The sequence below is a fragment of the Elgaria multicarinata genome, chromosome 4 (genome assembly GCF_023053635.1).
Source record: "Elgaria multicarinata webbii isolate HBS135686 ecotype San Diego chromosome 4, rElgMul1.1.pri, whole genome shotgun sequence".
Lineage (NCBI taxonomy): Eukaryota > Metazoa > Chordata > Lepidosauria > Squamata > Anguidae > Elgaria > Elgaria multicarinata.
Genome location: NC_086174.1, coordinates 80,461,439 through 80,605,617, shown reverse-complemented (window position 1 = coordinate 80,605,617; position 144,179 = coordinate 80,461,439). Strand labels below are relative to the sequence as shown.

Here is a 144,179-nt window from a genome sequence, read left to right as displayed (position 1 = left end):
TAGTGGGCATATGGGTTTTAAGAGGGGACTACAGCAATTCATGACCAAAGTCTCTATCTACACAAAGCTGGAAGAAGATTCAGTCAAACACACACTCACGCTAATATACCCACAGTTTCTATAAAATTACAATGATGAGAGAATGTGAATTAAATGTGACAAACTGAGACCATCATTTTTTATTTGCATTTTTCAAGGCTCAGAAATCCACAGGAGGGTTGATATAACTGATAATTAGGAGGAAATGACTGTGATTAAGAGGCAAATGTTTGTTTGTTTTTAAGTGAAATAGACATTCACAAAACGTTGGAGTGAAGGGGATAATTAATGATTGAAACGTCAGATGTGGTGCTTCTCTTGAACTGATAGAGCTGGAAATAGAAGGAAGTTCTATTTCCACCTACTTGGAGCTACAGCTTTATCCCCTGTATAAGTTGAAAAATTATTAACAATGTTGAACCCAATCCACCAGAAAGATCTCCTGTGCATATTCCATTGAATGAGCAAGATCACACAGCTCTAAGGCTGTACCTAAAGGAAAACCATTTCTCAGCCATTTCACCCACCTTGAAAGTAGCTGTCTTATTTCACCTATATTTTGTGGGATGAAGCTAAATTCTTCTGAAGGCAAAAGAATTGGAATAGCCACCAGTATTTTCCCCTCCTCCTCCAAAAAAAAAAACCCTGTTCAGGAGCGCTTTTTGAATGTTAAAAAATTCAAAATGGCTGCCACCATTTTTTAAAAAAATAGCTTCCTCCTTTGCCAATCACCGGAGTCCGTGGTAGAATACCAACAGACAGCCATACACCTTTCTAAAGTAGGCAGACTGTTCCTGTAGCAGCTCACTTTATTCAAAGGGTGCATTACAATTAAGCACCCCTCCAAAGAAAGGGCAATGATTGAAGCTGGCTTGTTAAAAATATAATGCCACCAAGTACTGTAATTTTCCACCCTATTTTTCAAACCTGATGCTGCACTATTAGGAAAAAGAGGAGTTGGATTTATTATTATGAACAAACCGATATACAGGTGATGTGATGCACAGAATGCATTTTAAAATGTGAAACCTTTTGACAAAGAACACCAGCTTCAGTCACAAATTAGAGCATGCAACAATATTATTTTAAAACTGAGCAAGAATCAGGAAGAGGACAAGTCTCAATTATTACTATGTTGAAATAAAAACGTATTTTCAATCCCCAAAGACGCTTTATTCAAAAGAAGGCACAGAAATTTAAAAGGTGTTTTATGCCATTTGGGATGGTGTGTCTAATCAGAAGTCATCCTCATTGAATTCAATAGGATTTATACCTAAATAAATGTGCAGAAGAACCAGTGAACGATTTGAAGAAACAAAGTGTGTGTGTACGTGTGGTGGGGGCAGTCCTTAAACTGTTTCTCCTCAAATTTCTGGTTGAATTACTGTTACTCCCTAGCCCTACACTGTGTCTAAATGGGTGCTACTCCTACTACCCAGTTGTTGACCCAATATCCATTGAGGATGGAACTAGAACTGAGAAACACATCAAATTTAGAAGGGGAAGAAGGAAATTAGGTACCAAGCAATATCAGTTAAGTCACAGAGTGTTCTCAGTTCCTTGGAATGACAGGCATATACTGAAGAACATAGTAGCTAGACAGCAAGTCACTCAGTAGGCTATTTCCTGATACCTGTTGAGAAAATCAGGTGTGACCTTTTACAATTCTCCCAAAGGTCTTTACCATTTCCCTGATAGACACATGTGCATACACAGACACACGGCTGGTTCAAAGCCTTGAGTTTTGCTGCTGCTGTACACACTCAACATCCTTCCCATTAGTCCCTTTACAGCTGCTGGATTTTGGTGGTGGTGGGGCTTCCCCTCAGAGCCAATCTCCATGTGTCTACTGGGGTCCCTGTTGGACTTCTTCTCAATCTTCCCCTGTTAAATGTGGAGATCTCTCTCCATGCAGGTGGAGCCTATCTGGTCCTCTCCCTGGTCCTCTCCCTGCTCCTCCCCAGCTGAGAGAAGATGCCCTTCAATTTGTGTATCCAAAATAAAGGGGGAAACAGGAATGTATCTCCTGCCCCCTCCCCAAATCCATAAGGCTCCCAATCTTGTTGCCGTCAATGCCCACACATGGCCTGGAACCTCAGCTGCATGTGCATCAGATCTCCACACCAGTAGCAACCCCGATCATACAGCATTCCCACTGGTATGCTCTATGCATGTAGTCCCTACCCCTTGCCAATGTTCCTTTCAACACTCGGGGGTGGGGGCAGGATTGGGAAACATATGGATGTCAGGGTGATGGATATATGTGTGCAATGGATTCTTCTGAACAGAACAGACATCTCTTCCTTTCTGAATTCTCTAGTTCTCGACAATCAGAACTAGTCAGCAAGAGCTTGCTTTTCCATTTTTGATTGTTAAACTTCACTAAGCCACTCCTCACTCCTACTAAGTTCTCTACAGTTGAGTTGATCGGTACCTTGGAGATGCTTGCAGTACCAGAAGGGACCTAACAGAATGATGCATCTAGATGGTGAAGATGAGCCCTCTGGCAAATGAACTGATTTGTTCTGGGTCACCTTATCACTTTCAGCCTCAGTCAGAAACTACTTGGGTGGGTCAAGGCCAAGAGAATCTAATGGTGCAATGGCCATGGGGAGTCTCAATGAACAGCTGTCACCACCATGGATAAAGTCAAAAGCCTGGGTCAGCCTTCCCCAACCTGGTGCTTTCAGATGTGTTGGACTACAACTCCCAGATCCCCCTAGAATCTGGCATCCTACCCCCACTTCCCTAAGAAACAAACTGCAGGTCTAGGCTTTGAGTCAAACAATATAAAATTAATCTGAAACTATTTTCTTTCATACTGTCAGAAAACAGAAAACAAAGAACCTGGACAAGACCTTTCTAATGAAAGCCTCAAACAAGCAGGATCAGTGGTAGTAATCCTATATACACCAGTTGCTGGGAAACATGGATGGGACAGTGCTGTTGCACCCATGTCCTGCTTGTGGATTCCAAGTTGGCCACTATGAGAACAGAATGCTGGACTAGATAGACCCTTGGTCTGATCCACCATGGCTTTTCTTATGTTCTTGTGTCATTTTATGAGGCTAAAGTAACACCATAAAGCACTATAAAAAGAATGCAGAAAGATAAACACGTTCATGACGCTCAGTGTTCCCTGTTAAAGCTCACGCCACAATAAATGTGTTCGTTTTTAAGGTGCTACCGGACTCTGTGTTGTTTTTGTTGAAGCTCAGCTAAATGTTCCATCATCTCTCTCTAAAATGTTCAGACTATGAGTAACTGATTAACTAGCTAACCTGTGGTGGAAGGAAGGAAACTATATGGTGAATACTTCTTTTACAATCATGTTATAAGTATTTCCTTGTTCTCAGAAAGCAATGCACAGAATGTACTGACTGAGCCAACATTTTATGGTCGTGTTTGCAACTTCTGTCAAACATTGAAATCTTAATGCAATATCTGATGGAAAGACACATCTACCCATACAATTTTCTTACCCAAACATTCCAGTCACCTAGACACACACCTATGAAAGTCCCTGACCTACAGGTCCAATACCAATTCATCAAAAATGCTGAGAATTCAAAGTTTCTTGGAAATAAACTATACTAATATGTTTCTTCCCGATGGTTTCTCATGTACTATTAATTTAATGGCTAAGTCCCCATGTGAGCAACCACCAGGGCTCGCTTCTTCCTCCCAGCTCCTGAGGTGCTGGAAACGGCCCAGTCTAAGCAGCTGCAGATTGCAATGGCCCAGTCTGAGAAATCAGTTATCACTCTTCCACAGGCCATTCAGGCTACTTAGACAGAATTCAGCTAGGAGCAACAAGGTCAAAAGGATGGAAAGGAGTTAAAGCTGCAGGAACCCTGCCCTCTTTTGTGTCTGGGCACTCTAGTATAGCTCCTGCTGCTTTAACTGTTGTGATGAAGAGGGTATTTCACCAGGTGCTGCATGCATACAAATGACACCTGCTGAAATCGCCTTTTCTATGCAACTGTTAAAGACACAGGAGCCCTGTCCTCCTTTCCATAGGATCAGCCTATGTGTCCCTCCCTAACAACCTGCACATACTTCAAAAACAAAGACGCAAAGTCTACATTCTTGATTGAATATCTAATCTGATCTATATTTTACCACATTGTCTTTTGTGGTTTTAATTGTTGTGAACCACCCGGAGAGCTTCAGCTATTGGGCGGGATAGAAAAAATGTCATAAATAAATAAATAAATAAATAAATAAATAAATAAATAAATAAGCAGCATCCATCAGTAGCCCACATGTTCAGGATAAAGAACTACTTCCAACACACACACACACTCACAAAGAAGCAAGCACTATGGTGTTTAAGGGGATGGGGAGAGACAGTTTGAGGGCTCTCTAACTTTTATGTGCCCTGTATACCTTCAAAAGTAAGCCTTAATGTCACTTGCCTTTCAATATTGCAATCTATGAAAGGCGACGGACGGGGGATAGGATACTTCACTGTATCATCATGTTTCAGATTAGAAATGCTAAAAAAGAAAAAGAAAAAAGACAGGAAATACAAGGCACCTGCAGCAGACAAATATCAGCATCATTTGCACATATAAATCAAATTAAATCACACGGAGAGATGAAATTGGCAATGCAGCCTCTGGAACATGCACTTGGATACAGATCTTTCATTACCGCTGACCAGGTTTTCCAATAAAACCAATGGCGCATAGCCCACCGTCCTCGTGAAGCGCTGGCAGCAAGTATGAGTGGTGTTTAACAGTGGTGTCTCTGGCCGCTAATTAATACGAACTGCTCCGAATAGTGCTGCATAAGATGAAGTGCGATGATAATGGAAAGCTATTGTATCTATTCAGTGTGAAATCATTCCGCTAAGTGTGGATGCTGATGCAGCTAAAACAGCATCATTCACACACAAAAGGGAGGTATCAGCAGGCTTGGGCAGACCCCAAGGTTTGTAAAACTATTTAGAAAATATAAAGAGGGAAATAGCCAGTGAGTACTGAGCATGGTCAGTGGCCATGGAAAGCTGTCTCTCTGTTAGAGACAGGGAATGGGAAGCCAAGGTGGGAGGGAGAATGGAATGCAGTACCCTGGAAGAGGGCATGGCTGGAGCCCTGAACAGCAGCATTCTGCACTGCAACATTGTGTTGCAGCTCTCACTTGTAACTCTTAGTTCTGATAGCCATTTCAATGACTTCAAAGACAGGGAATCTGTGGCCCTCCAGATGTTGTTGGACTACAGTTCCATAAACCTTGACCAGAAGCCATGTTGGCTGGGGGCTGATGGGAGTTGCAGTTCAGCAACCACTGGAGGATCACAGAAGCTGAATGGTGAACATCCAGCAGTCTGTATCGATACAGAAAGGCCACCACTGCACTACGGCCTTATGAAATGAAGGCTAATAGGGTGGCTTTTCCAAATTACCTTTGTAAATGTCATTTAGAAGACTACAATTTGGGGTTAAATGGATTGATGGTGGTGAGCACTGGGGAGCTGATGACACAATGCATTATTGTACAATTTCTAACAGCATCTGCAGATCTGGATCCATCCTTGATTGGCCACATGGCAAATCTCAATTTTGACTCGCACTTTAAGACAATCCAGAATGTTCAGTCAATTGCATAATCAAAGCCTACTTAAAATGGGAATGAACTTGCATTGAGCCACGGGAGAGAGGCACAAATTGGCATGCACATTCTCTGAAATATAAAGGGCCCTTCAGACCCTAGTCCTTTCCAGAAGCCTATTTCTTCCATGATTATTTGGAGCTGCAGTTTCAATGTTATGGTAAGGTTAGGGGGAGTGGGAACTTTTGAAATTGGATTTATGCTGATGTTATGGAAAGATCCTCATCATTCATTTTGTCCCACTGAGTCCCAGCTGTGGTCAGTGGGAGCTGGAGCCAACAAACGCAAGGAAGCCATTGTGTGGAGGTCATTAGAGGGCCAAAGGGACTGCCACAGCAGAGGAGGCTCCAGCTGAGCAAAGAGGAAAAAGAATGTGCTGTAAACAGAGTCAAGCAAGAATTACGTAAGTCTTATAACATGATGCCACATTCTGTGCTTTGGTCATACAGGGTAATGCTAAACAAAGATGAAGTGTTGTATTAAGTCAGATCTCTGGTCCATCTAGCCTAGACCATACCAGCCATCTCTGCAAGGTCAAAGGGAACAGGTTTTTTATTTTATTTTATTTTATTTTGCAGTTTGGGCTACCTGAGATCCTTTTAACTGGAGAGGCCAGGAATTGAATCTGTTATTCTCAAGGAAAGGTAGGCTAAATTTTTTTTAAAAAAAAAATACTTAAATAATACATGCAAAGTCTGTTTCTGAGCTGTAGCCCCTCCCCAACAGGTAACTATGTGTCACATGTAACAAAGTGTGAATGTATGACATTTTACTTTATTATTGCAGACCACACACACAGAAAAACTACAGTTCAGTTTGTTCTAGTTTCCTTAGAACAGATTCCATATTTTTTTCATGAATGGTGTTAGTCACAGCATGACGATCTGATCGTCTGAAATGTTTAATGAATAAAGATGTAGGCCCTGTTCCAATGATCCCTTGTTGGTACAAGAGTTCTGATATGTATGTGGAACTCCCTCATCCATGCAGAATTCTTCTCCCCATTCATTGCAGTGCAATGGGCAAATCTGCAGCACGCAAATGAAAAAAAATCATGCTGGTGAAGGTACCTTATGATCACAGACATCAGTTTAGGGAGTGCAGGTAGAGAGGCCAAAAATCACACAGTGCATGTGACATTTGAAATATCTTACATGACAGTTTCTATGGATCAGGACTTTTCTAACCAACGTATCAGATGCGTGACTGCTTGACAAAAGGATTCTTTGCATTGCATTGTTAATAGCACTTGCATTCACATTCCTAAATCCCATTTCTGGACATCTGTAATCCTTTCCTGGCAAGCACCTCCTCTCATGGGCCCCCTTCTCACATCACCTCTTTCTTTTATGGCAGGTAATTGGACTCCTGAACCGTGCGGGCTCAGCTACTGGTGTGGATCCCTTGAACATTGCCCTCCTTCCCAGTTAGGCAACTTATCAGGTGGAAAAGACCCATGAAGAAGATCCTGGATCTGATGAAGTGGACTCCAGTCCTCAAAAGTTTATGCCATCATACATTTATTAGTCTTTAAGATGCTACAAGATGCCTCTGTTTTTCATTGTAGAGAGGTTGAGGGATTAACCATGTGGTGTGGAAAGAAATTGAAGGGTTGTCGTAAGCACCTATTGGCTACTGTCCAGGATATTATTCAGCTCCAGAGCATGTCCCTCCCTTCTTAGCCATATAGCTGGTTTTAGATGGGAGTAGTATGAGTGACAGGTATAGAGAGTGAGAAAGTCCCAGAGGGATTGCCTTGTTAGTCTGTTGTAGCAAAAAGCAACAAAGAGTCTTACTGCGCCTGAAGAACTAAGGACAGTGTCCAACACTGCAGGGTCATTTATGCTATTGATGTACCACTAACATAAGCCATCTCTAACAATAGTGTAAGCTGACACAACAAGTTTTCCCAGGACACCCATTGAGCCAGCTTATGCTCCTGGCATATTATGCCATAAGACTTCATGGTCCAGAATCCACTGAATCAGCTTTTGACCCATGAGGAAAAACACTATCTAACATGCTGCATGAGTAGTTTTCTGTAACTGGCAATCCATATTTCCAAATGTGGACTTTCAGGCTACGTATTCTATTTATATTATTCCAGCACATCACGATCAGGATACTGCATATCTAGGAATCATGGGAATCTTGGTTGTTGAGCAGTTATAAACTTTGTGTCTGATTACATCTGTTCCCTTAGATATTGTGTATGTTCTGCCTAGTTTGAATAAACAATTTCAGCTAATCCTACCAATGATGATAAAAGTCTATCTGACAAACGCCTCATGTTTTGCATTAATGAGATGTAAATAAGGATTGCCTAGGCTAAATTGTCCTACTGAAGCTTTATCTGTCTGTTGACTTTAATGTCCTTGTTAAAGCCTTTGGAGTGACTACACAACAGGAGCCGTACTCCATGTGCTTATGGGGACTTGACGTGATAAACAAGGCAGATAAGAATTCTTTGCAGCTCCGAAGTGATCTAGAAAGAACCAGAACCAGCCAAGCCAAGCCTCACATGATATTTGACATTCCGTTGTAGTTTCTTATTAATCTGATAGAGTGTTCCTATTTTGTTTGTGGTCTTCCCTTTCCGATCCAGGGGATATCTGATCTATAATATTCAAACTTCCTACTTTCTAGGCTTGCTCTGCTCTTGGCCTGTTCTTACAAAGCTAGGGCATCGATGTTGAATAAACTTGAATTATTTCCTGCAGCTCTCGTTTGCTTTAAAAGAAAGAAAGAAAAAAGCTTACTCACAGTTTGTCAATGGGGATGGGTAAAACCAAAGACACATTTGGTCTTCTTCCTGCCATCATACTATGAGCTGCCAATGCTTCAAGGACATCTCCAATATTCGAGGCAGTAAGCCTGTGTGCACCAGTTGCTGGGGAACATGGGTGGAAGGGTGCTGTTGCACCATGTCCTGCTTGTTCATCCCTGGCCGATGGCTGGTTGGCCACTGTGTGAACAGAGTGCTGGACTAGATGGACCCTTGGTCTGATCCAGCGTCAGGGCACTTCTTATGTTCTTATGTAAACAAGACTCATGGCCTAATCTACACCAGGCAGGATATTGCACTATGAAAGTGGTATATAAAAGGCAGGAGCCACACTACTGATTTATAGTGATACTGAAGTGCTCTGACAACTGTTAGGGCCCATTGACACATACCGCTGTCATACCACTATATCCTGCTTGGTGTGGCTCCTGCCTTTTATATACTGCTTTCATAGTGCAGTGCAATATCTTGCTTGGTGTAGATTAGGCCTAAGACTGAGCATTGTCCATGCTAGCTGGGGATGATGAGAGTTGCACTCCAACAACATCTGGACACTCAGGTTTGGGAAGTAACACCCTAGACAAAACTAGACATAGAATCATAAAATAGTAGAGTTGGAAGGGGCCTATAAGGCCATTGAGTCCAACCCCCTGCTCAGTGCAGGAATCCACCTTAAAGCATGACAGAGGCAAATCTGTGAACTTAAACCTGGGTTTGCTCCAACCATTTTAAAGCTAATTTAAAATTAGCAAAAGCGGTGCACAGGGTGGGAGGGGAGCTGTGTTAAGCCCAGTGGAGACTGGTGGTTCCGATGTCAGTGGGGTGGTGAATCCACCCCAGGTTGCAGTCAGAACTCTAAAGGAGCTATCTAAGGTGTGGAAGCTATTTTCTCAGCTGGGATCCAACAATGGAAGCAAGTCTGGCTTGGAAAGGCTACAGAGAGGTTACTAGAAGCAGACCACCATCAAGTGCAGTTTAAACGCTCAAACAGGACAAACAATCAGAAGTACAGATCAGTACATTTGGAAAGCAATTTATGGTTATTTGCTGGTAGTCTTTAACTTGCACCTGCAGCAGCTCAGGGTAATAAAGTTGTTCATCCCCTGCTGCCATAAAACATCTCTATGTGAGATAATAATTCCTTCATTTCAATGTCAGCTTCATCCAAAGAGCTCTTGTACCATCCTGTCATCACTTTTATTACCACACTCATCATTCATTTCATCACAGTACTCAGTTGTTCTGCGTTTTTGTTTTGTTTTTTAAGAGAGAGGTTTTTTGTAATATTGCAAATGGCATCATAAAAGTTTAGTTGCCTATGTATGTGGAGTGGTGATTGGGGGTCACATCTCTGGCCAGGAGGTTCTTAGTTTCAGTTCCGATAATATCTAACAAAAGAAGTTCTATGGAAGCCTTCAGTACTGTTTAGAAAATGAATAATGATAATTTTCTTGTTTGATTTGGCTGAGGTTTAGGGAAGTGTTCTGGCTTTTTAGCATGCTAGGAAGTAAAGATAAATAAACAACAGAATGTCCCAGAGAAAAGGGTGGTGTGAAACAGGACAAACAAACAAAATTAGGAAAAAGGTGAACACAAAAGGCCACATAGGTTGCTGAATTTGTTCAACTCAACTTGGTTATGAGGGCTGGGGTCTTAGCTAAGAGGCAGAACAAATGTTTTACATGCAGAAGGTTCCAGGTTCAATTCCTGGCATTATTTATTTATTGCATTTATATACCACTCCATAGCCGAAGCTCTCTAGGTGATTTACAAAAGTTTAAACCAGTAAACATTAAAACAAATATACAAAGTTTAAAAACATAAAAAGCATAAAAAACCACAGTATCCTTATATCATCTGTTAAAAGGAACTGATAGGTAGCAGTTAGTGATGGGGGATAAAATTTGTTTGGTTCACTTTGTAGTAGGAACTTGCTTAATTGTGCACTTTCAAACTAATAGCTGAAGGACATTCAGCTATCCTTCAAAATTCGCACGGTTTCAAATTTTACACTAGAGTTTTCCTATCAAAAATGTGTACCAAAATGTATATCAGGGAAAAGTACTCACAAAAAGTAACATTGAAATAACATTGATTAGGAAATTAGTTTGCAAAAAATGTGTGTGTGTGTGTGTGTGGACAATAATGCAAATGTATTAGGACAAATGCACACAAAAATGCATGAAAATGCCTTAAGAGTCCTGCAAACGTTCATTTTTAGAGGGGGGGAATCAAAGTTGAGGATGAAACAAAGACTGAAAAAATTATAAATGGACAGAAACCAAAATTGACAGATAAATCCATATGTAGCAGCAGGAGATGTAAAAGACATTATTATTATTATTATTATTATTATTATTATTATTATTATTATTATTTATATCCCATCTTTTGCCCAATACATGTAACCTGAGACCCTGGAGAGCTTCTGCCACTCAAAGCAGAGCAGGTGTTGGCTGAATGCACCAATGGCCTGTCTCAGTATAAAGCAGCTTTCTATGTTACAGTGACCATTAATAATTCCTAACAATACTAAACTAGCTATTAAGCACAATGGCTTGGATCCATACTCAGCAAATTGCACTTAGGCCCCATTGAAGCCAATGTGAAATCTGATTTCAATGGGAACCAAGTGAAACACAAATCCACACCAGTCCTCACTTAACTGTACATTTTATCGCGATCCCTCTTTGCATTCCTCACTCAAAATTACTTCTGTTAGCATATGTTTTGTAGTTGTGTTTTGGGGAGGGGGCGTAGGTTTTATTTCTAAAAACAAGTGACATATTGTTACCCTTAAACAAGTAGGGAGGTGAGATCAGAAAGCTGAAATACGTGTGTGTGTGTGTGTGTGTGTGTGTGTGTGTGTGTGTGTTTATTCTTTTAAAAATCTCCCAGCAATATTTTTTTAACACAGAAAATATGCTATGCTGCAATGGATATTCTCAAATATTAATGTATCCCTCAGAGTGATCTATCTTATAAAAATAAAAACAGTGCAGAACTGCTTGCAGAGGTTTTTGTCTTGCATAAGTGCAACAGCTTGAGGGCACTGGCAGTTCATTCATCAGCAATATGTTCATGAATACTTTACATGCCAATCTACTTTTTGCTCTTCAATAAAAAATGATAGTTGTATCTTAGAAGTTAAAAACCACCATAGCCAGAGTATTTGACCAATGGTGTCTGGAGCACTCAGGTCCCAAAGCTTTTGGCTATCATGATCAGGCCAGCCTGCAGCTCTTTGTGTACTTTGATGACTCTTGGATAAAGATTCAAATAGAGGAACATAAAGACTGAGAAAACTCTCAAATATTGCTGAAACTCTAACTTATGCTCCGACAATGACATTCTAAAGGCGAGAGCTAGGTCATTGGAAGCATATCTTCTCCTCCACTCCAAGAGGTGTTCTCTAAAATCCTTGCTTTTGTTTGATGCCTTTAGGACATAAACCATGGCTTCCCAAGACTCATTCCTAGGCATACCCAAGGCTTATTTAGGCTCATTCCTGTCACAATAAACCACAGTTTATTGTGACAGAAATGAGCCTAGGCAAGCCTTGGGGTCATGAATGCCTCTTTCTCTTCAGTGTAGCCACTGGGAGATGTTCAGAAATGTTCACTCATATTGTAAGTTTACCTTAACCTTTCTAAATCCAGAAAAACTGTGGTTAATCTGAATTATGATTGCTTAAAACAAGCCAACATCAAACTGTAGTTAAGTTTAACCATGGTTTAAAGTTTAGCTGGCAACACTAAACTGTGGTTAAAGTAAAACAGATCAGAAATTAAGTTTCCAGTCTCCTCACAGCCACGTCAGGAGCGGGAACTGAGAAGTGTGCAAACCCAAGGCTCATATTCAATAAGCCATGGTTAACATTATGTCTGAGTACACTGTATCTAATCTTCAATATTTCTGAAACCCAGTAATGAATTCTAGGTGTTTGATGATGTATTTACAGGCTGTTCATTTAACCACTTGCTAACAGGCAAAATAATATTCTACAACTTTTAAAAATGAACATGCATCTTAGTTTGCACGTAAACTAGCTTTAGTAGATGGAACATACTGTAGATTTAGCCTGCTGTTGACATTATGTGTTGTACATAGGGCTGCAACATTTAGTCAAATGAAATGTAATATTGATTACAAACATTTTTGATCAGGCATTGATTGGGCAGATTATTTAGTCAATTTCTAAGGCCTGGGAAGAGGGCATTTTCCTTCATTGTCCTCCCAGAGCCTTCATCAGTCACCATCACATTTTAAAGGAATTTTATTATGTACTCATTCTCACTTATTGTCAGCCTTCTGTCATCATGAAGAAAGGCCAAAAATGTTGTTGCTGTTGTTGTTGTTACAGTGTGCATAAATCCTGTGTGACAGAAAATGCATCTTCTAACATGTTGCCAGTGCCAACAAATCACCTAAAAACAAAGATTTATTTTACTTTAGAATGCTAATTACTGCCGGACTTCCTTGTCTGTTTCCTAAGGCCAGATCTATACCTTGTGTCAAATTATTAAGAATGTCGAATAAAAAGCAGGATATAACACTATGAAAGTGGTATATGGAATGTGGATTCTGCCCCAACAGTTATCAGTGCACTTCAATACCACTATAAAGCAATAGTGTAGATCTAGCCTAAGACTCATTACCTCAAGGATTAAGTAATGGCCAGTGCTGTTTGGTTCTCTTAGGAGGCGGCACTAAACATTACAAGGCAAAGTGTGTTTGCCTCAGAACAAAAATGCAAGGGTGGACATTTGTGTAGGAGAATCAGTGGGTGAGAGGAGGTGTTAGAACACACACACCCCACCGCCCTTTGTAATGCCCCACACAAACAGCTGGGCTCCAAGAACCCAATTCAGTCCAACTCTGGAAAAGAACAGCATAATAAGACATTTGCATTGGGAGAAATTACTGGGAAGAATCAGTATAAATATCCCTCTGCCAACTTACTGATTCTCCCCTATGCCCTTCAACTCCTGTGCATTTAGGGAAATTCATTTGCCCTGAGAAAGCGTGGTCCATTCTTATTTATTTATTTATTTATTTATTTATTTATTTATTGTTTATTTTGAAAGCTTGAATGCAAGGCAAGAGGCAAAATAATCACTAGTTCAATTTAATAGAATCTGCTGCTGACTGTGCATACGTGCAAATCCGTGTTAAACAGGAAAAGCAGCCACCAGTGATTAACATCCCAACAATAGGAAGAAGATTAGAGAAAAATACACCATTTTCAAGATTGCTCTTAAATCACAACCAAAAGTCTGAGCACGTCAATATAAAATTAGATCGCAGTTTGAGATCTAGTTGAGTGGATGTATTTTGGACCCATATGCCTCCAGCTTTTTCAAATTTCAGAATATTGAGCTATTTGGCTTTCAGTAAGCTCCGTTGTCTGTAAGAAAGTGGAGTTTACATATCTAGAATATTAAGTGCACAGAGTGATGGAAAATAATGTGCCAGCAACTTCAGGAGCTATTGTTAGGTTTAATGATAACTGCATGCAATTTCATGCAAATGCTGGAATTTGCTTGGGAGTTGCTCCTCATGGTAATTTACGGCAACCTCCTTTTGAAGCACAGATGGAAAAATGTCAACAGCAGCAATTTCTGGCGACCTCTTCTTTTGCAGCTGTGTGGTAATCTTCTTCAATGGCTAGTAAGAAATAAAAATAACCCGGGAACAAATTAATGTACCAATTGTCAGATGGGAAAAAAGTGAAGTCCGTGGATCCACAGTAAGGACAAACACAAGTAAACGATGCTCATCATTTGTCTTAGGACCAAGTTAGATGTGATGGCGGTATCTGTTTGTTTGTTCATGTGTCTGCCCGGTGCTCATGCAAAGTCTGAGTACAGTCTAAACAAGGAGTTTAAACAAAGAGTCCTAAAAGAGAGCCATTGATCCTTCAATTTTTCAAAGCAGACAAAGCTTTTCGTGGGTGGGAGAGGCATGTTACAAGTTTATATCGGGCCCAGAATAACAATGCTTAGGCCCAGTGGAAGAGATGGATCCAATCCAGAGAAGATTAGGCATGCTTATTATCTCCCATTAAAATCAGTGAAAACGAAGCACACCATTCAATATTTAATTCCCGCTGAGTTCAATTGGATGTGTGTAACATTGGCTGGACTGTGCCTTGTTTTTTGTGGTGGTAGTTTTGTTTATAACAAAAGATTTTCAGTGGCTTTAAGAAATTAATTCCTGCTTTGGAATTTCTGGTTATGCAAACATTTGATGTGCAGAAGCCAGCAGAGCTGCAGGCTCAATAGTGGGATACGAGTTCTTCATTTTGTTTGTTCTGTATTCATTTATTCTTTTTGGTTTTTCAAGAAAGTTAAGCTGTGAAGGATCTATACGGGCATGTTGTGGTTGTTTTATGAAGGTTACAGTATAACACACAGACTGCATCTCAGTGAAATGTCCCAATGAAGATAGGAACCAAAGCGATCTGTCTCCCCCAGAAACTGGGACCCTAGGAAGCGAGGGATGTCTATCCCTAAAACTCACTTTAGGACTATTGCTCTATTAATTTATACAACTAGCCTTTGGTTCTTTGGGTCCAGGACAGCTACATCCCAATGCAAGTAGGAAGACACACCTTCAAAAGTACAACTTGGCTGAAACAACTGATGTACATTACTTAAAGGCAAAAGAGTTATTACAACAGCAAGACACCATGTATTGGCATGCAGGTCATACTAAAGCACTGGAGCAGGGAGATAGGGTGGGAAGTGAAAGTGAAAATGAAGCCTGGGCATGCAGAACCCTTCAAACAAATGCTGCTATCAATCCCTATCCTTTTTCTCACAGTGAAGCCCCTTTCCTTTCTCAGAAGAATTATTGATACCCCACTTGCTGGGAGACATGGGTGGGAGGGTGCTGTTGCAATGTGTCCTGCTTGTGGGTTGACAGCTGATTGGCCACTGTGTGAACAGAATGCTAAACTAGATGGACCCTTGGTCTGATCCAGTATGGCTCTTATATTCTTATGGATGGTTGAGAATTTCATATCAGTTCATATTAGCAAAATGTACCAAAATCAACACATTTCCTCATATTCGGGATGGAAAGAACATGCAACTAAAAAGAATGTGAATGTAGGAGAAACTGAAACTGACAGATTTGTCTGTCCAGATCCAGGGCTTTGAGTGCTTTACTCTTAAACATCTGGGTTGAATAGCATGGTCTTTAACCATGTTAGTGCTGAATTAGAGTTGAGCCCCTGCCAAAGGAAGTGAGGCAGGTGGCTACTAGGAGAAGGGCTTTCTCCACTGTGGCACCCCAGCTGTGGAATGAGCTCCCCAGAGAGGTCCGCCTGGCGCCTACACTGTACCGCCCAGAGAGCTCCGGCTATTGGGCGGTATATGTAATAAATAAATAAATAAATAAATAAATAAATAAATACTCCTTTCGTTGCCAGCTGAAGATCTTTTTATTCTCTCAGTATTTTAACACTTAATTTTAACTTAAATTTAAATTTTACTGTTCTAACTCTGTATTTTAATCTTATATCATTTTTTTTTGCTGTGTGGTTTTATCCTGGTTGTGCTTTTTATACTGTATTTTTGTATTTGTGTTTTTAGACTGTTGGTTGTTTTATTGTGGTTTTAGTTTTTGTGAACCGCCCAGAGAGCGTCGGCTATTGGGCGGTACAAAACTGTAATAAATAAATAAATAAATTTCTGACATGTTCAGCATTTATAACTATATGGCTGCCATAGTCCTCTCCATCCTGGGAATAGCTGTGCCTATTGAATTTGGCCAGTGCAGATGAGTGAGAATGTCATTTGTTTGTGTGTTTTTAAGACTGGCTGAAATGAACCCAAATCTCTTTATGTTCTGGATAGAAAAACTTGAAATTTAAAGAATTCAAATGTGGGAGGAAGTGAAACCAATTGATTCATCCATCCCTACTCAGAGTCATACATTGGCAGGATCTACACTACTGCTTTAAAATGCTTTATAACAATAGTGACAACTGTTGGGGCCTAGGACACACTCTGTATACAGTTTTCAATCCATTTTCAAAGTGTCATATCCTGCTTGGTGTAGATCTGGCCTAGAAGACAACTGTGTAGAGGAAAGTGGTCAGGAGGATGGATAAGCAGGGAAAGGGTTCTGCTTTGCACACTCACACATGCTGCATTTAAAATCTACACATAATTTGCCTACAACTTTGTATTGATTCTAACACACAGGTCTGCTCCCTTCATATCTCAGTTTTCCTTATGAACATTGCTAGTCTGTTAGCTTTCAAGTGGTGGAGATGTTAATAAAGAGATCAATTCTGGCTTGGCCCGCAACTGTTTCCTAGCTGCTCTGTACTTGAAGCCAGGTCCTCAAACAATAATGCTATTGGTAAAGGAAGTATGACGTAAGCATTGTGTGCTTTATGACCACGTTAAATTCCATTTCTCCAGAAAGCTTGTCAACAAGTCTTGCTCCCTTGTTCAAATATTTGCTCACACACCTCAGGTTTCCAAAGAGCATTTATCTCTGCATCACACACTTTTCAAGAGAAAAATGTGTTTCATGCCTTTGTAATGCTTAAATTTTCCTAGTGCACTGGACTGAATTCTCCTTAAAGATTAATGTTGATACTACTGTTGTTACGTCATCTTACCAAGTAATTTTACAAAATAACATACAAGACAGATTCCTGCCCTGAGGCAGAGGGCCCTAATAAGGGGGGAAATATGCATTCAGTTCCGTTATACATATTTAGGCCTTTTTTTCCAGTAGGAGATGAAGATAAGGTGTGGCATTCTGGCCCTTTCTACACCTAGGATTTTTCCAGGGATCATCCCTGGTTCATCCCTGTGCATCCAAATAATGCACAGGGGATCCCAGGATCAGAAAGGGATGATCCCTCCATTTTCCTGGGATAACTAAGACCTCAGTTATCCCAGTTTTACCCATGGTCCCAGGACAATCCCGAGGACTGCAGGCAGTGTGGGCACCTGCCCTGGCTTCTTCCCTCTTCCCCACGAGTAGTGGGGGTCATCAGAGGGAAGGAGCCAAGATGGGAGGAATCCAGGGCCATCGGGGGTGGGCTGGGGAGCAGGGTCGGGGCTTTTAAAAAAAAATGTTTTTACCTTAAGTTTTGCTGGAACGCGAGTGTGCTCCAGCTCCTACAGCTTAAAAAAATGGCCTCCTCCACTCACGTGACATCCCTCCTCCCATCCTGGATGTCACGCTGGCCATATGGACACGGGGGACAATCCCGGAAGAAGGTAAGTCCGGGATTGCCTCTCCTCCCTCCCTCTACACCCGTATAGTATAGAAATGGCCTAAGTCAAAGGTTAGTGCAAAGTGTAGCAGTCTATACCTGCTCTGATGTGAAAGGATCACATTATACCATTGCTTCAGCATCTGCACAGGCTACTGAAAGCACTTATTTTAACAACATAGGATCAGCCTCCTTAATAGAGTCTAAGTATAGTGGAAGAGGTACACTTTACTGGGGCCCAGAGATCTGTGGGGTGGCCTAGGTTACCACCCCATTACAATGAGGGGGGGAACCGAGGTCAAATTGTAGGTCAAGCTTGAGGGTCTTCATGCCACCTTATTTCTCTCTATCCCTGCACTTATTCTCTAGATTCTGTGTGATTTGTGGGAGCCAATCACAAGCAGTGTTAGAGCAGAGCAGGACACATTCTTAACAGTGATTTGCTGCCCTAGGGCCTTCTCTAAAACAGAGGAAGTATGATTGTGTAGCTAAAAGTAGGACATGAAGTAAGAGACAGTAATCTTAGCCCTAATCTACACCGAGCAGGACATAGCACTATGAAAGCTGTACGAAAGTGGTATAAAAAAGGCAGGAGCCACATTACTCCTTTATAGCAGTATTGAAGTGCATTGACAACTGTTGTAGCCCATTGACTCATACCATATACCACTTTCACAGTGCTGTATCCTGCTTGGGGTGGCTCCTGCCTTTTTTATACCACTTTCGTACAGCTTTCATAGTGCTATATCCTGCTCAGTGTAGATTAGGCCTTACACAGGTGGTTCCCTGTGCACAAGGACTAGAATTGTGCAGGGGATGCACACAAAACCCTTGTCCCCCAACGTCCCCAGGTATCCAGGCTTTTCTAAAGAACTTCTGATTTTGAGCAGGAAGATCTGCAAAGAGTATCAACTCACATTCATCTAAATGGAGCTAGAAGCCCCTATACAATTGGGAACTCTTTTAACTTCCCAAATCTTGAACATAATGGCCTAGTCAACATAGCCTTAAAAAAAAATTGGCACTTGATGCCACAATACCACATTCCTGAATTATATCCAGCTTTTTATCAAGTAAAGTTTCTAAATCCTTACTTGCAGTGCCACAATTTAGCCTGTACTTTCCAATGTTATGCCTGATTGAAGTGTCTGAGATCCAATGAATCCAGGTCTTATTTTGCAGCAAAACTGGAAAATTCCCGGGATGTGAAATTCAAGAAAAAATTAGGTTAAGAAAGTCTGGTTGGGTAAATATGTAAGCAACACTTTCCCCATATTTTCCCTGCAAAAACTGTTTACTCACTGCTGTTATCAGTGTTCCAGGGCAATGTTCAAAGAAATCTTCATGATGTACAACAGTTTCATTGCTTCATACCCTAAAGCCTCTATGCCTTTTCCTAGCCCTCATATCCTGGATACGATTAAGGAAAACGCTTAACCATACTGTGATCTCAAAACACATATCCAGGACCCTTATTATTTCATTGTCTAATTCCCAGCTCTTATTTCCTATGCCTGAATCATGGGCCCGATCTACACCAAGCAGGATATAACACTTTTAAAACAGAATGAAAACTGTATTTGTAATGTGTCCTGGGCCTGAACAGTTGTCATAACCATTAGAAACCGTTATAAGCAGTAGTGTAGATCCCTCTCTATGATGTAGGACTGTACCATTTATTGAATAATCAGTTAATTTGAGTCACTTAGTGAGAGGTCAGAGAGCGTGAGTTGAGTTATATGAAGAAAGAGAGTGAGAGGAATTAGAGGCCACCATTAGTTGCATTAGTTAGCAAGTAGAACTAGGAACAGGACATGGATAAGAAGGAGAGAAGTTACTGAAAGCAGAAATGTAGTGTTTGGGTTTTAAAAGATATTGTTACTATTTATAAGTTTGCTGATTGTTTGGAATGTTTATCTAGGGGTCCCCTATAAAGTCCCTGTTTATAGAGGTCACTGGGTCCATTTTTTTCCTAGGACTTTCCAGAACAAAAGATCCCACTACATACTGATTTGCAGAGAGCACTAGGACTGTCGTGTTCAGATCCCTAGCAGTGTACTTCAAAGCCAGCATTTGAGGTAAGACATGTCAGCATTCAAATGTTTATTCCCAGGGAGAGGTACTTGTGAGATTTTCTGTCTCAGGTGCCAAAATAGCTTGGCCACCCTTAGGTATTATGCACCTTGACTTGGGGTAGGGAGCACCATTTGTTTTTCTGTTATCAGGCAGCAAAATATCTTGGGCAGGCCTTGGACAGACTACCATCCCATACCCAATGTAACATGCTGTCTTCCTATTCTACCATTAGGTCCCCCTGGTATGCCTTTCCACATTTTGAAGCACAAACCCCCTTCTTTCTTGTCTTGGTGATATTTCCACTTTTCCTTAAGAGGAAGATATAAGCATAGAGATGATTCCAACGCAGTTTGTCTCATTGCTAATAAAAAAGAGGGTTATTTTCCCCCCTTGGGAAGGTTCAAAGTAGACAGCCAGCTCTAATTCAAAGGAAGCCTTGTAGCTGGAATCCTTACAGAAAGCCTCATTCATTCACTATCGATAAGCATATAACCAGTACAACTAGAAAATACAGCAAGAAGATTCAGAGAGGCAAGTTTTCCGAGAGCTATTCATTTAATATGCTGAGAGTATCTTAGGGTATATACAGATGATACTTTTTCAGACTTAAAGGCAGTAAGATACAGTTACTGTCGTCTGTGACCCAAATACTTGTCTCTTTTTTTCCTTCATTTTTTACCCCTTTGTGGTCTCTGTTTACATAGGTTGTGCAGGCTACAATGGAATTTCTTTGCATGCATCAATTGACTTGTAAATAATAATAATAATAATAATAATAATAATAATGTACATATATTTATGTAGTTCCATTCCACCATCAAAATTAATTCCAAGTGATTCACACTCACACAATAATTTAAAAATACACCCCCAATAAAACCATAACAAACAGAGGTAATATCAGCACTTATAAGATCACAAATAAACTGTATTTAAAATGACTGGGAAAATAAAAAGGGTTTTCCTGGTGCCCGAAATATACTAACAATGGTTCCAGGCAAGCCTCCTTAGAGAGGGAATTCCATAACTGGGTGCCACAGCCAGAAAAGCCCTCTTCCATTTGCCTCTATTTCATTTCCTGCCACTGGACAGACTGCTGGCTATGGACCCACGAGACCTGTGTGATGGCAGCAGTGGAACTGTCCCAGTCACATAGAGGGACTGAAGGCCCAATTTGTTTAAAACCAGGAAAAGGCACACAGATGAGCCCTCTCCCCTTCCTGTGGCCTGCTACCCCACAGCCTCTTTCTCTCCAGGCACTTTTCTTCCAGGTGGGGCTACAATAATACCATTTGAGATAAAAGTGTTTGGAGAAAAGGGTTGTAGGGAGGAAAGCCGGGGAGGAAAGAAGGTTCATTGCCCCTTATGCACATACCCATTTTTAGGGTGACCATATGAAAAGGAGGACAGGGCTCCTGGATCTTCAATCATTGTATAAAAAATGGAATTTCAGCATGTATGCATGCAGCACCTGGTGAAATTCCCTCTCCATCACAACAGTTAAATCTGCAGGAGCACTGCCCTCTTTTGTATCTGGTCATTCTAGTATAGCTAGAGTGACCAGATACAAAAGAGGGCAGGGCTCCTGCAGCTTTAACTGGTGTATAAAAAAGGGAATTTCACCAGGTGCTGCATGCATACAAATGACACCTGCTGAAATTCCTTTTTCTATACAAATGTTATTCCGTATCCCTGTCTTCCTTTTCATATGGTCACCCTACCCATTTTGCTTTTAAAATTGGATCTCCGAGGGTATCCTTTCTCTTTCGGTGTGACTGGGCAATTCTATATTTGAACACACAGAACCAGTGCCATTGCATCTGATTTGTCCCTCACTGGATGCCCTGTCCCTAGGTAAGCAACTATCTCTCAGCAAGTTTACCTAGGGACAGGATATAATCTGCCTCCTAGGTCTATTGAGAGCGATGACTCAAGCAAGGATGATAAAGCATTTTCTCCATTAAAAATGCTGATTAATTGTTCCAAATCGTTTCACAATGACCAATGCTGCAGCACTTCTAAAAATAAATTATTATTTTTTTCATAATCCCTTGTATTTAGTGCAATATTCCAGATAACATATACTTGTTAACAAATGGCATGAACAGGTTGGTGTGTGTGTGTGTGTGTGTGTGTGTGTGTGTGTGTGTGTGTGAGAGAGAGAGAGAGAGAGAGAGAGAGAGAGAGAGAGAGAGAGAACATGTGTAATTATAATGATATGTTGAATTTATTCACATTTTTAGATCTCTCTTCTCTGAACAACTTGCAAAACCTGCCATTTCGGCAGATCAGGTTAGAATCAACAGCTGTTGCCAGATTAGCCACACATGGAGGCTCCGCCTGAAGCTCTTCTCACCCTCCACCCCCACCTTGGGTGATGTTTTTCTGTTGACCCATTTCTTTTGATTCAGAAAATCTGCTTGCTCTATCAGCTGAGTGAGAGGGCTTAGCTTATGTAAATCTGCTGACAGGACTGGGTGCATGCTTAGGAAAAGGTCACCCGGTTGCAGTGCCTTTGCAATGCTTAAAGCTCAAGAGAAAGGAGCTGGAGCAAAGATCTGACCTTCTTCGTAACTAGAGGTCTCAGGAAGAAACACTTTAGGCCCAGAGAGAAAAAGCCATCAGCTTGGTCCAGCTCCCTCCTGCACCTTGGACTGATATTCATAACTCCACATAGCAAGTTGGGTGATTTACGGACACACATAAGGTAGCAGGCCGATATAGAAAGGATGTCCCCCCAAAACAGAACAGCAGGATGGAGAAAGCTGACACAGACTGTGTGGACATTTCCTAGGACTCGTGGAATGGGGGATGAATATTATACTCTTCCAGCCATTCTGTTCTGGAAAGTGCCTTTTTTCCTAGGTTTGGTGTTGCCTGGTGGGGGACAATTCTAAATATCTGGGATGAAAGTCACTCCAAACTATCCATCTGGGCACTAGAAAACCCAGACAATGCCTTGTTTCAGCTGTGGTTAAACAGAGGCAAATCCAATAGTTGCTTGAAATGTGGTTAGCCTGAGGGATGAGGGGCCCCAGGCCCACCTGGGAGCCAAATTTGGCCCTCTGAGGTTCCCCAGAAACCCACACACCCTTTTCCTGGCCACATCCCTTCTCCCCTGACAGCTGATAGTTTGATGGTTTTCCAGCTTTTGCCCTCCCCCCCCCCCCCGTTTCTAAATGGTTGAAATGCCTCTCTAAGGCTTACGTACTGGCAGTAAGAGATGTAAACTAAATTATGCTGTATTTTGGGTTTTTTGGCTACACTGCTTTTTGCCTTCGGCCCCACCCACCACTGGAAGTTGGTCCCCAAGAGCTTCTCCAAAATTGAGTTCGGCCCCTGGGCTGAAAGACATTCCCTACCCCTGCTTTAAATTCTGCTGAGTAATTTCGATGGGGGTTAAAATAAAATGTGAGACCAGATGTTCTCTTGCTCCTGCCCTCTACTTGGCTTCCATGACGTGCACCATATGGCACACGGATTGTGGTCCTAATATTTAGTAATAGTTGGCTGGCATTCGCTGTTGCAGAATAGCTCTCAATTATTCTAAGGTAGGTGCCCCTTTTAAATAAAACAGAAAGTATTCCATATATTCCAGTATAAATACATTTCACTGCAGCGATAAAGGAAGACAGAAAACACAGAGAACTGATTGCCATTATCAAAGAAATTCGGCTTAAGAGATCATATCTTTCCCATCCATATTTGAGCTGATCCTCACTGGCTGTTCTGGCTGCATTTCCTTTCAGATCATTGGCAGCCTGCCATCTTAAAGGGACCCACGCAAGGTCATAAGAGCCTTATATAATAAGCTGGCATGGAATGGAATGGCCAGCCCATGTCTGGGCTCAAGCTAAGCTTGAGCGTGATGGTGTTAACTAAAAAAACCAAACCTGCTGTGCTTCTTTCCACCTCCCCTTCATAAGGGTGAGCCTCATGGAGGCGGGGGGAAATCAAAAGAGGAAGACAAGCAGCGGTAAAAGGATTCACTGACGAAGTGTGAAGACAACGTTCAGGGGCAAATCAAAGCATTCAGCAACCATATGACATACCAAGGGTAGCAAGGATATTATTTTCTGGTTTGGCCTGGGCTATAGGGAAAGTGTTATTTGTAAGTTTGCCTGTTTAAGCCCAGTGCTCCGTCCCTGTTAGAAGCATATTCTATTTATTTATTTATTATTTATTTATTACATTTCTATACTGCCCAATAGCCGGAGCTCTCTGGGCGGTTCACAAAAATTAAAAACATTCAAAGTATAAAACAACAGTATAAAACCATAATATGTGGTTATGGATCATAGATACATGATCAAAACCATCTGAGTGTTGACAGGTGAGTCTCACAAAGTATTGATGTTGTGAAAATATCAATTTTCAACATCCTTGTATGCAGTTGTCAGCTGTGAATCTTCTTAATTCTTTTGTATCATTTTCCCCTGTTACACATTAGCAAAGAAAGGACAAATGGGGTAAACATTCTACAGAAATGCCCCTGTATTTTTCATCATTATTATTTTAATTAATAGTATGTTCATCAGGAATCTTACACTTCCCTGCCTTGTTATTCATTTGCTCTTTGAAGGCCTCCATGTTTCTCTTCAAGGTCATTGAGGAAAAGGTGGGAAATACATATATTTTCTCTTTCTATATCTATAAATAGATACAGAAAGACACTTTATCTCTGGGAGCATTTTTAATTGAATTGAATCCAGCAGGTTTGGGGCTTAGAATGGCAATGTAATCAGCGTGGTCGAGTTTATATTGGGCATGTCACATATCTTAACAGTTTGTATGGGGATGTTAAAAACATTCTTAACACTCATCCAATGAAATCAATGGGAAGTAAAAAAAATACTTAAGCTCACTTGAATCATGCACATTGTTTTTAATAGTTGATTTTGTGATATTACCTATTCAAACAATTTTGGTTGTTGAACACATGTAATAGAAAAAATAACCTGCTGAAGATTACATTTAAACTGGATTTCCAATATCACCCATAAGCTTTGCAGTGCCTATGTCTGCATTAAATATAATTACCATTAGTGCCAGCTCCAAAATTTCGAGCAAAACATCCTCAATGGGCCACCTGCCTCAATGAGTCTCACCACTATTGTCACAGCTGCTGTTGCTCCTCACCCATTTTCTCATCATTGCCACCTCTTGCTTACTTGTCAGGGAGAGAGCCAGGAATCAAGTAGGGAATCACATCTACTTCTCCCCTTTCTCACCACCACCATTATCTGGACGAGAGTGAGAGGCAGGTGAACAAGCAGGTTGCAATGGTGAAGTAGTGGTGGAGGTGGTGGAGGAGAAGGAGGAGGAGGAGGAGGAGCAACTCTAGGATGCTCTTGTCAGTGGCCTCCTACTCGGGTGTGAGCCCTCAGAAGGTGCCCAACAACCCCTACCCTTGACGCCAGCTCTGACCATTATGCAAACTCCATTCATTTCAGTTAGTCTAGTTTGATTTGGTGGACTGGGCCTATTATATTGAAGAATTAGTTTTCACTTTGAAGAAGGCCTGTTTCAGAAGAAATTTCTTGAAAAATGTACTTCTTTACCATTGCAAATTAGAGAAAATTCTTCTACTTCTCCTCTACCACTGTTGGCTACTCTGGAGTAAATGGATGGGTGATTGCTTATCATGAACCACCAGCACTATTAGTCTAAGCATAGCTAACAAAGCTCTGGAAATTGGGCTGCTGCTTCTTCTTCTTCTTTAAAATTTGTTATGTTCAAAAAAGAGACCACAGGCATGAGAATAATGTGTCATGAGAAATTAGTCATTCAGTACAAGGAAAAAAATATGTCATAATGCTACCAGTAAAAGTGCAAGAACATATTCCAAGATTACTCACTGAAAGTGGTTGTGCCTCATTCTCTCTTTGATGGTGTTAGCATAAAAATGTGGTTTGTGCAATTAAATCAGGAGACCTAAATTAGATAACACCTGTTCTTCTTAGGACACCTTCTTCAAACGGCCAGTTTTCCCTCAGTTAGAAGCCTTCAGCCCCTCTCATCTTCTTCAACTGCACAACAGGAGTGAAAATGCAATGTAGAAAGTGATTAAATAATTATAAGAAAATGGCACCATAATCTGCTCCACTTGCTGTGAGAAACTAGGTGGACAATCAATAAGAGGTCAACAGTCTAGAGTTATTCTGCACCAATTCATTTTTTTGTGATTTGTTCCAGAAAACATCACAGAAAGTTACACTAGTTGCACATAAGCCCATGTTCTTTCCCGATTAGTGCTCAGCCAAGAAGACTTTGGGCACAATTCTATGCATGTTTAGATAGAAAAAGCCCTACAGCTCGCAGCATTCCCCAGTCATTGCTGTATACTTGCCCTCTGTTTTTTAAGGCATGAGTTAATACCTCACAAAATTTGAATTTTTTCTCACTGCATTGTTGTTCCTTTTAGCCATCCAGACAAACACTTTGCAGTTCCACTTGGCTTGTTATAACCTTTTTCCTTTAATCAAACTGTGCACATGTGGATAAAAACTTTTCTTTTTCCTAAAGCTTTTAAAACTTGATTTTGTTCTGACTTTTATACTGCCTGTTTGGTGCATTCTCTTCCCCTCCTTATTGTTTTATTATGATTTTATTAGAATGTAAGCCTATGCGGCAGGGTCTTGCTATTTATTGTTTTACTCTGTACAGCACCATGTACATTGATGGTGCTATATAAATAAATAAATAAATAAATAATAATAATTAGATACTTCCTTTCTTTTTCCTTCTTTTTTTAGTTTGTTTCTCACCTTTAGTTTCTGCCATTTCCACAAGGACCAAACCACCAAGGTGGCTGGTGTCCTTCTTTAAAGTACTTCCTGTTCTACTTCCTGTTTTGGCAGGACTCTCTTGGGAGAAACTGCCCTCTAGAGCCATCCCAGAGGATAAAATAAACCCACAGTGCGATTTTGCTTGACATCACAGTTTGCCAATGCATGTTAGTTTCCTGTGTTACAATCTTCTGGTTGTTGGGGTCCCGTCCCCCCCATATTCAGGGAAGAAGGAGTTTCATATTGTTACTGCTACTACTTTTCCTGTTCAGGGAAGAATGAACTTCATATTGTTATATTATTATTATTATTATTATTTATTTATTTATTTATATAGCACCATCAATGTACATGGTGCTGTACAGCGTAAAACAGTAAATAGCAAGACCCTGCCGCATAGGCTTACATTCTACTAAAATCATAGTAAAGCAATAAGGAGGGGAAGGGAATGCAAACAGGCACTGGGTAGGGTAAACAGGCACAGGGTAGGGTAAAACTATCAGTATAAAGTCCGAGCAACATCAAGTTTTAAAAGCTTTAGGAAAAAGAAAAGTTTTTAGCTGAGCTTTAAAAGTTGCAATTGAGCTTGTAGATCTCAAATGTTCTGGAAGAGCGCTCCAGGCGTAAGGGGCAGCAGAAGAGAAGGGACGAAGCCGAGCAAGGGAAGTAGAGACCCTTGGGCAGGCGAGAAACATGGCATCAAAGGAGCGAAGAGCTCCAGGCGATTACCACAAATGGAATTCCTCTAAAAACTGTCATATTGCTAAGCCCTCTGTTGTCTGGTACACAGGTGAAGAAAAAGTAATTTTCCTTTTGCCACTACTATAGGAAACATTGAAATGTATGATTCACAGGGGTATACACTATGAAAATCCATCCTTCTTCAGCCTGCCTCCATCTAAAACAATGGAGGCCCACAGCTGGCTTGTGTAAATGCAGCCTCAACTGAGAAGTCGGGTTTTTTATTCTGTTCGGGTGATACAAGATGGAAGCATCACTCCTGTTGACAGGATGAAAGGACACAGCCCACAAAGAAACATGGTGCAAGTTTGTGCTGCTTCCAGCTAAATCAAATCAAATAATAAATCCACTATAGTAGTTTGACTTCTCTCTTAAAAAATAGTGCTCTGCAGTCTGTATTTCATTTCTACAATATCTTATATTGCACCATTCTGTGAAATGACTTCAGCTGCAGCCAGACAGGTAATTTGCACCCCTACAACAGCAAATTCCCATCAAGTGGAGCCCCACCACCTAGTGCCTATCAAATAGGGTATAATCCTGCAGTCCAAAGCAAAGCAATCCCCATCCCACCTTTCACACAATTAACTCTTTATCGCCACAGTATATTGAACTTCCCTAACCTGGTGCCCTCCAGATGCATTGGACTGCAACTGCCACCATTCCCAGCCATCGTTCCTAGTTTGGGAATCATGGGAGTTGCAGTCCAACACATCTGGAGGGCACAAGGTTGAGGAAGGATGGAATATTGGCCATGCTGGCCAGGAATAGATAGAAAGACAGATAGGTATCAAGACTACTAGATAAAGCAAATGAAGGAGAGGGAAGGAGAATTCCCAGATAAAATGTGTAATATTTTGTTTGTGGTTCCTCACAGGGCATTTCATTGTTCTACCTATCCAGCTCCTATATACTGAGTCACAATGGTGCAATGAATCCAGCAGAAAGTTTTGCACATGTAAGCATGCTAACTATCAAGTAAAAAAATAATGATGCCTGTGATCTCCTTAGAACAGGGGTGGGGAGGTGGTGGCCCTCCAGACTACAGCTACCATCATCCTTGACCATTAGCTATGCTGGCTAGGGCTGATGGGAGTTGGAATACAGTAACAGCTGGAGAGCCCCAGCTTCCCCTCTTCTGCTTTAGAAGCTCCAAAATGTCAAGAGAGTGTGCAGTCTCAGCCGTTGCCACCCACAGGAGTCCTCCTGCTCCTTCTATGTCCACCTGCTATGTGGCAACACTAATAGCCAACAGAGGGTGGGAAGTAGAAATGTGCACAAATGGCATCTCACAACTCTCTACCCTATTTGGGGACAAAAAAACTGAGGGGGGCAACATCACCAAATTTCTCCGGGGGGGGGGAGAAATTCTGGAACTTTTTCTTGGAGGTGGTGCTCACCATGCGTAGTGGTTCTAGCCCAGCGTTTTTAGGGTTTTGTTTTTTGTGCTTCCACTGCAAGCGGCAACACAGCCTGGTCACCATTATGCATTCTTCACCAGGCCCTACCCCTGGTGTCGTTCAAGGGCACTGTGTGCAGGGAGGGGAGGGAGGGGAGGAGGCCACCACAAAAGTGGTGGAGAAAATGTGGCAGTGGCCGAGAGGGCAGAGTGTGCTTTTTCTTTCTGTTATACATCCCTCCATTTCAACCTCCCAGAATGCCTGTACTTCCTGAACTAAAAAAGCCCTATGGGAGAAATTACCTCATGATGTCTTACCCTGGGCTTTAAATGAAGTGTGGGAAGCTGAGGAGGTTACAGGCTGCCAGAGAGATGACTGTATCGTGAATGACAGGACACTCATGCACACTCCCTGGCCATCTCATACATAAGGGAAGCACAAGAACTCTAAACCCAACCCATGAGAATTTCTTTGAAATTTCCTTCTCCTTTGAATTTCTTTTCAAAAGCAATTTCTTTTCTATCAATTTCGATGAGAATAATAAAAAGGACAAGATGCCAGCCCATTTCACCTACAGGAGCCAGCTGGACTGGTAGCTAACTCTTACTTCAACCCTGGTAATGGGACATCATCATCCATTGCACCTGAGGACAGCAGGCTAGTTCAGCAGGCTGAGCAGAACTGAGGGAAATAGACAGGGGACTGTTGCCACTGCCACCAACACACTACCCAGCATCTTTGCCCAAGGCAACCACCTCATTATGCCCAATAGTAGGGCTGGCCTTGACAGCTGGCAAATCGAAGCGCACTTTTTCTGAAACCCAATGTATAACATGCTGCAGTGGCTCACCTTCTTGCTTAAACCTACAAGCAAGTCTCAGGCACTATTAGGGCAAGTTTAATGGAGTAAGGGCACAATCCTATGAGTTGCACCTTCAATGTTCATAACCTCCTGAACTCAGGGGCTTACAATCATTCTATGCAAGGCAGGAGGAGCATCTTCACCTCCCCAACCTCCCACCCTGCTGGGCTTTTTCATCTAGCAAAAGGAGTATTGGAGGGAGAAGAAAGGAGGCTGGCAGAGGCCTCAGAATAACTCAGATCCTGGCCTCTCAAGCCCTCTTTTCCGCACTTCCAAGGTCAATTTTCCAATCTCAGAGCCCAGCTGGCATGATTCTCTCCATGTTGGCTGGGAGAGGGAAGGGAGTCAGATCTCCAATTCCCCCTCTGGGGTTTGAACACTATGTCCAACCTCAGATCAGAGAATCTAAACTATCCTCAGATGCTTCTAGTGTCCATAGGATTGCTCCTGAATAGTTTTATTGTAACATATTACTTGTTTTGGTTTTTATGCCTTTTGTATACCACCTGGTTTAAAAACACTTTTAGTAACGCTGACAAACAGAACAGATTCAATGATAAGTTTACAAAAATGTCACCTGATCTACGCTATAATTGTTTTAATAGTGGAAATACATTCTGATTATTGCAGCTATTAGCAGCTATGAATGAAAAGTTATTTTGCTTGACTGCACTGGACCTTTGCCGAAGTCTAGTAACCAACATCAACCAAATCCAGGTGTGTTCTGTGGCTACAAAAAAAGCAAAGGGATAGAAGCTGAAGGAACGAAATGAGTTGCAGGGAATGTTGTAATCGGTCTGGGTTTCAGCCTTTAGTATTAAATGACCGCTAATACACTGTTTGCTTCTAGCTGATGCAACATTGCAAAATGTTGATCTCAAGAAGGCTGTTTGCTTTGCAAGAACTCATCTGTGTGCTGATTACATGGTGTGATGGTGGAGGGGGAAGCATTTGCAAGATGAAGGTCAGCTAGTTCTGAGGTTAATCGGCAGCTGGACACTAAATAGGTTTTTCTACTTGTAAATTGCTCCAGAGTTTTATGTTGTACATCAGGGCAGGGCAATCTGTTGCAGGCAAAGGTTTAAGTGACCTGCGACAATTCATTCTCTTCACAGACTATTCAAAACATTTAAATTACTCGTAGGGCTCCATTTCAGCCACATTTACATTCTCCTTAGGGCTTAAGCCCAGAACTTTTGTTAAACGCCAAGACTAGGAATTATAAAGTAATAATTCAGCCTGCATGGTGACACAAACTACCCACCAACAGGTCTTCTATCTTGTTTTGATCCATCTTCAATTTTGTGATATCAAATAAGTAAGTCCATGTGTCTACATCTGCATGTCATAGACACAAATGTCTTCACTTTAAAAATGGGCTACCAGAGGGCCATCCTCTTTTTTGAAGGCATCTTTGTTTGAAGGGCAGTCCAGTCCAACTCTGGGCTGAAGATAGACCCTGTTCAGATGACACGCTAAGCCATGGTGGTTAAGCACTTTGAGCTAAAGGGTGACCATATGAAAAGGAGGACAGGTCTCCTGTATCTTTAACAGTTGCATAGAAAAGGGAATTTCAGCAGGTGTCATTTGTAAATATGCAGGACCTGGTGAAATGCCCTCTTCAATACAACAGTTAAAGCTGAAAGAGCCCTGCCCTCTTTTATACCTGGTCACTCTAGTATGGCTCCTGTTAAAGATACAGGAGCCCTGTTCTCCTTTTCATATGGTCACCCTAACTAGGAGAGTAAGGACTGCTCCTTTGGATGTAGAAAAAAATGCCCTCAGAAAGGGTGACCATATGAAAAGGAGGACAGAGCTCCTGTATCTTTAACAGTTGTATAGAAAAGGGAATATCAGCAGATGTCATTTGTATGCATGCAGCCCCTGGTGAAATTCCCTCTTCATCGCAACAGTTAAAGTTGCAGGAGCCCTGTCCTCTTTTATATCTGGTCAAGAGAGTAGGGCTCCTGCAGCTTTAACTGTTGCAATGAAGAGGGAATTTCACCAGGGGCTGCATGCATACAAATGATCCCTGCTGATATTCCCTTTTCTATACAACTGCTAAAGATACAAGAGCCCTGTCCTCCTTTCCATATGATCACCCTACATCAGAACCAGCATGTGGCTCATAGACTGGTATTTTGCTATGCCATGTTCAAGTTATTTTACCATCCCCCCTTTTCTCCTTCCTGGCATGCTGAATAGGAAAAGGTGAGTGGAAAAGAGCCTCTCACAGTCACGGACACAAGCAGGCCCAGTGCCAGACTGCTGCTAAGAGCTGTTCTGAGCCTTTTCCCAACTGGTTTTCATCATGCAAAGGGTGGGAGTAACAAGGGGTGTGCTGGGCATCAGCCAATCTGATGCAGGGGGCAGCTGATAAAACCGAAGGCCATGACCAATCTCAACGTCGGGCCAAGGTTCCATTATGATAATCACCAGTAATGCTAGTTCAGTAAGTCAGGTCATTGCACTTAAAGGCAGTGCGATACTCCAATGTAGCCAAATTGGATCACATCCCGTTCTTAAAATGCAAATGCTTTTGCGTGCTGGATTTCTGGTTTAATTCAAACCAGATGCAAAGTCCTTCTGAAACAGTGAGGTCAGAAGCATGATACATGGCTTGCACTAAGGGCCTGACTCTCTCTCACTCTGGCAGGATCTACACTACTGCATTATAATGGTTTATAAAAGTAGTGACAACTGTTTAGGCCCAGGACACACTCCATATACAGTTTTCAAACCATTTTCAAAGTATTATATCTTGCTTGGTGTAGGTCTGGCCTGCCCCCCCTCCCCCCCCCCCCCTCTCTCTCTCTCTCTCTCTCTCTGGATACACTCTGTTAGATCTGAGCAGGAAGAGCCCTTGCCTCAGATATAGATGGCCGTGTAATGGAGGAGCAGGACAGGTGAAAGCTTTCTGGGGAGTGATCTGTGGGAGAGAAGGAGCTCAGCTATGGGGGCTGAAATCAGTCTCTTCTGCAGCCCAGGAGGAGGAGACCTGAGATGAATCCTTCTGAGAAAGAAAGCCACCAGCAGGAGGTGGGAAAAGACAGACTCTGAAGGAAGGATCCCAGAGTCAGGAAAATCTACTTTTTAAAACTCTCCAAAAGCAATCAACGTGAAGAAAGACTCAAACCTTAGGAGAGAGGAAGTGGGGCCTGCAAGAAAACAGAACAACATGAAGTGTTCCTGGTTCGAATTCCAGCTGGTCCTGCCCATTTCCATTCCACCCATCCCAGTTTTGCAGTTTTTCCCTTTCCACTCACTATCCTGAGGCCATTGAGCATGGTCAGTCCTCACTGGGCTGTTTGAGGGAAGAGTTTCCACCTGACAGGCTTTTTTTTCTAAAGTGTTTTGTATTTCTGAGGAGTTGAGGTTCCCTACATCAGGTGATATCTACCTCTTGTGCATGGATGGTGCACAACTACATCAGGATGGTGCATAGCTACATCAGGATCGACACTCAGATAGTGAGTTCGCTAGTATAAAGCATGTGGCAAGCACCAAGAACTTCTCTCTTCACCATCCACAACTTTCTTCCCTCCAACTTACATTGAGGGAGTATCTTTCCTCCCATTTACCAGTTTGAGTCATACTTCAGTATCTATCGGAATTTTCAGACTCCTCAGTATTTAATCCATGGTGATAGTTATGACCTGCCTCCCCACGTCACACATCACTGTAATCGAAAAAGAGCTCATATGCTATGGCAAGATCATTGCAATTGCCTCATGAGAAACATGTGACTATTCTTATACTGAGCAAGATGAAACTGGGGCTTCTGCTGAAGTATCATTTTTACATGGAAATGGCTGCCGATTCAGGATATAAAGGTAGAAAATACTAGGGGTGTGCATGGACCCCCCACTCCGCTTCACTTTCAGATCCGCCATTTTTCGGATCGGGCCGCTTCGCCCCGCCCCCACTCCGCCTATGCCCACTCCGCTCCGCTCGGAGATCCGGATCCGGATCGGAGCTCCGTTCCCCCCCCATAGGGGGGGTTACCGGGCCCTGCCGCCATCGCCACCCATGCGGCGATGGCGGCAGAGCCCAGTAAGGGGGAGGGGGGCCTTACCTGCCTCCATCCGTGGTCCGTCGCCGTCTTCAATTGAGCCCGCGGTTCCACCAGGAAGTCTGGGCCGCAACCACGGGCTCAATTGAAGATGCTGACGGACCACAGACGGAGGCAGGTAAGGGAGAGGAGGGGGGGTTACCAGGCTCTGCTGCTGTCGCCGCATGGGCGACAGCGGCAGGGCCCGGTAAACCCCACTTACCTTTCCGGCGGAGCTCCGGATCGAGGCGAAGGATCCGCCTTCACCTCGATCCTCTTCGCCACGCTCCGCCGGCCCCCCAATCCTCTTCACCTCCGCCTTAAGGGCAGGCGAAGCCCCCCGCTCCGCTTCTAATTCGCCAGTCCGATTAGACGCAGAGCACATCCCTAGAAAATACATTTCCCTTGCCTCTTGAAACAGGAGAACATAATGAAGGCATGTTTTTCATATTTTATTTAGATGGAATTGACATAATAATTCAGTAAGCCAGTCTCAGTTGCTGTCTCAGCAAGGCAAAAGGTACAATGTTATGCCAAGAGTTGTTTTTCAGATACGCGTTCTGATAAATAGTTAACAAGATTTTACTCTTGACCCCGGGCCTGAGATGTCAGTGAAAATGCTCCAAGTCCAAGACTTTTTGGAAAGATGCTAGTTTCGGCTAACTTACCAGTTCTGGAGTGTTTGATTTTAAAATACAATTTCTTCGGTCACACTTCTAGTTTTAGTTGTAGACCATACAGTAAACCATGTCTTAAGGAATCAAGTAGGCAACTCTAGACTTTCATAAGGCATCTGAGAGATTTTGAGAATCCTGTCCATAAACTTAGTGGCCCCAATCCACAGAAGATTATGCAATCCCATTGATATGCACAGGACCTAAGTTAGTTAAAAGTAACTTGTTCTATTGACTTCAGTACAATTTAAGTATGCCTGACTTTAGATTGGGCTTCTCTTTCTAGTTTATACTTTGTTTTCAACTGTTTTCTTTCTAAATTACTACCTGATATGACAATTCTTTTCAAGCTAATAAAGTCTGTGTGCATCACCCAAAAGCCATATATGAGCTACCTCCAGTAGCAAAGGCAGTAAGCCTATGTACACCACTTGCTGGGACGCAAGGGTGCCAGGGTGCTGTTGCACCCATGTCCTGTTTGTGGGTTCCTCATCAGCAGCTGGTTCACTGTGAACAGAATGCTGGAGTAGATGGACCTTTGGTGTCATCCAACATGGCTCTTCTTATGTTCTTATAAGATGCCTTCAAAATAGGGAGAAATACCACCAGCCATCTGTACATACGCCTCTCATTAAGTCATAGATAATCACATCAATAACACTAGTTATTTTATTCATTACATTTCTAAACTACCCAAACTTTTGGGAGAATCACAAAATAAAGCTTAAAACCATAAAATATAGAAGACAATAAAACATAGCATTAAAATAACCTTTAAAGATTTAAAACAGTGACAGAATCAAACCAAAGTAAGACAAAAAAACCCAGCAACATTGCAAAGATCTAAAAAGCACAAACACATTTTATATATTATACATATAAACTGAAAGATTGAAAAGCCTAGGATTTTTAATTTAATTTTATTTTTTTAAAAGGTCTTCAGCTGGCTCTGAAAACTACAACGAAGATACCAGTTGAGTCTCTATTGAGAGGGCACTTCACACTCATGTTGCCACCACCAAAAAGGCCCTCTCTCTAGTGGCCCGCTGCCTCAACTCATTTGACTGGAGCACTTGTAGAAGAACCTCTGAAGTTGATCTTAGGGTCCGGACAAGTATATATGAGAAGAGACTATATTACAAGTAACATGGCCCCAAGCCATCTGCACTTTGAATTGGGCCTAGGAAGAGACTGGATGAACTGGAGTAGTAGAATCATATCTGCCAGTCCCTGTAAACAATTTCACTGGCCTATTTTGGACCAGCTGAATTTCTGGGCCTTTTTCAAAACCAGCCCACGTATAATGCATTGCAGCAATTCATATGACAGGTTATAGCGTGTGGAAAACTGTAGCTGGGCTATCTGTCCAGGTAGGATCATAGCTGATATAGCAGCCTGAACTGATAAGCCTTTAAATGTGTGAAAGATGGACCAAATCCAGGAAACCCCTTCACCCTCTCCCATTCAAAAGTTGATCAACCCAGTCAGTCAAAATCTGGTCCTCATCAGCACATCTGCAGCATTAGGCATACACGCAACTGCTGTGTGTGTGCTTCAAAGAAACACTGGATCAGGGCTACTGTGCTGACAGGGAGAAGTTGCATTATTGCGGCCACAGCACTGATATTTTTTGGACTTTTCATCAAGTCACCATGCTATGCAGTGAGAAGGCAGCTAGAAAGAAAACAAGGAGAGCAAATACAATAAAGTATAGTTAAGAAGATTCTTTTGCAAATCTTGATTTCTCCTTTTCAGTTATTTTCATCCAGCTTCACTTGTGTGTGGTGTCCCCCACCCCCTTTGAGGGGGAAAAAGGGGGTGCCCAGAATAGCAAACCAGTTGCCCTTAGGATTTCCTAGAGCTGCTGCTGCTGTCAAGAGATAGTAAGAAAAAAATCGAGTTACATAACATGTATAAGCATCTTGCTTACACAGGAAATTTAATCTGTGAAGACACAATGTGCCTTGGGACTTCCTAAATACCAGTGTTATCTATAAAGTAATAAGCACGATGAATTTCTCTACTAAAGTATTTGTACGTTTTCCCTTCAAACCTCTCCTGGATTTCCCATAAATGTGGCAAAGATAAATGATCAGTAAGATTAAATTCTTCAAATGAGAAATAACTACCCTATCAAACCTTCTCTACAACTTTAATAGAATGTGAAGGAAGTCAAAGAGCCAGATCTGGGTATAGCATTGGGTAGGAGAGTGAGAGAGAAGTGAGGTGCAATGGATCAAAGGACCACAACATGAAGTAAGGAAGAAATATTTGGGTGAAGTTAGTAAAAACCATTTCTAGGCCCAGCATTAAATCTGCAAGTATGTTCACCTGAGTATCAGCTCATTGATGAAGCTGGGAAGAAGCTGCAATGAATTACCCCTTCTTGCTAGGTTACTTTAGCACCAGTGACCATGATTTTTATTTTTAACCTTTGTAGACGCATGACAAACCTATTTCTTGGCTTTGGCCCCCAGTATATTGAAATTTCTTATTATGCCCATATGCATTCATAATGTCAATTTAGGAGACCACTTCTTCCATCTGATTACTATAACCCATATTGCACGCCTCAATAAATGTGTCAGAATTTCAACTGCCAATGGAGTCTGCCATTTTGGCTCCAAGAGACACAGGCCCTCTTCTCATAAACAGTAGATTAAGTAGTAGATCTCTCTCTCTCTCTCTCTCTGCCCCTCCCCTGTATCTCTTTAGACTCAAGGCAGGAGCTCACAATTAATCAGGCAGCAGATTTTTAAATCCAATAAGTTATTTGGATAAAAGAACTTACACAAAAACTGGATGTCTATTGCCATTTTAGAAGAGGCATTCCTACTTCTGTTTCACACAACAGAGAGTACCTCTGGAAATCAGGGAAGTTCGCATTAAAATGTGAACCAAAGAAACCAAACAAATTTCTCCCCAATCCCCAGGGTTAGTGAAGGAACCACATACTCTGATACTGTAGAGCCATCTAGTGACTCATTTCAGCAGTCAGAGCAAAAAAGCAAAACAAAAACGTAGGCAACAGCACTTCACTGTTAATTAACATTATTACTTTTGGGAACATTGAATGGTTGGTAGTTTGACCTCTTGTTGAATAATCATTGTTTTTCCATAAATAATTTTCCTGGCTAGATGTGAAAATGAAAAATACATTGGGGGATAGTGGTGGCCATATGACCGGATTTGTCCGGTTTTTTGATGGGAAATCCGGGAGGGGGCGGGGAAATCCGGATTTTTTCCAAAGAACAGCTCTAATAGGAATTAACAAAAATGCTTATAACTCCGTCATTTTTTAAGATAAAGACATGAAACTTGGCACGATGGTAGCTCTTAGGATGGGCGTTAGTCATACCAAATTTGAAACAGATCTGTTCATCCATTGATTTTTAAGGAATTTTTTTAAAATTGAGGTTTTAAAATTATTATTTTTTAAATCGTCATTTTTAAAGATAAAGAGATGAAACTTTGTACCATGATAGCTTTTAGGTAGAGCTTTAGCCATACCAAATTTGAAAAAGATCTGGGGCCAGTAGCAAACCCTGTTAACAACAACAGCAGCTTGCAATGAGTGAAGATACAGTCAGAAAAGATATTTGAGGGAAGGGGAGAATGTAACACACAGAGTATAGCAAAAGCTTCAAAGTACAGCAAAACCTACAAAAGCAGGAGTGAAGTTAATTTCAGATACATTGAATCTCTCACTTGTTCTTTATTTCAGTGATTTTAACATTAAGATGTTATGTAGAACAGATTTGTCTTAAATGTGTGCTGTAAAATCAGACATGTGACCAAGGCTATGTTCGGGTGGGCACGCCCCCTTGATACTGGACACGCCCCCTTGGTGGTGACCATGTTGTCCTCCTTTTTGGTTTCCAAAATATGGTCACCCTAGATAGTGAAGTGTCTCTGGTTGGAGGCCTTCAAGCAGGTGCCGGATACCCATCTATTGGAAGTGCTCTAACTCTCTATTTCCTGCATTGAGCAAGGGGATGGACAGGTTGGCCTACAAAAACCCCTCCAACTCTTAAGCTTCAGCTTCTTCCTTCATGCCTCCAAGGTGAAGAATGGTGATGGTGACCAGAGTTCCATACCGCCAAAAGCTGTCAGCTTTTAAAAGCCCCAAAACCTAAAACAAAAGGGAAGAAGCCTCTCCTGCTGCTATTAGAAGCCCCCTCCCCTGCAAAAGGACATTAATCATTTTGTGCCCCCCTTCTCTTTATTTGGGGGCTTGTCCAGAAAGCCCCACTCAAATTGAGCAAGCACCAAAATGGGAAGAAAGGAGACCAGCCCTGGTTTCAGGACCTACCTTACCTTGGCAGTGGTAGAAGTGATTCCTTGTATTTGAATGAAGCTATTCTTGCCACTGCCTGTGGCGGCAGCAGCAGTGCCCTTCCCAGTGGCTATCGACCTCCAGTCTCCATTTTAAGCTTCCCAGAGTGCCCCTGGAATGATGCTTCACAGAGCTGAATTAGAATTTGTGTTCCCATCCAATAAAGGTCTTTGACATTTTGGAGAGGATGGTATGAACATCCCTGCCTCTAAATATAGTTTCAAAATAGGCCTTTAATATTTTTTTAAGCTGTATTTTTTGGTTTTAATTTTTGTGAACCGCCCAGGGAGCCTCGACTATTGGGTGGTATCAAAATGAACTTCAACAGGTTTGATTCTGCAAAAGACTTGAATCAGGATAATGGATTTTTTTTATCACACTCCATGTCCCAGTTACCTACCTAGTACCAGGATGTTTGTGCGCTGCACTGTGAATGACCAACAACTGTACTGTGAAAGATCATTGTTAATAATGTAACTGTTACCATTATTCCCCTCCCCTACACACACACACATACACACACACACACACGTACTGTATATAAACCTGAAACTCTCCATAACCTGAAACTCTCCATAATACTGCATGCATCTGATGAAGTAGCCTATAGTCCACAAAAGCTTATGCCAGAATAAACTGCTTAGGTGCCACAAGACTCTTCATTGTTTTGGTGCATGTGTCTAACACAGCTACCCTCTGGAAATTAAATTGGTGGTATTGTCCCCTGTCCTCAATATATATTTGTGACTCATGCCTAAGTCTTTCATGAACAACAATGGAGAAGCTCATTGGGTCCTGCACAAACTGAGCAATTTAAGGTATTTTGGCCAACCCATTTTTCACAGCAAGCATGTGCTTGACACTAAAAAAAAAACACATCAAGGGAGCTATTTCCATTTCTTGAAGAGCATCAGCCTCACGCAAGCAGTTTTACTGTGCATACCTACTGTATGCTTAAGAGTAATATAGTGCTATAAACTAGTTCATCAGTCAACTGTGCTGAACACACTCTTCTACGTGAGGTCGTATCTATTACAGCTTCTGTAGCAGCACTATAAACCTCAAAAAACAGTAGCAGATATGTCTAAGTAGTGCCATGGCTTGAAAACAAATGACTATACAGGAATCAAATATATTTGCAACAACAGCTCTACGAATTCTACAAATGCACAGATTAGTTTTGTTCATTGGGATCGAGTTATTGATGGCCTCCCGTACAAATGTTCAGTTACAGATGGGCCTTCCGACAAAGAGTTCAGAAAAGTGGCAGAAGGACATTAATAGCCATTTCACATAGAGCACAGTTTCTTGACGAATTATGTATGGAAACCCTGCCTGCACACAAAAATGAGAGGAGTCACACAAATAGGTTAGAAATGAGGCAAATTGTGTATGGAGTTACTGTGGTCATGTGGGGAAAGACTTGGGGAACTGGACCTGGGTTTAAATCTTTCCTCTGCTATGGCATGCTGCCTTACATGGATAACCTTAGGCAAATCATTCTATATACTAATAGGGAACTCATTATCCAAATGTTGATAAGAACATAAGAAGTGCCCTGATGCTGGATCAGACCAAGGGTTCATCTAGTCCAGCACTCTGTTCACACAGTGGCCAAACAGCTGTCGACCAGGGATCCACAAGCAGAACATGGTGCAACAGCACCCTCCCACCATGTCCCCCAGCAACTGGTGCACACAGGCTTACTGCCTCAAATACTGGAGATAGCACACAACCATTAGGGCTAGTAGCCATTGATAGTCTTCTACTCCAGGAATTTATCCAACCCCCTTTTGAAGCTATCCAGATTGGTGGCCATCACTACATCTTGTAGTAGTGAGTTCCATAATTTAACTATGCACTGTGTGAAGAAGTATTTCCTTTTATTTGTCCTGGATCTCCCACCAATCAGCTTCATGAGGTGACCCCGGGTTCTAGTATTTTGAGAGGGGGAGAAAAGTGTCTCTTTATGCAGATTCTCCATACCATCCATAATTTTGTACACCTCTATCATGTCTCCCCGTAGCCTCCTTTTTTCCAAATTAAACAATCCCAACTGTTGTAACCTTCCCTTATAGGAGAGATGCTCCAGCCCCTTAATCATTTTAGTTGCCCTTTTCTGCACTTTTTCCAGTTCTATAATATCCTTTTTTAGGTGTGGTGACCAGAACTGTATACTGTATTCTAAGTGTGGTCACACCATAGATTTGGATAAGGGCAGTATACTGGCCATTTTAGTCTCAATTCCTTTTCTTATAATGCCTAACATGGAGTTTGCCATCTTTACAGCAGCCGCACACTGGGTGGACATTTTCATCGAGCTGTCCACCACAATCCCAAGATATCTTTCTTGTTCGGTCACCACTAGCTCAGATGCCATTAGGATATACTTGAAGTGGGGGGGGGGGTGTATGCATCACCTTACACTTGCTTACATTGAACCGCATCTGCCATTTGGATGCCCACTCACACAGCTTGGAGAGATCCCTTTGGAGCTCTTCAAAATCCCTTTGTGTTTTAACAACCATAAATAATTTGGTGTCGTTAGCAAACTTGGCCATTTCACTGCTCACTCCTCATTCCAGATCATTTATGAACAAGTTGAAAAGAATTGGTCCCAATACCAATCCTGTTGGGACCCCACTATTTACTTCCTTCCATCAGGAAAATTGACCATTTATTCCTACTCTCTGCTTTCTGTTCTTTAACCATTTTACTGATCCATAAGAGGACCTCTCCTCTTATTCATGGCTACTATGTTTATTCAGGAGTATTCAGTGGGGGACTTTATCAAAAGCCTTTTGGAAATCCTACATGTTTGTTGCCACGCTCAAAGAATTCTAAGAAATTAGTGAGACAGGGCTTGCCTTTGCGGAAGCCATGTTGATTCTTCTTCAGCAGGACCTGCCCTTCTATATGCTTACTAATTTTGTTTTTAATAATGCTTTCAACCAATTTACCTAAAACAGCACCATCCACAGACAAGATGGAAGTAACAGAAGGGTTGCGAGGGGTGGTGATGGGGAGACCCCAAAGCTTTCAGAAGTAAAGCAGTATTTAATATCAAGGAACACTAGCTAACTGTTGGAGACAGATAGAATGGAAAATCAGTTGTGGGAGGAAGAATGGAATGGAATACCCTGGAAAAAGCCATGGCAGCCTGGCTGGCACACTGAACAAGAGCCCTCCATGCAGCAAGGTTTCATTACAACTCCAAGCTGTTCCCTTTCAATCACAGTTTGTTTATTTATTTATTTATTACATTTGTATACCGCCCAATAGCCGAAGTTCCTTGCTTGTACAGTGGGGGCTCTAGTTATGGGGGGTCCATTGTGGGAATGGCAAAGGTGCTTTGTGCAGTAGAAATGATACAAGCATTCATATTTAGAGTAAAGTGAAAGCAGGACACGGAATTCCATAGCTTCTTTGCCATTCCCTACCAATCAATCACCAGCACAATTAGCACCACCCTTCCTAAGTGTTATATTTAGATGTTCATAAAGAATTCTGGAAAACAGCCAACTCCACACCTGCTAATTTTCAAGGAAACAAATGTGCAGTTGAGAGGAAGATATAAATAATTCCCACAGCCACACAATGAAGCTCCACATCCGGTGGTTAAAAGTGGATTTACTCAAGGGTAGTTTCTTAACCTCCCATTGGGGGCTGGCCTTAGGAATTAATCTAACCATTCTGCTGCAACTATGCTTCCTTACTAGGAATCCAGGAGCCCTACCCAGCCTGAACACGACAAGCAGGAAATGCCTCTGACTCACTGTATTCCTAGAATCGATAGGGAAAGATTAGGAGGGTGAAGGGAGCATGAAACAATTAAAAGGACAGTACAAAGGAAGATGACATCTTCTCTAGTGATTAATACACTTTCACTTCAGGATTTATGAACACATAAGCAATACAACTTGAACACAGGCTCATTACTTTTGCAATTGTGCAACTACCCATTGGACACAGTGCAGTGGCTCTGTGCAACTGAAAGTTATGCATTCGAATAACATTTTAATGGTGTGCATTTTATGCTCGATAAAAGATGTGGGTGTATTGTTGGGGTAATTAAGCATCCATGCTAACTAAGAAAAGTGGCAGTCTGTCGACAGTAGGTGTTTATTCAAAGGGCAGTTCCTTCCACGTGAATTCTGGAGAAAGCTGTGTCTTTGTCTGATTCCCAAAGTGGTTGTTGGTGAGAACGAAACTTGGTTGCTCTTTCACCACTGCTACATAGGGGCTTTCCAAGTGCAGGAAGAAATATAGGCTTCAGTTTACGTAATAGCAGGAATTGATTGGCTTATGTCTGAAATTAGGATCACTCCCCATTGCACAACAGTGAGGATAGAGAAAGGAAGCTGATGTGACACCAAATTCACCATCGGACAAGAAAAAAGAGTAGATGATAGCCAATTCATAGAGGGAAGGATTGTAGCTCAGAGGTAGAGCACATGCTTTGAGTATGGAAGGCCCCAGGTTCAATCCCCAGCATCTCCAGATAAAGCTGGAAAAACTCCTACAGGACAGCTGCCGCCAGCCAAAGTCAACAATACTAGGCTAGCTGGACCATGGTCTGACTCACTGCCCAAGACTCAGGTCCCTCACTCACACCACTCAGCAGGTTTCTCCCAAACATTGTCAGAGGGGGCTCTAGTGGCCGGCAGGAAGAGGAGCCTGCAAAGAGAGTTTTGGACCCAGGCCAAAGGCTGAGCAGATGTTTGTAGCTCAATCTTGGAGGTCCAAGCCAAAAGGGCAATTTTTACAAGTGATGCTTATTGCTTGCATCCATTTTTGCATTTCCATTCATTATTCATTCATTTCAGTTATATCCCAACTTTTTTCCTCCAAGGAACCCAAGACAGCAAACATAATCCTCCTCCTCTCCATTTTTATCCTCACAACAACCCTGTGAGGTAGGTTGGGCTAAAAGTCTGTGACTGGCCCAAAGTCTCCTAGTGAGTTTCCATGGCTGAGCAGGGACTAGAACCCGGATCTGTTGACTCCCAGTCTAACACCATAGCCACTACACCACACCTTCAGCAGACAAGGTATCAACATGGGCAAAAGTATACATTAGCTTTAAAGCAATTATATTAACAACATTAATGAGGGATGCATCCCTAGGCTTCAAAATATCCTCAATGTCAGGTGTGAAAAATTCCTCTGAAGCGCTACCCATTTGAGATGCATTTTGTTTCTCACAAGATCACACCATCTTCCAGTCTCATTCACCTTGGATCACTTTTTCCTGGGGCTTCCTGCCCAGCAAGCTCCACACATTACAAAGAATAAGCTGTCATGAGTCAGGATCAGCTGTTTTGGGTTTTGTTTTGTTGAACTTACATAAAGCAGAAGTCTCATTTCTATTGTACAATACGGTGACAGGGTTCATGGACAAGGGGAAGATTATTTTATTTCCTTCACATTTTGCCATACTCATTGGATTTACACAAAGATGAGGTCCAAGGGGGGATTCCTGGCTTTCCCACATGGTTTCCACCTGACCCCCCAAATCTCACAGTTCATGAGTTGGTCTTTTCTGATGGTTCTGTTGCAATGGAAAGGGACACATCCTGAGGAAAGGGTGCAGTTCCCTTTATCTGACGGCTGTCCAAAGTCACACGCTGTGTGTTAACCTTGCTGGGACTGTTTTGGGAAAGTGGAGTGGTGGAGACCAAAAGACAAGAGAGCGGCTTTGCCCTGACATCATAAACAAAAGGGAGCACAGTTTCTTAGCCCAGATAGGTAGGAACGTTAATATGCACCTGAAAACACACAAGCACAGCAGTTGGATGCCATTTGTTTTCTGGGCTCAATTTAAGATGTTGGTTTTAACCTGGGCAGCTTGAGGCCTGGCTGTCTAAAGTACGTCCCGTTCTGTCTCATTATGAACCTGCTCAGTTATTAAGGCCCGAATCTTGATGACGTCGGGTCTGCAGCACAGGGAGGCGCGAGGCGCCACACAGCCGCATTGATGCTCCTTCTGACCACCTACAGTGGAAGACACCATTACCCACAGGCACTCATGAAAGGGCTGCCTTTTACACCACTCTCAGACTGTGGGACATGCTTCCTCAGGAACTACCATTTGTTCCCCACTCTCTTGGCTTTTAGAAAGGGTGCAAAGATACATCTTTTAAATGTTGTTGTTTGAATGTTTTTAATGTTCTTTTTTATTGTGCTTTTTATTGCCTTGATGGCTTTTTAGCAAATAGGGCGATACTTAACTACTGTTAATAATAAAGAAATAACTAAAGGCCTTCCAAGCACCTTATAAGTTAAAGAAAACAGTAACAATAGAAGAAAAATGAGTAAAAAGAGCACACACAGGCAGCAGCAAAACAAACGCCAACTACAGAAATATAATAAATTGAGAACAAAGACCCTACACCAATCACCTAAAAATCTGTGGTGTGGGAGCCATACGAGTCTTCAGGAGAAGGGAGTATTGCAACCCAAGAGTTGCCACCAAAGAGACCCTGCCCCATCACCAGACACACTTCAAATGATTGAAGAATAATCTTCCCATTGATGTAATAAAGACAGGCTCCCAGTGCAAATTCAATTTTGACATGTCTTGTGCTGCATAGGCAGAAACCAGAATTACTTAAGACAGCTGCATCTGACATATTAATTAGTTAAAATGGTTTTAAAAATGGAACAGGGTGGTGGTATTTTTTATTTAATGTATTAGTGAAGAATATTTTTTAAAAAAAATGGTGAGAGGACATGACCCAGACCTCATCTGTCCACGTCAGCTGCTGATAGACACATGTATCTTGACAGTGAGTATATTACAGAGTCTACACGCAATGCTGTTTGGCCTGACATACAAGCTTCCTGAGAGAATTAATGCTCAGGAGCAGTTATCTCTTCTTGTTTCTAGCAGAAAGTCAAAGTGCCTGTCAAAGGCTGCCATAGTCCCATAGAGGGTGGGATTTGCCCTGCCTGAAGTGACCTTCCAGGGCAAATCCCACCTTCAGATATGAACCCATAGCTAACTGCCCTAGCTGGGAGCCCAGCCTCCTGGGGTTCAGGCAAAGATGCAGGGGGCAGAGCCTGAGAATTTAGTGGGATGGGGCATACAAATAACTGGTGGAGCAAAGAAAAGGGTTGGGCCTGGTACCTGAGCATAAAACCTGATGGACAAAATGTGGCAGAATTAATAGCAAGACTGAAGCCAAACTTAAAATCCCCACAACATTGATTCTGAATCTCCACCCTGAATTTTTACTCTTTCCCCGTAGAACCCAAGAAAGAAGTCTCCCAAAACTTTGGGTCAAATCCTGAGATCTGGACACACCCTCAAAACATGGCACCTTCATTTCACAAAAGCCAACAGGGCAGCTTAAACAGGGATTCTGAGGAGATCCAGCAAAAGCCATTCACGGGGTATTTGTGAAGACAATAACAGAAGTTTACCACAGGCTCCAAAGGCATTCTTAGCCCTCCCCTAGAAGAACATCTTATGGTACTAGAGAGCTGAAAAGGGATGAGAATAAAGCACACTGTTAGATGTTCCAACAGATGGAGTACATTTTAGAATGGAATTACCTTGAGATTTCAGGAGCAGAACAAGTTGTCCTACCTATGTGAAGGACAGGTGAGGTTGGGTTTGAGGAGAAGAATTAGGTATTTATTGGTCACATACTCTAATGCAATCTTTCCCAAGCGGATGCCCTCCAAATGAGTTGGATTACAACTCCAATCACACTCAAGAGGGGAAGCCATCTATGAGTCCCAAAACAGATGAGAAAATACTCTCAGGTGCCTGCAAATCTTTTATTATGCCCTATGCTGACTGGGATGTTGGTAGAGTTACAGTCCAACACATTTGGAGTTTGGGAAGCTACCTAATATTTCCTCAACAGAGCCTAACAGCAATGAAGTTGTCTTGCATAGTTAGCACAATATATTCTAATGTGCGTGTACATGGTGTAGAAAAATAGGTCATTGTCTGCATATTGTTTGACTAGATGGTGATACAGGAAGAGGTAAAAGGTCTTGTCAAAGAACATCATCCACAGCTTTTTGCTTAAAGAGAATGCTTAACGCAGACACACTTTCTCTGTGAGGCCTGTGTAGATTATACACGTGGAAAAAATTCCTCATTGGAGAAAACATTTCACAATTCCTGACACAAGAAAACATCCCCCACACATACCAGATTAGTTTCTGTGACTATGAAAGTGAGGTTCGAAAGTGAGGTTTCGCAATGCAAAGAGTTGTTCTATGCCGCCGGGGCCATGAGCTGAGTGTTGTCTTTCTAAAGATCGCATGACGTTTCAGGACTGTGACATGGTACAGAAACATACACAAACACTGTGCTCTTACCACATAGGAGCGAATCAAAAGGCCTTCAGAGGCGACACCGATGAACAGATGGATAGCATGCCAAACACGTAAGTATTTAATATAAAAATCAAATAATTCATGCAATGAATACTGCTTACGTAGGCTCCATGGGGCTGGCCCTCGATAGAGGTCTTCATTCTCTCCATTGGCATTGTCTCAAAATATTAACAAACTCCTTTTCTCATTGGCTGAGCTTGCTAGTTTGTAAAAGTATGTTGTGAATTCAGGTATGAGCTCCTACATAGTATTATAGAATGCTTACATTTAGTAGCTATGTACCCCTACTTCAGAACTCTTTAAAAAAAGACAACACCTCAGCACGTGATTAGACAAACACTGTGGCTTCATTAAAAGAGTTCCCTGGGAAGTCATTTCAATATGGTGAGTTCTTGAACTGTCAGTAGATAATAAACAGCCGGACAGGGCAATCCAATGGTTCACCCAGAGCACTCCAAGGTTGGAACACTCTGACATTTCCTAAGGTCTACTGAGCTTTGGTCTAAAGGGCAGAAGGGAGGGAGGAGCAGTGTTTTCCCCTCCTTTCCTCCTGGTTTTCTATTTCCAGCCCATTGCATACAACACGAGCGAAACACGTAGACCAGCTCCAAATTTCCTCCCATACTGGGGAGGTAGCAGAGGGCTGGAAGGGCTTGGGCCAGAGCTCTCCCCACTCCATCCACGTCATGCCCCTGATCTGCCCATTTTATCCCCTCATCGACATTGGAGCTCTGACCATTGGAGGAGGAAGGGCTGTGAAAAGGTCCATAGGGGCAGGGAGAAGAGATCCAAGATTGGATCTCTTCTCCTCAGTCCAGGACTCTATTTCTAACCATGTTGGTGGCGGGGGAAACCCTAAAATAGGAGAGAAATGGGGTGGGCAGTTGCTACGTTACGTTCTTATTTTGCTCTGCCCCATGTGATCAACTAAGCATACACCATCAGTAGAAAAGGAGGGCCAAGACTGGAAGTGGAAGTCCGTGGCTTCCAAAATGGAGAGATATGTAGATAGATAGATGGATGGATGGATGGATGGATGGATGAATGGATGGATGGATGGATAGATAAGATAGATATAATGGGGCAGCAGAGAGACCAAGCAAAATTCCCAAGCACTGCATCTAACAGCAGGTTCAGCACTAAATGTCAGTTTATATGTTTTTTCCTTCCTTTAAAGCAGCAGACAAATTGAATTTGGGAGAAAGCCATCAGCAATGTCCCAAGCTGTTGCATTTTTCACAGATTGACACATTAGTGTCTCCGTTTAGCTCAGAAATCATACCACACAAGTGACTGAAATAATAATTATAAGGAAAGTCCTTTTTGCCACTTGGGCAGAAAACAGTGCATGCTTTCCAAAGCTGTTACCCTTGAGATGCATTTGGGCTACAACTCCCGTCATCGTCTCCAGCCAGCATGGCCAAGGAGCTATGCTAGCTGGGAATGATGGGAGTTGTGATACCACTCATCTGGAGAGCCCCAGGTTGGGTAAGGCAGACATATTTCAAGTGTTTAGCAGCATTTCACACTTCTGGGAAAGTGTCTAATTCCTTCGTGCTTGGCTGTTTTGCTGCTATCACTAGATTCTGTGCTTACCTAGGAAGCCTGACGGTGTGAAGTGTACAAGCAGAACCACAAATTATAGTTCTGTTGAAAGGAAACACTGCTACGTATTACTATATTACAAGTAACCTGTCACCATAAATATCACACATTCCCATATCCACAGAATGTGGGTATAGCACAAGGGAGCATTATTGGTTGCCTGCAGATGCAGAAGCATAGGTGGAGATCAGAAATATGGGAAGAGTTTTCCTTGCTAGTGCTAGAAAGGAAATCTCTTCCTTAACTCCAGTCTCCCCCACTAATATAGCCATTCCATGCATTCTTATGGCATTCCTAAGGGAAGGGTTTCCCTTGCTAGTGCTGGGAAGGAAAGCAGAGATCAGAGATAAGGAAGGGATTCCTACACTAGCACTAGTGAGAGGAACCCCAGGCAATACAACCATGATCTTTTTCAGCAGATGTAGCAGGACTTGTGGGCTGCCAGAAAATAGAACGTGGTCCATGGGACACATTTTTTTTATACCTCTGGACTAAAAGGTGATGGTGGTGGTGGTAGTGGGTTTCAAATACATTAGTAGTATGTAGGAAATGATATTCCCAGAAATCCCTTAGGATTTTTCTATGTATAGTATGGGAGAGCCATATGCAAAAAGCTGTTTCCAGATGCGTGAACATTTGCTCATTGCTTCCAGTGTTGCAATCCCAGTGAAGCTAAAAGCTCATTCGGCAGGTACAAAAAGTAGCACTTCCCTACAGTAACACTGAGAAATGGGAGGGGGGGCGCGTCAACCATTGCTTCCATGTTTGGTGGAAGGAAACCTCCTCACTTACAGATGTGCCATTGAGAATCGGTGCTGCAAATGGTGCTGCACATGCATTTTACCATTTAAACATGAATTCTTTTGTACCCCAGCGGAAACAGTAATGCTAAAATTGGCCCCTAGTGGTCAGTGGTGACGTACCATGCATGAGAATTTCTGGGATTCGCTTAGCCCAAGCAAGGCAGACGCTTCCCACGCTGCACATGGAGACAAAACAGTGCAGAAAATTATTAGCTGGAGAAATTTAATTATGGCTTGCAAAACTGTTCTCTCTGTTCTTAAGCAATCTAATTTTATTCCATGAGAAACATGAACAGAAGCAGAATAAGAATGGAGGAGTTCTCTTAATCCAGTCTCCCTTCTTTTATCAGTGATGCTTTGAAATGCTTATGTACAAAAAAGAAAAACAAGGTAATTTTAGAACCAATGGATTGGATACAGAGCAAGTTAATCACACTTAAGCCCTATTGAAATCAATGGGTTGGCTCCAAATTCAGTCATGAATAGAGTGGACCCTTCAAAATCAATGAGACTCAAATTAGCTATGACTAACCTAAGTCCCATTGATTTCAATCAGTTGACTTCATGGATAGGCAACCCTCTTAGGCCATGGGCACATTCAGCAATTTGAAAAACTGTCCTGGGCGGCACCACAAAACGGCTGCCATGGGGGGTATGGCAAAGGACAAGTAACCTGCCCAAAAGTCTGATTAAAAGGCAGAAGCAGGGTATGATCTCCCACCACAGTTTGAGCAGCAACAGAAACCTCTTTTACATCAATCACAGTTGCTGGTAATAAAATATGTAAATTTAAAAAAAGAACATGTGGGAAGGGTAGGGCACCTTGGTGAGTGCCAAGAAAGGTATCCGAGGGTGCAATGGTGCCCACAGGACTCCTGTTGCCCACCCCTGGTACACTCTAACCACATCTATGACTGGATCCAAGTCAATGTGAAAAGCTAGTAATGTTCTTAGCCCCATTGATTTTAATGGGATCCAAGTGCGACTAACGTGGTCCAGATCCATCCTTATTTTCAGAAATGCTTTCATGTTGTGTGCCATGTACTTCGCATCTGTTCCTACATTTAGCATAAATGTATGTTTTTAATACAAAAATGTCTTGGGCTTTTCAACATGAGATTTCTATCCTCTGTAGGTAAATGGATCCTTTCATTTTACCAGTACATACAGTTCATCTGGTAGTACTGGCTTCCATATTTTTGAAATGTAAGAGATTAAACACACACACAATGGCAGAGGGGAGAAGAAAAAGAACACACCAAAGAATTTTTTAAAACACACACACACACACACACACACACACACACCTTACCAACAAGACGTTTCCACAAATTTCCTAGAAACTTTGTATCTTTTCCCTATGGGTGGTACCACAACCTAATAATGGAGAGCTGAGGGGGGAAAAACCCTCCCCATGTCTAATCAGAATGAGCCCACTGATTCTCTTCTTTCTTTTCTTTTTTTAAAGAGACTTCTCAGGAAAGCTAAGGCTTTTTTGGACATTTCTCAGAAATCTGGAGGAGATCCAGCCCATTCAAAACTATTTTTTGTCAGCCTGTCATTGAGCTTCTCTTCATTAATGATTTATTGTGTGCTCATGATTGGCCACTCACAGAAGTTTGGGGGTCCATTACATGATGCCATCAACCTCCAGGACATCTCATGCACCCTCCCCTGGAAATCTCACTTTTTTAAAAAAATCCCACAGATAATCTGGTATCTAAAATAATCCCAGGATTAATTACTAGATGGTGCTGTTTTATTGAGCTTTATGAAACATCAGCCAAAAGGGAAGGTTTCAACGTCATTATGGAAAGGCCCAAGGGAAAAAAAGACTGGGAAAGGGGCGGATGTTTTCCTTGATGTAGAGACATTCTTAGTCCTCAGTTCTCCTTCTAACCAGCTTTTCTCCTTCTCCAGCCAGGCCCCTTTTAAGGCTTTGAGAACCTGGGGGCAGGGGTGCTAAATGTTCATTACAGCTTCCTCCTCCCTGCTTTCCTTCTCATAGCAACCTATGTCAGTATTATTTTTATATGCACACATTCTTTTCAACAATCATCGCTATTTGACATTTGCGTCCTAGAAACTATAGAAACTTGCTCCCCCAGGTATGTCCCTCACATTGCCTGGGGCAATATCACTCTCCACACCAAGCCTCCATTCCAGGTCCAAACTTTACTAGATCTACACCGAGCAGGATATAACACTTTGAAAACAGTTTGAAAACGGTATATCGAGTGTACCATGTACCCCAGTCATTGTCAATACCCTGATAAACCGTTTTAAAGCAGTAGTGTAGATCCTGCCTAGGTGATACATTAAATGTGTGTAGCAGTGGCTGTTTGCTCTTAGAATCCCATCAAGACTGAGACTACAGTCTGCAGAGATGAAGAGGGTTAATCCCTTCGTCTCACCTTGCTATCCCAATGAAAATCACATCAGTCCATCAGCTGCTATTTGCCCTCAGGAGGAAGCTGCCATCGGTGCCAATAGCCGCTTTGCTCCCAGGGCAAATAGCAGCTTCAAGGGGTGATTTTTGTCAGGGGTAATAGTATGAGGAGAAAGGATAAAAATCTCCACTCCCATGTGCTGTAGTTTCAATTTTGATCACGCTTGCCCACCCCCCATCCCCGGCCGGCTGTTATTTGAAAGGTAGAATTGGAAACGTTAAATGTAATTATCCATTTAATGTATTATTGAGCAAGCCCCTTGCCTTAGACCAAGTGAGAGGGAGGGCTTGATGGAGATAGGGATGCTGACAGTTGTCTCATCCCTAATAGTCTGCTTGGACAGTGTGGTTTTGCACACATCCCAGGTCGGGCAGGAGAGCCGTATGCTCCTTCTGCCGGCATAGGCTATGCCCATGCTATGGTGGATCATGGCTTTGTTCCTCTTCTCCCCACCTGCAAATCCTCAAATCAAATAATCATCATTAGTAAAATTAGAGTGTAGGGAAACAAAAATTAGAACACACATGCAAGAGTTTGCAAACGAGCTCAAGGGCGAACATTTTCCCCTGAACGCTATAGCTCAGGGGTGCAGAACCTCTTTCTGCCCAACGGCTGAATTCCATTTGGAAGATGCTCTCGGGGGCCACCTTCCAGTGGTGGGTGTGGCCAAAGACAAAAGGAGTGGGTCCCTAGCACCCAAAATACCAGCATATTTTAACTTAAATGTCTTCCTGCCAGTGACTAAGCGTTAGGAGAGGCACTTCCACTTTTTATAATGGGGGGGGGACCTCAAACAAGCTGGAAACCACCAAATAATCACCAGCCAGGGGAAAGCTCCATGGCCTTCTGGAGAATGCCAGAAGGCCATATTGGGATGCCTGGTGGAGTGGATTTGGCTCACAGGCATGAAGTTCAACACCGCTGTTTTAGCCCAGGTTGTGTGTGTACGGGGGGGGGGGGGGCAGGGGGAGTTATTATCACATAATGAAGATTGTGTTTGATGTCAACTGAATCACTGTGAGCAAGTTGTCCAAATATAGCACCTTGTCTTTTCAGTTCAATGGCAAAGAATGAGCTTTGCTGTGCAGGACAAGGATTTCAAAGTACCGGGGTGTGGGTGCAGTATGTGTGCTGTTATATAATATTTAATTTGAGGTGACACCCAGTTTTCAGTTTTATTGACACCCTAAATTATTTGCTAACTTGGACTAGATAATGGCTTGTCTTTTCTCTCCTCTGTTACGAGCTTCAGCGAAACCTGGGAATAAAAGGAAACAGGGGAATACTAGACTTTAAAAGTTTGTTGCCCCTGATGCAAGTGGACAAACACGGCCTCAGCGACAGGGGCTGAAAGTGAGCACAGTGCTCAAGTGAAAAGCCTCATCCAGGCCATGAGGGTTGTGCATTTACATCTCCTGCTGTTGGGTTGGGCCACATAACTAGAATGTTTAAACCACAGGAGGGTGCACAACCCACCTGGTGCGCTCAGAGTTGGAAAAGATTGCCAGCAGGTGGGGTGAGGAAACAGGAGCACTGTCGTATGTGATCAGTACATGCGATCACATGGCTTCAGACTGCAACCCCCTACTGGGGGACGAGGGTTTGAGAGCTTTTAGAGCAGTCACTGGATGGCTGCCTATCAGGAATATTGTAGCAGCAGATTTTCTGTAGTGGCAGGAAATTGGGTTGGATTATCTTCGAAGTCCCTCCCAACTCTATGATTCCATGAAAGGAGAGGCAGTGAAGGCTGATAGCTCTGATATCAGTGGGGCTGTGAATCCCCTCTTGGTTTCATTCAGAACTAGTCAGAACTTTAAAGGAGCCACCCAAGGTGCAGACTGGGTGCAAGGCTTGCTGGGGGAAGTGCGACCACCCACCTCACTTTCCCCCTGCATGGAGTGTGCACCGATTTGCTGGAGGTAATTGCCCTCCACTGCCCCACACAGCAACCTGTAGCTGCTCTGCTACGTCAAATCTGTGCACCACCCAACACCTGTATTCAGACATGGCATGTTGTCTCTGGATTTCAGTACACACACAAGTTTAATTCACTTACACATGCAAGGAATTTAGATCACATATTTGGGTTCGAGGACAAGGGTTAGCTGCTACAGCCGATATTAGCTTCATGTTTTGTGTTGATCAGTGTTCTCCATGAAGATGAACCCAATATCAATCCATTGGAACTTTGTACATTAAATATTGAGCCATCTGTCTTCTTACTTTTGTCACAAATATAGACCCATTGCCATTTTCATCCCTGCTCTGTCATTCCACAAAAGCCTTTGATTTTCTTTAGGTTTTTTTTAAGGAAGGTCTAATTTTTACATGATCCCAAAGCTTCATCGTGAGTACTAGAAAATGCTAGCATCCTTTTGAGAAGAAACCATGAAACCTCAGCCCAGCCCCAGTCATTTAAAAGGGCTGCATGACTAGGTACATGTGTGGATTAGGGGCATGGGGGTGGAGGGGATGGAGGGGGTGATCAACTGGCAGTAGTGGGATAATCAGATCGGAGTTGATTACCATCTGTAAGAATTAACAGATGGACCGACTCTTCAGACTTACATAAAAATGATTAAACAAAATCCTCATGACAGCTACGTAATTTCTTTCACCAGACGGGACAGCTGGCAGCAAAGAAGGTTAAAAAAAAATCCATTGCCCCAGGAATGGAAAACTACAAGATATTTGCAGTTATCGGACTGTGTCTCATAGGGTCTGGTGTCTGTTTGACGCTCCACAATTTAACTCCAAGGTTTCCCTTGACCAACAAAATGGAATCTAAGCACAGCAGTTTTCTACCTTTAGAATGAGCACTTTGGGAGGAGTCCAGGGGGGGATCTATACTACTGCTTTTAAAGCCCTTTAAAGCGCTTTGAAAACGTTTTGACACCTGTATATGCAGTGTGTCCTGGGCCCCAACAGTTGTCAAAACTGTTATAAAGCGTTTTAAAGCACTAGTGTAGATCCCCCCCCATGAGTCATTCTTGACACACACACTCTTTGATCCCCTGCAGGCTGCAGTCGTACTACCATATTTGGATATGGTGGTGGTGGGGAAACCAAGCTAAATTTGTCTGTTTTAGATTTTCTTAGTAGTTTGTCGCCAAAATTTGGAAGCAAACCACTGAGTTTTTTTGCTTCTGCCGCATATTTTGGGGGTGGGGAGGCAACACCTGGGGGTGTTGGGGGCCTCATGCAGGCTGCATGTTGCCCACACCTGCTTTAGAGTTAACTAACTAAAATAATTCCCATTTGTATAACTATTTTTCTTTATATATTTTTTCTTTTCTTTTTTTTTTTTTTTCATTACAAGGGTTCTTCCTGAAGGTGAAAAACAAAATCAAAGAAGAAATATGTTTCAGAAAGACATCTCGATGTAATAACAAGAGTGAACAATGAAGAACTCTGCTGCCCTCACGTGGACATAAACGGGACATTATTTCAAATGGTAAACATCATGGGTTCAATGCAATGTCATGCAAGCAGACATCTGCTCATGCAACAGAACCTCCTTGCTTGATTGGATTATTTACTAATGATGCTTTTATTTATTTATTTACCATGGCATTACGTATTCTTTTCTCATCAGTACACTGCAGTGTGTTTTATGGTAATTGTTTTCACCTCAGTGAAAAACTCATAGGAATCCTTTGCTCCCTCTCTGCCTATGCCAGAGGCTTTCATACCCCCAAAGGGCAAATTCAAGTCTCTGATTAGCCAGCAATTGGTCCACACCAATCCAGCCTGGAGTCTCTTAGCAACACGATGAACCCGCCCCACATTGCTTGACCAGACAGTGGCTGCCAGACCATACTTGACTCCATTGGCTCTCCTGATCACTTCCTCTTCTGTGTCGAAGACCGTGACGCAAGTTACAGGACCAAAGATCTCATCCTGCATACAACTCGAGGCATCACTCATTTCAGTAATGACCGTTGGAAGCAAGAAATAGCCATTCTGGTTTCTGGTAGGAAGAGCCAAGGCATCAATTCCCTCTCCACAAAGGATCTTCACCCCTTCTGCCTGAGCTTTTTTGATATAGTTCTTTACCTAATGGAAGAAACAAGAAGGCATTTTTAGAAAGGGCTGCAATACCCAGGTATCCATAACTGATCCACAAGGAAATAAGGGACTGTTTCTAGTGATTTTCATCCAGTAGCATTACAGATTTAAGGTACTTAATAAAGATGATGATGATGATGATGATGATGATGATGATGATGATGATTACGACAACAATGATGATGATTAAGAAGAATATTTAATCAATGAAAGAAACATCCGTGTTCTGGGGCACTTTGTTCACAAACCATCAATAACGTTGTCTCATCTAAAATGTTGAGAACTTTATTTGAGCACAAATAGATAGCCTCTTTTTCACTTCTTCTTCTTTTTTTACCTTTGCTAAATGTTCTTTACTGATCAGTGCTCCCATGTCAACTGTGGGATCAGAGGGCCTTCCAACTCTCCACTTTTGGACAGCTTCCACAAATCTTCTTAAAAATTCTTGGTAAATGCTCCTCTGAACAAAGATTCTGCTGGTACACAGACATATTTCACCCTAATGGAGCAGGGAGGTGAGTGGGAAGGAAAGAGAGCACAGTTATGGGTGGTTATTACTGTGGATTTCCAAATAAGAGAAATCGGTGTCTTACATATGTGTGAACTAATAGTGTGAAAGCCTGACTTTACTGAAAAAAATATCATTTATTTCACCAAAGGAATAATTTCTCTCCTAGGCCTCATGGGTAGAGAGTACAAATTGGCAAAGACTGAGGAAAAGTATAATTAGGAGGTACATAAGAAGTTCTTACCAAAATGTGCCGAGCTTTTTATAAAAACATGTTAGCATTTTATATAATTCCATTTTTCAGCACCATCTTGGAAGTTTTGCCTCTCCCTGCATCCCAGCTTTGAGTTTGTTTTGGCGGTTTTTTGTGATCAGTGTCATACTGTGTTTCCTGCATAATTACCGGATGCTGATGTTATTGAAATTCTCAGTTAGTCAGATTGACCAAATACAGGTTTGACCAGCTTGTGATGCTCAGTCAGTTAATGAATGGGGCGCTGTTGCCATCCCTCAAGCTCTCTAAAGGCTCCAAATGACTAAGGGCTTCTGTGCGGGGGCCGTCTATCTTTGGCATACTGCATGGCCAAAGCAAACTGCCGGGGAGACACGGGCACCGCGGTTCAGGCTCGCTGGAGGTTTTGTCCCTACATGCACGTGGTGTGTGAAATCAATATGACATGTTTAAGACAATACTGCATCCTATGAAAAAAATGAAGCAGACATGTACCATTTCTTCTTCAAAGAAAAGCAACAACCCTGCAGACAACGGCATCTCCATAGCGTACAGATGATTCAGAAAAATCTCATCTCACACATGGTTGCAAACTATCAAATCTCACAACCTGGCAAGTTTCAAAAACTTGTAGCTTGAAACCTTGGTTTCCCTTGCACTGCAAATGATCTGAAACTGTATCAGCTCAGGGCAGGAGTGGCATCGAAGGTAGGCATGGGTGGGCACTCACCAAGAGTCTGCACCCCAGCAAGGGCCCACTAACAAAAGCCCCCTGGAGTTTCTCCTCCTCACTGCAACCTGCTTGTTCACTGGACTCTCACTCTGGTGGTGGTGGTTAGGAGCAGGAAGAGCAGAAGATACTACTGCCTACTTGCTCACTGGCTCTCTGTCCGTCAAGCAAACAAGCAGCAGGAATGATGCAAAAGAGGTTGAGGAGCAAAAGCAGCTGGTGACTGTGGCAGTGAGAAGGCAGCCACACTGAAGGAGGGAGGCTGTTAAGCTTGTCTTGCCCACGGGCCCTCGAAAATCTGGAGCCGGCCCTAGCTCAGGGGAGGAGTGTGCATGCATGTAACAAAGGATTCTTCATTGGACCTCCTCCATTCACCAGCAAATTGACCACCCAACCAAGCAACTGGTGAGTATCTTCCCTATTGGGATTTCTTCTCATGGCTTTTGACTGGATCGGAAGACTTTTATTTATTTTATTTATTAATTAATTACATTTCTATACCGCCCAATAGCCGGAGCTCTCTGGGCGGTTCACAAAAAATAAAAACATTCAAAGTATAAAACAACAGTATAAAACCATAATATAAAATACAATATAAAAGCTCAACCAGATAAAAACAGCAGCAATGCAAAATTACTTATTTCTTTGCCTCCTGTTGCTAAGCACCTTCTAAGTACTTTTTGCCCAGATATCTGTGTGTATGTGGGTGGGAGGCATTCGTTTTCCAAGTGATTTTTTTTTTAAGGTGGGGAGCCATGAATCCATGCTTCATGGCCCATGAGCACTCTTCTTCTCTGGGGGATTTTCCCAAGTGGCTTCCTACCATAGCTTTGTGTGCTACTCTTAGATTTCCAAAGGGTTGCAAAGCAGACCCCAGACTGACAAGTGCAATTGCTTGCTATAGCAACTAGATCACAATTCCCAAAGTGCAGGATGGTAATACGCGTGCACAAGATAAAGTCAGCATTCATGTAAGAAACACTGTCTGTGCACATGTTATTATTATTATTATTATTATTTATTTATATAGCACCATCAATGTACATGGTGCTGTACAGAGTAAAACAGTAAATAGCAAGACCCTGCCGCATAGGCTTACAATCTAATAAAATCATAGTAAAACAATAAGGAGGGGAAGAGAATGCAAACAGGTACAGGGAAGGGTAAGCAGGCACAGGGTAGGTGCCAATATTATCTTATTTTATTTGTTTTTATGTTATAAAGATTTTGTTTTTAATCTGAACTTTGTTGCTAGCCACCTTGAGAGCCATTTTTTGGCAGAAAGGTGGGATATAAATTAAAGACAGACAGACAGACAGACCTAGGAGACAATTCTCATATAGAACTCAGCATTCTCAGAGAAAGCTCAGGAAAAAAACAGCCAATAATGAACAAAGACAAGGGAAGCTTGTTCATTTATCACAACAATTGAATATTCATGACACAATATTCACTCAGAGTCAGAGTTGGCACCATGTTGAAGCCAGGTCTTACCATGCAAAACTTTGAATGTTAAGACATATATTCTGTTATGAGGGCCTGCAAGTTCTTGAGCTTCACAAGCTACATAACAAACTCGGAGTGTGAAAAGATGTGAAGCTGCCCATTTGGCCTTACCTGATTGGCAAAGCTGGATCTTACAGTGGCAGGGATGCATTCATCCAAATTGGCATCCTCAAAGATGAGAGCTGGATTTTTGCCTCCAAGCTCCAGCGACAACTTCTTACAATACGGAGCACTCCTTTCAATGATGCGCTGGCCAGTGAGTGTGCTTCCCGTGAAGGATATCAGGGACACCTCAGGATGGGAAACAAGAGCATCCCCGGCTTTGGGACCACTCCCAAATACGATATTCACCACACCCGGAGGAAACCCTCATAGGCACAAACATACAAAAACATGAATGCCCACATGATACTTTCAGTCTCCGTTTGAACTTTGAAACATGGACAATAATTAACAATAATTAACTCCAGGGGCTTGCTAGATGAGGGTTAGCCTGGTGCGAAGCCCGGGCTCCCCGCAGTGCATCCAGATGACGCACAGGGGATCCTGGGCCCAGGCAGGGCTCAAACCGCCCTGCCCCCAGGCTAACCGACACCACTTGTGGCCCGGTTTTGCCCATGTAGCCCATTCCACCGCTTTTCCCAGCTACCGCAATTACTCGCGAATAGCTGGGACAAGCAGCGGACAGCGCACAGCGTTCCCCAGGAGCGCTGCAGCCATTGGGTTGGGGGGGGAGATTGGGGGGAAACAGAGCCCGGGGAGATGGGGGGAGGAAACGGAGCCCAGGGGAGATGGAGGGGAAATGGAGATTGTGGTGACGGGGGGACACAGAGATTGAGGGGAGGGGGAATCGGCGAGCACGGGGGAGCGATCGGAGCCAGGAGCAAGATCGGGCAAGATCGGGCAGGGGGGAAGCTCAGAGCTGGAGGGGAGATGGGGGCGGGGGGAGCAGGGGAACACTTATTTTAAAAAACAACACACTTACCTGACCGCATGAGCTTCTGTGCTCATCCTTCCCCTTTAAAACTACAACTAAAATGGCGGACGTGACGGGGCTTTCCTTTCCCCGTCGCCTCCGACGTGTGGGAGCGACGGCCCGCGCTACTTGGAGAGCGGCGGCGCCCCTCCTCCTGCACGGATTCCAAGCCCGAGATGTCACATAACTGTAGCAAACATTGGTTGGTTGGTTGTATAATGCTGTGCCCTTGCCACTAGTTATTTATGACTGCTTTTACTCATGGCATGTTCTTTCATACACAAATAGTTCTAATTATTATTAATACCTATATTAATAATATTATTAATACCTATATTAATCACATATATACCTTGGACAAATGTTATTATTAGGACCAATATGCAGTTAGGGCTCTAGCCACTGTAAAAAAAATAATGGGCATGTATCTGAACTCTAAGGCTCAACTACACATTTATGATAATTGTGTAGCATGTAGCTAGGGATTTATTTATTTATTTATTTAATCAAGAGTAGCTAGGAATTTATTTATTTATTTAATCTAGAGTAGGTATGCATAGTCCCAATTTTGATTGGGACTACACAGGCGAGGATTAAACCTCCTCTCATCAATTCTTCCTGAAATAACACCTCACCCAATGCACAAGAGAAAGTTAAAGGAAGAATTGGTATCATCCAAGCAGTGATGGATGTCGTTTTTTTAACCCCAACACCCCCTACTCACCATAAGGGGAAAAACCAGGGGGTTAATTGTCCTCCCCAGCTGAAGGTGATCCCAGTCCAATTGGGACCATGTGCACTTACTCTGGGTAAAAATATTATCTTCAGCTTCATGCTATGCAATTAACATAACATGTCATTTGACGCTCAGAGAACATGTAACTGCAATTTAAGTGATCCTATTCTGTTACTTCTTATATTGGCACTTAACAGATTGATTTACATTTTTTAAAAAAAAACCTAACACCCCTTTACTAATTATTTGTCCACCTTTCCAGGATTACCTGCTTTATTGAGAAGTTTGCACATCATCCAAGCAGTGACGGATGTCATTTCACTGGGCTTGGCAATAACAGTGTTTCCGCACACCACGGCAGGGGCGATTTTCCAGGTCAGCAAGTAAAGTGGCAAATTCCAAGGACTAATTAAGCCAGCTAAAAAAGGAAAGTAGTTGAAGAGGCCAGAGAAATTAAATAAGTGTGCTTAAACATGAGGCCTGACACTTCAGGAAAAAGCTTCCCAACCAAAGGAGAAAGCATGGCAGCACTAAATGTGCTTCACGTTGATGGATATTTACAGACAAGAACCCATTCTACTACCCCACAGTTAAAGCTGCAGGAGCCCTGCCCTCTTTTGCATCTAGTCACTCTAGTATAGCTCCTGCAGCTTTAACTGTTGTGATGAAGAGGGAATTTCAACAGGTTCTCCATATATACAAATGACACCTGCTGAACTTCCCTTTTCTATGCAACCGTTAAAGGTACAGGAGCCCGGTCCTCCTTTCCATATGGTCACCCTAATAGATATTCGTCTATGCAGATTGCTCATGTGTATATTTTTGTGCAAGCGTCATGATTTATGTCTAAGCCACTTGTAATACTTGCCTTCTATTATGATTTAAAGGGCTTTAGAAAGATTTATGTGGAAAAAATGACTCTCAAATGTCAATTTTGTAGGAAGCGTTCCCTGTGTTATGATTCCATAAACTTTAACTGGTTAGCTTCTATTGGATTTACATTCTTTTCATATGAGCAAGAAGGCATTCTAGGATCTAACTTCCTTTGGGCATCGTGAGAACATCAGATATGGGTCTTTTCTGGTTGTAAATTCTAAAGACTTTCAATGACTTTAAACAGAGCTAAACTGTTCCAAAGTATTCACACCTGCTCTTTTAAATAACAAAAGTTTACTCCAGCAGTAAAGCTATTCAGTTCTGTATTGCCAACTCATTTTGGAACAACTACGCATGGTCCCTTGGTGGTAGTAGACAGGGCAAACAGACAGAACAAATGAACTTCTCTCTCCACCTACTCTGTTTCTCAGGGAGGAAAGCCAGGATTAAAAAATGTAACAAATAAAATACACTATTAGCTTTGCATGTTCTCTGTGGTACAGGATTCAGCAAATACAGTCAAAGTGGAAGTTAGAGCCAAGCCACCCGTTATGAAAGAGATTTGTGATTAGATCCCTTAAGTGTTTGTTGAGTGACATTGTACAGCTGCCAATTTCTTTGGGTCAGCAGTAGGGGAAGGTTGTTGTTGTTGTTTTGAATCCTTTCATCAATTAGAAAAAATAATAATAATCCTCCCCCTTCCATACAGAGATGGGGTGGATGAGAATACAAGTACCTGTATGAATAACCTAAAGGAACTGAAAATTTTGATGAAATAAAGGGTGGAAAACAGAAACCATTGAAGGTTTTTTAAATGAAAAATCGTGATGTATCAAACGCATTCGCTGAAGAAGTTAAGTTCTGTTTTGACATATATCTTTTTTTTAGAGAACGATAGATAACACTGTCAGCAAACTAAATTGCTGTTTTACGACTATAAAAGAAATAGTACAGTTTCAGGTTTAACACTACCTATTTTAGAGGGGAAAGGCACAGAGCTCTTTCAAAAATGCATTAGTCTTTCCTGTTGGAAAGACATTTGTGCTACAGCTCTCTGTGAGGAATCTTGGAGCTTGAATCTGTTCATATTCGAGGGGAAGAGAAACTTAAAAAGTCAATAAATATCCTGAACATAATTAGATGCTTGTTCTAATATAGCTATATAGTTTTACTACTTCTCAGTATTCTTCATCTGGCAGTATCAGCATTGTGAGTGAAAGTCTAATGAACAAAACGGGATGGATACAGAATTTGCTTCCTACGAAGAGAAGGGCTCCTTCGGATCCAGTAAACCAGCTCTAGACAGCCTGGTGCCCTCCACTTGTTTTGGACTACCACGCCAAACATCCCTGACCATTGGCCATGCTGGCTGGGTCTTCTGAGACTTCTGGTCAAAAACATCTGGAAGGCACCAGGCTGCCTAATACTGCAATGCATAGGGATACCAGAGAAATCCACAATGGAATCAAATGAGTTTGGAGTTCTATGAATCCAACTCACAGCTTCTGCAGCGGACTGGCTTCTCTTCAGTCGTGCGGATTCCATAGACTTGCAGACTTTTTTTTTTAACTTTCTGAAATTCTACGCAAAGTTCGTGGTCTAAAAATATGTAAAAAGAAAAGGGGGGGAGCCAAAAATGTGTGCGTATTTTCCCATAGGCTAAAGCATGAAAATGCACATTTTGGAGGAGATTTGTGCATTTGTGCAAATTCGGGAAACTGGTAAAAAACAAACCAATTCCACCAATAAACAGATGATGGAACAAGAGGCACCTGACAATCCATGAAACGCAGACAGAATTGATTTTACAAAATATGGACATCCCCAGCAGTAGAGCACTGATGGGATGGGTGGGAAGGGGAACTTATTTTCACAGATCCCCTCCTCCTCCCACAGTTCTATATGCCCCCCCCTCAGAAATCTGCTCCAGAAGTTTCCAGAGGGGATCTTCTGGAACAGCATGGGAGGGGGTGCAGAGGTGGGCTGGATCTGGGAAAATGGCTTCCCACCCTTACCCCAGTGGCCAGAGTCACCTTGCTGCACAGTTCTGTTCAGCGAATGCTTCCAACGACAGGAGCAAATTCTGGATCCAACCCAGTATGTAAAGAAAGTTTCACGGGTCTGGCAATCCGCAACGGAAAGCAAACGAACAAGGGAAATTAGTGTCTTGGATTCCATTGACAAATTTGCTATTAAGAAAGTTAGAAAAACCTCTGTTTAATGAAAGTTTATTCATTTAATTTATCTGAGCTTTCTCCAATTATTGATATATTATTGCTGAACATTCATTGAATGCCCCATGTAAAGACTAAATGAAGTGATCCATGTTGCCATCTAAAATCAGAGCCCTGATATTGAGAGGATACCCGTGACCATACCGTCAGGCAGAAACTCCCACTGAGCTGTCAGCACAAACTGCACAGAAGTGAAGTACTTTACTACTGGAGTAAACTACTGCTGTTTAAAAGCATAACTGTGTATGTTACAAATTGAATGTTTTAATTTTTAATTCGGAAGTGAATTGCGACATCTAGTGGTCAATTTGTGGAACTTCAAAAACAGAAAGCACATTTCACAAACAGCCCATCAAAGGAAATTATGTTTTGCAAAACATGTATTTACATGCCTGTATTTAAAATCTACAAGTAGTAAACTTAGGCTGCTGCTTCTGACTGGAAATCCTAATCACTTCAGTCTAAGGCAGACTGTCTTGGTGTTTTAATCTATGGTGCAATATAAAGAAATGGTGAAAATAAATAAATAATGAAGGGCAATTATATGAATATTCTGACATAACCTGATCTCAAGTGGAACACAGTTTAGTGGTGTGGCTTTTTGCTGTTTTGTGTTGTTTTAGGTAATCTAAAATATTCAATCATGCCTAGCACTGATGTTTTCTAAAGATGATTACCACCATCGTAAGTTAAAGCAAGACAACCCACTTTAGGAACCAGATTTTGGATATTATTAAAAGGATAGCCAATAAATTCACAATATTCCTTCTTGGGTGCTCAGGTTACATTTGGGGCTCTTCAGACTCCTTGAATAATGAACTTGCCTTGGCCAGATATTGAAAATATCAAACTGTGCCCTAGTCTAGACTGGTAGAATGATGTGACTTTTAGCAATGGAAGAATTAACGATATCAGAGAGGGGACACCACTGAAGAAGTTATTATTTCTAACAAAAATTGCAGCTTCATTTCTTTGGAAAGGCCTTACCAATTCCCACTGGGATTCTCTCAGTATAATGCATACAGCCCAAATGGTCCATCTGTGTACATTCTGTTGTCTGGTGAAGGATGGACGATGAAAAAAAACGGAAATTGTATATTGCCCGGGGGATGTCCACTGTTCTAGCAAATGTAATAGTTTTCCCTGAAACAGAGAGATATTTGAAAGATGTTACTATGTCCTTGCAATGGTCATGAATGTCTGCGTTCTGAACTGACTGTAGGAGGTTTGCCTTTAGGCAAAGAATGAAAGTGTATACTTTTCACAGTTGTTGCAGGAGAAGAGTGCCTAAAACATTTAATTACCAGGTCAAATAGTAGCTAACCAGGTTAACTACTTCAAAACAAAAGTATTTCCCAGAACTATTGGAAAATTCAGGGAAGAGAGTCTCTGTAGCCATATGGGAATATTTCTATGAATGTTAAGTTTCTTGTCTCACTTTACAGGATCTACAAAAAAATATGTGTGGACACAGACAAACAGTCCAGATCTGACAGCATTTCCAACTACTCCCCATTAGAAAGACATGCTACTTGCATGTATTTCACAAACATATGCCCCCCCCCCAAGTGCATTAATGGAAGTATAGCTTCCAAATCATGTGAGGTACTTGTTCCTCTCTACTCGGCCCTGGTTAAGCCCCATCTAGAGTATTGCATCCAGTTCTGGGCACCACACTTCAAGAAGGCCGCAGATAAGCTGGAGCATGTTCAGAGGAAGGCAACTAGGATGATCAGGGGTCTGGAAACAAAGCCCTATGAAGAGAGACTGAAAGAACTGGGCATGTTTAGCCTGGAGAAGAGAAGATTGAGGGGAGACATGATAGCACTCTTCAAATATTTAAAAGGCTGTCACACAGAGGAGGGCCAGGATCTCTTCTCAGTCATCCCAGAATGCAGGACACGGAATAACGGGCTCGAGTTACAGGAAGCCAGATTCCAGCTGGATATCAGGAAAAACTTCCTGACTGTTAAGAGCAGTATGACAATGGAACCAGTTACCTAGGGAGGTTGTGGGCTCTCCCACACTAGAGGAATACAAGAGGCAGCTGGGCAACCATCTGTCAAGGATGCTTTAGGGTGGATTCCTGCATTGAGCGGGGGGCTGGACTCGATGGCCTTATAGGCCCCTTCCAACTCTACTATTCTATGATTCTACCCCCAGTGTTCTGGTATAAATGGCCTCAGGCCCTTTAGGTAGACTACACACCGCCATTGCTGTGAGCTCTCTTGAAGGGGCACGAGTGTGTGTGTGTGAGAGATATCGTCACTTAGTTAAATGGTTTCAGGGGGAGGGGCTTCACAGGGGCTAGGGCAAGGGTCAGGGCATCTGCTGTCACTTCGACTAAAAGTTCTTCTCACTTGATGAGACATGCAAGTATTTTGTACTGAGTATGACCATTCAAGAGCAAGTATTAAGGTAAGAATTGCCCTTCATTTGAAAACTCAAGATAAGCAATATAGCAACCAATCATGTAAGACATGCACTTAATTTTGAATCTTACTATACATTATGCAGCCTAGGCCTGCCCCAGACATGAGTGCTTAAATCTATTCATTCTTCAGTTTCTGTATCACTACACCATTTTCTCAACCCATGACCAATTGGGAATACAACCCAAATAGGCTTTTGCCTTTACCTTGATCCTTTGATTCTGCTTGTGCAAAGGACTCCAGATCTTCTTCAATAAGGTCTGCTAGCCTGCTCATTATTTTTGACCTTTCTTGAGGACTTTTGGCAGACCACTCTGGGAAGGCATTTTGGGCAGCTTTGACAGCAGCCTCTACCTTTAAAAGGGCAACAAACAAGTGCATTTCACATGGTGTTTAGCAAAACCAAAAAACACAGCATATGTTAATGGAAAATAGGAGGGAGAGGGGGGGAAAGACAGAAGAAGTGGTGGGTAAACATGGGAGGATTATAGATGGAAGATGATGTTGTCTGATGTTTTCCATAAAAATCTGGAGCTGAGGCAGGGCGATGGCACAATAAAGGCCTCATCTGGAAGCACCCGTTGGATAGCATGCCTTGAGCTCTTATCTTCTGATTTATTACTCATAATTAGTGCCACTAGGTGGCACTGTTGAGCTGAGGTCTCTACTCTTACCGTCTGGATTGCCACATTGCTGATTTTAAGCATAACTGCTTTTAAGGACATTAAAACAATGTTTGTTGGTTTGTTTTTAACCACCCAATAACTGCAGTTTTCTCTGCAGTGTACAGGCAAATTGAATACAATTGAATATCAGTTAAAACGATAAGAAAATACAAGGTATCAGTTAAAACGATAATAAAACTGTACAAGATCAAACCAGCAGCAAGGATAAAACAATGCAAAGACCTAGAAGCACTAAAACAGTCCCTGAAATGCCTGGGAAAATAGGAAGGTCTTCACCTCGCACCAAAACAAGGGCATAATGAAGGCATCTGGTGAGCCTCTCTGCAGAGGGAATTTTACAGACACGGCGCCATCACTGAAAAGGCCTTCCCTTGTAGTCACCTGATTTGCTCCACAGAGCCACCTGGAGGAGGGGTTCAGATGATGACCTTAGGGCCCAGGTAGGCTCCTGGCATCCCTTAGTTCAGAACGTTATCTTAAATTCCGGAAGAGAAGCAGAGTGAGAAGCTCTGGCAACAGGACAATAAGATAAATATGTTTCCAGCGGGTAGCCGTGTTAGTCTATTGCAAAAAAAGCAGCAAAGAGTCTTGTGGCACCTTCATTACATTAATACGTAATTAAAATAATTACATAATTAATATGCCATTAAGAAATACACAGGAGCTTGTGGGATTGTATGCCACCCTGAGTTCCTTGGAGCAAGACCTGGATACAAACTGATGATTAAGAAATAATTAGAGAGTGTTTGACCATTTTCCATATTCTGCCCAGAATGTGCCATAAGTCATTGTTTCAGAACAATGGGGAGTAAAGGGGAGGAGTGTGAAAGACAGATTCAATACATGAGAGGAAGATGCGGGGAGGGAGGGAGAAAAAGCCTGCTAGAAAGAAGCAGGGAAGGGACACGCAATGGGAAAAGATTTCCTCCCCCACCCCCGCCTCCAATATATTTTTATTTTCACTCGTGCCTATTACAAGGCATCAGCTTTCACACATATGCAGTATGACTAAACTGGCTTGATCTCCTAGCCTACACCTATTCCACTAATTAATAAACTGCCTCCAGCTCTTCTGAAAAGTCAGAGTTCATTCTTCCCTCCCCTAGCAGCCTACAGCTTGATGTTTTATTCATCACCGCAATCATCCAGAACGTCTTCTTCCATTGTACAAGGGATATTTGCCAGGCTTTTGCAAGGAGAAGCAGGATCTGAAGTCACGTGGGCTCAAGTCTGAGACATGGATGCGGCAGCCCAGGAGAGTTAAGATCCAGGCAGGATCTACACTACTGCTTTGAAGCACTTTAAAGTGCTTTATAACAATTTTTACACACTCCATATGCAGTTGTCAAAACTGTTATAAAGCACTTTAAAGCAGTAGTGTAGATCCGGCCCCAGCGAGTCTTACAGAAGGAGTAACAGAACTAAGGAACCAGCAGACAATGGCTGGTATGGGACCTGTCAATTTACAAACCAACGTGTTTTGGGCAGGGGAGGAAATGTATGAGGAGCAGTAGCTTCTTCAAGATATAGTAACAAAGGCCAGCATCAAGGGTCAGCCTAGTTGGGCCGCTGCCAAGGTCCCATGGGCAAGTGCCCTGCAACATGCTTGTTCAGATGCGTTTCACTGTGGCCCAGACCACCACTGCCTGCCTGCTCATTGCCTCTGTCTAGCCAGCAAGCAGGTAGCCATAAGAATGAGGAAGAGGAGCAACAGCAGCTGACGACAATGCTGGTGAGGAGGGAGAAGGACCCTTTGAGGTTGTCTTGCCCAAAGGCCCTTCAAAAGCATGGAGTTGGCACTGAAATGGTAACAGGAGATATATAGATATATCAGGAATGCATGGAATGAAAGGTGAACAGGCTTGTTTAAATGTTCTGTTCTGCAGGACTCTCCTCTGGATCAAGTCTTGTCTTTCCCTGCAGCATGTGCATGAGAGTCATCCAGAGCTGGAAGATGCAGGTAGCCAAGAGATCCATCGATCTATTTAATTTTTATATCAGCTGATAGCTGGAGCTCTCTGGGCAGTCCACAGCAATTAATACCACAAAATACAGCGTATAAAACTGCAGCATAAAAGGGCAACCAGAGCAAAACCTAGCAGTAATGCATAGATTTAAAGTGCAATAGCAGATTTAAAACAGCAGAGATAAAAACTGGGATGCTAAAATGCTAAAAATGCTTGAGGAAATAAAATGGTCTTCACCTAGCACCACACAAAGAGCACAACATAGGCTACTGTCTAGGGACCTTTTTCCATAACTGGGATGCCACAGCAGAAAAGGCCCTCTTTCCTGGTAGCCACCTGTCTCACTGCTTTTGGCAGGGGCTCCCAGAGAAGGGCCCCTGAAGATGAAGATGCTTCATCGTCGTTTGAAACTTAACATGGCAAAGACTGAATTGCTTGTTTTTCCTCCTAAACCTTCTCCTCACCTCTCATTCTCTCTTACTGTCAACGATGTCACACTTAATCCGGTCACGGAAGCTCGTAGTCTTGGCTTTATATTTGACTCCTCGCTCTCCTTTACTCCTCACATCGAGGCAGTAGCTAAATCCTGTCGTTTCTTCCTGTATAATATTGCCAGGATTCGACCATTTTTGTCTGTCTCTTCTGCCAAGACTCTCGTTCACGCACTGGTTATCTCTCGGTTGGACTACTGCAACCTTCTTCTCTCTGGCCTTCCTTCGTCTCACATCAGTCCGCTGGTCTCTGTCCACCACTCTGCCGCTAAGATCATCTTCTTGGCCCGCCGCTCTGACCATGTCACTCCACTTCTGAAATCTCTTCATTGGCTTCCAACTCACTCCAGAATCCAATATAAACTTCTCTTGCTGACCTTCAAAGCTCTTCACGGTCTAGCTCCTGCCTATCTCTCCTCTCTCATCTCACACTATCGCCCCGCTCGTGTTCTCCGCTCCTCTGATGCCATGCTTCTCGCCTGCCCAAGGACCTCCACTTCCCTTACTCGGCTTCGTCCTTTTTCTTCTGCTGCCCCTTATGCCTGGAACGCTCTTCCAGAACACTTGAGAACTACCAACTCAATCACTGCTTTTAAAACTCAGCTAAAAACTTTTCTTTTCCCTATGGCCTTCAAATATTGAGTTTGTTCTGACTCTATACTGTTTAGCTTCACCCTACCCGGTGCCTGTTTACACTTCCCTGTGCCTGTTCGCATTCTCCTTCCCTCTTTATTGTTTACTACAACTTATTAGATTGTAAGCCTACGCGGCAGGGTCCTGCTATTTATTGTGTTATCTGTACAGCACCATGTACATTGATGGTGCTATATAAATAAATTAATAATAATAATAATAATAATAATAATAATAATAATAATAATAATAATAATAATGTCCTTAGGGTCCAGGCAGGTATATATGGGAGGAGACAGTTCTTCAGGTAACCTGGCCCCAAGCCATTTAGGGCTGTTAGTGTTAAAACCAGCACTTTGTATTGGGCCTGGAAAGGGCCTTTCAGCCTGTGCAGCTTGAAACGCCTAGCATAATATGATTTCATTGGCTAGGAGCAGCAGAGGCAGTGGTGGCCTGGCTGGGAATGAGGGACACTGATATCCTGAAGGAGGAATTGACCCTCCAATCTCCAGTGTCCCATTTCCATGCCCCTTGACTGTGTGCAGTTAGGGCAGGCTTCCTAGAACACTTTCAGACAAGTCACTGTGCAGGCTCAGAACCCATGTGTGGTGCACAAAGAAGAGCTGCATCATATTAAGTTTGCCAAGCTATCAGAAGGGGCTGGACAAACTTTTCCATATATGACAAGTGCTGCAGCAACCAACCATTTGATTTATATTAAAATTGAACAATTTCAGTGTTTTCCTGTTTTCTAAATGGGTCCGTGTCTGTACAATAAACTCGGATTGGTTTAAACTTTAGCAAAGTCAGCTAGTTATAGATCAACCCCTACTTATCTGCCCTTAATAAATATTTGACCAACTGAAGCTGAATGCTAAAGGTTGAAGGTGAAACTGAATAAACGTACATAATTAGTGCTATTGTATTTACAATCACAGCCATCCTCTACACAGCAGAGCCTTTTATTTGAATCAATTCTTCTGAACATTTTAAAAAAAGAATTAGGCACATTTGTTGTGCATAGAAGGCCGTACATACAGTCCCTTGTCAAATCCCTGGTGAACTTTTCATTTTGCCTTGCCATTGGACAAAATTCCCTCTCTGCCACTTTGAGAAGTTCATTTTTAAAAAGAGCTTTAAAATGCTTTAAAATAGTTTATAACAGTAGTGACAACTGTTGGGGCCCAGGACACACACTCCATATGCAGTTTTCAAAACCTTTTCAAAGTGTCATATCCTGCTTGGTGTAGATCTGGTCATAGAGACTTCAAGGGAAGCATGTTCAACTGAGGCGCTGTAGACCTAGTGCTTTGACTAGTGGTAAAAACCCCAAGACACTTCAATTTCAGGATTGTAAGATTTCAAACCAGGACTGTTAACCACGGCTACTAGTTGACATTCTATAAAACATTTACTACTTAGTATACAAAACACATCCTGCAATCTCAAGATTAGTTTTAGACTGGCTAGTTAACCCCCCAGAGAAGGGTGATAAAAGAAAAAGGGAAACTGACAATAAAATTTATCCTAAACCATTTACACGCTTTTATGGAAATTCCACAAGGTAACATGAAAAAGGAGTTGACTGTAAATCTCTGCAAGAACTCACCTCTTCTCTGCCACTGTCTGGCAGCTTGCAATATACTTCTCCTGTCGATGGGTCATAGGAATCTAAATATGAGGAGCAAGGAACAAATTGGCCACCTATAAAATTCCCCAAAACCAAGTGAGTCTTCGAGGTGGCCATTGCATTGGCCGAGCAATCTCACTGAGCTTGCAGCTTAAAGTGCAGACCTATTTATTTACACTTGTAAGTTTGAACTCCTCCCTCTTTGGAAAAGTTTCATTAACTCTATCCAAGAAAAGTGCTGTTGCACTCATGGCCAGCTGGTTGGCCACTGCGGGAACAGAATACTGAACTAGATGGACCCTTGGTCCTTTTCTTATGTTCTTAAGTTTCCATTACCAAGTCCAATTGTATGCTGTAATACTGAGCCCTATCCAGGTTGGGGTGAGGGTAAAGAAAACTATACAAAATTATGCATAGTGTGGAGAATGTGGATAGAGACACATTTTTCTCCCTCTGATATAATACTAGAACCCAGGGTCATCCCATGAAGCTGATTGGTGGGAGATTCAAGAAAGATACTTTTTTGAAGATACTTTTCACACAGCGCGTAAACTATGGAATTTGCTACCACAAGATGTAGTGATGGCCACCAATTTGGACGGCTTTAAAAGGGGGTTAGATAAATTCCTAGGGGAGAAAGATATCATGATCAGAGGCAGTAAGCCCATATACTCCAGTTGCTGGGGAACATGGCCAGCAGGGTGCTTGTGGGTTTCTGATCGACAGCTAGTTGGCCAGTATGTGAACAGAGTGCTGGACTAGATGAACCCTTGGTCTGACCCAGCATGGCTTTTCTTATGTTCTTAGTACCTGATACATGAATCTCATTTCTTGCTAATGTCTTTACATCTGAGTAAAAAAAATAGTTAACTAAAAAAATCATTATTTCAGGTTGCTTCATTTCTTGTAATGTCACACAGGAAATGTAGTTCAATTAATAGAAGAGTATGTGTGTGTATCTATTGGGTTTTTAATAGGCAACAGTCTGGCCTGGTGCAGGGTTCCTATGTCTCATGGTGCTGCAGTGTCGCTTTCTGAAAAGCACTATAAAGATGCAACATTAACTATTGCTTCTTAAGCCCAGATGACTTCACAGAAAAGGAGAGGCATGGAGATGCTGTTGCCTGTTCAGGCAACACTTCAGGCTCTGTGGTTAGCAAAACTATGGTTCTCTGGGGTTAGCACTAACCATGAGCTGTACTGTTGCACACAACACCTTAAGCCACGGTTAGAGCCGCTAACCCTGCTGCAGACTGTGGTTAGTGAGTGAGCAGGGTTTAGCAAAATGCATCGCACAAGACACCTTAAACCCTGCTGCTTAACCAAAAGCCTGAACCAGCAAGGTTAAAGGTGTCTTCTGAACATAGAATCATAGAATAGCAGAGTTGGAAGGGGCCTACAAGGCCATCGAGTCCAACCCCCTGCTCAATGCAGGAATCCACCCTAAAGCATCCCTGACAGATGGTTGTCCAGCTGCCTCTTGAAGGCCTCTAGCGTGGGAAAGCCCACAACCTCACCAGGCAACTGATTCCATTGCCGTACTGCTCTAACAGTCAGGAAGTTTTTCCTGATGTCCAGCTGGAATCTGGCTTCCTTTAACTTGAGCCCATTATTCCGTTACATTGAGCCCCAATGTAATCTCTTAGACATTTATTATTCAACCTTTGCAGAAACGTGTAGGGAAGAATGTCCCCTCTTACAATCCTCAAAAAAAATTGTTTGCTACTTTTCTAAATCTAGAGAAGAAATTGATAGCTTCATAATGCAAGTTAAAATAGATGGGGATAATTAAATGCTGCAAATTCTTCATAGTATTTTTTAATGTTTATTATGCAGGTCACTTAAAATGTAGCCAACACACTGAACACTAAATTATCACTTAGAGATCGTCAGCAAACGAAAACCCACTCAGGAACTTCTAAGCCTTCCCTTTTTGGAACAGATCCCAAGACCATGAATGTAGCTGAATTATTTATTTAAATAAATAAATAAGTAAATAAATACAGGCTAGCATTAGAGACATATATGTGTTACTTTTTAAAAGCCAGGGTGTGCTCTGATGAATATCAGTACCTGAAGAAAAACAAGACTCATAAACTCTAGAACTACTCCTGGAGTCTTATATTAAAGACAGATAAATGTATTACTCCCCTCATTCTTCCACGACACATATAATGGGAAGGCTTCTGCAATGTGGAAAGTACAATAGAAGTTTCTAAACCTTCAGACAAAGGTGTACACTGGCTGCGTGCACCCATGTCTTTCATACACTTTGAAAGAGGGGCATGTTTTTGATCCTTCATAACCAGCTTTACCCTCTTCATCAACATTATTTATAAAAGAAGACATGAATGGAAACCAATATTATGCTCAGATCACTACTTTATTATACGTCTACAATTTAAAAATAAAATTAGCCATTATTGGACAAACTGAATCTACACAAATAAGTTCTTTTAAATAAAATTGGGATGGGAAGAAATTAAATTTCTAGATGCAGCATTATATGATGTTTCTGAAATGGAAGGAACTAGGTTCTCTGAAAATGTATTTGTATAAAACCTGGAACATCTTAGCCCAATCGAAGTAATTTATGAAATAATGTGCAGCATGGAAGCAGCTCCTCAAAAAAATTGTAAACAAAGTTTAAGGCTGGAAGTAACATGATGAGTCACCACCCTTTAATACATCATTCGATCAATTTTTCATAAAGGTCCGTGAGAGCCACTGGCAGGGTGTCGTTTCAGCGGGGGGAATATGCTGGAACTTGTGCAAGGAGAAAGTGCAACGAGCTCTTCCTCGTTGGCGTATTGCTTTGCAGCAATGATGGCCTCAACATTTTTGCAGAACATCCAATATTTCATTCCCTCCTCTTAAAAATGGCATTGCCTTTGTTCCTTCAATTGATAATGACTGAATTCGTCAAATAAGCATATTTGGACATATGATTTCATCTGGTTGGATTACAGAAGTCCTGGCACAGCTGTCATTCTTTAATCTAAAAATTAAACAAAATGCATTATGTGAAAAGATCATACAGTAATTTTTTTACACCAAAATGTCAAAGTGCACCAGCCTACAGGCCCAGCACAGGTTTGAGGGTGCCCTGGGCAAAATGTCCCCCCTTTCTGTGAGACTACCAGATGGCGGGGCAAGCCGTGCTGGTGCATCCAGTCCCACTTTTTCCTTTTTTTAAAAAAAAAAATAGGCCTGGTACTGAGTGGAGATGTGCTTGTCTGGTCCCAAAAGGTTGCCTACTTCCGGACTGAATAGATCCTTGGTGTGATCCAACAGGCTCTTCTTATATCCTTGCATTAATTGGGAATCATGTAAGAGCAACACAGAACCATAGAATAGTAGAGTTGGAAGGGGCCTACAAGGCAATCGAGTCCAACCCCCTGCTCATTGCAGGAATCCACCCTAAAGCATCCCTGACAGATGGTTGTCCAGCTGCCTCTAGTGTGGGAGAGCCCACAACCTCCCTAGGTAACTGGTTCTATTGTCATACTGCTCTAACAATCAGGATTTTTTTCCTGATGTCCTGACAGAATCTGGCTTCCTGTAACTTGAGCCCATTATTCCGTGTCCAGCACTCTGGGAGGAAAAGATCCTGGCCCTCCTCTGTGTGACAGCCTTTTAAATATTTGAAGAATGCTGTCATGTCTCCCCTCAATCATGGTATAGCACACAAGGGCTGCTGCATCCTTCTACCCACATTAGCCTTCATTAATCAAAACCAGGCATTAAAATATCCTCACACTATGTAAATCAGAGCATGATTACCTATCCAAGTATTAGTAGTCTGAATGTATATTTCTTTAAAACACAACACTGCATAACTAGTATTTCTAAAAAGACATACACTACCTCGGCAACAACTCCTGCTGCTATGGTGGATCCACTGTAACGCAACATAAACCTTCCGAGTTCTTTAAAGTCTTTATAAAGTTCTAGAGCAACAGGCCTTTGTGTTTGCAGTTCTATTAAAGCATTCTGCCCTTTAGTCAGACACCTAAAAGGCAAAAAAAATCTCCTGTTAATACACAAGAGCAGTATTACTGTGAAAGGGAAGAGAGTGTGTGTGTGTGTGTGCGCGCGCGCATGAGAGAGACAGACAGACATCTGAAACTTACGATTTGGGGCTATTCACACAACCTGCTAGCCCACACTCAGTGGTTGAATGTGGGTTGTTTTGAACTGTGGGTTGCTTGTTCAACCATGGGTGAGCATGTTGTCTGAACGTAGCCAGGATGAGTTGTTAACCATGAAGTGTAGCTTATTTTCTTGGACAAGCCACCTTGAGAAACAATGGTTTGTTATTGAGTTGTTCAGGGTGGTTAACAAGCCATACTGCAGGGTTAACAAGCCACCCTGGCTGCATTCAGACAACATGCTAACCTACCCTGCAGAAAAGGTGCTGTGTTAACACACTAACACATGGTACAACCAACAGCCCACAGTTCAAAACAACCCACACTCAACCACAGAGTGTGAGTTAGCATGTTGAGTGAACAGCCTCTTAGTGTCCTCTCCAGCTCAAAATGTACAAAAAGTGTTGCTTTTCCTTTCTGAAAGAGTATGATGTTGAGAAATCTGGTTACATCAGTGTTGTTAGAATTCAATAGACTCGCCCAAAGCTATTTCTCATTTCCCATGTACTTCTCCCAAAGAGTTACTAAAAGCAATTCCAGTGATGATATCCTCTAAACTTATTTTTTGCACTTTCAAGGCAGAATCTGGTTGGCCAACTAACACTGTGTACCACATCACACGGAGTTTGAACAAGAGTGTGAACAAGAATGTGCCACAAGTTGAGAGAATGTGCAGCCTAGGCTGATACTTATAGAGCAAATCTTTCTCAAAGACGCAGAAAAGACAGCCCAGCTGTATGCTCAATACTTCAGCAACATAATAATGATACCTACGCTTGTTTTGGGATACTATAAGACTTAAATAAGAACAAATGTTTTAAACACTGATTATTCTCTCTCCTCAATTTCCACCTGGATTAATAGGATACAAATTCTCGATATATATTTTTCAGACTTATAAAAGTGAAATGAACAAATTGCTTCAGAAATACTTACTTAGGTTTTTTCTTTGTCACTTCACCTGTACTCTTATGAAGCACACTCAATAACCTTCGAATAGTAGCAGGCTCACTTACGGTTTGAAAATGTAAAAGCACCTGAAACAATAGTTGGTTTCAATTGACACTCTTAAAAACCACTTGTCAGCAGGTGACAAAACACAAGATTTCCTGAAACATTCCTACCAGCGATACATTTTGCAAAAGGCAAAGTGAGATCTTGCATGAACCCCATTATGACATTTCTTATGATTTAATTATGCAAGCTATCTGAGCCAGCATCTGTCTGTTTTCTCCCCTTCAAGTAGGGCTTTGGTCTACTACTTTAATCCATAACTGTGAATCTCCCAAGGATCACTGCAATAAATATAGCAACGTTCTCAAAAAACAGTGTAATCAAGATGGATGCTCTACTTTAGGACATGCTCAGATTAGCAGGAAGACATCATTGTACCCCACAGACAAAATTATTTTATTTTAAAACCTCAACATGACTACTAAAATATTATAAACCACACAAAGCATGGGAACTTCTGAAAACACTAACAGTGCCACACTCACAGGGAATCCTTTGGTGATAGGGATTTCAATATTGAAGATGAGGACCCGAGCTCTGAAGCGTGTGCAGGCTTTAATAGGTTCCTTGGGACAACAATATATACAGCCAACGCTGCAAGGAAGACAGTAAACGAACAAGCAAGGCTATGCAACCACAACGGCTTTGTACAGACTTTTTAATGTGATCATACTAAAAAAAAAAAGACAGGTTTAGATGGCATAGTCTCTTTCCCTTCCCAAAGTGGTCATTCAGCCTAGGACAGGCTGCTACCTTCCGGTGACTGATCTTGTATCCAGATTGTGCCAGGGAAAGAAAGATTCCCCTGCAGTTCTGCTTCTTCCCATACAAGATGGCAGCAGAAATGCTCCTGATTGGTACCCTGGAAGTAATGCTTCTAGTACCCCTTTTGGTGTTGCTGACTCATCAAGTGTGCAGGCACATCTCAGTAGGCAAGAGGGGATACTGCCCTGGAAATGCAGTGGGGCCAAGTTATGGAGGTGGCTATTGTATATATATGCAATTCAGCCAGCCACATATTGAGCCAAAAGCTATACAAAATGTCATACACAAAAAAAATCCATACGCGGTTCCTGCAGACTTCATGTTTGTTCAATGTTCTTTAAGTAATTCATGGTGGGACGTGCCAAGAAAAATGGTATCTGTTCACATTTTATAAAACTCCAATAGAAGTATTCTATCATGCAGTACTTTTCTGCATGCGAAGCTGAAACTCAAATGGGGCTGTTTTTTTTTGGGAGTGGGGAATCTAGGATTGTTTTTAATGAAAATGTTAGCTACCTTGGAAACTATTTAATGAGATAAAACTATTTTAATTGATAAAATTGTGTCAGTTCCCATGCGGAACATGAGGGAACAAACTCAACTTCATCCCCCCTTATTTCATATGAGAACCAAGCAGATGAGGGATTTCACTGCTCTATCCTGGCAAAACAGAACAGCTGTGGCCATTGGCTACATTTTACATAAAGTCCATGGGCCAATAAAATTAAAGGCACAATCCTATACATGTTTAGACATAAAAACATTATGCAACTCCCAGCATTCCCCAGCCAGCATGGCTAGCTGGGGAATGCTGGGAGTTGTAAGACTTTTTTTTCTGTCTAAACATGTATAGGATTGCACCTTAAACTGATCACGCATCTACTAAAGTTATAGGTGAATATATTCTTGCAATGTAAAGCTGGTATGGGAAAACACGGCAAACTTAGGGAACATGAAAATTGTGTACGGTGCAACCCAAATTAATCACACACACAGAGCACACAAATTAAGGAAGGGACATAGTCCCTTCCCTCTCACTTCGGTTGTTACATCTGCAGTTGGTTAAAAAGAAGGCTCAACACAGATTCCCCCCCAAAAATGGTTTGTAATCATGAGGCCGCCTAGTAAGCATATGCTTCCGTCCTAACCAGGGGAAGGAGTTACATATACAGCAATGGAAGCCATACTTCCTTCCCCTTTAAAGCTAAAACGTGTAAACAAGATCTGAAGTGGGTTACAAAACATGGTAATGATGGAAATTGGTTTGCATTGGTACACATGTAATGCAAAACCTCTGTTAAGACTTGGAAAAGAAGCAGAGGGTGGGAACCCAGTAGAGAGGAGGGTGCATTCGCAAGGCTGGATCATGATTTGCACAGTATTTTTCCTGGCCTTTGAGGAACAAACCTGAAAAGCTAGAGTTGAATTTTGGGCGGGGATGGGTTTCTTAATGTGTAGGACAGTTTTGGCTTCTGTGTAACGTTTCTAAGTATGTCAAGAAAAAGCAGGAACTAACTTTTCCAGAATTATCGTAGCCTCGCCTCATCTATGCTTTCTGCAAAACTTAAGCTTCCATTTCTTTGTTTCTGTTACTAACAATATTAAGAGTACAAATGATGCTAAAATAACTGTTGTTCAGCAGCAGCAAGAAAATGTTTAAAACACCAGTGTTGTATGCAATCTATATGTATATCTGCGCACTCTCTCTACTGCTGCCTAATAATTTAGAGAAATATTTTAAGAAATCATGAAGTATTGCTTATTCATTGTTTAACCAAACAACTGCCTGATTAGGATCGTGATCATTGCCAGTTGCAAATTGCCTTTTGCATGCAACCTTGGTGATTTGCAAGTTTATGGTTTTAAAAGTCCAGGTAGCCAACCTCCCACACCCTTCCTCCGCAACCGGTAAACCACTGATTATCAAGCACAACGGTTACAAAGCTTCATGTTAAATATAAACCGTTGCTTAGGTAAAACACTTTTCTGCACTCACTTGATTTTGATGATATCCATGCCAGTCAAAGTGAGACTAACGTGATCTCCTGCTGCAGCCCAATCCACCGGTTCATCATGTAGGGCGATTCCTAGAAATGAGTAAAACCAGAACTAAACAGTGAACTCTCTTGGTTTAACAGCTACAAACTGCTCTGTTTTTGCCAATTCTGCTGCATCAACCACTACTCATCAGTTTTCAGTATGAATGAGGTGATAGTAAAAGCTGTTGACTAAAACCTCAGAGAAAACGTTTTTTTTCCTTAAGGAACTACCATTATCTAGTCACTTTGCTTATTCATACAAGTTTTTGCAAGTCACGGCATTGAACGAAACGTATGTCACACTGCGCAGTTGTCACAATTTTGAAAGTATGACTGCGCAAGAATTTGAGAAGCCTCCAATTCCTTACTGTCCACAACCTGTTACATGTTTCGGTTGGACCTGCTTTCATTTTTCAATAAATGAATTTATGCTCGCTTTCGACATAACGGTGAAACAAATGCAGCATACTAAACTCTCTACTAGAAAACGTCTCAGCCATTTGTATGAATTACTGAAAAATCCTAAAGATGATATTTAGATAATTAAATCCACACGTCTAGGGATTTGAAGCATTCACATATGTGTTTTGGAAACAATAAATGATGACAAGGAGGCAATTTTAGGAAACAGTGTTCTACAAATACTGTCCTTAATCCAAAAGAACTAATTATGTTCCCAGAAAAAACAACCCTGTCAAGGTAAACAAAGTATTTTATTTGTGGTATTTTAAACGCAAGAGTATCAGCGTGATGAAAAAGCCTTTCCCATTAAAATAATATCAGTAATTCAGTTATCTACAATAAACAAATTTTCAGCTAGTCATGAGAATAAATGAAGAAAAAACATGGCATGTGATTCCAAGAAATCTCCAGCTAATTTTAATTGGAATTAAGCTTACTTAACTTGCTTTGCAATGTAACCATTCTAGAGGGCAGTAATAAAAGTAGCACTCAATTCCTGCTCTTGGGGGTTACCTGCTCACAGATTTTAAAGTGCAACTTCCTATAAAAATTGCTTACAGAAATCTCTATAGATTAATTTCTCTGTACATATCTATTTTATTTTCCTGTTATACTAAGTATTAATTCAGCAAAACTGCAATAGCTGTTACGTTGTGTTTCACGCCAATAACTGGGGCATTTCAACCTCAGCTTGCAACTCAGAAATAATCCCCAAGTGAGCTACTAACTTAAAAACATACACACACTCACAAAAATAAAATGAGAAAGATACCATAACTACATCCAATAAATAGAAGTAAAGAACATTAAACAGCAACAATTCAAATAGCAGCAAAGAAAGGGCATGATATTGGGGAAAAGCAAGAAGTTTGGCAAAACAAAAATGGATTTGCTACCCCAAAACTCAAAATAGAGGGAGCCAATCAAACCAAATTTGGCAGGGAATTACTCAATCAGGTGCCGTAACTAAAAAGACCTTGCCCCACATATCAGCCAGCTGCACGCAGAATACGGAACGAGGCTCTGATAGTAACCACAGAAAGTGGGCAGGTTCATGTGAAAGGAGGCAGTTCTTCAAATATCCTGACCGCAAACCATTTAGGGCTAAGGTAACAACCAATACTTTGAACTCTGCCTGGAAGCCAATTAGAAGCCAGTGCAGTTTGAATAAAATTGGAGTCACATGTTTCTACAAGGAAACACCAGAAACCATTCTGGCAGCCTCTGAAGTTTCCAAACACTTTCAAAGGCCACCCCACATAGAATGTGTTGCTGGAAATCCAATCCGGAAGTGACCGCAGCACAGTTAACCAAGAAAGAGACCGAGTAGGTGTGAAAGTACCACTGGACATAGGTGCCTATCAAACATCCGGAAGCAAAGCTTTTGTGAAGCAACATTTCACAATTCATCAAGAGCGATCACAATAGTTCATTTCACATTTATCAGATTCTAAAGCTGTTTACAGTCTAAACCCAAAATGAGAGTATATACCCATCTGTATACTGTACCTTTCACAGTGCAAGTTTCATTAGGAGGCATTGCCAGCAGTCGATCACCAACTTGGACATAGCCTGCTTCAATTTTACCAGTCACACAAAATCCTGATCCTTGATCTAAAACAAACAAGATGGTTTGAGAAATGAAAGAAAGATAAAGTAAAGCACACCTGTTTTGGAAGTCACACCAACAGGGACACAGATTTTCAGTAAGACAAAAATAGCTGCACAATTAATTAGTCTGATGTCATAATGAAAATTGAACACTTATTCCAGAAATCTTTCCCCTTTGTTCTTAGCCAGGAAATGATGAACTTGCTTTAAACCAATGTCCTCTTCTCCCCATCCTCCTCCTTCCTTCCTTCCTTTCTTTCTTTCTTTCTCTTTCTTCCCTGCCCGTCCCTACTGTGGTTGTAGGTTGTTCCATTCTGTATTATTTTATTAACAAAAATGTCTCACACTTGCAGCAATAAATAAAAAATACAACTAGGAAGAGTTCTCTTCACTCTACAAAATACCCCTATATGTACTTGAATAATTTACGCTCTCCTAAACCAGCTATAAGTTAAAGAAGTCAATCAGCTTTTATAACTTTTAAACAATTATTTCCGCCAACCCTTGAAAAATGTTATTGGTGATGTTAAAAAAGAGTGACCAATCCAGCATCAAGAGCTGTGCATGCGGTACTTTTTCTACAGTTCCCAATCCAGTCAGGGATTCACACGTGGAAGCAAGCTTTAAGCGTTGCATAGCCGCTGCTGGATTGGGATGCCTGGACGGAAATTACATTTAAGGATAGTTTTGCTCTTTTCCAGCCAAAGTGGAATTATCTGGGGGGAAAACCTCCTAGATATTTTTTTTAAAAAAAGCAGGTGCCTAGAATTCAGAACTATATGCTGTTTTGTTCTCATAAGAAACAATGAGTATATAGAAAGATTACAGGTACAAACCTTGCTGATATCCTTACTGAAATTAGCATAAACTGGAAACTGGCAGATATGGTGGTAGATATTTGAACATTACACCAGTGCAACATTACAAGCCATGCAGGGATTCTGCCACACTTGTAACTGCATTTCAGCCAATGCTGGGAATCAGGATATTAAATGAGTCAAATAATCAAGATTAACATTTTATAAATATTTTAAAATAAATATTTCACACACAAAACAGAAGTCTATTTTTTAAAAAGGAAAATGGAATAAACTTTGCTACTAACCTTTAAAAACATCAGCTACACATAACCTGAATGGTTTATCCACTGACCTTTGAGGTGGCTTGAAAGAATCTGTAAATAAAGCAATGTGTTCTGTTAATGGCTGTGTCCTTTACTCACTTGTAGCAAGCTGTGATTTATTTGTCTCCATTGCATTCCTCCAAATGTGTTATTGTTTGCAAATGAGACTTCCCAAACCTGGGGCCTTCCAGATGTTTTGAACTGTAACTCCCATCAGCACCAGCCAGCATGGCCAACCGACAGGGGCGGTGGAGCTGTGTCCCAAAACACTGGAGGGCACCAGACTGGGGAAGGCTGCTTAGGAATAGATACCTACCAATTTGTTCTAGCAAGCATTTCCCTTCATACCACTTGGTCAGCTCACTCGACTGACTTCTTGTGACAAGATTTTCACCGCCAAGGCCACTTGTAGGGATATAAGCTACATCCGACTCCTGGTTGAAAGAAGTAGTTGGTTTGCAATGAGAACATGGCAAGCCACTTTTAAGTATTATTTCTAAACTTTTGAAACTCAAGGTCAGAAGCATTGTTTTCTCAGGGAATATTAAAACTATCTAAACAGTCACCAAAGTCAACTGACAAGGGCTCTAGTTCAGGGCAGGCAGAACAAGAGGCAGCTTTGGAAAATTCTAGAAAGCAGGCTGTGTAGCAATCTGGTCCTTTCCCCCTTCACTGTTGTATACAGCATTTATCTCCCATATGGTATTCCCAATTCCCAATCAGAACTCAGAAAAAGCAGGGTTCAAAAAATCACTTGCTCACTTGTGGTTAGAGCCCCTCTGCCATCTGGGAAGCATTACTGTGCTTCCATCAAATGCCCTGCTTGTGTTACATTGGTTCTTCTTTCATCCCGTCTTACAGCTTTCAAATTCTTGGGGTCAGTAGACACTTAAAGCACCAGCCCTTTGTAGAGGTGGAATCATTTCCAAAATTCCTAGGTGCCAACATACTTTTTTAAGAGCCACAGTTGGCCAGTCACCCAAAATTTTACCACCGCCTCCTGTGGGGAATGCTCAAATAAAACTAATTAGTACTGTCACTAAGGCAGAACAATTTCATCACACATTTAGAATGGGGCACATGCAAAAGTTTTCTAGGCTAGGTGCATTTAACCATTTTTCCTATACACTGGAAGCAGTGGAGATGGTCAGTGCAAACTTACTCTGTTAACTCAAACACTTGAATGGTGTTCAATAAAACAGAGTTGCCTTACAACCAAAGTGGGTTGTTATTCTTGACAATGGTATATCGGTTTCATTTACCTTAAAGCCAGCTTGCTTAAGGAAATGACCAAGTTTACTGACGATTTCTTGAAATCTTTCCTGCTGCCAATTGACCTATAATAAAAGTAGAATAAATCTTTGAAGAAGTAAGAGTGGTGTCTGGACATTATCCTCAACATAAATGAAAATGATATCTTACAAAGAAAGTAGTAACATCAGCATTAAGAGATCTCCCACCCACTGCCCATCCCCTGCAAAAAAAGAAAGAAAAATGCCAAAACGGCAGGAGGAAGTGTGTTCAACTACAACCTGTAAGTTGTTCTTTGAAGTACCAATTCAACCAAAAGAAAAATACTTTGTTATGTGTACCGAGTATTGCCTTCAAAGAATTTTACCCAGTGAGAAATAACAAATTAATATTTTCTGGGGAGGGGGGGAGTCAGTATCCCAACCTGTGTCTTACTTAGAAGGAATGCAATAATATTTAAGTTTAAAAATGTAAGATTGCCACTGGTAGGAAAAGGCCAAAAAGAAAAAGAAGAAAAAAGAGCATGTTGTAGGGGTGAGATGTTCAGTGTGTATATGAGAACCCCAAATTTAAATATGGCACAGGCAGGCCATGCTTTCTTAATGTGACCTACCTCACAGAGGGGAAAACCTTCACATTTATTTAGAAGAAATGCAGGATATGACATGCTACAACTAAATTACAAGATTAAAGCTGCAATTCTATACATATTTACTCATGAACAAACCCTATTAGGTTTCTTGACACACGCACCCACTCCTGAGGATCAAGAAACCCTCCAGAACAGCATGGGAGGGCTGCAGCAGAAGGGGAAATTGTTGGAACTTGGGAGAGGAGGGGCAGATTCCCCTTGCATTTGTGGAAGTGCCTTGCCTACTGCTTGTGTAACTGGTCCTCTAGATGCCTTTGAAAACAGCTGGACTCATTTATAAGTAAAAATGCATGTGATCAAGCTGTGATTGTTTAAAATATTATATAATGCAAAATATAATATGTATTAAAGCTATCATGTTGGATATCTCTACTTTAACCTTCCCCAACCTGGTGCCCATCAGATGTTTTGGACTACAATTCCCATCAGCCCCAGCCAGCCAATGGTTAGGAATGCTGGGAACTGTAGACCAAAAAAATCTAGAGGGCACCAGGTTGGGGAAGGGTGCTCCACCTCAATGAAACCCTGTGGGACACAGGTGTTCACAGATACATTGCAACAGTGGAGTATCATTTAATCTGCATTTCTGGTCAATAAAATATTCCTACACTCACTAGGACAGAAAACGACAAAGCTTTCTTCAAGCTCCAGCAACACAGAGATGGATTTATGTACCTCGCAAATTGCTGAGACAATAATAAAATTTACTAACTTAGGGCACAATCCTATGCATGCTTAGACAGAAAAAAAAATCTGACAATTCCCAGCATTCCCCAGCCACCCATGCTGGCCGGCGAAGGTTGGGAATTGTAGGATTTTTTTTCCCTGTCCAAACATGCATAGGATTGTGCCTTAGTAAGAATTTCTGAAGGAAGACAGGACCTTAATTTTAAGAAGTAAGACTTTCTTCAGTTCTAGAACATGTTTTCAGGTCAAGATGGTAGTTCCTGGCAGGTCAATCTGAGTTTGTAATATTTGTAGACTGCCTCTCTGCAAGGTGCGTACATGCAGTGCATGTGTGTACATGTGTTTTTTATTGAAGAAAAGAAAATTTAACAGAATCACAGAAAATACCTGGTCCATTTTATTGACTGCAACTGCCAGCTGGGTTACTCCAAGAGATCGGACCAACAGACCATGTTCTCGTGTCTGTCCGCCAGTTTCAAATCCTGCCTCAAACTCCCCTCTGCTGGCATCCACCACTAATACAGCCACATCAGCCTAAGGAAGAAAAAACAGCTGTTCAACAGTCATTTGTTAACCAGGAATAACCCAAATCTTCAGCCACATCTGCAACAATTTCCCAAACCCTGTTCCTTTCTCCTCTGACCATAAAATGTAGGCATATTTGAGTCACTCCAAACAGAACACCACAACCCCAATCATGTGGAGGGAATGAGAAATTGTCAAATCAAAGTTCACTATCCTCCCCCAAATAGCAGAAAAGGTCTGAACAATATTCTCATCCCACTGACTGTCAAAACAAAAAAAAAACAACGAACTCCAGTGTAACAGGGTACAGAGGGGTGGTGGAAAGAATTTCCAGGGAGTGAAAGTGCTACAAAATTTCGTTCAATATCTTATTATTTGACTGATGCAACTGAGAAAAAAGTATTCACCTGTGCAGCTCCTGTGATCATATTTGGAATGAAGTCTTTATGGCCAGGAGCATCCATCAATGTAATAACTTTTGTCTTTGTCTCAAATTTGGTCATACCTACATCCATCGTCACTCCCCTAAAATTAAAACACAGGCATGCAATGCTTCATTTACAACATTTTCCAAAGTTTACCAAGCATACTCATTAGTGAACTAGTGCTCAAAATCATCCACAATTGTTTGGGAGGCAGTGGGGGAAAGAATTAAAAAGGAGATTTAGGGGTGGCGGAATGCAATATAAAACTGTTGTGACTGTACCTTCTTTCCTGATAAGGACATTTATACTATAGTGTGTGTGTGTGTGTGTGTATTTACATCTTGGTCACATGGTAAAAGCACTACCACATTGGTGCATTAAGCGATCCTGGGAAGATCTGACATGTGCCAAAATGGGACCACTGTAGTGGTGGGATGAGCTGTCATCCTGGCTGACATGTCACAGCATCTCCAATACTTGTCACCCACCAAAGCAGTACCACCTCATGGCTACTTCACAACCTGGAGATGCAATTTACTTCCAGTTCTGCAAGAATACAGGAGAATATACACACACACACACACAAACAGCAATGACAAAATCTGACATCAATAGATCCACAACAATGTATTTCAAACTGTTCCTGGAGCACTCAGAAGTTCCTCAGCAAGCAAGTCAATATAGAACAGATTTCCTATATGCTGAAAGTCTGAAAACCACTATCCTACAACAAATTATGTCCTGGATTCATAACAGCAGATAACAATCCTAAAAATCAGAGCATTTTATATCACTACCAGTTACAAACTTAATCACATCTATTCATGCTAACCGTAAACAAAAAAGTACTATACAATAAAATAATTCAAACAAAGAAGAAAATGCTGCTCACCTCTCTCTCTCTTCGCCTGTCTCATCTAAGACCCAGGCATAAGCAAATGATGCTTTTCCAGCTTTCTTGGATTCCTGCTCATATTTGTGCATAGTTCGTTTGTTCACATTTCCCAGAAGATACAGCAAATGACCCATTAGAGTACTTTTCCCTGCATCAACATGTCCTAGAATAAGAAATCTGTGTGGGATTATACTGATAGACACGTTAGAAGCCACATTCCACTTGTGACAAAGGTGAGGAATTTTATATATATATTTATTACATTTTCACTCTCTCTCTCTCTATATATATATATTACCTATTACCACAAGGTTAAGTAGGTGCTTTCCTCCTTGCCTCTTTTCCAACTCTGCTTTCACGTCTATTTGCTGTTTTGCTTTTCCAGACCTTTTCACTGGAGTTGGTGCCATTGTCGGTTCTTCTGATGCTTGAACAGCCTGGGATGGAAACGTCGGTTTAGGCAGAATGTCAGCTGCCCCTAAATTGGCATTGGCATCTCCAGCTGAAAGTCCTTTTTGTGGCATAAAGGTGTTATGTCCATTCTCTTCTACATTCACACTAGAGAAAGCAAAGACTGGATTGAAGAGAACAGAATTTCTGCGACATTGTAGAACAAATGAAATTCATTCTTACATAATCATTAAAACTTCAAAATAAAGGAAAAGTGACAGAACTACTGGATAGCCACAGGCAATGACCTGGCTTGCACCATCACTGCAGCAGTGAGTGATTATTGTGATTATAGTGTGATTATTGTGAACGGTGTTTTTTATTTCTCATTTGAAAGAGTCAGAGCGTGCACATACGCTGTAAGGAAAATCTAAAAAGAAATGTGGTGGGTGGACAAATGTGCTGAGGTACAGTGAAGGATAAACTAAAATAATAAAGTGGAACTGGTAGCAGGAATGCAACACATGCTAACCAAAGCTGAGGTCATATGTATGACAATGCCTTATGAGCTTTTTAAACATCTGTTTTGACAGAAGATGGCTGACTTAAATCTTGCATAGTCTATTACTACAGTTTTTTTCGCTTTCTTTTTTTAAAGTAGAGTCCCCATAGCCCATGTTTTAAATTTGTAAAGCAAGAGTAGGGATTCAGGATCTCAGCAGCTTTGGCACAGCTAATCTACGCAAAGCAATCAGCTACACACTCTTGCTTAAGAATGTACACTGAAATGTCTTGCTAGACGACTGTTAACCTAATCCAGCATTCTTTGTAAGGATTCACAACCAACAAACAAGAGCAGCCATGAGAAATTAGGTTCGGCAGTAGACCACGACCTAATTTCTGCTCACCCGTGTGCCACAGCATAAAATAAAAGGTCGAAACATAAAACGGTGTAGTGAGAGCCTATATTCAGATCCAATTCTACAGTTCCCTGTTCTAACTCTCCCTGGAATCTCTGTTAAGCAAAGCAACTGAACGCTCAGCAAAGCTGAAACACTCCCCAGCTGATTTCTGTATGTCTCCACTTCTAGCATCCATTTTGGGACTATTTATACTGTTAACGAGTGTAAATCACTGAAGGACTTTGCCACAGCTGGTGGCATATATAAAATTAAATAGGATTTCTGTTTTCTTTTGTAAATACTTTATATAGCTATAAATAATGTCTTTATTCTGTAGGCCTCAATTTTTGCAAGGGAAGAAAAAAAAAGATTGCACAAGATCACTATGGGAAAGGAGAACCAATTTCATTGAATCCTCTATGATAATCAAAATCATAAATAGAAAGTAGTATATATAAATGGGCTTCTAGTCAGCAACCAAAGCACAGTCATTGAGATTATTCTGTTTTAATACTTTATATAGCCTAACCGAACAAAAAACCACACACATTCGTGGGAACGATATTATACTGAACAGCACAGCTGGGCTGGCTCACAGTCTATCAACTTAAACTGCACTGGCTTTAAATCCAGTAAAATTTCATGATCTGCCTAATGCCTTTTGAGATGGAAGGATAATACATGTATTCATATGAGCTAATAGGAAACTAACTAGTCTCAAAGTTTACCTTTTTGTTTCATGTAACATTTGAATACACCAAGAAGGAAATGCTTAAGTGGGAAAATATATCATACTAGCTTGTAAACACTGTCAATTATTTCTTCTCCATCTACTCCCTGGATATCAAACACCAACCAAGGAAAGATGCTTGTTTGCCAACAGCTATTCAAAATCTCCACACACTGAGAAAAGGGAGAACATTTTGAACAAGTTTCAAAATACTGTATCAAGGGCAATGGGTCACATTAAATTACTATTTTAAATCACCTATCAGTAAAGATTATGTCTTTGTATTTTTTAAAACTTATATTACTATGGTTATTTTTTGGCTGAGAATGAACCAATAAAAATATAGCTGAGCTGGAAGACTTATGCAGTCCTAATCTCTCTCTTTTTCAAACTTGACATAACAAGATTTATTATTCCCTTATTGTAGGGGCTTGCAACTTATGGTCTCTGGGGAAAAATGGGTTACTGATTTTAATAGTAATACTAATACTAATATACCACCTGGTCTACCAGAAGGTAACCCATGTCTACCGGTCAAGGAAGCTCATAGTCTCGGCTTTATATTTGATTCCTCGCTCTCCTTTATTCCTCATATCGAGGCAGTAGCTAAATCCTGTCGTTTCTTCCTGTATAATATTGCCAGGATTCGACCATTTTTGTCTGTCTCTTCTGCCAAGACTCTCGTTCACGCACTGGTTATCTCTCGGTTGGACTACTGCAACCTTCTTCTCTCTGGCCTTCCTTCGTCTCACATCAGTCCGCTGGTCTCTGTCCACCACTCTGCCGCTAAGATCATCTTCTTGGCCCGCCGCTCTGACCATGTCACTCCACTTCTGAAATCTCTACATTGGCTTCCAATTCACTCCAGAATCCAATATAAACTTCTCCTGTTGACCGTCAAAGCTTTTCACGGTCTAGCTCCTGCCTATTATTATTATTATTATTATTATTATTATTATTATTATTATTATTTATATAGCACCATCAATGTACATGGTGCTGTACAGATAACACAGTAAATAGCAAGACCCTGCCGCATAGGCTTACAATCTAATAAAGTTGTAGTAAACAATAAAGAGGGAAGGAGAATGCAAACAGGCACAGGGAAGTGTAACCAGGCACCGGGTAGGGTGAAGCTAACAGTATAGAGTTAGAACATACTCAATATTTAAAAGCTATAGGGAAAAGAAAAGTTTTTAGCTGAGTTTTAAAAGCTGTGATTGAGTTTGTAGTTCTCAAGTGTTCTGGAAGAGCGTTCCAGGCGTAAGGGGCAGCAGATGAAAAAGGACGAAGCCGAGTAAGGGAAGTGGAGGTCGTTGGGCAGGCGAGAAACATGGCATCAGAGGAGCGGAGAGCACGAGCGGGGGAATAGTGTGAGATGAGAGAGGAGAGATAGGCAGGAGCTAGACCGTGAAGAGCTTTGAAGGTTCTCTCTCATCTCACACCATTCCCCCGCTCGTGCTCTCCGCTCCTCTGATGCCATGCTTCTCGCCTGCCCAACGACCTCCACTTCCCCTTACTCGGCTTCGTCCTTTTTCTTCTGCTGCCCCTTACGCCTGGAACGCTCTTCCAGAACACTTGAGAACTACCAACTCAATCACAGCTTTTAAAACTCAGCTAAAAACTTTTCTTTTCCCTATAGCTTTTAAATATTGAGTTTGTTCTGACTCTATACTGTTAGCTTCACCCTACCCAGTGCCTGTTTACACTTCCCTGTGCCTGTTTGCATTCTCTTTCCCTCCTTATTGTTTACTACAACTTTATTAGATTGTAAGCCTATGCGGCAGTGTCTTGCTATTTACTGTGTATAATCTGTACAGCACCATGTACATTGATGGTGCTATATAAATAAATAAATAATAATAATAATAATAATAATAATAATAATAATAATAATAATAATACCTGCTCTTCAACTTCACAGAAACAACTGTTTCAAAAAATAATAATGAGGAAGTCAGGAAAGAAGGGGCAAAACTGTAAACTATGAGAGGATGAGGTGGAGAGGCTGGCTTGGAACTCCCCACTTCCTCCTTAAAATGCCCTTCTCCTAAATATTTAATTCCTAACTGGTCTTGTGGAGAAAATGGCATCTGACCCATCATGGCCCACTTTAGTCTGTGGAATGGGAGCACTAAACTTCCTGTAATATTAGATGAATACTTTTCTAGGTTCCATCTCTGGTATGCACTTTTTGGTAATGTAACTCGACGCATAGGACAGTAATGTAACTTGACCCTATTTTGCATGTAGGGCAGGTGAAGCATAGCTGATCCCCTGACTCACGTGGAGTGAGCACAGAGAGAACTCACACTGGTAGTATGGCAGACACAGGCCTACGGATGGATGCAAAAGCTCTTTTCTCTCTCCCCTTTGAATAATTACCCTTCAATTAACTTATCTTGCAATAAATCAGTTTGCAAAGTTTTATTTTTAAAGTAACCTCTAGAAAATTTAGCACTCTCTGAAGCTACTAGATGTTCTCTCTATGCTACTCAGAGTGAAAGGATTTTTAAACTTACAAACGCAGGATGCCTTCTTCTGAAAGTATTTATGAGTCAAACAAGGAGCCATGCTGTTTGGTTTTGCAGCATATTTAAGAAAAAATCTCTGCAAAAATAGACCAAAAGGAAAATCTTGCTACAGGTGCACTGTTCTAGAGGAAGAGTGATGCAAGTGTAGTGTACCTTGAGAGGGATGAAGGCTTACCATGGAACTTCAAAACCAGTAGTTTGTTTCTTTCCAGATACAGCCATTTTTGTAATTTTTGGCACAACGTCGGATTCAATTCTGGTTGTCTGGGAATCTCTCACTTTTCCTGGTGGGAGGGGAAAAAAGCATAGAAATAGAGCAAGCAGGCTGAATTCCTATTGTAGGCAACTGCATTATTTATTTATTTATTTATTACATTTCTATACCGCCCAATAGCCGGAGCTCTCTGGGCGGTTCACAAAAATTAAAAACATTCAAAGTATAGAACAACAGTATAAAACCGTAGTATAAAATACAATATAAAAGCTCAACCAGATAAAAACAGCAGCAATGCAAAATTACAAATTTAAAACACCAAGTTAAAATTTATTTATAGACTGTTAAAATTCTTAATGGATGATTTTCATCCTTTAAAAAACACTAGTTCCTAAAAGTAATGGCTCATATAACTATAGATGTAATAGCCTTATGAAAAGCTATTTCAGCAGCAATGTAGACTATACCTTTGTCTGGACTTGTTTTGTAAAGATCTTAAATCATCCTGAGCTTTTAGAACAGGAAAAAATGGAAACCTAAATTTAACAAATAAAAATAACGATGCACTTATTATTCGAAAGTATGCACTTTCTATATCAAGATGTGCCCCAAACTTGCAGAATCTCACATCCAGCATGAAATTTGGCACTCTAGTAATGAGGGGAAATCCAGCATCATGCAAGGAGAATTCTGATTGTATAACAGGATGTCCCCCTCCTCTCCTCTTCCTGCAGCCCCTAAGCATCCACTCCAAATCTGCTCTGGAGGGCCCCTCATCCCTCCAGAGATTTTGAGAGCAGAGGGGAGGGGGTGATGGAATCACACTTTCTCCATTCTGGTAGAATCCATTCTGTTGGCAGAAGAGGTTAATTGGATACCACCCAAAGTTTTGATTTAAAAAAAAAGACTGAAATCCCAAACTTCAAGTAGTTGTGGTTTTCATTTTTAACCTTACATTCTAATTACATTTTACCAATCTCCTTCCCTACCCGACCTCCAAATGATCTCCCAGGTAAATGCACTGCCTTTGTTTCTTCTTTCATTTGTTATTTTCCAGAGCATATATACTACTATAGTTGTCTGATTGGCTCCATTTTGCATCTCTCTATATGCATGCCAAGAAATTAAGGCCACCTTTCCAGACATTGATTTCTTTTTGCAAGCTTCTGGGCCTGTGAATTTCTGCTATGGTGTCCCAAGTGTTTATCCATTCTGATAATGTTGGGATTTCTGCATTTTCTTAACACTGTACTATATTTTGAGTGCAAACAAAAAGCCCTTAGGGCCATCCAGAAAACACATGGGAACCATTTGGCCAACTCTCTCCAACCAGATGTAGACAGGGAAGTGATGCGAGTCATTTGAATGGATTTGGGTGAGACTTCAATTCTCAAGTTCAGCTCATGACAATTACTTTCTGAATCTTACCCCTACTGTCAAATTACCTCCAACATTCATGCTGTTCCAACCTTCAGATTTCTCCAATCCTTTAAAAAAAATCTTCAAAACAAGTGTATATTTGGCTAATTTGCATACTTTATTCCAATCATAGCAGTTGTGTTCAATGGTGCCATTCAACTGATGGAAGACATTCTGTCGATGGAACTAGGAGGTGATTCCCATCCCTTGCACCCTCTCAATGACTGGATTCAGACAAAACCCATGCTGCTGTTGCCCAGCAGGACTCTATAGGCATAGGAAATCATCCTGTCCAGAGAAGCACTTGGAGAGCTGCCAATCATACCATCCCTGGGTGGGGTGCTATGATCGGCGGCTCCCCACGCACTTCTTGGGATGGGCACATGCGGTCCCTGGATGGGGCACCAATTGCAGCACCCATGTGTCCCCAGGGTTGTGCACGTCCCTTGCCCCCACACCTGCCATTGAGGGAAAGTGCTGGTGACTGGGGATGCTAGGTACTCCCTGCGGCTTGAGGGCGGCAGAAGCTCCTAGCATCCCCCGTCACCAGCACTTTGCCAGAGGAGCCAGCAGGACCATAGCAACTCTGCCCCGCTCCTTATTGCTATGGCCCTGCCGAAAGGAGGTGGGGTGGAGCACCCTGACAGATGAGATCGCTCCACCACTTGTTGCTGCTGCAATGGCTAAGGTGCATCTTTCTTTGCGCCCGTCGCCGTAGCAAGAAGGAGGTGTGCTCTGCCCCTCCCCGCAGAATGGCAACACCACGATATGGTAAGCGGGAACCAGCACCACCATTCGGTGGGGAGGGGGGAGAAATGAACAGTCAAGGTTCTGTGTATACCATGGATGACAGCATGTCACATTCAACACGACACACTAATACTCAACTGTGGAGTGGACTATGCCCACAGGCTTGACTACTGTGTCGTCTGAACGCAACTGGGTTCGGACAACATAATTAACAGTGAATTAAAATGTCATTGATGAGTTAAGTACTCAACAGTTGGTTGTGTCATCTGTTGGGGCTTTTTCACACCACAGTTGGTTATTCAACTTAAATAAACAACGCAAATAACACTGTGCAGAGTTGATTATTTGAACCATTGTTTATCATGATGTTATGGGCATGGTACATTCCAAGACTACAAGAGGTTTACCAGGTTAACAGAACACACTGAACAAGATGCATCAGTCACTGAATAGCAGGCGGGAGCCTCCCATTACACCCACCTACACTACTTATGAGATTCTCCTGCCTGATTAACTGAGGTTGTGTGAGACTGGATGTGGACTCACGCAAAGTTACACTAGCTACTCAGAGACATTCTGCTCCCTGCAAGTTGTTTTTGAATTATTTCCCAAGTAAGAACAATGAGTTATTTAGAAAAAGGTTATTTCCTAAACAGAAATTACAGAAGGGGGTTTCCAAGTAAAAGCCCTGTTGCTTTCAACTACTACTACTTTATAAAGCTTAAGAGCCTGTTCACACACTACCATTTCTTGTCAAAACGAGCTGTCCAGTGCCCCTAAGTAGGCATTTACATTTACTGTACTGTAAAGAACCAGGCAGTCACAGTTTCAGGCTGGCAGCAATTTCCTTTATTGCAAAAGCCACAATAACCAACCAAGAGCCACCTGTGTCACACAGTATGTTTATCATGCAAGCACACACTCACACGGGCAAAAAAAAAAGTTTGTGTGAATTTAGAAGTATTTTAAAGCAATTTAGCAGGGATTTCATTCCAGCAAAACACAATAATTTAGCATAGATACCAAGAAAATTGTTCTAGCTTTCCCTAAGGTAATCTGAAGAGGAAAGTCCAGCTAGTCCCGACTCGGTGGAGCATGCCCAGAGAAATGCACAGTCTTCCATAAATATTCAGGTGTGCTAACCTCCAAAATCATCCAATAAATGTATGAACTAGAAGTAGAATGGTGCTTAACACATGTGGAAAATGGACTGACAACATACTCAAATGTTTTCTGGAATAGGTGTTCTAACAGATCTGTCCAAATCTAACACACATAGCATGCATTTGCCTTATGCCACTTGCACAGAGATCAAAGTATAATGCCGCCAGCTTACAACCAATATAGCAAACCATAACTGTGCAAAATCTGACCTTGCTGCCTGTAGCTGGAACTAAGGGTTGCCTTATGCTTTCTTTTCAAAGTACGTGACTTTTATTGCTCCTTCATTGTACAATTGTAGTACTACTCAAGTTATCACAAAACTCTGCGTAATGTGTAAAATGTGCGAGGGCAATATCTAGTGGAGTGCAACTGCTAACTATGTTACGCAAACAAACTACTCTACTTTGAGTTGGTGGCTATACCCCCTTTAAATAGTGCCCCAAATAAAGATTTATCGAGAAAGGAGGAAAACAAAACCTTCCCCAAGCTCCTGACTAACATGAAGATTCAGGGGAAAGGAAACATGCAGTTACAAAAGCATAGAAAGGAGCAGATGACACCAGGCAAGCATCCCAAGAGGAATGAGAATCAAAGCCGTGCAAAACGTAACTAGAGTAGCTGGCAGTGCACACATGGTTTAATATGTTCAGTTCAATTCCATCTCCTACAATGACTGGGTTTGCACAACATGAGAACCCATCGTGGGTGAGAAGCAAACCTGGACCACTTCCGGTAGAGTGGTTTGTTCATGGGCAAACAAGCCACCCAACAACCTATGGCTCATTCTAGGGGTTATTCAACCCATGATAAGTTAGCGTGTCATCCAAACCCAGCACCGACAGATGTCAAAGATAGGCATCATTAGCGCAAATGGGTGTGAAAAAGGGGGTGGCTTGTAGATCTACCTGAAAAAAAAAAAAAAGCTGGAAGTTCATGCAAGTGGGGATTCAGACAAAGCAAGCCTATCTATTTTTAACCGTCAACCCCGCCCCCACAAAATATGAGGCCATTGCACACATTTCTAGGGTCGAAACTTTTTTTTTTTTTAATGTCTGGTCCCATTTTGTGCAAATGTTGGCTCAATATTTTTTTTTTAAAAAAAAAAGCTGGGAACTGCAACCAGGATCAATGTTCCTAAAGGGAAGGGACTGGATAACAGACTAGTGCCGGCTGGAGTACCAAGAGGGAAGGAGGGGTAGGAACAACCCACAGTGAGCCCAATCGTCTGTCAGGTTCACAGTGGATTGTTCCAACAACAACCTCCACTGCATGGCATCTTTACCAGGGTGGGTTGCCATGTCGTGTGACTTTTTTGTTCGTTATCCTTCCACAGAAGATCGCCGTTCATTTTATTCTCACATTCTGCAATAACCACAACTGCATTTGTGGCATTTTCTTATTCAACGTATCTTGCTAAATGACTCCAAAGTATGTTTCAATGACAATCAGGGAAAACGTTATGTGATGATATTCAGAGTTTCCTAACCATAAATAGGCATGCAAAAAGCAGTGTCAGCACTAAATGTGGGATAGCCCTAACAACATTTCTCCACTAACCAACTTAAACTGAAAGTGTATTTAGTCCAATGTAACGTTCGACACAATTAATAGAATTTCTGTTGAGGCTCTGGTTCGTTATGAGTATGTAAAACTGAAAGTACGACATGTAACGAACAGGTACTTTTACTACAATTTAGTCATGTTTCCAGAAATGAAATAGTAAAACATCAAACTTGACATACCAGAGGATGGTGCTATTAACCGGTCAAATTACCAATGTGCTAAATCAACAATGTATATATTTTACACAAACACAACTTAATTATAAGCCACTGTAGCACCCACAGTGTGAAAATCACTACCCTAAATTAATATGTCTGCAACTACTTGCCAGACAGACTCTTATAAATAGGAATGGATTACATCAAAAGAAATAATGAAGATAGGGCTGTTCCATTCTGAGAGAAAGCATTCCTCCATTCTTTAAAACAAAATGTGAATGATAGTTTTGATTTGAACGAATACTGGAAATAAAAATAAGTTGCATAAAATGTTGTGTATGGTGCTGGACCTGTTCACATATTATGTTAACCCATAGTGGCTTATAAACTACACTTATTTTGCAAATAGCCTACTGTGCCCCAACAGACAATCAGACAAATAAGCTACATAGCACAGTTTATTTCCCCCCTCCCCTCCTCGCCCTGTAGTCCTCCCACCCAGCTGGGCAGGTATCCCAGCTTCCTTTGCCGATTTTCAAGGTTTTGCCAGGTCTCCTTTCTCCTATGGGCAACAAAAAAGGAGGCGGGGCACTAACTCCTTGAAAGTTTGCAGAAATGGAATGAAATTTAAATGTACAGGTTCCCCTTATGGGGAGCCAACACATGCACTACTAGGTAAATGTGATACTTTGCATTTTCACAGGAAAGTGAGGATTTATCCAAAACATGAAACTGTTTGGGTACCAGCAGAGAAGGGGGGATTTATTTGGAGTCAGAGACACAACTGAATGTGACAGAAAAACAAGCTTGCTCAGAGATCACTCAAGTGAAGCAAAGTGGTGGCAGCAGCTTTGGCCGCACTCACCAAGTATCTCTATAGCGGATCTCCATAACCCATGTTGGCATGACAAATGACATGTTAGCCCACCCTAGGTAAATAACCCTTACTACAGACCATGGGTTCCCAGGGTGGCTTATTTGGGGGAAATAAGCCACCATGGGTGGGGGAAGGGTTTGCAGATGACATGCTAAGCCAACTGTGGTTTATTTAAGCCATCATGGGTTAACGTGCTGTCTGAACCCAGTCATAGTGTAACTACACATACAAAACGCACAAGAGCCCTATGAAGGAGTTGCTTGCATAATCCATCAACGCGAGTAGAAAGGAGCTGTAGAGATGTGAGTTCAGCCTTGGCTCCCAAGTCACGTGACTTCTCCCAGCCATTCATGTGGTGAAAAATAACTTCTACATCAGAAAGCCTTTTCTATTTGTAGGCCCCCCAGGGGATTTAGAACCTAAATCACGCAATGAGCCTACACAGGCAGTTGGACTGGGACTCAGGTCCAGGTTGCTAGTCTCCACCTGGCTGTGAAGCTCAATGGGTAACTTTGGGTCAGTCATTAACACTTGTTGTGAGATTGAAATGGGAGGACCATGTAGACAGCCTTGGGCTCCTTGGAGGAAAGGCAGAATACAAATGTAACAAAGAAATTTAAAAAATCCCTGCTACAGATGTTATCCCTCAGCATATGAGCATTTGGGAAGAGCCGTGCAACCTCAGGGGCAGAGCTAAACACACAAGCCCTTTCTACTTGTGTTGACCCACCACACATAGGGCTGAAAGCAGCAGTAGTTCTTGAATTCTCGGTCTCCCCATCTGTAATTTTAACTTATTGTGTCCTGACATTATTAAGCTTAACATTTCTCAGTCACAGTGACATGGGAGTGATTGGTGAAATTCAGTGTAATCTTGTCAGGATGTAAATTAAAAACCATACTACACTTAACTGGAGAAGGAGACACAACCTGAGCTGCTGGTTTGGTGAGAGTCCTACAAATCTTATAATGTATAATTCCCTCCCTGTCATTGGGTGTGTTTACATATGTACAGCATGTGTCATTAAAATATAGTTCACCATGCCCTCTTTGATGAGGTAACAGGCGTGATTCCTGACGACTATGCTCCAAGAAAGCCCTCTTCGGATCAATGAGCAGAGACCTTAGTCCACATTTCAAGGTTACCAAACCAAATTATTTAGGGGAATTATGTTCTCCCTTCCACCATCCAAGACCCTTGCTAATTATATACAAATTAAGTTAGCAAGTAAACTGCAGTGTTCTACCTCATATGTTTCTACTTCTTAAACAGGAAGCTACTCATTCTTAGGATAATAAGAATGGGCATCTTACTATTGATAATTCAGCCAACTTAAAAAAGAGATTCTTAATCTTTATGGATCTGATGGCAAATCTAACTGAATTAGCAAACCAAATACTACTTTCTAGGATGCTATTACATTCGGCGCTGCTTTAAAAAAAAGAAAAAAGGCAAAGCTCATGGGAAATAAAAGGAATTTAAAAACATGTTCTGCTTTGCACATGTCAATGAGGTAAAGTTAAAGATTTCACCCAAAATCTGCTCAAAATAAAATTTGCTGAGGATGCACACATCTTTTAAGGGTATAAAAATAGACAGAATACTTGCAGCTACTGAAACTTAAAATAGCAAACTACTTATTTATAAAGCCCTATCCAGAATGCACTTTGCATTGGTTTAAGAATAACAAATGAATGGAAATTGAGCCAGCAGTATAGAAGTTTCAAACCATATAGAAGTCTCGCCAGTATCTGAATCAGGAAAATAAAACCTCAAATTTTCTAATTATTAGAGCTCCCACCCATTAGCTGTTTCTGTCATCACCAGATATGAAAATCCGTACGTTGTGTTAAGCAACACCTCCATGATACTGCCTTCCAGAAGCTCAGTCATGTATTGCAATTGTGCACTTCATACATTTCCATCAATACTCAGGTGTATTAATCTCTAACATCCTTCCCCAATCTGGAGCCCTCCAGATGTTTTGGAGTATGACTTTCAGCATTCCTGACCATGGACCAACTTGGCTGGGACTGATTAGCTGTTGAAGTCCAAAACATCTAGAAGATGCTAAGGTGGGGAAGGATGACCTAAAACTTTTGTGGCAGTGTTTGCTTTAGCCATTATGTATGTTTACAGCATAGTTTTTTAATAGTACCGAGATCTATTATATAACAATGTGTACTCAGACCAGTTTGGGTTTCAAAGCACTTTTATGATAAAACAACGTCTGTTAATAATCTGAACCACACTCTCTTAGTATGTGCTTGGGGTGGGTGGGGCAGAGGAAGTGTTACAACTGAAGCATCAGACCTGACCCTCTCTTCACACCTAATGTCCATGTAGTTGCCAAACATGTGCATAGTGTACACAGACATGAATCCTACGTTGTTCCTCCATTCAGGTAAAGAAAGAATAATTTCTGTGAACTCACCCCCCATCAATGGCCCCCAACACCAGATCAAACACAATTCCCAAGGAATCCAGCCCCTAGGAGCAACTTTTCAGGGGCAGGGGGAAGGGAGTGATTATAACTATTTCAAATTGAGAAATCATAAATCAGAATTTGCCGAATTTGCATGGTTTGTCCAGTATCTCGCGTAACATAATCAGTTACTAATGGTACTTTTCATTTCCATGATAGAACATGGAATATGGATGTAATTATGTTAACAGACATATAACTAATTATGAACTGCAAGTAGTATCCTCGCAATAGTATTATCACACTCTAGAAAAGTCACTAATATGTAACAAATCGTATAAAGATTTTCGTAGGTGCAGTCTGTCATACTGCATAAGGAAACATACTTAATATCTCTTTCTATACAACAATTAAAGAATTGAAGTTATTTTCTTCCCTTTTGCATCTGGTCACGTTTTTCTTTATCTTCCCCACCCACAGGTTTTTAAAAGGAATTGAAAACAAAAAGTAAGGAGTGGTGAAGCTCTTGTCTTTCTTGAACTTCAGGACAATAAACATATGGATAAATAGAAGGAGAAGAACAACGAAGGTAAGATTATGAGGCCAAGATGTACATATCATGCAATATGGATATTGAAGGATATAGTTTAAAAAATCTAAACAACCCTTCTGCTTTTCAATCTAGAAAATTTGAGGCAAGAAGCATGTATCATAGAAACACTTTCTTGCTTTTCATGTATGAAGAGTAACTTTTTATCTTTAAAAACACTAAGGGTCCAATCTAAAGCCAGCCAAAGACCAGCTATGGTGCATTGGATGCAATGTAAGCACCTCTCCACCAGTAGAAAAGGAGGCATGCCAGTGAGAATCACTTACGCTACCAGATGCCTACCGGTACACCCATGGGATGTTCTACCAATGAAGGTAGGCGCAGAAAAAAGGCATGGGGGGGAGGGGGGCTGAGGATCCAAAACCCCTTCATTCCCTCATTACTTCCTCTAAAGGCGTCTGCAACTACATCAGTCCTGGAGCTGGTGTAGTTAATTACCTTCCACTGAACTTAACCAGAGGGAAAGAGATAAACACATAAACTCAAAGAAAAAAAGGGTTAAAATGGGTAATTCCCTTTCCACCCACCTCCTGCACTGAGCTGATAGGGACAAAAGATGTGGTGGTAGGTCCAACACTCTCCATCCCCATCACAATAAGATTGCTCTGTATTTTTGTTTTCCTGCTGCACTTTAGATGTAGAGAGACAACTACAGTTTGCCAGTCTCTTGTGTTGGTATGCTATTTTAACCTTAATTTATATGCAAAAATGTCAATAACAGCAGTGCCATGTTAAAAGGACATTAAAAATACTGAATAGATATTTCACGTTCTTTGCTATCTAAATGTGTTAGCAGTAACACATTTACAGAAAGAAACATTTGAAATCAAAGTGTGATACTGCTAACACTGCTTTGAATCTAATTTACAAAACATAATACTAAGCTGTATCAATGCAGAAGGTTGATTAAGTGCACTGACTTGATCCGCACCCAGTAGCTTCCATATTAAATATTGGTAATTTAATACACACTGAGAAAAGTTTGCACACCTTTATACATTATACATACAAACAGCTACTAAAATATATATAACTAAAAAAAGTAATCCATTACAGTGTAGATTTGAACTAGGTCACAAAACTTACATGTTCAACAGATGATAAATGTAAGGTTTAATGGGGGCAAGCCAAAATAAAGGAAATGCTGATTATAGCTACAATCCTTTGCAAATGTATTTGTAAACAAGTCCCACAGAACTCAGCTAAACCTCCTGGTGGTATATTAAATATGCATAGATCACACTATGATCCAATTAAACAACATGGTTTGTTAACCATGGGTTGTTTGTGAGTGTGCAGGAGCAAGTGAGCATGCCTGTTCCCACCCACTTCCGCTTTCAAATAATCCATGACTTGTTGTTGGGTTAACTCTGGGTTAACTTGGTTTCTAGGTTTGACATGAAACAACTCAGGAACAATTGAAAGTGGAAGTGGTAAGTGGGCAGCAAGCAGCGTACTCACTCCTGCCCGCCCACAATTCCTTGGTTAAATAACTCAGAAATTGGCTGTGACATACAAACTGAGTCTCTATCATCAACCTGTAGAGAAAAATGTATGGTCTCATGGCTGTCTATGTACCTAATCTCACCTAGCAGTGGTTTGTATTCTTATAGATTAGGCACCAGCCATACAATACAAATAATACAAGGTCATCCCACGCGAAGCAGAATCAGGAGTTTTGACTAAAGATGCTTCATATTTTTGACATTCTTTCCAAAAAACTATGCCTCAATGAAAACCTATAAATCTGACGCAAAATCATATGCAACTGGATGCTAATGAGTTTCTGCCTCCAAATTCATGTACCATCCAAAAAATAACTACAGATGCATTCACACCTTAACAAATGTAGATCTTGTATATATGAAAGTATAATCTGAGAAGCAACCATCATGAGCTTAAGCCTCTTTCATTTTAAAGTTGAGTTTGGCCTTGTAGTTTTAAGAAAAACCCTCACCATAAAGTTGAGAAGTCCTATGAATAGGATATCTAAAGTCTTTCATACATACTGTTTTATCCACTACATAGTTCTGATGGAATCTAAAAATCCTAGTCAGAATAAATGTGATTTGAAGCTGCTCCCTTCAGTTCCTAGACAGGGTCCAGTTGCCAGAAGCAGCAGCTTTTACTTCTTCAAAAGATGCTTCAAGATTTTTACAGCACTAAACTAATGACCACGGTCTCCATAAAATTGCTCAATTTCCTGATGAATGGGGGAACGGGGGGATCATGGCAGTTCATGCCAAGTGCAGTGCACAATATAGCAATTTCATGCATCCTTAGGATGCATTTATGCCTCACTGTGCTGGAGCGATACAAGGAATCACTTCATTATGCTCACATTACAATGAACCCAAATTGTACCAGAACAAGATGTGTGTGCCATTTTGATACATTCGGTCCAAGATGTGTGATGCAGAAGTAGTCAAAGAAGAGGGCACAGAAATGGTCGGCTTCATCAGTAGCCTAACTACTGTGCCACATTCAGAACAACACTTAGTGCAACACTGTCAGAAAATGTGAGTGTTAAGAGTGTAAATATGGAGCACCTTTATAATAGCTCAGACCACTACAGTCCTCCTCCTCTGACTGGCTTCAACTGTCCAGTGTTTCATAAGAGATTAGTTCCTGTAGTCCTTTTGCATGCAATACCTGCTCTCTCTGCGCTGCAGCTATTCTTAACACAGATTTAACAGGTAGCTTCTCACCAGAATTCTAACTGTATACTCTGTATTTCACCAAAGAAATAGATTAAAATATGCTTCAGCGTGGACAATAAAGGCTTGATCCACTTTTTAAATCATGAGGCAATGTTATAAGAATTGATAAACGGAAGTATTTTGGAATATTAAACTAATGGAAACAACATTCTCCAGATTTGAAAGAAACTAAAAGTAAATGGACCATTAGGGTTGTACTACCTACACCAGAGGGAGGGGGATATTTAATCTAACACAAAGTTATATACTGAATTTATTGGACACCGAAGACAGCAGGCAACTTTTTAAAAGTCTAATCCAGATAGCTGGAGCTTGGGAATATTGGGTGCGGAGATAGTAACCACCTTCTAAAAATGCACATCTGTATAAGAATTTTGAAAAGAAAATAATGGATAAGTGGTTTCAATTCATTTCTGAACCATTCCTCATGTGTTGTAGCTTTACATTAGTACAGTTATGAATATGCATAAAACAATGGCTGCGGAGAGTTATAATGGTAGCAAAGTTAATAAAACTAGAACACTTGAAGAGTAAAAGAATTCCTAATAGATCCAAGAACAACCTGATTAGGAGTGCAATCCTACTGGGATGGCTGTAAGCCTCTGAACTTGGAGGCTTGTGGCCTTCCAATATAGAGCAGAGGAGGAGCAGAGGCGCCTTGCAATTCTGCCCTGCATTTTGGCTACATGGGTTTTCTCGCCTATCTAGCCAGGGCTCTGTAGAGCATAATGGAAGGAGGCTGGGGAGGCCTGGGGAGATGGCATAAGCCAACCTCTCTGGTCCCTTCCCCTTCCCCCCATTCCCTCTTCTCCAAGATCATTTTTGCAACCTCTGAGAAGCAGCTAGCATGGTTTTCTTTGCATCAGCTAAACAGGGGAATGGGGTTGGGGAACTCAAATTCCATGTTCTGAGGTCATAGTGGTGTCTCCAACTTTGGATCCAGGAATCCGAACTATCCTATGCTCACCTCCTAGGGCCGATCTACACCAAGCAGGATATAACACTTTTAAAATGGTATGAAAACTGTATATTTTATTTTATTTATTTATTTAAGGATTTTTATGCCGCCAGTTCTCATAACCATTATAAACCGTTATAAGCAGTATTGTAGATCCTGCCCTAGACTCTAGTCTATGGGCCATAGGATTGCTCCTTCCATGATACATCTTGCAAAACTGCACATATTTCTAGAAAAATATTTGAAGAAATATGGGAGAAAGTGAATACTTTTTCAGGTATGTTCAATGTTTAAGGAACTAATGATGTGATGCATTTATTCTCAATACTTAGGAAACTGTTATGGGGAAAAGTTACACTTGATAATTTTAAAAGAGAGTTTTGTTTTCAAAGTTTGCTTAGTTAACACATAGAAATATAAAAAAAAACCTATCAAAGCCTGTTTAGGGTTATAGGATAATCCAGGATTTTTAGCCAATTTTAAACAGATTTGAGTTACAATTTACAGGACTGCAACAAAAAGACAAACATACACAGTAGCAATAGGAATATATAGACTTGGTGTAATATTCTATGGCATGATAGCAAAAATTCTGCTAGTGGTGTGAAATATACAAATTAAGAGTGACTCGAATACTGGGTTTGGATGTGCCAAGTTTAAATCCCTGCTCAATTATGAGGGTCACCAGGTAGCCTTGTGGAGGTCACCATCCCAGTCTCACCTACTCAACAGAGTAGTTGTGAAGATAAGACAAGATAACCCCACATTTATAAATGCAGATGGACAAATAATAACCAGTTTCTAATTCCTACAGGCTCGATAAAGCAAAGTCCTATTTATAAAACATAGGTTATTCTTTTGCTTTTGAATATTGTAACCAGCACTGAGGCAAGACAAAAATACAAATGATTCCTGTTGTAGTTAAATTACTCTTATTTTGAACATAATAAATGGCACATGGATACACACGGTGTGTGTGTTTGTTTTAAAAAAGACTATTGAAGAGAACACTAAACACATTTCATTGTTCAACAATACACAGCAGCACATTAGTTGATTTTTTTCTTGATATGCACACCAAATAAATCTGTCCTAGCCTGTTTAAAGTGGTGTTCTTTCAAAACACCCTCTGCTAGGCTTTAAGACTGCAAGACAAAACATCTCAGGGAAAAAGTCTTGGGAGTGTCATTTTTTCCAGTGTAGGTGTATACAAAGTGAATCTCAAAACATTTTAAATGTTTCTCACTGCTTTTGACATATGCCACTTCCTTTCTTAAGCCCACACACAGCTGTATCACAGATTCTATGACTCTTGCCAAATGTTAACCAAGAGAGATTCTTAACAGAGGTTCTGCTCATTTCTCCTCATTATTACTGCTCTAAATATTTAAATTCTTTCAACCATAGTTACATTTCATAGCCATCTCAAATAAGGATAATTTTTCATTTATGTGACTATTGATGTTACAGGAGACTTCAATGAAGGAATGTGCTATAATAAACAAATAATCAATATAATTAATAATTTAGCTACAAAAGGCTAAAACGTACAATATCTACTGGGTATGCTAAGTAGCTGGGTATGCTAATGAGCTGTATGCAAATAATAACAAAAATAAAAATCACCACCAGACCAATTCTGCACCAAAAGGCATGAACACTCCACCCTCTACAATTATCCAAACTGAGCATATTCGTATAATTTCTCACTTGTTCTGTATACTGTTTTATTTGTTCTGTTTACTATTTTGCATACTCCGGTCCTTACTAGTCATGTAGAGGAGCTGAGAGCTGGACAAGGCACAGAAGCCAAAGTCACTGGAAATACATTTCAGTCACATTTCTGCTTCTAAGATTTTAGCAGGTATTTTATACACACTTTTAAGCAGATTTTGTTACGAACCTGCCCAGCTATTAAGATCTGCAGGAGGGGCCCTCTTGAGGGCACCTATGCTCCCGGAGACCCATTTGTTGGGCACAAGTAAAAGGGCTTCTTATGCTTTTAATATACTTGTTTTTTATTGTTTTAAGGTTTTGCTTTAAATTGTTGCCTTGGTGGCTTTTTAGCAAATAAGGCAGCATATAAATATTAATAGGAAAGAAGGAAAGAACGTTTTGTGGCCATAAAGGCTACAAATTTACATTAAAAAAGGGAAGTTAAGATTGACAGGGAAGTAATTCCTCCACTCAACAGGGTACTATTGTGCCATGTGCTCGCAGGATCTAAAATGCTCATTTCTGGAACAGGGCAGGTCAGTGGAGCTTGCAGAAGGGAGAGCTCCATTGATATGTCCCAATCTGGAACAGCCATTTTTGCTTATTTCAGGGGTTATTTTTAGAAGCAGAAAAGCACCCGCTGCGTAAGCGAGCACAACAGAAAAAGCAGATGCAGAGCAGCCCCACTGGATATCACCCAATGCCACTTTCTGTACTATCCTGGTATACACTGAGCCACATATATAATGTTCCACCAGTCAATATTTGAGGTTAAAAGGAAAAGGCCTCTTAAGAGTTGGAGTACACTTCACAATCACCATGAAAACAGTTACCAAATGGCAAGTACCCCAATCCTTGCTTTACCTTTGCAATATTTAATGCTTCCCACAAACTAGCGCTTAGGGTGGAGACATATCAGCTGATGCACCAACATCACAAACCAAGACAAGAACTTTATGACACAGTCCCCTTCACACATTACTCACATAAAGAGGGCATCTTAATGGGGAGCAGAAAAGTACTCTTACCCTCCACCCTAGGTGGAGTATAACGTAGGGGTCTGCAGGTGAAAAGCCTTTGCATGGTCAGGAGACCAGTGCAATTGGTTTCCCTAAATGTGTATACGTGAGCAGCAAAATGCTTTCCCCCTGCAGACAACCATACTAATGCATGGATATCTCTGTACATGGAGCCAGGCAGCATGCCTGATGCTGGCGATGGGGGGCAAGACTGTGTTCCCACTTCCCGTTATTCATGTTAAGGGGGCTAGTAGCAGATGCATACATGCATAATAGCTTAGGTCTATAGATATTCCTTCATGTATCACCTTGGAATTTTCATAAAGCTTTTGTGCATTAGTTTTGTATGCTGCATTACTTTAGGTATACAATACAAATTTATTTATTTTGTGTCGCAAAAGCCATTACAAAAAGAACAAGACACATAGAAACAAAGGTAAAATACACATCAATTTAAAATAATGTTAAAATCCAACTATAACGGCTTACTCATCAATACAGATTAGCTTATCACAAATTTCTCTCCTTAAAATTGCTGCTCTGAAGGCAAACTGGGCCACCTTTTCAGAAACCTGGAGCAATCTGTCCCCCAGTAAGAAGTTAATCAAATGCCCATCAGAACTGCCTAATGGCAGATTTAAGTCCTTGAACAAATCTGATCTTAAATCTTCATAAATAGGGCAGTAAAGCAGATAATGAGGGAGATCGATCCTCAGGCACATTGGCCCCACATGGGCAGACTCTTTGTCCGTAAGGCATCTGACGGAAGCGTCCTGAGATTATGGCAGTGCTCATGGACTGAAATCGTAGGGCGGTAAAGGCTTTCCGCCAACTGAAATTTGCAATACTTGTTATGTATTGAGGGTAGGGAGTTTGAATGGGTAATTTAGCATACCGAGGAGCACATTTCGATAGACAGGCGGAGGTGCGATCAGCTCGGAAATCCTGTTTTAACATATGATTTTTCATGTAACGAGATGCTATTTTGAAATTTGAAGAGCTCAGGCTATCCAAGGAGAGACCATATATTTCAATAATTTGTAATATTTCCAGGATAAAATCATTCTATTATTAAAGTTCAGCATCTCCTTAAAGGCAATTAATACTAAGGTGGACCCTAATCCCTTTTTCAGTTTCAGCCAGTATCTGAGGGCAAGAATGTGTACTTTTGCCTTCAGTGAGCAGAGCCCAGCTTCCAGTCAGAGGATGGAGGACTCAGTTGCTTTGGGCAGCTCAAAAATAGCTCATAAGTATTTATTTTGTGAGGTTTCAAGATTGACTTTCTGAGTAGACCCCCATATTTGAGCGCCATAACAGACCTGTGCTACAACTTTGGCCTCATAGGTTTTGAGAGCTGGGAGAGTCTGTCTACCACCTTTGTCTCAGTAAAATCTTAACAGGGAGTTCACTGTGTTAGCAGCCATTTTTTATTAATCTAAGAGAGTATACCTGTCTCCCCAAGTGAAATCTGTGAATTAATTGCTACTCTAAAGAACGGGAAGGCACCTGGGGAAGATGGCATTATTGGGGAAGTTTACAAAGCAGCCCCTAATTGGTGGGCTGCTTTCCTTGCAGCTTTATTTACTGAAATTAATAACAGCGGTCATTTCCCCCTGCAACAGAAGATTAGTATAGTGGTCCCCACATTTAAGAAGGGGACCACTCTAGCAAACTTTAGGTATATGACAATTCAGCTTTCCAATAAAAAGGAAGATTGAATTTAAGTTACTGAATACAATTCCTCTTAGTTAACTATTGCATTTGCCAGCAGTATTCAAACAAGCACAGTAAAGATTTTAGCAGAAGTATGTTAAGCTCGTGGCCTCAAAGTAGAAAAATATGATAGACCAAAGAAAAATACAGTGAAGCTATATTGACCTATAGACAGGAAGGATAGCATCTCTTTAGTAGATACAGTCAAATGTTAGATGACATGAATATCTTGAAGATGTTCAATGCCTTTTTCTGGGTTTCAGCTATCAAATCCTTGAGTACATTTTCCAGTTAAACAACACTTCTTGTAAAATCAAGTAATCAATAAGCACATGCATAGACCAAGCAAGAAATAATAATTCCAAAGTTACTTTTAAGAAATACAAACTCGTTAACTGTGGTCTAAACTTTGTTTTTTAAAATAAATTTCCTTTACAAATACTGCCACAGATTTAATTGACCATGTTTTTAAAAGGCAAAGATATTATCAAAAACTAGAACTGAAATAAAAAAAACAGAACAGAGAAACAGGCTGCAGACATATTCATAGGCAGTTCTGTATACAGGACTGTTTATTTATTCCTGACAGTTTCTACTGGAATACTGACTTCACCCCTGCTCCCATAGAAACTATTTTACCTCCTCAAAAAAAATAGTGTCAAAAAGTTGTAGAAATACACTTGTGAAGACTGAACCAGTGCTTAGTAGTCCTGAACAAAAGATAAAGATGATATCCTGTATGAATTCTTTGTAGTTATACAGTTCCAGTATAGCCCTCAGAATGAACCAAGAAACATTAATAATCTAGCCATTCAACTGTGTTTTAAGTGCACCTCTGACAAAATTATTATTAAAAGAATCCAGCATGTTTGGATATACAAGGAACAGTCTGTCTCCAACTGGAAAACAGGACATTTTTGACTGACGATACAATTGCCAACAGAATTGGATGTCTAGGCCTGAAATTTCAAAACACCTTGTCCACTCTTTAATCCCACAAAATCTGAAGGGAAATTAAAACTATTTTAGAATTGTTGGGCCAGAAGACAATACAATTCTGTTTTAAGAAGCTCCATTATATTAATGAAATTCCATAGAAGCAGCTGTTTGATACCTCAGAGCAAGATACAGAAAGACAGTGTGCACTGATGGATTAATATTCAATCTATTTTATTATGAATATTTCATGTAAAACAAAATACAAGCCAGTTTTACTTTAAAATACTTAATTCTGAATACATAAAAGACCATAGATGCTGACTTCACAATACTCTGAATATTTTAAATAGCATGTTTTATTGTCCAAAGTAGGCACCTAAATAATGGTTTAGAGGTGTGTGTGTTTTTTTAAAAAAGTTTCAAAATATACACTATTAATAGATTTGTGTCATATGCAAAAGACAGCCTGGCTTCAGAGCAGTAAAATACCAATAAAATGTAAAGGCATGATCCACTCCTGATCCCTGCAAGGATTCAGCTCTGTTCCCTCAACTCCCAGTCCTTGGTTTGCACAAATTGCAGCATGCTGGCCATTATCTACAAAAGGAGACCATTGCCCACCACCGATATAGCAAACCACCTGTTCTTTGCTTCTACAGCACCCTTACCTGCAAGTTACAACCCCTCTGAACTGAAATTAACTTGCAGGCTCAAGATCTAGGGAAGAGGGGACAGATGGATCACTATAAGGGAGGCATGGAGCAAACTTGCATAATTAACTGATAGCCAGTGAGCTGCAATGGGTCTGTGCATGCCTGACAGCCAGCCAGGAGGGAGAAAAGGGATTCATTAAGTTCTATGTTAATCCTTTCCAATGGAACAGTAATGATAAATCGTATCCTAAGTGTCTGGAGAATACTATTTAACATCACTCAGAAATATTTTTAAAGCTGAAGAGCCACCCAAAAAATTCTAGGAAGAAAAAACAGTCACAAAATTAAGAAAATAAAGTTTAATATTTGGAAAAACTTTGTTCTTATTGTAAATATATACACCTACATCATTTTAAAAATTACAGCATCCATCTCAATAGATACTTCACATATTAAAGTTGTTGTCCAGCCCACCACTTATTTGACCACAATTACCCCAGTAGAGCTGCCAAAACTATGTCTGTCATGGATCACCACACTAGTCCACCCATGGCAGAATGACATTTCCCACTCACTTCCTCCTTTATTTCTCTAGGAGGCTGCAGCCTTGAAATTTATGCTGGCAAAGAAGGTAGAGGGACTAGAATCCCATATGATTACATGGGATGATTGTAAGAGAAGTTACTAGAAGTGACTGGGGGGGAAAATGCACTGGGAAAAGACACTATTCTTATCATCAGGAGGAAAAAAGATGTAGTAAGCATTTAGGAACAGTGATATTTAATGACTCCCCTGAATTGTGACAATGTGTGTCACCCCATGAATACAATTAACTTGCACCCAACTGCTGTGGAATGTAATTTACAACAAAAAGTTATATATCAGAATCATTCTACAGATAAGAATTTTTTAAAAAGTGTATTAAAATATCTCTCGTGTGTGTGCATGCATATGTATGTGTGTGTATATATATACGTGAACACAAACACATACATACATATATCACACACATATAAACCAACTCCATAACAGCTGCCTGTTAAATTAGCATAAAATTAAGTAAACTAGGATTTTTATTGAAAATATAGCAATGCAAGTTATCCAACATTGCATGAGCAGACTTCTCCCCCTTCCTCCACTCCCCCTTTGCATCCTCCAAATCTGCATGGAAGGTTCCCCCAACCCTCCAGAGCAGATTAGGAGGGCACGGGAGACTGCAGTGGTGAAAGGAATCTGTTCCTCCAATGATGTTTGTTCTGCTGATGAAGAGACATATTTGGATACAACCATGGGATAGTATTAAAAAAAGAACAATGACAGTCTTAACAGCTGACAAATGGCCAAAATCCCTTATAACATTATTATTATTTTAAAAATGACAAGTCACCAGGAGCTGAAGACTATTAGACAAAAAAATAGATTTACGATACTGGTGCTCAAAACAAGAGTTTTCAACAATGTTTGGACATACATATCTTGACTCAATAAGCTGACATACGAGCAAGACTTTTGCCCACACACTCACCCCCTTTACTCCTCCCTTCTCAGCATAAGTAATCAAATCCAGGCTGCTAAGGGCAGTTTCCAAGTTCAGATGAAACTATGGTTAGAGGCTTCTGGTTCGTTTGCTCATTGTCAGAAATGGAGAAGCAAAAAGGCTGCATGTGCAGGCAAAAGGTTCTTTCGTATCTCATACCTCAGCTTGTTAAATTGAGAAATGATTGTCCAAATACAGCCATAGTAAACAGAGTGCAGAATTAGCTATTTTTGTTGCTGATTAAGTTTGTCCTCAACTGGATATAGTACAAAATTCCTTAGTAGGCAATACTAAAATAGTGTTTTTATTAGTCTGATATCTATTTTAAAGACCACTTCACATGTTATAGTTTGACAGGAACATGTAAAGTATTTGCCTGTTCCTTTAAAAAGAAATGTAATGTGTGCACACAGAAAACACATGCCTGATTACATGTAAGATATATGCACACACAAGGCTGGCAAAAATGGCTGTGGTTTCCTGGCATGCACACATATAGAAACAAGCATAAATTTATGCTTAACATGTGAAGTGACCATAACACTAAAGGGTAAAGGAAACTAGTTCTAAATAATGTATTCTATCCAACGTTCTTGAAGAGGGCAAACACACACAACAGCTCTTTCCCTTCCCTTCTTCCCCGCTGCAATTCACCGCTGGAAAAGCCTCTCCAGAGTGGGAGTCTACCATACGTTTTAGGCTGTGACTCATGGAGCTGTACTAAAAGTGAATCGCTAAAACTAAGAACCTTGCACAAGCAAAGAAAATTCCTCCCTTGCTTTTGGGCGATTCCTGCCTCCTACTGCAGCTCCATAAGACAGAGTCCACAATTTTCAGTAGGTCCCCCTCAACCACTGGAGGGGTTTGGGGGAGGTACACAGACTGCAAGAGGAGCGGAGAAAGGAAACTATCTGTTACACGAGCTTGCCTTCCTCTCATGCAACACTGTATATAACTCATTGACCCAGTTTGCACATGCATGAGTGGGAATGAGCAAGTGCAGTGCCTTCATTGTGCTCCTTACTTCCACTTTCTGGAAACAACCTAGAATCATCCTGTTCATAGGTTGTGATGTGATATGCAAACCTGGAGCACTGGGTTATTTAGGGGCTAAACAACACAGCAGTTAACCCATAGCTCGCTCAATCCTGCTCATGCATGGCAAATCGTGATTTGCCATGCATGAGCAGGATCGAGCAATTAACCCACGATTTGCCATTCTGTGCAAATTGGCCCAATTTGTGTGAAGGGAAAAAAAGATTGTGAAAACAGTTATTCACAGGCTGTGCTTTTGAATAAATAATACTGGTCCCACTACAAGTTTAGAAATGGCTTACCACTATGTTCAGCATTAAGTGACTTTTTCATAGGGGTTTTAATGTGCAACCCACCCATACCCATGCACTGAGAAACTACCAATTTTTCAAGAAAGGGACAAGAAAAAGAAGGAAAACAAAGGTCTCTCATGCCACAAAGCAGCTAGAACAGTAACAGTGATATATCAAACATATCAGTCCTTAAAAACATAAAGATTACATTAGAGAAAATTAATTTACAGAGATATACATTCAAGAATTTGTTCCCCAGTGTATTTTTTTAACCTGAAATCATAAATTATTATTTTATTATAGCAGTGATAGCACATTCTTTTTTGAAAAAATATTTTCAGTATCAATTATCTGGAAAAGATTCAGCACCCAAACACATTATCCCAAAACTGATGAGTTATTAAAGATTAAGATTTACTTTTACCAACTAAGGAGTAAAACAATAAAAAGGGACTGGAATTCAGTGCTTCTGTTTAAAACTTTACTACAAAGTCTGGTAACCAATATAAACTGATAATTGGCTTTTCTTTTTAAGAAATCTATTCCAATTTGCAATATGAAGTCACCATGAATAAAAAATATTTATTTTTTAAAAAAAAGAATCAAAATTAGCAATGGTTTGTTGCACTGTTATCTAGTGAAGGCTTTCTTTTGGCCTGATTTTACAATGTCATCAGGAGATGGTGATTTGAAGTCGAATGGAGTTATTGCTAATAAGGGTCCAATTTCATTCATTTTTACTTCTTGCATTTGGCTACTGTATAAAAAAGCCTTATGGAGGTTAACAGTTCGGTGCTTACATCTCCTTGGAGGGTAATGAAGACATAATGTTATAGCAAAAGCTGAAGGTCTTGCAGAAAGGGCCTTTGTCCATGGAACAGTGCCTTCTAAGACACAGGATGTCATTTTCTTTTTGTTTTTCTTGCCTCCTTTAGCTACAAATATTTGCCTCCCCCTCTTTGAAAATAAAGCCTCAGTTTCTGGAAATAGTATGTCTGACTGCACTTCCAAAGGTTTTGGAGATAACACTGATTTTTTAATAAGAACACTTAGATCAATATCTGAATTCACAACTGCAGGTGGCACCATTTTAGCTACATGAAGTCCAGAATAGTTGCTTGTTTCAGGCTTATCGATTTGAATTGATTTTGCAATTAAATCTGAAAGTGATAGACTCTCAAGCTCTTTTACTGAAGAAGACCTGGAGAACGTCAGGGAAGATAAAGATCCTGACAGTTCTGTCATTGCAGATGAAATTTGAGGTTGACTGGCTAGTTGGGACAATGGTGAATGTCCTAATTCCATGTCTGTGAAGCCTGCTGATGATGGGTTGCAAAGTTCAGACAAGGAACAAGCCTTGCTTGAATTGCTCTCTTGGTGTTCCTGCAGGAGATCAGCTAGTGATGGACTTTCAGACACTGAAAATGCTGAGCTATCAGCCTCTGAAGTGCTACTGTTGTGCCCTTGGAGACAGCCCTTGTTTTGCAAAAGTGAAGGGATGTTTCCAAAACATTCAGTCTTTTTATTGAGCTTATTATTTATCTTAGTCTCAAGCATCAAATTCCCCAAACCACTTATCAAAGCAGGAGGACTATCCAAAAAGCTTTTGCTCTCGCAATCAGAGTTTTTCTGGCAAACAATTAACACACTGCCTCCAGCATCTGATGAGTCACCTGTTTCCTTAAGCCTCAGCAAGGCCTTCAAGTCCTGAACCCCTTTACGTTCAGACTGATTCCATGAGGCATTTTCTGATGGATTTTCTCTCAACAATTCAGTATCTGAATTAATATACACATCACATTCCTTGCAAGTTGCTGTGCTGGTGTTGTCAGCTAATGGGAGTGTTGCCCACTTGTTGAATGGTTCACAAAGTGATATGTTATTGTCACTGAATGGTAGAGGAAGTGCCCCCACGGATTTACATGGAGATTTTAATGTTTTCTTTTTGCTTGAAGATGTTTTGACATATTTAGGTCTAAATGGGATTTTGTCACTCAGAGCTGAGGGATTACACGGAGGTTCAAAATTGACTATGGGGCCAGTAAGATTAAAGCAGAAACTAGTGGAATCTGAAGTGTTTTCCACCAAGTTAGTCAAGTAGTTATCATTAGAAGATATTTCTGAGCAAAATAAGCCTTACCTTACAAGAGCCAACAATTCCAGGGCCATAGCAAAAATAGTTCCAAGTTTTGTGACAAGGCAGGAAAGGCAACAGCAAAATCAAGAAAAAACATGAAAAGGCATTTAATTAACAAACTTTATTAAAAGTATTTTTAGATGTGTAAATCATAGGCTCATTAATTCAGTCTAATAATTATGCTAAACTAGTCACAATTTTACAGAAGTAGAGGCTTAGAATTACTAAGCTAGAAAATTACCTTAACATAGCACAAACATTCTTGCTCTTATCTCTACAATTATACTAGGAGTAACAAATTTATAACTTAACCACTATCTGCTATCATTTTAAATAAAGTTATTTAACACAAGATATAGTTTTACTGCTAATTATATTTTCAGAAAACAGTACTGGTCTTTGGAAGACTAGGGCTTACCTGGGCTGCAAATATAAATTTAGTGTGCACATGTGTGTATGTGTTGTTCAGTCATTCAATTTATGTAAAAATAGAAATGGTAAATGCTTTTTTAAAAAAGATCCTAAATTGCTGATACATAGCCTGCCCCCTGCTGAAAAGAGACATACACAAAATCCCAAAAAAACTTAAATGTAAACATACCTTTTGTTGTCTTTCCTGCAATCACAGTATCCTCATTCTTGGTCTTTATACTTTGCTTATTGTCTTGTGTAAGAATGTAATCCAGAGCTTGCTGTACATCAAATTTACTGCTCAATGCTGCTTCCGCCATCACTTGCTCTGGCACAGAATCTCCAAGCACTTCTCTCATATGGTCAAGGCACGAATCAAGCTTAGCTAAAAAAATACATATGTATTTAAAAAAACTATTCAGTACAAGAGTATTACTTTCAATGATTATTTGGAGAGAGATGCTCTAATTTCTCTGAAACAAATCCCTACCCTCTCTACCCACAAACAGACCTTATTTTCTCTTCCCTGGCCATTTAAAGTATTCTTTATTTCACCAAGCAGTATAATAATATCAGCTTTTAGGGATTATTAAATAGCTAGATATTTACTAGCATAGTTATCAACATGAATAGTATTCAACACAAAGAGACAATATATAGGATAGAATCCAATTGGGGCCTTGCCTATGCAGCCAGCCCTGCCAGTCCCACTGCAGGTACGATGTAGCTTTTCCAGAGAACAGCGCCAAAATGAGTGAAAATTCTAATTTCTGGAAGGCTCATGTCATGCCCCTTCCAGAAATGAATGTTTGTGATCATTTCAGGGCTGCCACTGGAAGCGCCACAACTGTGCATGGACCAAGGCCCAGTGGAGCTGGCTGTGCGCACAATGTCCCAATTGGATACTACCCATACATCCATCATTAAATAATTCAACATAATTTGGGAAATCTATGTGGCATCATTTAACAGTACATTTAAGCATTTACAGATACTGCCATTCAAGGTGCTGGTTTTAACCTATAAAGCCTTCCACGGCTTGGGACCACAATACCTGACGGAGCGCCTCTCCCGACATGAACCTACCCGTACACTACGCTCAACATCTAAGGTCCTCCTCCGGGTGTCTACTCCGAGGGAAGCTTGGAGGATGGAAACAAGGGAGTGGGCCTTTTCAGTGGTGGCCCCCCAATTATGGAACGATCTCCCCGACGAGGCTCGCCTGGCGCCAACATAGTTATCTTTTTGGCACCAGGTCAAGACTTTTCTCTTCTCCCACGTATTTAACAGCACATGCTGAGTTCTTTTCTTAACTAACCCCAGAATAGTAGTTTTTAAATGGATATTGTCTGTTTTTATGCTTTTTATGGTTTTAAATTTTGTATATTTGTTTTTAATGTTCACTGTTCTTAATCTTTGTAAACTGCCCAGAGAGCTTTGGCAATGGGGCGGTATATAAATGTAATAAATCATCATCATCGTCTATAGTAAACTGCACCTTTTCAGGCCTCAGGATTCAACAGATGCGTAACTATAACTGCAAGCATTTTAAGTGGATTGTTAATAGAAAATCTGCTAACCAAAAGCCTTTAATTTTTTAAGAAGTTTGAATAGCTTCCTGGAACTTAAAATTCAAAGCATATCTAAAAACTACATTGCTGAAGTAAAGTGAAATGTGAGGTCTGAAAATGAACATCTAAAAATGTGATATACAAGGTTAGCGAACACTTGCCACTGAAAAACAACTCTGATGTAGAGTTTTCTGTCGAATAAAGTTATTGAACACAATGTTTGGGTGCTTCTAGACCAAGGCCTTTGTAAGTGACAGGCATGCTGAGTAAGTACTGCCTGACATTCACAGTCCACATATGGACATGGAGGAATCTTTTAGGCCAAACATACCAACAAGATGAGCAAAAGTGGCACCGCAACTGTGAAACCAAAACTGGTTTGGTTTACAGCAGCACCAAACCCTATCATAAGTGACACCTCTTCCATTAGGTACTTTCCTCTCCAAACAAACATGCAAACAACCCATTTTGCAATAGCATTTACCGGTAAAGAACTAGAAACAATGTAAATTTCAAGATCCTGGTAGTTAAGGAACCTTACAAAATGGAGTCTAATTTGTCTTAAATGTTCATGTCTGATCTGGATTGCAGCTACAGCTTGCAGACCAGGACAAAAACATTTGCATGCATTTTAAAAGAGTTTCTACTCAAGATTTTCCTATCGTTCTATAAGAAACAAATGTAGATTGATTACAGGTCAATTCACACCACAGCATCAGTTATGACCAGCAAACGTTAACAGAAATGGTGCTTCCCTGAAACAGCTGTTTTAGTGTCATTATGAAAGCACTTTCCGTCAGTCACTGGACAAGAGTGAGTCATCAGTCAAACAGGCAAGGGAGGGGGGTCAAGGAAGGGGGTGAGCAGTGTTGGGGAGACAATGCAGCTGTCTGGGACTGACAGTGCCAGCACCAGATCATGTTAGGTCCTATTCACTGTCAGTTGCCCACAAAACCTGGTGATTTCTTCAACAAAAACTAGTAACTAGTAAACTAGTAACTACCGCTAGTTATCTTAATTGAGATTTTATTGTTTTCATAATTGTTTTACTGTTTAAAATAATTTATTGTATTTTATCCTGATTTCATATTGTAAAACACTTTGAGGTTTATTTATTTTTTATGAATAACAAGGGGTATAGAAATTTTGTGAAATAAACAAAAAAAAATATTAGGCCTCCTCCACAGACCATATTCATGGGTCTAACTGCAGAAGTGACCTGCCAAATCGGAGCCAATCTTGCTTGTGCACTTTCCAGCCTGAGTGAAATTAGCCTGACAGAGGCCCCTGGGGCACCATGACTTCCATCTCTATGCAGCCAGCTTCCATGAAGGCCTGCTAGAAGATACCTGATAGCCTCACCTACCTGATAGGCAAGGATAAAGGGAATGTAACCAAGTCCCCACCATACATCTGTCTACCAACTAGTCCCTACTGATTAAATCTAAGAACTTTAATGCAGACTTCAATTTGATATAATTGTTTCAGTTCTTTCAATGCAGATCCTCTAATGGCAAGTCAAACATATCAGGTTATTAGTCAAAATCACAGTATTTCTACAAACCAGTTAAAGAACACAAGATCTAAACATATTAATTGACTTTTCTATAATTACCTTTCTCAACTCCAGTTAGCTGATGAGTGGAGACACAATTGCTATGGTCTTTATCCTCGTAGCCATATTCTTCTTCTAATGTTTCAGCAAATGCTGAAGGATTATTTCGTCTTGAATAGATAAACTGAGCAGCTGTAACATAAATCAACAACAAAACAGTTCAATCACCTTGTAACTTTCCAAACCCCTTTGTATTCATAACACTTTTGTGTTAATTCAAGAAATGTCTTATATAATGCCATTTGTTAAAGTTTGCAGCAAAGCAAGTATTAAATATTATTCTAACTATTCACAGTAGACTTTTCTGCAAATTTGATTCAAATTTCAATAGTTTCTCTTATCCTTGACCATTTAGATTTCAATTATGATCTACACAAGATGAAGAGTAACTAGTACAGATTTATAATACTTTATTTTAAATAAAGATAAGTTGATTAATATTAATGATTAAAGGCCATTTTGTTTTGGAAACACTCACAGAGTTGTAAAAAATAAATAAATCAGTTTGGGTGATCAGTTCAATGGTCCTAAGGCAGGAGTGGGCAACTGGCGGCTCTCCAGATTTTTTGGCATATAAATCCCATAAGACTTAACCAATAGTGACAGATGATGGGAATTGTAGGCCACACACTGCCCACCCTATCTTATAGGGAAGGAAGATTCGCCAATCAGGAAAATTTAGTCAGAGATTAATTCTAATCCAGTCTCTACAACCAATCTTAGACAAGTCACTTACAGATCTCCGCCTTCATTCTTCATCCCATTGCAAAGCTTTCTGCAAAACTTTTGACACATATCCTTACTTGGTATCTATGAAGCACTAAAGTAGAAAGCTCTTTCACAGCTGGAATTCCTAAAGCTATCAAACACATCACCTTTGCGTTAAGCGGGACATCAAACAATAATGGTCAAATATTAAACTAACCTGTTGAGGGTGAAATGCAATAATCATCCTCTACAGACTGTCCATAAAGATCATCTTCTTCAAAGTCTAAGAAGCAAAAATATAATTAACCTTCATAAAAGTGAAATTTTAGATAACTTCCTTATATGCATTGCTGTAACAAACATTAAGCTACACTACAGCTCAAAGGCCCTTTGACATGGACCCTTTTACAAAGTTTGGTATAAGACATAAATATAAAAATACAAACTCCTGCATTCATAGCTCTTTCAGAGCCTACTACATTACTACCAGTACCCTTGTTTCAATGATGGAACTACATCAGGTACCTTCAGGCGATTTCCTTACCCCCATAAGGGGGTACTCACCCATAGATTTCCTCGCCGAAAACAGCAATTCTAAACTGTACAAATACTCAGTTGGGAGTTGGCAAAGGCATACAAACTATAAACACATGCGCAAAATAAGAATGTCTTCATATATTGATTTGTACTAGTGGGAATTCTTTGGCTCAGTTGGGACAACACATTAGTCAACACTGGACTATTTAATCAACCATTGATTAAATACTCCCCCACTGACTAACGTGTCGGACAAAAACCAAACCACGATTGGTTATTTCCAAAAAAAAATAACCAATGGAGATAACCAATAGTTTGCAAAGTTGTTTTTCTGCGGAACCGTTGGTTATAATGCTGTGTGGCGGGCTCCATTGATTATTTCCCCTGCCAACAGAGGCGCGAGGCAAGAGCGGCAGAAACCCCGACCACTCTAGCCCAGCGGCGGGTCCATCGGCTGGGTAAATAATCCCATGCCAGCAAGCGCTTGGGGAGCCCTGATCGTGCTGTCCCTTGGTGGGGCAGCATGATATTGGGCTCCCCACATGCTTCCCAGCATAGGCACATACCATCCCTGGGTCGGGTGCCACCAATGACAGCACCCCATATGTCCCAGGGGTGTGCACATCTCTTGCCACCCCCGATCCAGCTGGAGATAGGCTCAAGGGGATAGAAATACCCCCTTCCATACCCTCATACCAATCCCAAAATGGATTGCAAGGAGGGGGAGCAAAGGATGCCTCCCGCAGCTGGACGTGAAACGTCCAACCGCAGAAGAAACCCATCCACCAATATCAAGGCAGGGATGATGCAAGAATCCGAGCTGCTGCTGTGACAAGCAGCATGGATTCTTCCGCACCACGTCCCATCCCCATTCACAAGAACAGAAGGGCAATCCTTTGCTGAAGCAGGCGGATGTTTGTGCGACTGATGCCCTTGCATCCCTCCTGCCTCAGCAAAGGATTGTCCTTCCGTTCTTGTAAATGGTGACGCCATGTCTTTCTCATTGGCTGCCACCTAAGAAGCCCTGGCGGAGCACTCTCCCTTCTTGACAGGAGGTGAGATTGATCTGCCACTGCAGCCGGCACTCAGCAATGGGTGCTCCGCGTCTCCACGTAGTGCATCTCTCCTCCCCCTCTACTCCCCACAGAATGGGGTCACCCTGGTAAGATATGTGGTAACCAGCGCTGCCATTTGGTGGGGAGGGCTTGGGGGTGGCAATCCCATGCAATCCCTCCCCCCTCTTATAGATATTCCATTGATTACAAGACGCATGACTGGTGCACTTTCCCCCTTATTTAATTTGGCACTTGAACCACTGGCTTATAAAAGGGTTACTAATTTAGAAGGTGAAAAAAATAAGTAACCACAATGATATTTTAGTAATTAGGTCTTTATAAACTTAGCTCAATAACTAGATTAGGAGTGCAATTCTATACATGTTTAGACAGAAAACAGGGATACAACTCCCAGCATTCCCCAGCCAGCATAGGAGTTGTAGGACTTTTTTCTGTCCAAACATGCATAGGATTGCATGGTAAGATTATTTTCAGAATTATTTGTCTTTAAACATTTAGGCTAAAATAGGCAACATCAGGCCTCTAGGACAAAAAAGGCAGAATCATTTAAATTTAGTACATTATATAAGTAAAATATAAGGGTTTATTGGTGATGAGAGATAAAATAAAACTCTCATATAGAGCCATTTCGATCCATTATTGACAGAAATAGAAACAGATTTTGGAAAAGACAGTATTGCTCTGCAATTATCTCTTTGGGGCAAAATAAATATAATTAAAATGGCTGCGCCTTCCTGGGATTATATACATATTTCATGGTCTTCCAATGATAATTGCAAGAAGATAATTCATTAAGATGGATCAGTTGCTTAGAAAGTTTATGGGGTCCTAACTGTAGACTAGCTATAGTATATACTAAATTGCAATTGTCAGTTTAAGCTGCGAGTTTAGCTTCCCAAATTTAAAGCAAAAGCAAAGAAGAGTCTTGTGGCACCTTAAAGACTAAGGAATGTATGGCATCAGCTTTCATGAATTATAGCCCAATAATATAGCTACCCTCTCCAAGTTTAAAGGTTTATCACTGAACATTTGTTCATATCTCAAATAATAATATAGTCTAGTAAGGTCAATGTTGGTATTACAAAATGGGTTGTATTAGAAATTGCATATTTAACATCAGTAATTGCCATGGACACATTAAGTAAATAAGTCAGACACGCCACCTATCATCAAAGAGATGAATGACAAATTTTGTTACACTCTTGCTGACTTACTAGAATGTGATTCCATATATTTTTGTCAATATAGAGTAAACCCTAATTATGAATTGATTTTTTTTAAAATGGAAAGACTAGAGTTTTGCTGCTGCAATCATTACAAAGTATTTTATGAATGATTGCAACATTTTGTTAATACCTGATTCAACCTAACAACAGATCACAAATGCAGTCACGCACATTAGTGCAAAACATTGGGCTAGATGCATATATTGTGTCTGATGTATGCATCATAATGTGGTATCGAAATGGAATCTGCCCAAACATGGAATAAAAATTCTATATACTAATTGTAGGATACTGAAAGACAGTCAAGTAATTATTTTATATAGTCTGTGATAAGTTTGGTCAAAAGAGTTTTGACCAAATCAAATATAACTTAAATCAATTCCTTTTTCAAAGCTCAAACAACAACAAAAGAATATTCTATGCTTGCTTCACATTACATTTAAGGTGTAGAATTTTGACTGTCTCAGACATAACCAGGCACTGAACTTCATTAATATGAAGCTATTCTAAAGCAGTATCATTATGGAAGATGTATTTTAGTATTCCAGCCTGATTTTTAAAGTTATGGGCACAATCGAACCAAAGTTGTTCTTTTAAGCCTCAAAGCTGTTCTTTAGCTCTAGATACATTTTGCCTTTTTTACTTTCATGCAAACTATTTGGGGAGTGTTTCCCACAATTTGGAAATTATCGTATGAGCAGTAGTTTTGGCTGAATTATGTTTTCTCCTGGAGTAAAAACTCATTTTAAGAAACTGGAAAACAAGCCTTTCATGTACCCAGTTATGAATACTGATATGCCCTTACAGGAAAAGGGAATATTTCATAGATGTGGCAGATCTGATCTTCTTAATGCAATTTCAGTGTTTTTAAAAATTATAGATCAGACCTCCAACAGCATCATTGTTCTAAACTATTAGATGGCATTATCTTCTTACATATTAGTTTAATAATAAAGCTACAGTAATTTATTCCAATATGTGTTAAGTACAACATTTATAAGTTCCATAGAGAATTATACATGAATACTGTATTTGTGCTATCTCCAGTATTCGAGGCAGTAAGCCTGTGTGCACCAGTTGTTGGGGAACATGGGTGGGAGAGTGCTGTTGCACCATGTCCTGCTTTGTTGGTCCCTGGCCAACAGCTGGTTGGCCACTGTGTGAACAGAGTGCAGGACTAGATGGACCCTTGGTCTGATCCAGCATGGCACTTCTTATGTTCTTATATAACGTTAGTAAAATATTATTTAAGTTTTTTTGGAAACAAGTATTTAAAGGCACAATAAACAATGTGCTTAAATATTGCATAAAGAAGAGGTTTAAAGGCACAACTGTGGCTATAAAGCCAAGTGGTTCACATACACTCTACTAACACATTTTCTATAAAAGCAGACTTTTACCTCCTCTTCCTTTCAACATTGGCCAATCAGCTGCCCCTGTTTGCAGCAGCTATGCATGATGCAACAGCTTCACCCCTTTTATTTTTAGCATCCACCAAACACAGGTACATCATCTCTAATCATGGAGGCTCCAGGTGGTTCGTTGTAGTTAATGCCTCTTTTCCATGTCTCTGTCTAATCCTTTTTTAAAAAGCCATTTAGCCTTAGCGGCCTTCACAACAACTGCAGTAACTAAATTCCATAAGTTAACGAGAACTAATATGTAAGGTTCAACAGGCCAGGATCAGCTGTGATTCAGACCCCAAAGCCCACCTGGTCTGTGCACTGGGGGACCTTTGCAGAGAAACCATCTGGCAAAAGTAAAACGGGGGAGGGGAGACTTACGAGAAAACTTCCTCAAAAGAGTAATGGGGGAGGGAGGCTGACTCATGAGGGGGCTTCCTCAAAAGAGCACCGACCCATCGACCCACTTTGTGCCAACCAACCTCGACACAGCAGCCCCCTTATCCCTCCCTCCTCCTCCCCGCCTACCACCACCACCACACCACCACCACCACCACCACCACCTGCTACCCCCCCCTCCACCCGTAGCCAGGCCGACCCCAGGCGTGCTCGTGACGTCACTGACACTCTCCCTCCTTTCCCCCCTCCCAGCACGGGCCTGGCAAAGCCTCTGCTGCTGCCGCCACCAGTGGGAAAGGACTTCCTAGGTACAGTAACTCTCTACCTTCGTCGTAGTTATAGCCACGCACGTTCCTGTGCCGGGCCATGGCGAACGTGTCGATAGAAACCTGGGGAAGAGGCTAGGCCTCTTACACCCCCTTAGAGTGGGCGCCTGTAGCGCCCCCGGGTCAACATGTTGTTGGCTTGGGCCTACCAGATGCCGCCCCGCCCTCCTCTCAGCCGAGCTTCTCGCGCATGCGCCGTTCAGCCAGCTCGCTTTCCGCCCCTCGCGAGCGCGCATGCGTGGCCCCGCAGTACGTAATAACGGCCAGCGGGGCGTAAGGGCTGCATACTGCCCCCGTCCGGCCTGGCGTGTCCTTGTTTGTTCGCGCTTACATGTTGCTACATCAGCTATACCGCCCGATCGCTCAGCGCCGCGCAGCCAATCCGGGCCAGGCCCGCCTCCTGGCTTCGTTTGTCAGGCTGCGGTATCCTGGCGCTCTTGTCGATGCAGCGTGTAAGTGCGCATATGTGGGTTTACTCGGAAGAAAGTTCCTGTGAGTTCAGTGGGGCTCACTCCAAGTAGGTGTGCAGACGTATTCTTTCAACACCAGTCTCTAGGCTAAACGCAGGAGACATCAAGAGGCAACTCAACGCTTTCCCTCTTTCCACACTATATGGCACAATCCTGTGCATATTTAGACAGGAAAAAAGCCTACAACTCCAGCTGGGGCACGCTGGAAGTTGTAGGCCTTTTTTTCCTGTCTAAACATGCACAGGATTTCGCCCTTAATTATTGGCTCGCCGGGATGTGGCATGTTTCCTCCAGGGCTAACATAGGACCATGTAGCTTCCGCGGGTTTATGTCAGTGTAAATCTGTGGCCAGGTAGTAGACCAGCCAACAAGGTGTTTGGATTAAAAAAAAATACTACTATTACCTACTACATGGTTATCCTACCCTTTCCCTCAGCAGCACAGAGCAGCGCACATAGCCACACTACAATTTTGTGAGGTAGGTTAGGCTGAATGGCAGAATGACTTGCCCACGGTCACTTCATGACAGAGGCGACAATCGGATACACACTTACCTGGGAGTCTCATTGAATTCAGTGAGGCTTACTGCTGAGTAGCTGTGTACGAAATTGCCCTGTGAGAGAGGATTTGAACGTTGCAGTTTAACATTAACTGCTCCTGTTGCAGTTTAACACTAACTGCTGCAGTACACTGGTTCTTTGATACTAAGGTCCAAAACAGAAGCCTAAAGCAAGATTATAAACAACATACTTTTCCAAGGGATTTTGGATTAATTAAAACTACAGTGGTTAAACATGGTACTTTGCTCATAGACACTTCCTTTGAAATCTCAGATTAACAGCTGTTTCATTGTAGGGCAGTAGGTACGTTGTCCTTTGGTAAAAGCTCCCTGTCTGTAGAATGGGCTTAATAATACCTTATCTCATTCAGTTGGGAGGAAGAAAGAAAAAGATAGTAAGATTTCATGTGACAGAATGCTAAAGAAAATATTAGAAATGTGATGCTACAAGTATGTTGTACAGTATCATGGATTATTATTTTATTTCATTTAATGAATCTGATAACTAGGGAAAATGAAGCAAACAATTAACTTGTTAGCATATTATTTAAATTTCTGCTTTAGTCTGTTGTAAAGCTCCATGGGTCATTGCTAAAACAAATACACTATCTTATAAGGACTAATCTTTTATGACAGATGTATTCCCCATTTTATAAATCTACATGAAAGCCTATCTGATAAAAGTTCATGCCTGCAGTATGGTGATTCTTTTATATCAATGTGCTTGTCACTCTGCCCTTTAACAAGTTATAGTAATACCACAGAGTTGGGTGGATATTGAAAATATGCAAGGTCTTGATAATGAGACACATTACCCACAAATTTTAAGAGAAACAGTTTACCAGAAATTTACCAGTTTATCAGGCAATTTTGCTTCTTGTACATGCTTTTAAACACAATGTGCCTAAAAATCAATTTGTGTAATTGTGACAAAATCAACCCTCATGGTGCTGCATACCACAATTGGCATTGTACATACTTTTCGCTACATGTTGATCATTTTCATGTGAAGAATGTCATGTACGAAGTAGATCTTTCTGGGTAGCCTTGTACAAGTCACTATGTCTCACTTTCATTTCTCTATCTGCAGAAATAAGAATAACTATCTACACAATTGTTAAGAGGTACATGAATGGTAGATGAAGTTTGTGTTCCAGGTAAGATGGTTGTCATGTGACCTCTGCAAGCTGGTCAATTCTGTCCTTTGAAAAAACAAACAGGAGTAAAGAGGAAAAAAGCACTGTAGGCTCCTTTTTGTTTCTATTCTGTCCTTTATTTTACTTAATTCCCATTCTGTCCTTCACTCTGTATACAATCCCATTGAAATGATGTTGGGTTCATACTGTTTCTTCCACTCACCATCTATATTTCTCCAATGAGGACTGTTTGCTGTCCCCACTGCAATTTTAACCTCCTAAAGTCTTGGTACAAAATGAGGATTGGGGGTATAAATTGAGGTGGGCTATGTTTTATTTTATTTATTTGGGTATTTCTATTTCACCTCTCAAGTTCTCAATACAATGCTAAAACAACCTAAGAGGTAAAAATACAAATCACAATAATTACAAATCACAGTTAAAATAGCAGCAACTTATTCAATTAAAAACAGGTAGTTCAGAGGCTTTGTTTTGAAGAAAAGGTTGTGGAGGGTCTATGGTGTTGTTGTTTGTGTTCTTCATATTTCAGGAGTATGTGTGTGGTAAGAATTGTACGTCCTCTTTATTCTGTAGGGATCGACATTAATGTTATTCTTGTGTTTTGAGTGCCTATAATTTTGGATGAGTTTAAGGCGGGATAGGCAATGTAGCACCCATGGCCACTTTTCTTGGTACCTACTGAGGTGCCCTTCTGCTGCTACTACTTTTATTTTTAAATAGCAACATCTCTTACTGACAGTTGAGATTGCTTCAAAGCAAAGTAAGGGCCTCTAGCTGCTCCCATCTTCTTTTCACATGAATGCCTCTGGGCCATATGTGGGGTCCGAGACATTCTTAGGAAATGAAGATGTCAAGTGTTTGCAGGCAGATGCAGTCATAACCCTACTCTCTGCTTGTCTTCCAGCAACCAATCAAGGGTTGACATCCACCCCCAGCTTGACCTTGGAGCAAGGTCAGTCGGTGGAAGGGCCGTAGTGTCCTCGCTTTGAAAAAAAAAGTCGGGATAAGTTCCTGACACTTTTTACCGTACAGCTTCAACGAAAAGCCCCGCAGTGGCTGCAAGTTGTCTGCTACATTGTATAACTGACCCAGCGTCACTGTGGAGCCACTACAGGACTTAGAAGACATATAGACAGGCCCCACGAGCCTTCTTGCCTGAAAAATGGGGTAAAAATGCTTTAAATAATAAAATAAATAAATCATTACTTAATTCAATAGCAACATGTTTTACTTAAAGAGCAATGACTATTTCAATTATATTTTCTGAGTTTTGACAATAAAATTATTTCACCAAGAATCACATTAAAGCATAATTTTGAATTGAAAATGTTTAAACAAATTTCTAATAGTTCAGGACATTATAAAGATTAGATTAACTGTCATCATACGTACAATTGCCTGGTCAAGTGGTTCCTTAAACTCTTTTCAGTCTTATTGCTATTTAATGTCAAAGTTTGAAGTATTGTTTCTAATCAGTTACACATAACACACCATGTCTTAAGTTGGCAACTGGAGAGTTAAAAGACAGTAAAACAGTCTTTGTTTAAATATCCCATTGATGCACCTTGACATAATATATAAAAAAGAAGGAAATATATAGCATTAAGTTGGCAACTATAGGTAAATGTAATAGAACAATTAATATTGGGAGTAGTTTAATCTTTTTTTTTACCAGGGATGCATTTACTGAGTAGAAATCTACTAGCTAAGCAACTATTGTTAAGCTGAGTCCTAATATAATAGAGTGAATGAATATAACAAATAGGCCCTTTCCTCATACAGGATAGTGCCATTGTGGACAAATAGATAAGAACTAACTTTTCCCTTGCTTCCAGTGCTGTTCATACTTAAGTACTCATTAATGCAATTAGGCAGGCTTTTCCTCCTGTAAGTGTTTATGAAGTGATAATGAGAAGAGATGATCACATACAAAGTGTTTAATAAGGAAGGGAGGAAACTATAACAGTTGGTTGACTGAATTTCTTACATTCAGTCGTATACATCTTTATTCGGAAATCCTACAGAGTTTAATGGAATTATCTCTCAGGTTGTTGTTGTTTATTCGTTCAGTCGCATCCGACTCTTCGTGACTGGATTACAATTCTGTTGCTAAAGCCTACTGCTCCATGCAAAAATCCCAGTGACTACAGAGACAGCTGCCTAGACCAGCCACAACTTCTATGCATCACAGCTGGACTCTATAGTCACTGGAGCGGCTGGCACGCCCTTTCTCACAACAGCAGACACTGGGATAAATGGCGGCAGGAGGACAACACGGGAACCACAGAATGGGGATGGTAAGAAATCCACAGCACGCTGCATTGTTCCCAATTATATGTGGGCGCTCCATAGCTCTCTTCCCCACTCCCCCATGATCATCCTAGTCTCAAACTCCTTGATTTAATGCTACTTCTGTTACCAGCCTTTCAAGCATATTCCTTAGATGTTCCTTTCCCTTCCATCAGATTAAGCGTCTCCTGTTGTCATTTATCCATCCAGATTGTCAGCCACTTTCTTATTAAGTCTGTAGAATTCCTGACTACAATAGTGTGATCCACACATAACTTGCACAGTCACTTTAGACAATGAACTATATTGTACAAAAACTGGTCACCTTTCTCATACAAGGCAGTGACTATGGCAACTGCAACTTACTTTGCCTTAATAATTACTATAATTTATTTAAAACATTTGTACTTTGGTTTTTGCTACTTTAGGTTTCCAAGGTAGCTTCTAGTCACATTAAAAAATGAGAATCACTGCATGGACATGCTTAGTATTGCTCTGCTAACTACTTAACTTTTGTGCTTCTCTAATGTGAACTTTTTTTTGCTCTTGCCATGTTAATTTGCAGCAGATTAACAGAAGTTGACAAGGTTAAGAACTTATAAATGTTATTTACATGCGATCTCTTTAAATCAGCAACATTGGGAGAAAAATTATACTGTTTGGGATAGTGAATGGATGTAAGTGTTACTTCAGAGTAACACATTTTATACACATGGGAATGCTTAAACTGACAGTCTGTTGGAGGGATATGCATATTTATTTATAGTCTCTCACTGAATGCACCTCTCACACACTTAATTCTGTGAACAAATAGTTTCCCTGGATTAGAAAAGTGTGTGTTTGTAAGCATTGTCACATGGCAAATAGCACCTGCTGAGAGGAATAAGGAGCAACAGCTTGTGCCCTGCTAGGAATGAAGAACTATAGTTATGGGCTGGTTGTTGTTTCCTCACAGCAAACCTTGATTCTTTCATGACAGAAAATTTGCATACTTTACACATACTGTGCAAAATAGTAGCTAGTAGTAGCTAGTTCATGCTTGAGTATATAGCATCTGATTAACACATCTGAGTTTCCAAGGATTTATAGGTGAGTTACTGAGCAGGTAAAATGTGGGGTCTAGGAGCAATAAAATACACCTGTAGAGTACAGTTAGTGATTGTTATTTCCAGGTTATGGGCTGGAATATATAGAGTTGGTGAATCCCATTCAAAATCAGTGGGCGCGTTCGGATAACACATTAGCCATCTCTGCCCCACGGATGACTATTTGCATGGCGCACTTGGGTGACATGCAAATAAATCCTCTGTTGAGTAGGCCATAAGGGCAAGGTTGGGGCCATAGAAACAAGGAAGGGGGCAGCAAGGAAGTGCTGCCTCCTTGTTTTGATGCCACATTCCCCATTTGTTGCTATGCTGAGGGTGGAGATAGACACTGTTAGGAGAGTCTCTCCTGACAGCGTCTCCCCACCCTCAGCATAGCAACAAATCGCAAACTGACGGCGGAATGCAGGAGGATACACTCACTCCTCCTGCATCCCACCCTTGTTCGTTACAAAGTGCTGGGGACGGAGCAGCGGCATATCTGGATGGATCGTGGTGGGGAGTGGGGGCAAGGAACATACACGTCCCTGGGAACACATGGGGCGTCACAATCAGCAGTACCCTACCCAGGAACGGCATGTGCCCACCTCAGGAAGCGCGTTGGCTGCCGCCGATCACAACACCCTGCTAAGGGGTAGCATGATTGGCGGCTCCCCAAGCGCTTCCCCTGATGGGATTATTCCCCATTCCTATAGAGCCCCGCTGGACAAGAGCAGCAGGAGTTGCTGCTGCTTTTGCCTCACGACTCTGTAGGCATGTGAAATAATCAATGGAGCCCGCCACAGAACACAATAATCAACGGTTGTACAGATAGTCAGCTCTTCAAACCGTTGATTATTTGTGTTGGTTATTTCATGGTAATAACCAACCGTGGCATGATTTTTACCTGACAGATGACACAATAGTCAACAGGGAACTATTTAAGCAACTGTTCTTTAAACAGTCCACCATTGACTAACGTGTCATCCGAACCGAGTTAATGTTCGGTTGATATATGGTGTAGCAAAATGTTAGGGAATCAGCACATGGGATCAATTACAGGTTGTTTTCATATTAAAAACAGATTTCGGATAAGTGGCCGGCTCTGCTCAGTGATCTCCCGTTGCCATTATTGGGCAAGCTCCTCTACTTTGATAAACTTATTTTTCCTCAACTGAATTTAGACTGTAAACATCTTTTGATTATGATACCATGTAAAGCATTATGTACAGTGTACATAATAATAAATGCACCAAATAAATGAATGAATGTCGGCTGCTCATATCCTTTCCTCCTCCCTGGAAGAAGAGTGATGCAACAAAATGCATAACAGCACCGTTCTTAGGAGTTCAAATACTTTGCATTTTTAATAGTTCTCATAACTGGTATAACATTCATGATAGTTAATTATAATAATAGAAGTCAGTAAATTGCATTGGTGAAAGTTATGTGGCAACTCTTCTATCAGGCTTGCGTATAATAATTTTTTAGGCCCAACAATTTATCTTCTCTAAAAGTACAAAGTGGATATACCCTGCATGAAGAGTACAAGAAGTTTTCACAATAACATTGAGTACACTTCTCAGCAAGATGTACTTTTTATAAAACCACAGTCTTCATTTGTGGTTGGAATCTTAGTAGAAAAAAATTCTCTTTACAAATGCACCAGGTGTTATTTTTTTTACAAAGTGTAGGAAATAATGCAACTCCAAGTGCTGAAAGGACCTATGTCACAAAAAAGGGGGGGGGAAATAATGAGGCACATAGACTATCAAACCGTAACCCTGTCCCATTTCATCCCCAGATCCATGTTTTCATTTTCCATATATGGCAAATTAAAGCTTCTAAAAAATGAAAACTGAATTATTATTGATGGTAGGAGCCAGACAGTGATGCTTAAAGTAGGCCCAATAAAATATGTGGGGCTTCATTTAGTCATAACTAACTTGACCTGTTGATTTAAATGGTTCTATTCGAAGAATGACTGTTTACTTGGGGTGTTCTTTAGAGAATGCATATTTATTTGGATTAATATCAGGAATTGATTAGCTTTAATAAAAGTATCAACACACCTTAGCCAATCAGGAAGAGTGAGACATGGGCCATTGGGCCAATAGCCTGGATCCTGTGTTGACCAAACAGCCCTCCCCCTGCTAGTTCACTCATGCACACAGACAGCTCTTTGGCTTCCCCCAGTTGATTGCCTTATACACCATGGCTGCAGCACTCATCCCACGCCTCTGAGAGGCCTGTCCCCTCACCGCATTTTGTTCTTGAGTGAGCATATAGGAGGGGCCAGTGTTAAAGCCTAGGGTAACTCTAACCAAAGCTTAGTTGGCCAACAGCATTCCCTAGTAAATAGGCATGTATCTCCTCTGTAAACTGAGCTGATAATGTGTCATTGCATGTGAGACTTAGGAAGGATATTCCCAGCTTCTCCAGCCAATACAGTAATCAATGAGAAGTGAAATGGGTCGACTAGACTTTTCAGTTTTATATCACTTTGTCCAAGCAGGTGGCAGGAAGAGAATATCATAGCGAGAAGCATTAGCCGCAGCCTCGTTACACTGTTCTTTACTAAAGGAAACATTTCAACTCAGCAGAGCCAATTCACCCATGCAGAAAGATTTCTGGACAGTATCACTTTAGACAGCGGGGGGGGGGGGGCTGCATTTTTAAATTGGAAAAAAGATCTTTAAAAAAATATCCTTGCACAGGAAAAGCTAACATTCCAGGGAGCAGACTAGGCCACAACTTTTCTCCCTGTCTGTTTTCATGGGCAGGGAGTTGGTGAACTGGTTGGATAGTTTTGTATTACTGTGAGCAGAGGTACTGCTAGTCCCAAAGTCCAGGGCCCCACTGCCTAGCTCCTCTCCCCAACACAATAGCCCACCTCACAGAAAATTTGCTGCGTACAGACAACAGGCCAACCCACAGTTCAACAAACAACCCATTGTTCAAAACAACCACTGAGTGAGGATTAGCGTGTTGTGTGAACAGCCCCAGTGTCTTGGGTGAATTGTACCAGTTGCTTTTTCTACACATTTGAACAAGTGGGAGATAATATTTAGGAAACTGAATAATTAGATATACCAGTACTAGGTCTGGGGAGAAGGTTAATTTCTGGGAATGAGGGAAAAGCTTAATTTGTAACATTAGTCCCTTCCAAATTTTAGAAATACTAAAGGATTTTACTGAGAGCCTTGATGGGAACGTATCGACATACATTAGATTTATTTTGGACATTTTTTTAAGCTATTTTGTCTGAAGTGCCTATCATTACAGAAAAATCAGGACTGATAAGTTAGGGAATCAGAAAATTTGTGATAAGCTTATTTTTCCCCACCCCCAAAAGCAATATAGTAGCCTTTGGGGCCCACCCAAAATTTGCATTAAAAGAAAATGTGTTTTGCAGTATCGTCTGATAATGATGAAAGTATCTTCAAAAAGAAGGGCTGCAGCAGCCCAAAACGTTTGTTTTGTTTTTATTGCTATCATGTCTTCTGTATAAGCTCTCCCTGCACCATCTTGCTATCCCTGCCAACACTTTTCTTCTGAGTCAGCAGAGAATCGAAAGTCTGTTATTGTTTTGGGGTTTGTTTTTTTAAAATGAGAACACATTTCTAGGCCACATTTATTCTACAAATGCAGGAGATATGTGCAAAGGCCCATTTCCCAGGCTCTGATATTCTCCAATCAAGACCTGTATCCTGGGGTGGTCACCTCTACGCTTTTCTGGCTCCTGGAAGCAGCAGGGGATAGTTCCTGGTAGATGTTCTCCTCTAACATATAACAGCTGCAGTGATGTAGTTGTTCTTGAAGGTAGTCTAATCATAACCAGAAAAATACTGAGAAACATACGTTATAGGTGTCGAGCTAGTTAAAATTGTAGGTTACTACAGTCTCCCATGCTGTCATCAACAGATGACTTGTACCCCCACTTGCTGATGATTTAGTCTAAGGCCAGATCTACACCAAGCAAGCTATGACACTTTGAAAACATTTTGAGAACTGTATATGGTGTGTGTCCTGGGCCACAACAGTTGTCATTACTGTTATAAACCATTTTAAAGCAGTAGTGCAGATCCTGCCTAACTAGAATCATCTGGATCATTGTGAAAGTTGTGATGACTACCAAGGAAAGAATAGGAAAAGTATGTTTGGGAACATGAATGTTACTTTGTAAGAAGTGACTAGCAAAGTAACAGTTTTAAACAGTTTGAATTGGAGAAGTGCCTACTTGACTTATAATTGGTCTTGGAATGTTGTCTTAGAACTGATGCATTTTATATAAATGGAGGAAAGGCCATCAAAGCAATCACTGGAGGAGGAGGAGGAGGAGGAATAATAATAATAATAATTTTTTAAAAAACTGGGATTTTATGCAGTCGCAGCAGAAAAGCTGTAAGCAAAATTATATCTTACTTCGCTTGTGTGAGGCAATGGCAAAACCTAATGTGAGCAACTGGCCAGTGTAAAGTGATAGGGTGTCCTAGAACATGCCCCAGAATCCTCTGCCACACACAGGGACCCTCAGCAGAGGAAGGAAGAGTCCACTGAGGGTACAAAGCCTGAAAGACATTGAATAGAATATTTTATATCCCCCATACTAGTCAAAAAGATCAGTATATTCTGTATGGGACATTTATTCAGTATATTATACATCAGGACATGACACTTAAGTCAGTTGACAATTGTACTACATTCTGTATTCCCTCGGTATCTATAAGGGGCTCTGTTCACCAACACAGAGGGTGGTCAGTATTCCTTTAGGTGAAGATCAACTAGTTCCTCTGTTCTAAACAGTTAAGAATAGAGTTGCTTATAAAATGTAGGAAATGCTTCCTGGAATTTAGCCAATGTAAGTTTTTGATCCTCTCTTGATCTTTATTTTCACTAATCCTTTTCTTTTTGTGTTGTTTCCTTTTGTTGATCTGCCAAGATTATGTCAGTCTTGTTCCTCCCTCTCTGTCTTGCTCTCTCTCTCTTCCCCAAAAATATTTTTGTTGAGTTTAATTAAGCATTTTACCAAGTTTGCCAAGAGCAAATTAAGTTATATAGTGAAATAAAAATTATCAAAGACCAAGGCAATTAATAAGGGTTTATTGTAAACTCTTAAGGTTTTAATTTCCAGGTTTTGCATATTCTTCGATTTCAGCTTTTGGGTAAATGGGGTCTTTGCATCATCCCAGTTTCTGCTACGTTCTCTGTGACATTTTAGTTGATCCTAATAAACGTATTACCTTACTGTGGTTTTTGGATTTTTCCTAATAGATCAACATGGCTACCTACATCTTTTGTATATTCAAAACCACTTGGTGTCTGAAATGTAAAACTGTAGAACTACAGTTTCGAATATATAAATTTGTTACATTGGAAACATTTTACAAAAGAAAGAAGAAAGAAGTCAGTAATCCAGTTGCAAAATGTTAAGACATAGACTTGTGCACCACACCATCAAAAAAAAAATTAATTACACATTGCTGCCCCACCCCTCAAATCACTTAATATGCTCCATGGCTCCAAGTATTTGAAAATCTGCTGTCCCTAAAACAGTGGCCCTACACAGAGGCCTTGCTGAACTGAAAGAAGCATGAAACTCGAAGAAAATGGCAGATGGCATTGACAAAGCAACAAGGATTACTATCCCTTCCACTTCTCTGCACTGCTCCTCCATCCTGGCCCACCAGGACCTGCTAGGCTCTGCCCCTGCCTCAATACTATAACGTTTTAACTTAAGAGTTGGTGATCCTAGAGGCTAATGTTGTGGGGTTGACAGGCGGCACATTTAATTTTCATCACATAGGCCACAAGCTACATGAACAAAAATGAGTTTACCTTCTGGCTCAGTTACTTAGTGGCAAAACTATGTAAACATAAATATGCCGAAATGATCATTTTTTGAGATCCTGATGTGATGTTTGTGTTCATTTCGCTTAAGAACGTAAGAGCCAAGCTGGATGAGACCAAGGATCCATCTAGTCCAGCACTCTGTTCGCAAAGTAGCCAACAAGCTGTTGACCAAGGAACCACAAGCAGGACATTGTGGTTCTGCCAAAAGCGGCCCTTCCAAGAAATTCCTGACATGTATGGGTGATAACTTTCTCCTACAGAAAGTGGTGGAAGGAACTAGAGGGTCAGCAATCCTTGACTTGTTATTGACCAATAGGGATGACTTAGTGGATAAAGTGGCAGTTACGGGATCTCTGGGGGAAAGTGACCACGTCATACTTGAATTCTTGATTATGAAGGAGACAAAAGTCGAGCGTAGCCATACACATACTCTGGATTTTAGGAAAGCTGATTTTAATAAACTCAGAACTATAATAAGTAAGGTCCCGTGGCAAGGGAGCCTAAAAAGAAAAGGAGTGCAGGATGGGTGGGAGTATCTAAAAAATGAAATTTTAAAGGCACAGTTACAAACAATTCCAACAAGGAGAAAAGATAGAAGACAACAGAGGAAACCAATGTGGCTCCACAAAAAGCTTATTGATGAACTGAAAACAAAAAGGGATACATATAGGAAGTGGAAGGAAGGCCAGGCTACAAAAGAAGAGTACAGACAAGTGGCGCAGAAGTGCCGAAATGGCGTCAGGAAGGCTAAAGCTGTGAATGAGCTGAGATTAGCGAGGGATGCTAAAAGCAATAAAAAGGCTTTCTTCAGATATGTGAGTAGTAAAAGACAGAGGAAAGAAATGGTGGTTCAACTGCTTAATGAGGATGGCAAATTGATAACAGACGACAAACAAAAGGCTGAAGTGCTCAATTCCTACTTTGCCTCGGTCTTCTCCCAAAAGCGGATCTATGACCCCCCTGGAAAAAGTGAAGCAGAAGTTGAGGGGGCAAGATTGCAGTTTGAGATTGATAAACAAATGGTCAAAGAACACCTAATTTCCTTGAATGAGTTCAAATCCCCAGGGCCCGATGAACTGCATCCAAGAGTAATGAAGGAGCTAGCGGAAGAACTCTCAGAACCTTTGTCTATTATCTTTGCAAAATCATGGAAGACGGGTGAGGTGCCGGACGACTGGAGGAGGGCTAACGTTGTCCCTATCTTCAAAAAGGGCAAAAAGGAGGAACCTGGGAACTACAGACCAGTCAGCCTGACATCCATCCCTGGGAAAATTCTGGAGCAGATTATAAAGAAGTCAATCTGTAAACACCTTGAAATCAATGCAGTGATTACTAGAAGCCAACATGGATTTGTCAGGAACAAATCCTGTCAGACTAATTTGATCTCATTTTTTGATAGGATAACCTCCCTTGTGGACTGTGGGAATGCTGTGGATGTCATATATCTTGACTTCAGCAAAGCTTTTGACAAAGTACCACATGACATTCTGATTAACAAACTAGCTAAAAGTGGGCTAGATGGAACAACTATTAGGTGGATCCACAGTTGGCTACAGAATCGGACTCAAAGAGTACTTATCAATGGAACCTTCTCAAACTGGGGAGAGGCAACGAGTGGGGTGCTGCAGGGCTCAGTCCTGGGCCCAGTGCTCTTCAACATTTTTATTAATGATTTGGACGAGGAGGTGCAGGGAACGCTGATCAAATTTGCAGATGACACCAAATTGGGTGGGATAGCTAATACCCTGGAAGACAGAAACAAACTTCAAAGTGATCTTGATAGGCTGGAGTGCTGGGCTGAAAACAACAGAATGAAATTTAATAGGGATAAATGCCAAGTTCTACATTTAGGGAATAGAAACCAAATGCACAGTTACAAGATGGGGGACACTTGGCTCAGCAATACTACAAATGAGAAAGATCTTGGAATTGTTGTAGATCACAAGCTGAATATGAGCCAACAGTGCGATATGGCTGCAAGAAAGGCAAATGCTATTTTGGGCTGCATTAATAGAAGTATAGCTTCCAAATCACGTGAGGTACTGGTTCCTCTCTATTCGGCCCTGGTTAGGCCTCATCTAGAGTATTGCGTCCAGTTCTGGGCTCCACAATTCAAGAAGGACGCAGACAAGCTGGAGCGTGTTCAGAAGAGGGCAACGAGGATGATCAGAGGTCTAGAAACAAAGCCCTATGAAGAGAGACTGAAAGAACTGGGCATGTTTAGCCTGGAGAAGAGAAGATTGAGGGGAGACATGATAGCACTCTTCAAATACTTAAAAGGTTGTCACACAGAGGAGGGCCAGGATCTCTTCTCGATTCTCCCAGAGTGCAGGACACGGAATAACGGGCTCAAGTTAAAGGAAGCCAGATTCCGGCTGGACATCAGGAAAAACTTCCTGACTGTTAGAGCAGTGCGACAGTGGAATCAGCTACCTAGGGAGGTTGTGGGCTCTCCCACACTAGAGGCATTCAAGAGGCAGCTGGACAACCATCTGTCAGGGATGCTTTAGGTGGATTCCTGCATTGAGCAGGGGGTTGGACTCGATGGCCTTGTAGGCCCCTTCCAACTCTGCTATTCTATGATTCTATGATTCTATGACATGGTGCATTGTGCAACAGCATCCTTCCACCTATGTTCCCCAACAACTAGTGTATACAGGCTTACTGCCTCTGATACTGGAATTTGCACTTAATCAAGACTAGAAGCCATTGATAGCCTTCTCCAAGAATTTATCCCCTTTTAAAGCCATCCAAATTGATGGCCATCACCACATCTTGTGATAGTGAATTCCATAGTTTAACTATGCGTTGTGTGAGGAAGTCCTTCTTTTTATCTGTCCTGAATCTCCCACCAGTCAGCTTTGTGGGATGACCCTGGGTTCTAGTATTAAGGGAGAGAGAAAGAAATATCTCCCTATCCACATTCTCCACACCATGTGTAATTTTGTACACCTCTATCATGTCACCCCTTTTCACTGTGGCACTTGGGCCTCTTTGATTGGCTATCATGTTCTATCATATGCTCATGGCCTATTCGTTCCACTTCTACATTTGGATAATCAAAAACATGTTCATATTAATCTCCTTCAGATGATTTAACCTGAACAAGATGCTTCCCAGCTCCTGTCGGCTTTCCCCCGGGTTTAGTTTTAAAGCTGCTCTGCCACCTTTTTTATGTTTACTGCCAGCAGTCTGGTTCCATTTTGGTTTAAGTGAACCCTGTCCCTCTTGTACAGGCCTGGCTTGTTCCAAAATGGTCCCCAGTGCCTAACAAATCTGAATCCTTCCTACACCACCAACTCATCCGTGCATTGAGACTTCTCAGCTTCGCCTGTCTAGTTGGCCCTGTGTATGGAACTGGTAGCATTTCAGAGAAAACCACCTTGTTGGTCCTGGATTTCAACCTCCTACCTAGAAACCTAAATTTGGCTTCCAGGACCTCACGACCACATTTCCTTACATCATTGGTACCAACATGGACCATGACAATTGATTCCACCCCTACGCTACTACTACGCTATCTAAACAGTACGTGATATCCCTAGCCTTTGCACCAGGCAGGCAACTCACTATGTGGTCTATATGCCTATCACAAACCCAGTTGTCTATGTGTCTAATGATCAAATCTCCCACTGCCATACGCTGCCCTCCTCCCAGAGGCATATCCTTGGTGCAGGAGGATATTTGCTCATCTTTTGAGGAATGGGTCCCTTTTAAAGGATCATTTCCCTCTTCCTCAGAATGATGCCCTCCTGCCTCGAGATCTGCATTTTCTGTGACTGCAGAGGAGCTGTCAGCAATGGAGTGGGACGTCGCTATTAGGTCCTTTAAGGTCTTGGATTGCACTTCTTTAAGTATCCGAAGCTTTGAAAATCATGTCTGTTAGGGAGCAATCCAGCCACCCAGGGAGGGCAGACAAGGGCTGTTGGATTGTACCGACCTCCCTTTCTGCAGCCTGACCTTCCTATCTGCAGATGGATAAGGAAGTCCACTGTCAGACACCTTCTTTGCAGCAGTGGAAAACTCCGCTGCTATCACTGCACCAGAAGGGGGAAGGGGCAGATAGGGGGAAGCCGTGGATCCAAAATGCCCCAAGAAAGAGCTCAAAAGTCTACTAGCCCAGTTTACTGCTTCCACTCCCATTGAAATGGGTTGGGGGAGGCAAGTAAAGGGGAAAGAACCACCCCACTTCTGAACTTGCAGGGCAGGGCTTAGAAAGCAGTGGTTCTTCTTCCACATATTCTCTCCCAGAGGATTGCTCTGCCAGTAATCACACACTAAGGAAACAGTGGATTTGTTTCCTGATAATGAAAAAAAAAACTTTTATTAGAATAGCAGCTACCGAGCAGGACGAACAGAAAGACAACACTTGCGGGGTCGTGTTTCCGTGTCTGCAACAATTTGTGAATGCTAGTAAAGATAAAGATCTGGCTTCTAACAAGTTGGGAAAGCAGGCGATGGCTCAGAATAGGATTCTGCATTGGGCTCCCATACCTAATAATCTGGCCCTGAAGGGTCAGAAATATAAAGCTGATGTTAGGAAAGAAAGTTGTGCTTGCTCCAATAAAAAAAAGTCTTTCTTTATGGAGGGATAAAAGAAACCCTGGATGGTATCCAAATGTCAACAAGATTATAATCAGCTAATTTGTTCAGAAAGAATTTGACAGTTTGAACATTTACCGTGAGCCACCATCCCTCTCCTTCCGTCAGGCCCTTTCCCCTTCCTCCATTTATTTTGGCAAAGCTAAACTGTATGCAGCCCATAACAGCACTAGCTCCATAGTCCTGGTAGTACCATGCATACAACACCTTTGGGCAAAGGGATATGTATTTTCCTCTGTCAGCCAACATCACAAAAGATATTATTGACCAGTCAAAATGGAAGATTTCCTAATGAAGCTGTAATTGATTGTAACATATGATACCTGGAATTACATGAAATATTATTTTGTGTGTGTGTGTGTTTTTAAAAAAACCTTCAGGCCTTTGGTGTATTCCCCCCCCCCCCCCAATCACAAACCCTTCTGCTGTCTATTACCCTCCAAGCTACAAATGAGTTGCTTAAACTTGAAGCATTCATCAAATCCCCTGCCTCCTGGCTTCACCCATTCTCACCCCACACCTGCAGATCTGAAAAGTTGCTCCTCCTGGCTGACCTCTCCCTCCCCAGCCCCTCTTCTCTGTCACTGTATAAATGAGTGAAGGACTTAGAGTTGTTGTTTTTTTAAAAAAAAAAACAACCTTTTTATTATTATTTAAATGTGTGGGGGGTGGGGAATAAAGCCCATTGCAGCCTTTTCAGGCAAACTGCTTCAGACAATCTTTAGGCCTCAGCAAAACCAATAATGAGGGGTCCTACCACACTCCTTCACTCTAGTTTGTGTGGAGGGAAGCTAGACGTTTCCATCTTGCTATATTTTGGCGCCCAAGCAACCAAGCAGGCCTGATATTAGGTTTAGGGAGGATGGAGGAACTCCTGAGTACATGACCTCCCCCTCTTGAGAGTTGGGATACAAACTTTCCCCCCATCTCTTCTGTTATCTCATATATGCTTCTGTCATATGTTCTGTCTGCTAAATTGTTATTCGTACCAAGACCTTTCTTTTTACTTCAGACATGAGAGCAGGGCACTATAGCCTATATGGATATACTGTGTGGAATATCCTGGTCAGCGTGAGGCCATTTGGCTTGCCTGAAGAAAGCAGGGCCTGATAAAATCCTATGAGTGCATGATTTGTGGGAGGGTGTGTGTGTTGTATTTCGTTGGCTATGCTCAAGTGACCTACTATGACTGACCATGAATTCCAGAAATCTGAGGGGCAGCTGCTGCCTTAAATCTGTCTGTTTTCTCCAAGGTATCTTGCATGATCATATGTAGCATGCACCACCAAACAATCAACCTTTGTGAATTTTTAAAATTTTATTGTTACATTTATTGCCTCTGCCTCTAGCTCATGGCTTGCCTCACAGGCTATTTGGTCTCTCTCAGTAACACCCTGAGATAAACATTATGAAGGGCGCCTTTGACAGATAGATAATAGATAGATAGATAGATAGATAGATGCTTGTGTTAAATGATATTCCATCTGCTCATGTCATACTGTGTACAGATTGCATTGGTTAATCTATTCTGGAGGATGAAAGGTGTGGGATCAGTTTTCCTACCTTTCAGCTGGCTTTAACATAGACAACCTCCTGTGCTCTCCCAATATCAAGATTATATTCCTTACAGAGCAATCCTAGACTCATGATGTTCTGGCTGAAGGACCATATGATTTGGCAGAAGCCCCCCTAACTCTGGCAGAACTTGAGAACACTGCCGGCATATCAGGTATGCAAGTGGAAGTGCCCAGATATGCCAGCAGAACAGCTAAAATGGGGCAGGGTTTGGGGCAGCACAGGGGAGAAACACAATTACACTGTATCCTGTATTCCTCCAGACCATGGCCATACCCCCGTCATACTAGCCCAAGAACTCATGCAAAGATTTTCCCTACAATTGACTTCAGTGGTGTTCTGATTCATCTATAGCAGAGACTCACAAAGTGATCAATTGATTGTTGCAGCACCATGGAAAGCTTCACAGGCACAACTTGGGGGCTGTCTATAGGCACTCAAAGCCCCAAGCTGGCTGTGAATCTGTGCTGCATCTGTTTATATGACGCAGCCACAGATTTGCAGCCACTGTGGGGCTTTTCTGCAAAGCTGTAAAAAAAAAGTCAGGAATGTACTTTGACTTTTTTTGGTGAGAGCAAGGTCACCCCGGCTCTTCCACCATCTGAATTTGCTCCATGGTTGATTCGGAGGACAGCATCTGGCGACTGGTCGCTGGAAGCCAGGAAGAGGGTGGGGTGGTGGTCAGCAGAAACCCCACACTCCCTCCTTGGTGTGGGGATCACCCCACAGGAGTGATCCCCACACAGGATCACCTCACAGGAGCAAAACCGTGGGGTTTAGGGGGAACGCGGTGCCAACTTGGTGCTGTGAAGACAGCCCCTTGTTCAGACAAAAGCTGGAGATCAGTCATGAGTCCCTCCATTTGGTCTTCACCTTTGTAACTCATGCTCCCTGCCTGAAGACTGAGAATCCTTAAAGCATGGGAGGGGAATCTCCCACCCATGGAGTTTTCATCTGGCCCGCGGGGCCTTCATGTATTCCTCCAGGGTGTGAGCCTTTATCAGAGATAAATGCAGGGAATCCAGGTGGGGTTGACATACAGTACGCAAAGCCCCACAGATTCACCTGTGTGGCAGCATCCCATGGGAGTGCTCCTCCAGCCACTGATTCAGTCAGGGAGGCTTTGCTCATATCAACTTGGCGCTACATGAGCAAAGTGTCTCTGGCTGAGTCAGGGCGGTTTTGCTGTTCGCTGCCCTCCCCCAATGGGAGAAGCTAGTGCACAGCAAAGCAGGGTCCCAGCTAATACACTGGATGGGTGATCTGCTCAGTGCTTTGGACAAGACCCAAGTGACATCCGGGGGTGGGGTGTCACATCGCCTGATGTCATTCAGTCCACAGAGGGCTGGGTGGAGGTGGGGTCATCCAGCCCTCTCACCCCAATTTAGTTCCCCACCCCTACCTTAAAGGGCTAAGCACTTCCCTTTTTTGTGGCCTCCTGCCAGGTGCACTACCTGTTCTGTTGGGCCAGCGTGGTGGAGTGGATGATACTTAAGATGCATGGGTTCTAGGAGAAAGCCTCCTGGTTCAGGTTTCTCATGCTCCTGATCACTAGCCTTGAATTCAGCATCAGAAAGTGTCCTTCAGCCAGTGATACAGGTTCAGTCTTGCCCAGTCCATCCAATTCTAACCCTGAGCTGAAGACTGATGCCATGGCAGTTGGGAAGGTATAGTCCCCATGTCAGTGACAACCCCACCCGCATCACCATGAGCTCCATCACACAGGAGGAAAC

The 144,179-nt window shown here is 41.3% G+C and overlaps 2 protein-coding genes across 3 annotated transcripts; both read right to left on the bottom strand.

Moving 5' to 3' along the window:
- Nucleotides 1–53,268: 53,268 nt before the first annotated feature.
- ALDH8A1 (aldehyde dehydrogenase 8 family member A1) lies at nucleotides 53,269–71,657 on the bottom strand. The gene is made up of 7 exons (XM_063124646.1): nucleotides 71,510–71,657; nucleotides 66,330–66,477; nucleotides 64,679–64,834; nucleotides 60,850–60,999; nucleotides 58,981–59,237; nucleotides 56,231–56,392; nucleotides 53,269–55,881 (listed from the first exon to the last, which is right to left on the bottom strand). Exons 1-7 carry the CDS (start codon nucleotides 71,645–71,647, stop codon nucleotides 55,417–55,419), a joined length of 1,476 nt encoding a protein of 491 aa, XP_062980716.1. The 5' UTR covers nucleotides 71,648–71,657; the 3' UTR covers nucleotides 53,269–55,416.
- Nucleotides 71,658–73,894: 2,237 nt separating this feature from the next.
- Nucleotides 73,895–125,064, bottom strand: HBS1L (HBS1 like translational GTPase). Of its 2 annotated transcripts, XM_063124645.1 has the most exons (19): nucleotides 124,859–125,033; nucleotides 120,110–120,175; nucleotides 119,185–119,316; nucleotides 116,189–116,383; nucleotides 115,073–115,585; nucleotides 91,862–91,973; nucleotides 87,429–87,688; nucleotides 87,128–87,293; nucleotides 86,218–86,335; nucleotides 85,673–85,819; nucleotides 83,958–84,032; nucleotides 83,012–83,129; nucleotides 82,678–82,746; nucleotides 81,471–81,575; nucleotides 79,457–79,547; nucleotides 77,181–77,289; nucleotides 76,618–76,718; nucleotides 75,398–75,542; nucleotides 73,895–74,528 (listed from the first exon to the last, which is right to left on the bottom strand). In XM_063124645.1, exons 1-19 carry the CDS (start codon nucleotides 124,899–124,901, stop codon nucleotides 74,517–74,519), a joined length of 2,577 nt encoding a protein of 858 aa, XP_062980715.1. In that variant the 5' UTR covers nucleotides 124,902–125,033; the 3' UTR covers nucleotides 73,895–74,516. The 2 variants fall into 2 exon arrangements, with proteins under 2 accessions (XP_062980715.1, XP_062980713.1); XM_063124643.1 differs by lacking the exon at nucleotides 115,073–115,585 and having other exon boundaries at nucleotides 91,862–91,970; nucleotides 124,859–125,064.
- Between the last annotated feature and the right edge of the window lie 19,115 nt (nucleotides 125,065–144,179).

Excerpts from the sequence above, each read along its gene's own strand:
- ALDH8A1 (XM_063124646.1), bottom strand. The coding sequence starts at position 71,647 with ATGGCCACCTCGAAGACTCACTTGGTTTTGGGGAATTTTATAGGTGGC. Across the intron at positions 64,835-66,329 it reads AGCAGAATCAAAGGATCAAG|GGAAAACTATTACATTTGCT; the intron begins GTAAAGGCAAAA and ends TCTCTGTTTCAG. Across the intron at positions 56,393-58,980 it reads GATCCAGCTTTGCCAATCAG|GGTGAAATATGTCTGTGTAC; the intron begins GTAAGGCCAAAT and ends CTGCTCCATTAG.
- HBS1L (XM_063124645.1), bottom strand. The coding sequence starts at position 124,901 with ATGGCCCGGCACAGGAACGTGCGTGGCTATAACTACGACGAAG. Across the intron at positions 86,336-87,127 it reads ACAGGCGAAGAGAGAGAGAG|GGGAGTGACGATGGATGTAG; the intron begins GTGAGCAGCATT and ends TTTTAATTTTAG. Across the intron at positions 77,290-79,456 it reads ATGGATATCATCAAAATCAA|CGTTGGCTGTATATATTGTT; the intron begins GTGAGTGCAGAA and ends TCTTCCTTGCAG.